The sequence below is a fragment of the Gopherus evgoodei genome, chromosome 1 (genome assembly GCF_007399415.2).
Source record: "Gopherus evgoodei ecotype Sinaloan lineage chromosome 1, rGopEvg1_v1.p, whole genome shotgun sequence".
Taxonomy (NCBI): Eukaryota; Metazoa; Chordata; order Testudines; family Testudinidae; genus Gopherus; species Gopherus evgoodei.
The window spans coordinates 223,055,939-223,200,117 of record NC_044322.1 but is presented as its reverse complement, the minus strand read 5'-3'; the positions used below and the strand labels follow the sequence as shown (position 1 = coordinate 223,200,117).

The 144,179-nt window shown below is 45.5% G+C and overlaps 3 protein-coding genes across 4 annotated transcripts in view; 2 read left to right on the top strand and 1 right to left on the bottom strand.

Moving 5' to 3' along the window:
- LOC115636921 (scavenger receptor cysteine-rich type 1 protein M130-like) overlaps nt 1-2,041 on the top strand; it is a 53,045-nt gene extending 51,004 nt beyond the window's left edge. The window contains exons 8-9 of the mRNA XM_030537643.1: nt 166-480; nt 1,824-2,041. Coding sequence (XP_030393503.1) covers nt 166-480; nt 1,824-1,924 — 416 coding nt within the window. The 3' untranslated portion in view covers nt 1,925-2,041. The remainder of the gene's footprint in view (nt 1-165; nt 481-1,823) is intronic.
- Nucleotides 1-19,363, top strand: part of LOC115636912 (antigen WC1.1-like) — a 710,101-nt gene extending 690,738 nt beyond the window's left edge. The window contains exon 17 of the mRNA XM_030537633.1: nt 18,263-19,363. Within this exon, the coding sequence (XP_030393493.1) occupies nt 18,263-18,381 (119 nt within the window). The 3' untranslated portion in view covers nt 18,382-19,363. The remainder of the gene's footprint in view (nt 1-18,262) is intronic.
- Nucleotides 19,364-53,329: 33,966 nt separating this feature from the next.
- Nucleotides 53,330-117,427, bottom strand: LOC115636903 (ovostatin-like). 2 transcript variants are annotated; one of them, XM_030537611.1, is made up of 36 exons: nt 117,276-117,427; nt 115,038-115,221; nt 112,768-112,924; nt 103,926-103,978; nt 103,416-103,436; nt 95,632-95,800; nt 94,222-94,306; nt 90,982-91,096; nt 89,092-89,206; nt 88,707-88,816; nt 87,786-87,944; nt 86,221-86,445; nt 85,552-85,609; nt 83,656-83,801; nt 83,045-83,194; nt 81,441-81,611; nt 78,858-78,981; nt 77,465-77,561; nt 75,608-75,836; nt 73,197-73,323; nt 71,797-71,900; nt 70,543-70,594; nt 69,840-69,923; nt 68,561-68,737; nt 68,196-68,277; nt 66,097-66,253; nt 65,528-65,602; nt 61,471-61,636; nt 60,757-60,977; nt 59,933-60,148; nt 59,676-59,800; nt 59,300-59,390; nt 56,380-56,448; nt 55,160-55,262; nt 53,833-53,908; nt 53,330-53,429 (listed from the first exon to the last, which is right to left on the bottom strand). In XM_030537611.1, the coding sequence occupies exons 1-36, from the start codon at nt 117,344-117,346 to the stop codon at nt 53,378-53,380; spliced, it is 4,416 nt and encodes a 1,471-aa protein (XP_030393471.1). In that variant the 5' UTR covers nt 117,347-117,427; the 3' UTR covers nt 53,330-53,377. The 2 variants fall into 2 exon arrangements, with proteins under 2 accessions (XP_030393471.1, XP_030393480.1); XM_030537620.1 differs by having other exon boundaries at nt 77,465-77,555.
- Between the last annotated feature and the right edge of the window lie 26,752 nt (nt 117,428-144,179).

The window sequence follows — 144,179 nt, the reverse complement described above, 5'->3', positions numbered from 1 at the left end:
TGTGATGTCCAGAAGAGTCTCTGATTCTTGGAGTGATTGTCTCTGGCACTTGTGTCTGCAAAATAATGCACAGGATTGTTAGCAATCGCTGGGATTTCACTCTTTATACACCAATTCTTTTTAGAATCAAAGATTTAAATTCCTTTTTTGTGCATTTCCTTCTAGAATTCACAGATCTGAGGCTGGTGAGTGACAGTGACTGTGCTGGACGGCTGGAGGTTTTCTACAATGGGACATGGGGCAGTGTTTGCTCCAATGGGATGCCTGGAGTCACTGCAGCAATTGTCTGCAAACAATTGAACTGTGGAGACGGAGGGCAGATAGCAAGAGACTTTGCATATGGAGAAGGTTTTGGTCCCACGTGGCTGGACCATGTTGCATGCAGTGAGCAGCACAGATTCCTTTGGCAGTGCCCATCAGGCATGTGGAAACAGCAGTCCTGTGATAACCGTGCAGAAGAGACCCATATTTCTTGCAGTGGTAATTCTGAAACTGTCTGTACACATCCATGCACCCTCTACGTGTTTAACTCATTGAAAGGAAGTTATCGAAATTTTGCATGTATTTACTTTTCAGAATAGACAGTTTTTCATTTTCAGCAGTGACACAGACCTATTGTCCAGTCTAAGAATGAGAATGAGGCCCATGGAAAACAAGGGAATTAGTTATTTATACAAGCTGTGTTACACACAGTGCAATCACTTAGTGAGAGCCCACAAATGCCTCCCATTAGCTAGCATCATTTGAGAATCTCTGTGGTTATCCTTTTGGGCTAAACAATCAGAGATGGGCCCAATGTCAGTGACCAGGACATAGACAGTTGTGGTGAGTGATTGAAGCAGAAGTCAGGTACAGTGGGTAGAGCAGGAGCTGGTATTCAGAACTCAGAGCCAGGGGTCAGAGCCAAAGTCAGAAGTCAGGAAACAGAGGCGAGAGTCAGGATCGGGTTACCTGGAGCAAGGCAAGGGCAGGATAAGTCTGGGGTCAAAGCAAGAGCAAGGCTGGGTACAAGGCTGGAGCAGGAGGTATTGCAGCTGTGGGAAATGCTTTGAGCAGTCGCTGAGTGGCTGCTGTGGCTGCTGGACTCAAGAGCTGCACTGCAGAACTTTCCATCAATCAGGCAGCCTACTACAGGCCAGCTGCACTTCTTAGGCTGCCTGGAGACTGCTCTGCTGCAGGTGCTGATTCCTGAAACCCTACCTGTGAAATCTGGGTCAGGAGCAGAATTCCCCAAAAGTGTGTCCGTGTGTAGGTATGATGGGGGTGCTCTAGTCACCGCAGTACGGACCCTCCTCCTGGTTGTTCTGGGGACTAGCTCGCCAGGTCTATACCTCTCCCAATGGTTGCAAACCATCCCTCTATCTCTGTCTTTCTGTCTGCAGCTGCTCTCTTGATCCAGGAGCTGTTGTGGTCTCTTCGTGACTCAGCCCTCCAGCTACGTCACTATTGTGGTTTGCACTTCTGGGTGGGGGGAGTCTTTTCTCCCAAACAGGCACAGCCAGTCTTCCTATGGTGCCACTTCCTCAGTGGCTGGTTGGGGAAACCAGGCCCCGACTCTACTCTGGGTTCTGGCTCAGGGACCCTTTGATCAGGAGTCAAGGTTTGTTCCATTCCGTACTTTGCTGCATTTCCCTAAGCACTTGCCCAATCTTCTTGCTATCTCTTTGTTCTCTGTGTCTATCAGCGTTCCTGCTACCTCCTCCTAGGGATTTAAATTTAAGCTTATGAAATTGCTGTAATTTAGAAGTTTAATATACCAATAACCTTACTCTCTCCTACATCCCACATGCTTCTCAGTCTATGTCATAATTTTCAATCCACAGGAATAAAACAAAAAACATCTCAGACCTTCTTTGCTGAATGCCCGAATTCTACAAGCTGCACAGGTATCTCTGCTTCTCACTGTCTCACTCTTGGTCCCTAAGGACTTTCCCAGCTGTCTCAATAACATTGAGGTTTCTGCATTTCCAGACCAGGAGAAGTTACATGTCGTGGGAGGAGAGGACAGATGCTCGGGCAGAGTGGAGATTTGGTACCGTGGCTCCTGGGGAACAGTTTGTGATGACTCCTGGGACATGGCAGATGCTAACGTTGTGTGTAAACAACTGGGCTGTGGATCTGCTGTATCTGCCCAGGGCGAGGCTGCATTTGGCGAGGGGACTGGTCCCATCTGGGTGGAGATGCTGAATTGCCGAGGGACAGAGTCATCTGTCTGGGACTGTCCTGCCAAGCCCTGGGGTGAGAGTAACTGTGACCATAAGGAAGATGCTGCTGTGAATTGCTCAGGTGAGTGAGAGGAGATGTTTCTGCTACATGCTGTAATTTTCACAAAGGGGATGGATCCAACTGCCTCCTTGGTCCGAGATCAGGCCCTCCCAGCTCCTGTGTGCAGGAGCATCAGGAGGCTGTTGGGTGGGACATTTGTGGGGTCACACTGGCTCAGGCATCAGCCCACATAACCCCTGCATCCATTACAGGCCCCAGTGTCCTGGTTTGTTACTAGTTTTCTCAGCACAGTGGACTTAAGTTTGGCCCAAAATCTCTACCATACAGACCCTATGCTGCTGTGCAGGAGTTTCTGGGAATCAGAACAGGTCACAGCTGGAGACCCCCAGGGAGTCTCAGAGGACCCCTTCTCCTGGTAACAAACATCCCCCCCCCGCCACTCCAGACTCCAACTCTCCTCCCTTTCCCTTTGCAGGTGTGACAGAGAGGACAGATTCACTGACTAGAACAGGTAAAACATCTGTCTCCTTCCATCGAGGGTTAAATTTCCCTGGTGCTGGGTCACAGAGGAGGAGCTGCAAGCTGCAAGCTGCAGACTGAGGAAAGGAGCTCCTTTCCATGGCCTATGACATCTGAGGGTGAATGACACCTGGGTGCTGAGCAGGACTCCAGTTGACAGGGCAGGGCCCATGATTCAAGCAGCTGCCTGTGAGCTTCCTCCATGGTGCACAGACTGTGTCTCAGCCCATTAACCTGCTGTCTGAGCCATGCAATGAGTGACTGGGGAGCTCCCTGCCCCCCCACTCCCCGACTCTCACAGGATAATCTCTCTCTTTTGTATGTTCATTTTCATCCAGCTCCCCCGCGCCGCCCTCTGACTGACAGTGAAAGAGTCACAGTGCCCATGATCATCTGCATTATCCTGGGGGCCCTGCTCTGCCTGGTCTTAATCATCCTGGGGGTGCAAGTGCAAAATGCCAAGGCACAGCGCAGAGGTGCCCTCTCCGTTTCCAGTCCTGGAAACAAAAAGGACTTTCCTATTCCCCAGAGGGAATGCAAAATCAGGCTAGCAAATCCAACGCACACAGATTTCCCCTGATTTCTTCCTCCCATCAATTCCCTGGTGAGTACAGACTTAAATTCCCTGAAGTAAAGAAAAACTCCAACAGGTCTTAAAAGAAAGCTTTATATAAAAAGAAAGAAAAAATACATACAAATGTTCTCTCTGTATTAAGATGACACAACACAGGGTCGATTGCTTAAAAGAATATTGAATAAACAGCCTTATTCAAAAAGAATACAAATCAAAGCACTCCAGCACTTATATTCATGCAAATACCAAAGAAAAGAAACCATATAACTTACTATCTGATCTCTTTGTCCTTACACTTAGAAACAGAAGACTAGAAAGTAGAAACTACTTCTCCAAAGCTCAGAGAAAGCAGGCAGCCAGAAAACAAAGACCTCAGACACACAATTCCCTCGACCCAAAGTTGAAGTGCTGATTAGTGTCACTGTGTGAAATGCCTCTGCAAAAGCAAGAGAAGTGGTAGCTTAGGAGAGGGTCATTGGCAGTGTAATGGAAGACTAAACTGTATTATGCTGTTCGGCTACAAGGTGGTGCTGTGTGTTGCAATTTACTTAAACTAACCTCAGCCATGCCATGAAGAGCATTAAAGGGATCTTATAGAGAACACATCTGGTGTGAATCTATCTAGGAATGAAGCTCTATAGCTGGTCCATCAGTGGTACCACTAATACCACTGTACCAGCTAATAGCAGCCCTGCCACCTATTTGTAAAAGGTGCACATGACATGGTGTCCAAAGTTCAGCAGTGCCAGAGGAGAACAAGAACAGAAGGGAAACAGCAACAGAAGTTACATGGAGAAGAAACAGCAAAAAAAAGGTTGCAGACCAAGAAAAACAAAACAAAACAGAGGTTGTAGGATCTCATCAAAATCCCTCTCTTCATTGCCCCAGAGAACTTCAGCTTAGATAAACCTTCACTATGGACAGACTAGAAGCAGCATTTTGCAAGATTTCAAATTGCTACAAAATTACATAAGGAAATGGATGATATACAAGTATGCCCTTTAATTTATGCTATGAGGAAGCAGGCAGAGCATAACTTTAAATCCTATGATTTTAATCAAGATAGCCGTGAGAGGGCTCTGGATAAGTCGAATGCATACTTTATACCTCAGAGAAATGTGGTTTATGAAAGTGCATGTTTTCACCAGAGAATTCAAGGACTAGAGGAAAATGTTGAATGATTTATTAGAGCTCTGCATGCCTTGGCTGAAAACTGTGATTTTGGAACAGCAAAATACGAAAATATCAGAGACAGGCTAATAGTGACAGGTTTCAAGGTAGCAGCCGTGTTAGTCTGTATCCGCAAAAAGAACAGGATTACGTGTGGCACTTTAGAGACTAACAAATTTATTTGAGTAGCCCACGAAAGCTTATGCTCAAATAAATTTGTTAGTCTCTGAGGCTCGCAGTGGTTATTCAGTTAACAGATAGAAATCTTTCAGAGCAGCTACAATTAAAAACAGATTTCACCCTATGCATTGCTATTCAAAAAGAAAAGCAATCTGAGCTGATTAGACAGCAAAACCCAGAGCAACTTGTCAAACTTGAAAAACAAGGAACTAGCTTAGAAGCTGTTAATAAATGCAAGTAATTCCCATAAGACTGCTTAGGTGAGGAGACAGAACTCCCAGGCTAAGAAGATTGAATTCCAAGCAATTACAAAAGCCTTACAGTCTAAATGCATTAGATGAGGACAAATTCATATTCCAAGAGATGAGGAATGTCCACCCAAAGGCTCAGGGTATAATAAATGCATAAAAAATTGACATTTTGCTGTTTGCTGCATCAAAGTAGTCAGGGAGTTGATTCATATTACAGACAATCAAGAGCCATTGTTTCTGAGATCTATAATATGTAGGGCCCTGCCAGTTTCCCGGATGTTAAAAATGTGTCACAGACCATGAAATATACCCTTCCCCATGAAATCCGATATCCCCCTTGCTGCTGAGCCATTACACAACTTGAATCTATTTCCCCGTGTTAAGTATTCTCACACCTTCTTGTCAAACTGTCTGAAATGGGCTATCATGATTATCATTACAAAAGTTTTTTTTTCTCCTGCTGATAATAGCTCATCTTCATTAATTAGCCTCTTACAGTTGGCAGGGCAACTCCCACCTTTTCATGTTCTATCTATCTCTCTATCTCCTTACTATATGTTCCATTCTATGCATCCGATGAAGTGGGCTGTTGCCCACGAAAGCTTATGCTCAAATAAATTTGTTAGTCTCTAATGTGCCACAAGTATTCCTGTACTTAAAGGAATGCTTAACTGTATTATACTGTTCAGACACAAGGTGGCACTGTGTGTAACGTAAGGTGTTTCAGCTAACATCAGCTATATCTGGCAGAGTATTAAAAGATCTAAGATGTACACAAGCAGCGAGCTTGAAGGGAATCTCTGTAGCCAGTCAGTATCTACTACAGAAGCCTGACATGCTAGTAGGTGAAACCTAGGTGGCATAACAATAGCAGTGAAAGCCAGCTTAGGTGTGTTTACTCATGCAGTGCTGCAATCACCCCTCCAGATTGCAGTGTGGATGAATCTTTGTGTAGATAGCACTTTCCATTGTTAAAGCACTGCACAAATAGTAGCTTAGTATTCCCCAGATAGTCTCCAGGCAGTACATAAATATATATTTATATAAGTACTATTTTACTCATAGGTGTAAGCACCAGGATGGAAGAGGTATGATTTTGTGTGGTACTAGGAGTTGCAGGACAAATTTATCAAGGGACCATAAAGGCTGAATACCAAGCTAAACTTAATGGCAATGAAATAGCCAATAGAACAAACATCAAAGGGCCATAGTCCCTGTCACCTGGGACGTTCAAATCTAGGTTGGACAGAGCAGTGGGAATGTGCTGTAGGGACCGTCCTGCACTGGGCCCAGGAGGAGGGGTTGGATGATGTCATAGGGTTCCCAGCCCTAGCTTCTGACTCTGTGCAAACTCTGCCCTTTGTTTTCAGGCTCCAGAAGATCCCTGGACCCTTTCTCTGAGGCCGTGTACGAGGAGATTGATTATAACCTGATAAGAAAGAAGTAGATGTTCGGTCGCTCAGGTCTGTGTGTCATTCTTAAGAGGGAGCAAATCTCCAATGCATTTCCCATCCTAATACTCTGACTCAGAGCTAAATCCCTGCAGCCTTCAGCCCTGTGCGTCCTGGATGGCTATGGGGGCTGGGTCTGTGGAGAGACCTGCCAATTACTGGACTCAAATGAATGAGTTTCCTCCCAAGCAAACTCTTCTAGCCCCATTCTGAGGACAATCAGTCCCATCTGTACATCCTGCAACCTTGAAAGGTAACTAGTTATGAGTCAGAAACCTGTCTGTTTACACCATTTTGACTCAAAAAGGGTATGTCTACATCTAAAATTTTGCAGCGCTGGTTGTTACAGCTGTATTAGTACAGCTGTATAGGGCCAGCGCTGCAGAGTGGCCACACTTACAGCAACCAGCGCTGCAAGTGGTGTTAGATGTGGCCATACTGCAGCGCTGTTGGGTGGCTTCAAGGGGGGTTCGGGGAACGCGAGAGCAAACCGGGGAAGGAGACCAGCTTCGCCGCGGTTTCCTCTCGCGTTCCCCGAACCACCCTGCAAACCGCAGGGAAGGAGACCTGCTTGCACGGGGGTTCGGGGAACGCGAGAGCAAACCGGGGAAGGAGACCAGCTTCGCCGCGGTTTCCTCTCGCGTTCCCCGAACCACCCTGCAAACCGGGGAAGGAGACCTGCTTGCTCGGGGTTCGGGGAACGCGAGAGCAAACCGGGGAAGGAGACCAGCTTGATTACCAGAGGCTTCCTCAGGTATGCTGGGATACCTGCTTATTCCACAGAGGTCAAGAAAAGCGCTGGTAAGTGTCTACACTTGATTACCAGCGCTGGATCACCAGTGCTGGATCCTCTACACCCGAGACAAAACGGGAGTACGGCCAGCGCTGCAAACAGGGAGTTGCAGCGCTGGTGATACCCTGCAGATGTGTACACCTCCTAAGTTGCAGCGCTGTAACCCCCTCACCAGCGCTGCAACTTTGTGATGTAGACAAGCCCAAAGTTAATCAACTGGGAAGATGCTGCTCTCAGTTTAGCACATTGTCAGTGTTAGGGGCTTATTCCTTCACTCTCTCACTTCCCTGGTCCTTCTCGCATGAACAGAGAGCAACAATACCTGAAGTCCGAAGGTGCAAACAATTCAATGTTTATTGGGGGGAACTTCCAGCAAGCATGATTCCAGTTTCCTTCCTTAGTGTCCCCCTTCCCAGCTCTGACACCACAGAGCCTTGTCTGTGTCCCTATTACTGTTCCCAACCCCTGTTCCCATTTACCCCTTTAGCAAGACATAATTTTAATTCCCCCATCCCCGGTCCCTGTTCCCATTCCCCACCCCTCCTTCCTGATTGACTGCAGATTATATAGTAAAACCTGAGGTTTGCTTAGCTATACCTTAACCAATCATTTTACTGAAATTTAACTAACCAATCCTAACATATTGTAACATGGTTATTTAACCAATTATATTCCACCACCTTCATTGGTTTACACCCAACAAAATTAATTATACAGCAGACAAACAATTACAGAACCAGACAGAGACCATGCAAATAATCATACAAAACAATACAGAAGTGAGGATTTCACAACTACATCTATATAGACATAAGGGTTTATCAGCTGTGTCTATTGATAAGTGAGTTTTTGCCAGACAGGATGCTATCTTCTAGGCTCTTCCGTTTCTCTGGAGATGATAGGAATAGCAGGACAGGACTGTATTCCTAATAGCCCAATAGCACCTTATTTCAATGTGACTAGTTTGGAATGTGAGGATGTGACCATACACTTCCCAGCTTATGGCTGCCTACTACATCTTAGCTGAAGGCCTTAGCCTGTCACAGTAAGAGAAAGCCATTACAGACAGTGATTTTGATTCTTTTATACCTCTATAACTAGCTAAGTGATAAGAATACACCTAAATTCTTAAAAGTATAGGCCTTTCCAGACAGGCCTGAATATCTATAGCCTAACACTCCACCCCTTTTTTTTCTTTTTTTTTTTGGGGATCCTTCTGCCCAGATATCCCTGGAAAAGCATAGGACATATGGCGACACATTTCCTGATACGGCCAGGCATCAAGTTGGAAGGTGTCGATATTCCATTTGTCCCACTGCCCCTTGTGTAGTACAGTGCCCTGCACCTTCTCTCGTACGGGCGTACCACACCTATTCCAATTAGTGTTCCAGACTTTCCATTACATTGGGCCTGAGAAAGTTGGGTCAGGGTTGTCCTGCACACTGTGGGGTGGGGCGGGCTTACTAAATTACTTATAGGTTATCTCCATATGCAGCGTAACACAAGTACAGTTAACAATATACAATGCACAGCAGCACTGAGTCCTGACCACTGCAGTATGGTCCAATGTCTGAGCCACGACCAAAACATTGCCTCTTCTCCTTCGACGGGGTTAAGATCTTAATGTGTCCTGTTGCTGGCACCTGCAACAAGCTGCCCCTGCAAGTTTTACGTGCTTTTGTCCATATTATAAGTCCACTGAATGTCCACAGAGAAATGGGTTATTGTCCAAACCAACTTAACCACTTGGTATGGAATCAGGCAGTATGCCCTGGTTCGATTATTCACAGCAATAAGATTTACAGATCCATTTGTGCACCGAAGTCCAGATAGCAGCATGTAGATGTGTGTAGTTTGGTTGGGGCTGGTGTAATTTTGCCCCCAGTAATATGTACATTTCCAGCAAAACACCTCATACACAGCACACTCAATTGTCCACCGCTTGCCATAGGCCATTGATCCTGCTCCTCCATAGGAGAGAGGCACAGCCAAATATCTTCTTTGGTTTATGCCATTTTAGACACCCTTCCATTGATTCCTAGTGAGCTCCTTCCCTTCTCATTATTCCCATAGGGCTTGTGGGGCCCATCTTAGTTGCCATTTTATTTCCAGGCACCATAGTAGCCATTACACAGGTGTTGGCCTCCTAGCTGAGCATTTTGAATTCCCATACACATCTCCCTCTCCCCTCCCAGGTCAGTCTTTTGAAGCCATCCCCTGTGTCATGCTAGCAACAAGACAAGCACCACAAAACATAGATCTATGGTATTCTGGGTTATTCTTCCGCTGGCGCTAGCTTGCTTGTAGAGTGTCTGAAAAACAAAAGAAACAATTTCCACCCCACTGGTGGAGACAGATTATTGCTTAATAATAATACCAATTCCTTTTACAAATTTCCTTGCTAATTGCAGGAAAAACAGAAGAATTACCTCCAGGCTGTACTTATTTTGTTCTATAGTCAGGCTAGTGAATTACTCCACTCACTGGTCATTTATGAAATGTATGAGATGATGTGCCTCAGTTTCCCCTCTTGTACAACAGACCAGATTTGCAGTAGTTTCTCTGCTGTACCAAGCTTTAAGTTTATTCTCAGGTAATAGCTGAGAGACAGCTTCGGATTTTTACTCTGTACATGCACTCCTTAGGGTTAACCTGTTCTCTTTATTTTTCAGGCTTGACTTGTTTTTTCACCTTCCCTTTTCTGGAGGGCCATAATCTGAGTTCTAGTATCTTGTTTCCTGACCAGATGTATTTTCAGGTTCTTTGTGCTACAAAGGGCAGTTTCCTCCTTCCCCTGTCAGCTAGGTAATTTGCATCTACACAGAGTCTTTCTTGGCTTGCCTCTGGATCCAAAGATATCAGCAGCTCAGAGACTGTCTTAAAAGGGACACATTCCACTTCCACTAGAGGTCTCATTACTTTTCACTTTTATCTCCTGCTCCAAAACACTGCTCCAAAGATCTGAAAAAGAATGCACAATCTACTATGGCTCCTTTTGGAGCCCTAACAGGATTTTAATTAAGTACCATATTTTGTTTGCATTTATTTTACCCCTTCTCCAATATATACTGCACATGTCCTGGGAAAGTTTAACCTCCATTATATTAGCAATATTAATTTTACACAAGGTGTGACTGCCTCCCCCATGCCCAGTTTTCATGCATCCCCAAAGTGAAAGTCCCATATCCCAGAGCGACCCCAAGGCTCAGTGTTCCCATCATTGCTCCCCTTTTCCTTTTCTTATGAACACACAATTCTATATTATCTAACATCCCTTGCACTGTGATTACTTTTTTTACACAACTGTACCCCGATTACACTCCCATCTTGTACAAAAACTTTTTTCTTGTAACATCACGACTGTTACCTTTAACATATTCACAGTTACCTGTACCATTTTCACAACTCCCAAATGTTTACTTTCCTCCAAACCATGTACTATCACTTTTTGCAACAGGTATCTGTAACTTTTAACTTACTTTTTAAAAATCACTTACTCCTACATTTAGTTCTTTAAGGTAGTGCACTTTGTCTTTAACAACTTAGCCACCAAGTACAATTATTGTCACACAGCTGCCTTAACCTGTGCTGTTTTTACCTTGAGATTGTTCAAAAGGCAGTAAAACATTTGTCTCCGTGGTTGCCCATGGATCTTTTACTCCAAATATTCCAATGGAATACAGCAGACCGTTGTCATCCTTTGTCCCAAACAAAACATAAAACAAACAAACAAACCCAAAAACATTTCACATAAGTATTCAAATTACCCTCCATTAAAACTTCAGAAAAACAAAAGTGTGGAAAGGCAGGGGGAGAGTAAGGGGAAGAGGTGGAAAGAAACCGATTAAGCCTGTTAGGTCTGTTTAAAGTACAGGCTACCAGCAACAAATTAAGTAAACTGAGGGAAAGGAGGAGGAAAGGAAGAAAAGGATATAGTTAGCTCTGAACCAAGAGTAGGCTCCCCAGCTTGAAACAGCTGGGAACCCTTACCCCCAGGTTCTCATCCTGGCTCTGAGAGAAGACGGGGTTGTTACCTGCTCCTGCAAACCCTGCCGTTTTCCACATTGAAACCTTTTCTTTTTCCCTTCACTTGCCCAGGACCAAGTCCCAGCTCCTGTCTCTAAAGGTGGTCTGTTAACTGTGCCTCTGACTCTTAACTCTGTTGTGCCAAATCATCTTTAACTACCCTAACTAATTTACAACACTTCAGCAGCCCCTGCTGAAACAGCACCAAACTTGAAAGATTACTGGCAGCTTCCCATACTGCTGTCCTTACTTCAAACCTCTCACAAGTGGACTGAACTGCCTCCTTTCCCTGGAAGGCATCCAGTCCCCATGTGCAGGGACCTTCTTCCACTACCCATGTATCAGAGGAGGGTGGGTTCCTCAGCAACACCCCCATTCCTCTGGGTCCCCTAACACTTCCTCCATTTCCTTTTTAATCTCATCCCAGGCTGACCCCTGCACCTGGTATGGGCCCTGGTTCTTCCTTATCCATTTATCCAAAAAATCCTTTACCCTGGCTTGCCAGAACCCACAACTACCATCAAGAGAGTTCACTATACCCCCTCCAAGCAGCTGCACGGACTGTTGGGGAGGGGGACTTACAGGCTGCCACTCACCTATCCGATGTGATGCATCCGAGTCACGGCACCAATATGTTAGGGAGCTTATTCCTTCACCCTCTCACTTCTCTGGTCCTTCTCGCATGAACCGAGAGAAACAATACTCGAAGTCCAAGGCGCAAACAATTCGATGTTTATTGGGGTGAACTCCCAGCAAGCATGATTCCAGTTTCCTTCCTTAGTGTTCCCCTTCCCAGCTTTGACACTACAAAGCCTTGTCTGTATCCCTGTTTCTGTTCCCATCCCCTGTTCTCATTTCCCCCTTTAGCAAAACATGATCCCAATTCCCCCATCCACAGTCCCTGTTCCCATTCTCCCCCCCGCTTCCTAATTGACTGCAGACTATATAGTGAAACCTGAGTTTTGCTTAGCTATACCTTAACCAATCATTTTACTGAAATTTAACTAACCAATCCTAACATATTATAACATGGTTATTTAACCAATTATATTCCACCACCATCATTGGTTTACACCCAACAAAATTAATTATACAGCAGACAGAAACAATCACAGAACCAGACAGAGACCATGCAAATAAACACACAAAACAATACAGAAGTGAGGATTTCACAGCTACATATATGTAGACATAAGGATTTTCCAGCTGTGTCTATTGATAAGTGATTTCTTGCCAGACAGGATGCTATCAAACTAAGTTTCCTTTTACATCTTCTAGGCTCTTCTCTTTCTCTGGAGGTGATAGAAATATCAGGGCAGGATTGTATTCCTAACAGCCCAATAGCACCTTATTTCAGTGTGACCAGTTTGGAATGTGAGGATGTGACCATAAACTTCCCAGCTTATGGCCGCCAACTACATCTTAGCTGAAGGCCTTAGCCTGTCACAGTAAGAGAAGGCCATTACTGTCAGTGATTTTGATTCTTTCTTTTATACCTCTATAACTAACTAAGTGATAAGAATACACCTAAATTCTTAAAGTATAGGCCTTTGCAGACAGGCCTGAATATCTATATTCTAATAGTCAGGCTCTCTGAGCATGGTCAGTGCATCTCCTTGAGGCTACCTCTGAGATCCATATTCTTCTATTTACTAATGGCGGGAGTAGATGATAAGCTTTGACCCTGGGAGGGACATGGTCTACTCTGGGAGCAAGGCAGGGGAGGGGAAGTATCTTGCTTAACAAAGCGGGAGTCATGTCCATGGCTGAGGAGGTCTGGACCTTCCAAAGACCAGCAGCCTCAGCCATGATTTTCTGCTGGACCAGGCCATGAAGTAGCAACATTCAGGAGAAGGAGAAAAACATTCCTCCCTAAACAGTTTCTTACAGCCTGAGTGTTAATGAAAACAGGATCCCCAATTAATGAGAAGGATTCAGATTAAACCCACAGCAGTCAAGGATACCATGTTAAAGGGCTCACTCAGTCCTTCCCTTACCTCATGAGGTCAATATGGTTGTTCCCAGCATCTTCCCAGTCTGTTTTTATCCACTTCAAAGTCACATTTACCACAAAAAAATGGCTATTTCTCTTGGAAAGTCAGCTTCAGTTGCTGTGAATTCAGCATCTTCTCTACAAGGAGCAAAATACCAAGATCGTAAATCCTGCTCCAAGACCTGGAAGCATTGTCCATCAGCCAGTTTTGCTGTCACTGTGATAACATCCCATTTACCATCTCTCCAATCTCCTTTACAGATGATTCAGTGGCGAAGCTGCAGTATTACACTGGGGATAGTGAGGGGGAAAATGATCCTGCATCAGAACAAGGTAACAAGGAGGGTGAATACAAAGACAGACACCCACATCTAGGTGGGGAATTTAATTTCCACTTCAAAGATTTATGTCCAAACTCTTAATGGAAAGGTATGATCAAATCCTGACCCTTTCTCTGCATGGCTCATGGTGCCCTCCCCCAGGGTAGAAACTGCAGAGAATAGGACACAGAAATATTCACTTGACATGTAAGAATCTGAATTTAACAGCTGGCACCTATCCAGTAGCGGATTAACAAATTTGCCACCCCTAGGCCCTCAAAAAATTGCTGCCTACCCCCTCCCTCCCAGCTCACCTCTGCTCCCCCATGGTAAGCCTGGGAGGGAGGGAGGGGGGAGACAGGGAGCTGTGGTGTGCTTGGGGGATGGCAGCGGTGGGGTGGAGGTGAGCTGGGGTGGGGAGCGGTTCCTGGCCCCCCCCCGGGTTACTCCCCACGTCCGCCGGCCCCAGCTCACCTCTGCTCTGCCTCCTCCAAGTGCGCCACTACTCACTTCTCCCTCCTTCCCAGGACTTTTGCGCAGCAAGCTTGGGGGGGGCCGGGGGGAGAAGGGAAGCACAGCCACCTGGGGGAGGAGGCGGGCAGAGAATTTGGGGAAGGGGCGGAGTTGGGGAGGGGTCGCGAGCAAATTTTCTGCCCCTGCAATATGCCATCCTAGGCCTAGGCCTTGTTGGCCTAGGCAATAATATGCCACTGCACCTATCACTAAACAGTCCTTGATCTGTGTCCCATGATCTTAGACCCCTGACTCTCCAGCATGAGCATGTAGCCCAAGTCAAAATCTACCCCTTTTAAAGTAAGAGACTTACTCCTGAGGGAATTCTGCACCAAAAAGTTAAAAATTCTGCATACAATATTTTAAAATTCTGCAAAATTCTGCATATTTTGTCAAAATAACACAATATAATCACACCATTATTTGCTGACAAGTATTTTGAAATAAATTACCAAAATAATTGAAAATGGTGTGACTATATTGTTATTGTGTTACTGTGTTATTTTGAGAAATAAAATACGAACTTTGCACAATTTAATTTAATTTATTTTTTTTGGTGCATAATTCCCTCAAGAGTATCAGATTTCTGTGTGGCGCAATCTGGGTTCAGGAAGCTTGGTGGGGGTTCTCAGTGTGATCTGGGTGCACAGAGGCTCGGTGTGAGGTTATGAGTGTAGGGGAAATGAGACTCCGCAAGGGAGCCCCAATGAAGATGTTTAGGGCTCAGCGAAATGGGGGTCTGGGTGATAGGGGAGTGGGGCTTGGTGGGTTGGGGCTCCAGGTGCAACTGGTTGGGCCTCAGTGGGATGAGGGTCCAGGTGTGGATAGGATAAGAAGCAATGAGCTCTCAATGCAGGGGATGAGGCTTGGAGTGGGTGGGGATTTGGCTGCAGAGGGGGGCTCTGTGGGGGATTCTGTGTGAGGGGGACTCCTGATGCAGGGGGTGAGATTTGAGAGGGTGTGGAATTGGTATTAGAGGCTTGGTTGGAGAGGGGGTTCTGTTACAGGGTTTCCTGATGCAGGAGGGACTCTGGAGGGCGTTGTGGTTGCAGGGAGGGTCACTGTACAGGGAGCTGTTCCCCCTGTCCTCCCATTCCCTCCATCTGTTCATCTCCCCCATCCCACCAAGCTTCATTTCCTGCATTTAGACCCCCCACACCAATCCCCACACTCCACCATGGTGCAGAGTTTTCTGCAGCCAGGGGAAGTTTCCAGGGGTTGATCTGACCCAGCTCCAGCTGCTCCATGTAGGGGAGAGGGAGGTGGAACTCCATATCTGTCCTCCTCCTCTCCCCACCATCCAGCTCTGACTAACATCCCTGGTCTGCAGTGGAATCCTCAGACACCCCCCACAACTGATTTACCTCTCCCTGGACTCTTCTGGGGAGAAGTGAATGAACACAGGTGCAGTTTCTCATTGCTTTTCCACAGAAACCATTTTCTGCAGAAAGTAAAGAGAATCTCAGGGGGGCTATTTTTCTGCACTCTCGCAGGAGCACAGAATTCACCCAGGAGTAGAGACTTTAAAACATGTCTGTATTGAGTTCAGTTTTATTGACAACTGTTGTGTCTGGTGTGTCAGCTTTTATCTTCCAATATGTCCAGGGTTAGTGCCTCACCAGCTCAGATCTTGATCCCGTTGAAGGGCATGACAATGTTGCTGTTCTATACAGTGAGACAGGGCTGGGCCCTTGTTATTTATGAGGAGCTAAAGGTGGCAAAATTCCTGTTTCATACACTGTCCATGACTTTGAACCTGGCTCAACCCGTTACTTCTCCTACAAACTCCGTGATAAACAGCCCAAACTCCAAGGCAACAGGCCTTTAATGGGAAAACTAAAAACCTACTGGGGAAATGAGTATGTTCAGAAGATGCTGAGTGTGCTGTTTGCTGTTCCAGAAGGATCTTTCCTTGGTGGTTCTCAGTTGGATTACAATAATGTGGAGGAACCTGAATCAAGCGACATCCCCCAGACTCCAGATGGTCAAGGTGAGCAGGATCAGAGGGGTAGCCGTGTTAGTCTGCATCTGTAAAAGCAGCAAAGAGTCTTATGGCACCTTATAGACTAACAGACGTATTGGAGCATGAGCTTTTGTGGGTGAATACCTACTTCATCGGATGCATGTGAGCAGTGAATCCATCTCCTGAAAACATTACTCCATGGTTACTGCTGCTCCACCCGCCTTCATTTTCTAATCTGCTCTCTGATCCTGAACTTAGGGCTCGGAAGAATTAACCAGGCTAGCCTGGTTGGAGCCATAGATGGGCATTCCACAATTAACAGCATCCCTCAAATAACACAAGCATGTAGGGGCAAAATTTGAAAGTCCGAGGCTCAAAATGAGATTAAACTAACTAGAGACATAAAGGGTAACAAGAAAACATTCTAAAATTACATTAGAAGCAAGAGGAAGACCAAGGACAGGGTAGCCCGTTACTCAATGGGTGGGGGGAAAGGCAGAAAATGTGGAAATGGCTGAAATGCTAAATTACTTTTTTGTTTCAGTTCTCACCAAAAAGTTTAGTTGCAAATGAACATCTAACATAGTAAATGCCAGTGAAAATGAGGTAGCATGAGAGGCTAAAATAGGGAACAAGTTAAAAGTTACTTAGACAAGTTAGATGTCTTCCAGTTGCCAGGGCTTGATGAAATAGTCCCTTGCACTCTTAACTCTATGCAGTCTGGCAGGATAATATCAAACAGGTAAACTGAGGTGTATATTACATTCATAAGAAATAATATACATAAATCCCTCATTCTTTACATCTGACACATAGTTTATTTCTCTATTCAGAGGTCCCTGCCTGGTCTGGAGGTGCCCAATGGGATGGTTATGATGATGCCAGAGAAGTTTCTAACACTGAAGATGACCCTGTTTCTGGACCGAGTGCCCAGGAAGTCACTGTGGACCATGGGGACAGCGACAGGAACAGAGATGATCAGACTGGTGAGTGAGGAAATGCGAAGTTGCCAATTGTCACAATTTTTTCATTGGTCCCATGATATTTGTTTTTCTAAAAGTTTCAGTTTCTGGAGTTTAACCTAGAGCCTCAGAAATCACAAAACAAAACTGAGAAATGCACCAAAAAATTGTTTAAATCTCATTATTTGTAGGCCAAACTCAAGATATTTGAGGCCTGACCCCTCATTTCTGAACACTTGAGGTTGGCAATGCTGGAAAGGTCTGTGTTTCCTGGTGATTGATCCACAGGAACAGTCTCCAGTTGGGAATGTCGGTTATGCAGCAAGGAAGTGACCTTGGCCAAAGCAATGGCTGAAAGGAGTCTCCTTTCCCGGTCTTTGTGAGCCGACACATTTTAGATTGGAACTCCAAATGGGATTGTTGGGCCTGTGTATTGGGACATCTTTTGTTAGCAACTCACCTGGAAGAGCCTTTACTGGCCACGAGAGGTCACTGTCAGTGCACTGCAATACAGTCATTGGCAAACTGTTAGATGTATGCCCACCCTGACCTTTACTAAGCAGAGTTAAATGGACTTAAACCAAGAAAGCAAAGATTTCCTAGATAAGGTCCTTGATCCTACAAACACTAGATCTCATCTGTCACTACTCACATGAATGGTCTCACTGACTTTAGTGGGACTGTCCAAATCAGCAAAGTTATATGTGACCATTGGCAGGATCAGGGCCAAAGTTCCTTTCACTAAACCAGGTGTCAGTGCTCTGGATGGTAATGGGAAGAGCAGGACCCTGCTGTGGGGTTGGTTACTGGCTCAGCTTCAGGTTTAAGATCACTCTCTTTTATATGTAAATTTCCCTTTTATGATAGAATCAGACCTGGGCCCAGAGATGAAATGTGCATTTCTTTGGTCTTAATGGCAAACAAGCATTGTGTGGGCAGGTGAGATCTAGGAGGTCCAGGCATGTCCCACAGGCTAGAGTCCCCATCCTACTCTGGTCACCAGGTCTCTGCTGACATGTGGTCCCTTAGGGACTATACCAGCGGTTAGGAGTTACAGCAGCTTCCAGTGGCCTATCAGGGAGCTGTCTGCTCACTGCCATCCCCACACTTCTCCTGCACCAGGGAGGTCTCAACACAGAGAGAATTTGCTCCCACATGTTTTCTTTGAAGAACAGAGAGAGATAATGGATTAAACATGTCAGAGGCCCACTCAGGGAAACTCTGGGCGGGGGCTGATTCACAGCCCATACTGTATGTTGCCCATCCATTATGTGAGTGCACATGGGTAGAGAATGTAATGTGACCTCCTTGCTATTTTCAGGCTGGAGTCTGCACTCGCTAAGAAGTGAACGGGCATCTGGGGCTCAGAGTGACGTCCTGTCCCCACCTCCTCATGACCAGGATTATGATGATGTTGATGATGGCATCTCTGGGACATGAATATCAGAACGGCTGGGTTCAGATCCTGTGAGGATGTAGATGCTGTATGGTTAGACTCTTCCTGTCCCAAATGTTCATTCACCCATGGGGGTATCAGAGAAAATCCCTGCCTGGGAACTACTTGAATCAGCTTTTTTTTATTGCAGTTTGTTTAGATGCAAGAAATGTAAGTGTGATTGAGACAGGGGTTGTGATTGTTCCCTGTAACTTCCCATTGATCAGACAGTCTGGAACTTCCCTGCTTTTGTGTTCCTAACATTTCTTCATTGCTTTTCTTTTTCGCTTTTTCTTATTAAACCCTTTTTGAAGATCTGTTCCAGGGCTGATGTTTCTCTCTTGAAGTCTGTTGGGTGGCTCCATGGGGACCAACAGGGAGAGAGATGAAGACTGAATCACCAAAAAGTAATAATGTTAAAATGTCACTTCTCTGGTATCACCGGCTCCAGCATGGGGCACTGCACTGAGAGTGAATGTTCTATCAGAGATGTAATAACAGTGTTAAACCCAGAAACAAAATATTCCTAACACCAGAGAAGGCCCTAACCACCAATCCAGACTTTCCTCTGAAATCCAGGAGGATAAATGGGAGGTTATTTACAGGTATCTTAATACGCTCATGCACATACATAATTAGTGAAAAGAGGCTCCTAACCTCTTCTCTGCCCTACAAATTCTGATACTACACCCATCACTGTGGCACTGTGGCACCAGAGCATTTTAAAGATGTGCATTAAGTGACATAATTTTTCTTCCATCACATGTGGTTCGTTCTCCATCCTTCTCCCTGGAGAAAGTGCATATGGATTCTTATGGAGAGTTATTTGTGGTTTTATTGTAAGCTCATAGCAGGTCATACATTAGTGAAGGCAGGTTTTAGGAGGTCATTTTCAAGTGAAACAAAAAGAGGGTTCAGGTGATTTGTGATCCTGTGGGAGTTGGGTCTAGAGCAGGGGTCGGCAACCCTTCAGAAGTGGTGTGCCAAGTCTTCATTTAGTCACTCTAATTTAAGGTTTCACATGCCAGTAATACATTTTAACGTTTTTAGAAGGCCTCTTTCTATAAGTCTACAATATATAACTACATTATTGTTGTATGTAAAGTAAATAAGGTTTTTAAAATGTTTAAGATGCTTCATTTAAAATTAAATTAAAATGCAGAGCCCCCCGGACCAGTGGCCAGGACCCGGGCAGCGAGAGTGCCACTGAAAATCAGCTCATGTGCCGCCTTCAGCACATGTGCCATAGGTTGCCTACCCCTGGTCTAGAGTCTTGAATCAAGCAGCAAGAAAATGGTCTCCTGAACAAATGAGCTTCCTCTGGCAGGAGACAGCTCCACTGTGCCTGAGGGACAATCTTTCTTTCCTTTGTCACAGGCCCAAATCCTAAAGGCTCAGATCCTCAGTGGCATTTAGCCCCCTAATGTCCATTGATTTCAATGGAGCTTAAATACCTCTGTGGACCTGGACCTAAGTACCTTGAAGTTAAGGACTGAGACATGATATTCTAAGAGAAGATTGAAAAGCTTTGTTTTAGATAATGTTAGATTCACTCACCTTTGCTTAAAGAAGGCATCTTTGTACCATGTTCACTCTTACATTGCATGGTGCATGGCATTGTGGGTGTGGCACATAGTGGTTGTGTGTGATGGTATCTGTGTGGTGGTGTTGTGTTCTGTATGGGGTTGTGATAGTGGGGTTGTCATAAACAGATAGCTAAGGGTTAATGTTCTTTTACCTGTAAAGGAGTAACAACAGTAACCTAAACACCTGACCAGAGGACCAATCAGGAAACAAGACTTTTTCATATCTGGGTGGAGGGAAGTTTTGGGGTGTGAGTTCTTTGTTCTTTGTCTTGGGTCTGACCCTCTCGGCTCTGAGAGTGATTTTTCTATCTCCTAGCTTTCTATGTTCCCAAGTTGGTCCTCTGGTCAGGTGTTTCAGGTTACTGTTGTTACCCCTTTACAGGTAAAAAAACATTAACCCTTAGCTATCTGTTTATAACAGGGGTGTTGTATGTGATGGTGTGGTGTATGTATGTTGTGGATGATGTGTGGTAAAGGATTGTGTTGAATGTCCATGTGTGACTGTTGATATGATATGTTGTGTGGTGTGATATTGCAATTTAAAAGTAAAAAAAGTAAAATGAAATATTTGAATAAATTTCCTCTCAGAAATGTTCACAAAATCAATACTTCCTTCAAAGTGTTTTCATTTTGTGAAATAAGCATTTTCTGATGGAAAAAAAAAATTCCATTGGAAAAAATTGCAACTTGCTTTCCTAAAAGATATGCTTTAGTTGGACCAGAAATTATGGGCTTGATGTCAGAATTCTGTGTTATTCAAGAAGTCAGATTAGATGATCGTAATGGTCCTTTCTAAGCCTTGAAAGTCAAATATGAATCTCTCTTGTGAGATAACCCATCAAGGTACACACCCCCTTGTAGACAAGTCGACTTACCCCTGTGGCACCTCCTGCTGGTGACTTCGGGGAATTAGCTCATTCCAGCTCCAGAGCGCCCTCTACAGGCCAGTGATCCGCCTGTCCTCTGGCTCCTGTGTCCCTCCCTGGACCCTAGTGCCCCTTTAACCTGGGGTGCTGCCCCCTGGCAGTAACCCCTCAGTCTTAAGGTCTCCTCTCCTCAGGGAACCCTCACACACTATTCCCAGCTCACCTCAGTATAAGGCTACTATAAGTCATCATCCAGCCCCATGCACTGGGGCAGACTGCAGTATCAGCCTACTCATCACTAGCAAGGAGGGTTTGGACCTGCTGCCTTGGCCTACCCCTTGGCTGCCCTCTGCAACCCCCAGTACCTATTAGCCCAATGCTAGGCCACAGCCTGAGGCTTTCCAGGCTAGAGTTCCCCAGCTCCACTGCCTTTCCCCAGCCCTACTCCACTCAGGTACCCTGTCTCTAGCTCCCTGCAGCCAGGTCCATCTCCCTCTACAAACATTGAGAGACTCCTTGGGCTTCTGGCTCACAGCCTCTTATAGGGACCAGCTGGGCCTGATTGGGGCATGGCCACAGCTGAGCCTACTTTCCCCAATCAGCCCAGGCTTCTTGCCCCAGCCATAGCCCTCTCCTGGACTGCTTTAAGCCCTTCAAGGCAGGAGCAGGAGCAGGGGACCACCCTGCTACACCCTCAACAGATGTATACACAAGTAAATAAGCATCCTGGCAGAGTTTCACAATATTGATCAACTGAACTATCTAGGTACTCCTACAGCCACCATCACTGTAATATTGGAGCTTCTCCCAGACATTCATCAGTTTTCCCTCACAACAACCCTATGAGTCACATAAATATCACTATCTCCAGTGTACAGGTGAGGAGTTGAGCCACAGAGAAGTGGGTAACTTCGCTATATGGAGGAAATTAAGCAGTAAAACTAAGTACAAATGTTAAAAGAAGATGTTATGAAAAGAAAAATCTTGGTTTCTTTGGAAATGTCTGTAAATAATCAGCAAAGGGTTATTTAAGTAAAATCATTTGACTATGAAAAAGTTAGTCAAATTTGCTAAAGCACACTCCTGGTGTGTACAATCTTTGTTTTATAATAAATTGGTGTTGTTTTGGGTTGTAAAACCAAAAAAAAAACCAAAAAAAAAAACTTTTGCCAAACAAAAAGAAAGAAATATTTTAAGCATATTGATTTTATTTAAATGTTTAAATGTTGTAATTGTAAGTATGTGTTAGTTTCAGTAATGTATTTCCTTGTAAAAAGGCAAATGCCAAAACTGTTGTAAAACTTTGGCATAGCTGTGAGTAGCAACAGTGATTGTAACCTAATTTTACTGGACAAATTATAACAAGTGCAGCTTCACAGATCCAGTAAGGCCAAATACCCTTTGAGGGCCACTCCCAATTGAAAAACCGTACTCAGCCCTCATAAAATTTCTACCAGGGCACCCAATGCAACTACCGACAGTGCCCTGCTGGCTTTGGCTCAGATGGACATTCATTTAATAAATAACACAATGCTTTATTATTGCCAGGCACTAATGAAATGTGTTAGGTCTTTTTATATACAGTAGCTCTGCCGCTCGCTGAAACCAGAAGACTGGATCTACATGGAGGTCCACCAGCGAGGAATTGCCCTGGCCCCATGCTGAAAGACCCTTATCAAATCCTGTTAATTACCAACACCACTGTGAAGTGCCAAGAATTGACTACCTGCCCATGTTTCTCACTGTAATGGCTCTCTGACTGATGATCGGTCTATCTTTCCTTCTGGCGTTGTTACTCCTTCTGGACAGCAGGAGTGAAGGACAAGGTAAAAGAGCTGGTAACCTCTCCTTTGTCTGCTGACAGACCCACTGAGCCTTTGAATCTTGCTAAGAAAACAACCTCTCCACCTGAGGACATAATAAAGCCTCCAAGCAAGCAAGGTGATTGTGCTAGTAACCTCTCGTGGCCTCACTTCTGGACAGCTAAGTGAATTAAGATTACGAAATCATGAAGAATAGCTTGCAGAAGCTAGCCAAAACTACCTGAAAATTAAACTTTTAATGTTCCTTGGCCTCTCCTCCTTAATGAACTTAGGGTGGGGATGGGAAAGTAATATTTTTCTAAATCTTAGCCTATCAGTAACCTCTCTAGTAAATAATCAAACATATACCTAAAGAGTTTGTTCTGCCACTGGAGATTTTATTCCTGTAACTAATAATTTAACCTGTGCCATTTGGTTAGCACAGCAAAAGAACTGGGTTTCCCCTAGAGAAAAAAAGAAATGTGGCTGAACACTTGTGGAATGAGACTAATGGCGCAGCTGCAATTTGGAATATCTACAAAAAAAAATCAACAGCATGATGAAAAATTAGGCCCATTGAAAAAGGCTGCTGATCTTATTAGATGAGCCAGGTATGGGCTGGAGTGGACAAATTGCATGTTGTCTCCACTCTTAGTTCTCTGACCCAAGATTTACTGAGAAAAATGATCTTAAGCACTGATGAGGCAGGGAAGGCATTGCAGTGGGATCTGGCTTGTTCCGAGGTGCAGGATTTTCTGAAGACCAGCTAATGGCCATTCGGAATGATCTTGAGCACCAAGCTTGGCCCACTGCCCTTACGGATGCTTCAGGCGTACCATCTGATTTGTGTCCCTAGAAGCACACTTGGAAATTTTCTGGATGGAAATGCTGGTGCTCACAGTGCTCCTTCCAGGCCTATGGGCCAGTGAAAGGAGTGTGGGCCCCCACATATCGAATCCTCCCGGGTCCTTGAGGGGGGTTGCATGTGGGACTGGGTGATCCACAGGGACGTATGGGAGGTGAGACCACCCAATGAGCCTAACCATTTTTTAACTGGCACCCCAGAAATAACGCCTGATATTTGGATAGGATTAGGAAACCAATGGATGCTCTCGTCATTAGAACCCCCACAGCTTCAGTGTGTACGTAAACTGAAGCCAGGAGAAGTTGTCACAGTTAATGACGGCTTTTGTTGGAAGGGTATAGGACAAGAAACTACCCTGACAGGACACCTGCTTCTCTAAGCTAATGACAGTTGTGTGCTTGTAGAGGCCACCATATTACAAGACATGCATTTTAATCTCATCACTGCGGCAGGCAGTCATGTCTTCTATTGGCCTACTGAAAAATTTTGCAATCAGCCCTTCAGCCTCAGATACCCTTTAATTGGACTACCGTAGTGCCTAACTGGTTCCAGAATTTGCTTGCAGTCTTACTAGAAGTAAAGAAAATTTCTGAACTTCAATGGCAAATTCACATACTCCAGAATATATATCAAATTGAAAATAATGCTTTTCACACAGCCTATAGGGTATCTATTTATGTACTAAATATGATGCTTTGTGTTTTGTAACTAAAACCATTTGGTAATATCAACCCTATTGTTTTATTGCCATAGAAATGTTATTGCTTTTATTATTATTGTTTGGGGTTATGTTATTGTTGCTGTTGTAATCAATGTGTTTATCATCACCTGCCCAGTCCTAAACCTGCACAAGAGTGAGGGAAGCTAATGATTATTAATGAACTTTATAACAGCAGTTGGAAAGAAAGGAAGCCAGAAGCAGTGATAAATAAATGTGTATGAGGATATGCAGGTAAGGGGGAAGAAGAAAAGGAAAAGATTAATAAATTTATGAATATAGAAATGTAGGCTAAGATGATGGTGAAAAACCATCAAAGGGGGAACTGTGAGGGAAAATACGGTGGGCTTACAACTTTGGCCAGGCTTCTAGGCCTAAACTTTGGATAAGCTTGTTTTTAAGTTGTGTTGAAATTTGGTTCAGCTTGTCTCTGTGTATAAGGGGAAGAGAGGAGGGGGACAAAGTGATGAAAGAATGAAGGAAAGTTGCTTCTGTGTGTCAAGAGGTAAAAGGAGTCACAGTGGAAAGTTCCCAAAATGGAACAATGGCCTTGTGTGTACAAAGGGCATGCAGGGGTAGAAAGATGTGATCAGGGCCACAAAAGAAGGAACTAAAGTAGGGGAAAGAGGAACCAAGGAGTGGAACAGAAGCCCCCAGTCATGCCAAATTGCGATAGGTGTTATTGTTTTGCCGAAACAGCAAGAGTTGGGTCTTAGTGGTCAAGCCACAACTCAGACAACAGGAAAAACCATAAATGGGAAAAGGAATTGATCAGCTTGCTTTTAATTAATAATATATTCCAAATAAGGCAATGATAGTATGTACTGAGCACACTATGTTTTGCAGTTTTAACTTTTATACGCTTGGTAAAATTTGTAAAGAGCAGAGCAGCCTGCCTCTTGCATGGGGTCATGCTGTCTCTCCCTGCATATATGCTTGTATGAAATAAAGGAGCCTCAGGCTGTCTGATCTAAAATCAAACGTGTGGTCAATTTTCCACAACAGGATTCACCCAGGCCAGTAAGGAGTTCAATCAACATCTGTCTTGCATCTCTGGGTTCCTTAAATGCTTTGCTGCTTTGTCTCACAGCCCTGAAACCAACAGCCAGCAGACAAGCCTGAAGTTCACACCCTGGTTTGTTCCACCCAGTTACTCATTGCAGGGTAACTTCAACAATGCTTCTAGCCCCCAGTTCTCCCCAGTAAACCTCTCTCTATGCACTGCTCAGTCTCTCTTAATGGAGCACCTACAAAACCTTGTCAAGTTTGCGGCTCCTTTAAAAAGACAGTACACAAGATCTTATCAAGTTAACTGGGTTTGACAAACTCTCCACTTCAATCAAAGCACTGAGATGGTTTATGGGCAGAGTGAAATAACAAAAGGACATAGGTTTAAGTGATACCAAGGAATAAGGAATAAAGAGAGAAACAGTTACAAGCAAATGAAAGTAGAAAGATACTTCAAAGACTAAAACTCAGCTTAAGAAACTTGAGTGTCTTGTTCAAAGAAGTTTCTCTCATCACACCCCTCCAGTATGACTGACTCATTCTTTAGCCAGGGCCCAACACACAGAGCTGAAAGTGCTTGGTTTCTTTGGCTCCTCAGATGAGGAATAACTTAGGGGTTCTCTCCCCTTCTCTTTATAGTCTAATAAAGCTTTAGTATGTATTCATCTGAAGTATATCCCCAATAGTATATTCCTTTCCTCTGCTGGAAGATATACGGTCTTCTCCCCGCTGGTTAGCTTTGTAGTATCAGGATCCTGGGCAAAGATAGGCAAGACTAATGGCAGGAGTTTGGGATCTCAGAACTGAAGCCAGGGGTCAGAGCCAGTATTGGGGTCAAGAGTCAAACTGGAGTCACAGTCAGGAATCAGGCTGAGGATCAATACCAGGTATCAGGGCCCATGTTGGGGACCCATGGGTCAATTGGAAGTCAGAATCCAAGTCAGAGGCAAGGTCAGTTTCAGGGGTTGAGGATCAGAGAAGCAAATTATGACAACTAGCTAAAATGCCACATTCCTGCCTGGAAACTTCCTGGTATGTCATAAGAATGTAAGAACAGCCATACTGGGTCAGACCAAAGGTCCATCCAGCCCAGTATCCAGTCTACCAACAGTGCCCAATGCCAGGTGCCCCAGAAGGAATGAACCTAACAGGTAATGATCAAGTGGAGGATTCTCTGCAGCTTGAGGTCTTCAAACCGCAATTTGAGGACTTCAATAACTCAGACATAGGTTAGGGGTTTGTTGCAGGAGTGGATGGGTGAGATTCTGTGGCCTGCGTTGTGCAGGAGGTCAGAGTAGATGATCATAATGATCCCTTTGGACTTTGAAGTCTATGAGTTTGTAAGTGATATCTTTCCTGCCATCTGTCATGGTGTGATGCCTCACCCTACAGCACCTCCTGCTAATCATCTCAGGGAACTAGCATTTGCAGCCTCCAGAGCACCCTCTGCAGGCCAGTGTCCCACTGCCACTAGCCCCCATGTCCCTCCAAGGACCTGGTGCCCCTTGTCTTAGGGGTGCTGCCCTCTGGCAATACCCCCCCCAGTCTCAGGGTCTCTCCAACCAGGGGAATCCCCAACCTCCTATCCCCACCTTGCCTCAGTCATGGGTTACTGCCATCTAATCCTCACTCATTGGGGAAAGACTTCAGTGTAAAAGCCACTCATCATTGGCAAGGGGCGTTTGGACCTGCTGCCTCTGCCTACCCATGGGCTGCCTCCTAAAACCCCAGTACCTAATTAGCCTTCTACTAGGTTACAGCCAGGGGGTTTCTAGACTGGAGCTCCCCAGCTCCCCTGGCCTTCCCCTAGCCCTGATCCAGTCCACTCCACTCCAGGTATGTTCTCTCAGCTCCCTGCAGCCACGTCCTTCCCTCTCAAAGCTAGCCTGGGGCAAATTACCCCAATTGCCCCCACCCGGGGGCCCTGCTGGTCAGTGTCCACTGTCTCCCTTGAGACCTTCAAGGAGCAGTGGATGCTGTCCAGGGTTCTCTGCTTGGTGTCCCTATCTGGTACCCTCGTTTCAAAGCTAAAACCTTCACTTCGCTCCCTGTTTTTTATTAGCCGTCTCCCGTAATCACGTGGTCCCTATGTCCAGGGGTCCCTCCCGCTAGGTTCGGGGAGGGGAATCCCGGGTTTACCAATAAGATTACAGCACCTATCTCCACCCTGTGACAAACAGAGGCTAGGGACACCATTCCTTACCCATCCTGGCTAATAGCCATTAATGGACTTAACCTCCCTGAATTTGTCTAGTTCTCTTTTAAACGCTGTTATAGTTCTGGCCTTCACAGCCTCCTCAGGCAAGGAGTTCCACAAGTTGACTATGTGCTGTGTGAAGAACTTCCTTTTATTTGTTTTAAACCTGCTGACCATTAATTTCATTCAGAGGCCCCTAGTTCTTATACTATGGGAACAAGTAAATAACTTTTCCTTATTCACTTTCTCCACACCACTCATGATTTTATGTACCTCTATCATATTCCTCCCTTAGTCTCCTCTTTTCCAAGCTGAAAAGTCCTAGTGTCTGTAATCCCTCCTCATATGGGACCCATTCCAAGCCCCTAATCATTTTAGTTGCCCTTCTCTGAACCTTTTCTAATGCCAGTACATCTTTTTTGAGATGAGGAGACCACATCTGTATGCAATATTTAACATGTGGGCGTACCATGGAGTTATATGGGGGAAATAAGATATCCTCCATCTTATTTTCCATTGCAGGGGTTTATATAGTATCAATGACCCAGTCAGGGTTTGCTAAAACTACTGTCAGTCAGGTCACTTAAGGAGGAATTTCCTGTGGTGTTCACCCTCTGCGAATTGGGGATCACAGGAAGTAGCCCAATTACTGCCGCTAGGTGGGAGCGTGGGATGTTGGTTGCCTGCTAGCCCTACCGGCCAGGCTTCAAATCATACTGATCCTTACTTCTAGCACCAGGATGTTACCAGCATGTATATGATATCTTACATGACACCTTCAGATCCAGATTATAACAACAGTGTGTCAGATGTAGTGAGTGTGTCAGATCTAACAAGAGTTGTAAAAACAGAGACGTGAACCACCAAAGGGCCTCTGCAAGCACATTCCCCCAGGGGTGTCTGAGGCATTGGCACAGAATTTGTTGGGAGTGGAGAGGGAAGGAAGAGAAGACATGGCCAAAGTCAGCTAGTAGACACACACGCCATGATTCCCCCACACAGTAGAGAGGACATCGATAATGAACAAACACAACGTATTCATGGCACCCGCCCTAGAGTTCTGTTTGCAGGAGCCCAGCAGACATATGACAGGGGCCTACATCTTGCCTAGGATGTAACTGGGGTTCATCCCAAACACTCCTGTTCTGTCCTGCCCAGGTACAGTAGCCCACCATGACCCACAACACTGCAGGCACTTTCAAAAAGGCAGCTGTGGAGGTCATGTGCCTGTAGAATGGCTGAGACTGCTCTGACTGATCGGTTTTTACCTGGATCCTGTGCTTTGCAGATTAAATCCAGCCAAATCACTGCAGACTTGCAATAATATTCGTTATTATTAATGTTTAATCAGTGACTGTACTCTACAAATTAGGAACTGACCTACATTCCCCATAGCCGTGGGCAGAAAACCTCTTATCATTCCCAACTGAGAGTTGTACAAACAAGGCTAGCTCCAGGGGTTTTTCTGCCCCAAGCAGGAAAAAAAAAAAGAAAAGCCATGTTCACGATCTGCGGCAATTCAGTGGGAGGTCCTTCGCTCTGACTGGGAGTGAGGGATTCTCTGCTGAATTGCCGCCGAATAGCTGAACGTGCCACCCCTCTCCAGAGTAGCTGCCCCAAACACCTGCTTGCTAAGCTCGTGCCTGGAGCCGGCCCTGGTACAGACTTCTGTGGCTGCAAGGAAGTGAGAAGTATCTGATACCATATTATGCCAAGGCTGGGACTAATTTCTTCCACAACCATTTCTGAGAAATCCTTGTCCGAGGAATTGCTCAGGGTGGTGGATCCATGTGAACCCAGACTATTTGCCCTCAGCAGCAGATTTGGATGGTTCTCACAATGAGAAACATCCATCTACTACTTCAGACATGTGTCTGATGGTCTCCAGACTGGTTTGGCTGAATCCATGGGGATCTGTGCCATGTCAGCAGGGGGCAAAAGCCCCATCTCTTCACACTGGGTTTTGATTACTGTAACTTATGCCATGATGGCACTGGCTGTTCTGGGGATCTGTAGTCTGAAACTTCCATGTTAGACCAAAACCTTGTATGTGAGGGTAGGGTCATTGTGTCCACTACTGGCTGAGACTATTAATGCTTTGCTATGGAAGAGCACAGATCCATCTTCGCTCAAATAATCCACTGTTAGGTCAATGCATAAGAAGCCTTGACTTCAAGCCATCATTGCCTTGCCTTTACTCTTCATATTCTGATAATTTCATTGAGCAGGTTGTGAGGAAGCTACTCTTGTCACCTGAGGTCTCTTGCTGTACCTGAGTTGTATTGGACAGGACAAATCCTGGGCATGGCACGGAAACTTCTCCAATTGCATTGTTTGATGATCTCCTCCTAGCTGTGCTGGCTCTCTTAGATCTGTCATCAGCTTCTGACATCCCTAACATTTGTTTTGTGGCTGGACTACATGCTAGGGCTGGGGTGCAGGATGCTCCCTTGAAATGGCTCCATTCTTTCCTTCCACAGAGCTCCCCAAGGGGCAAGGAAGATAAGGCAAGGGGAAATTTTAAAGTTTTCAATTTTTTAACAAAAATAACAAAAATTGAATTCAATAAGGACAAATACAAAGTGCTCCATTTAGGAAGGAACAATCAACTGCACACAGCAACTCTGAACAAGGAAGGAAATATGGCATTTCCCCACCAATTCAATATTCTTGATTGAATCAATTTATTAAATACTTTTTCTTTGTCTGACAAGTTTCACATTCACCAAACACACTTTTTTCCCCTTTTTAATGTGATTTTTGGTCACCAGGAACAGAGGAGAGTTAATAGGCCAGAGTCAAGTAATGAGAATGGACACAAAACTCAGTGACCGTCACATTCTAATAGGGGATGACCAACATTTCACTGGCAATAAACAAGCTTTAAGGCAGAGCTCAGACACCCATAACTCAGCTGAAACCCTGGGCAGAGCAATGAGGGGCAGAGCACTTTCTAAGACCTTGTCCCAACAACTTGCAATCAGGTTTCTGACCAATCTGATGTGAGCTGCTGTAAACACAGGATCCCATCTGGAGGCTGCGAATCCCATGGAGTCTTGGCTCCTGACCGTCACTGGATCCATGAAGAGGCCATTGGCCCTAGGCATGTCTATCTTGTTCACATGGCATGAGCTAAATTTAGGTGTCATTTGGGGCTCCTTTGTCTAGGGAAACTTCTGGAGCCCAAGAGGCACAGTTTGGGGTGCCCGTAGCCCAGTTCAGTTTGCCCCATGGACAGTCTGAGTTCATCTTTCTGAGCTCATGTTCAGAAGCAGCGAGAGCGGGTTCTCTGAACCTCAAGGGGGCAGGTTACATTTTGCAGTCTTTGGAAGAGTAGGCACATCCAAATGGACTCCAGTAGAATCCCAGATGCCTGTCATTGGGTGTATGTACTCCACGCTCACTCAACAACCAAAAGGTTACAGACACTGCCGGCCACTGGTGATTGGCAGCCTCACAGCAGTTGGTAGGATAAAAGGGCTGGGCAGCTACCAGAGGAGTGAGCAGACTGGAGAAAGGAATTCCTGTCAGCAGACTGGTAAAGAGCAGCCCAGGGACAACATCCCAGCAACAGACAAAAGAACTAACAGAACTGAAGAGCCTGCAGAGGCCTTGGGGAAGGCAGGAAGATGCTCAAGGCACTGTCAGAGTCAGCAAACCCTCATCCTGCATGTCTAGCTTGAGGCCCCTGAGCTAGGGCCCAGTGTAGTGAGTGGGCCTGGGTTGCCCTACCAACCTGCTGACAGACCTGAGTTCAGAGAGGGTGTCACATTATTGACTTGAACTGGGACCATATAGAATATGGTTGCAACCAAAGTCCTGTAGAGGCACCAAATCATGTATTAAGGAGGTCAAATAAGGTATCTAAGACAAGGTTATGGTTTGCTGGTTATGATTATGGTGTCAATATGTATCATTTTTGTAGTTGAAGTTATGAATATTGGCTCTATACTGTCTGTATTTCAAACTTATGCTATGCTTCTGGGTAACATCCCAGACAAGTTGGTGTCAGCTCTGCCTAGCCTGCTTCAAGAACATCAGCTATACAACTGACCCATTGTGAGAAGGCAGATATGCCTTGTGACTCAGCAAAGTATGCAGGGACTTATCCATGTGACTCCAGACTCCATTTTGCTATAATTTTCCACAGTAAGGACAAAGAGGTGTTCTTACACCTGGAAAAGACTATAAAAGGCTGATGCCTCATCTCCATCTGGTCTTCAATTCTGCTTCTACCTTTGGAGGGACTTTGTTACAAATGGAAGCTCTACACAAAGGACTGATGACCCATCCCAGCTGGGGATGTACTCCAGAGATTTGATTTGAACCCGCAGTTTATTCTGTCACTGCTACAAGCCTGAACCAAGAACTTTGCCATTACTGTATGTAATTGATTCTATTTAACCAATTCTTGCTCTTATCTACATCTTTTTTTCTTTTATGAATAAACCTTTAGTTTTTAGATTCTAAAGAATTGGCAAAAGTGTGATTTGTGGATAAGATCTGATTTGTAGATTGACCTGGGTCTAGGGCTTGGTTTTCTTTTACTGGAGTATTGGTTTTCATAATCATTTGTCCTCATAATGAGTGTCACTGGTGGTGATACTGAGAAACTGGAGTGTCTAAGGGAGTTGCTTGTGTGACTTGTAGTTAGCCAGTGGGGTGAGACCAAAGTTCTCTCTGTCAGGCTGGTTTGGTTTGCTCTGGAGGTGGAAAAACTCCAGCCTTGGGCTCTAACTGCCCTGCTTTAAGCATTTTGTCCTGAATTGGCACTCTCAGTTGCGTCCCGCCAGAACCAGCATCGTTACAGAGGGTTTTTCAGATTCCTGGGTACCAGGAATAGACTGACGACCCCGTTGAGATGTGGGAGCCGGCGCAGGGCGAGAAGCACTGTTGGACTGATGCACTGACTCACACTTGATACTAGAAGTGGGATTTCTCGCTGTATCTCGTCCCTACAGAACAGAAATATGTATATTGAAGACCAATAAGGCCCAAGATGGAGGAAGCTGTATGGTTACTCGGCCAGCAGCAGGCCACTGTCTTAGACCAACAAGCCATTGCCCAGGATCAGCTGCGGCAGATACAAATCTTGACACTACAGCTGTTGCAGGCCCAGCAACAGCAAAATGAGCTGCAAGCAGGCTCCTGGCAGCAACAGTAGGAGATTGAGGCCACAACTCAACAACTGGGCTAGCGAATGCGGGACGTCCACCTCATGCCTGTCTTGACTGGGGAGGTGCAAGCCCATTATAGGGCCTTCAACCACCAGTTTGCCCTGAATTATACAACAGTGAAGACAGCCATATTCAACAGACTGCAACCAACCAAATAGACTTACCACCACCATTTCAGAGAATGATTCAACCTGCCTATGTGGCCTCACATTCTGTTGCTCAGGCTCAAGGATGTCAGCTGCAAGTGATTAAGGCCAAAGGCCTGAGGCCAGGACAAGCAGGCAAGTAGTTGACCAGGTCATCTTTGTGTAGTTCCTCTGCCACACACCCCCAGGCTCATGCGTGAATGGTTACAGAGCACCGTCCACAGGCACTAGAAGAAGCAGTGAGACTAACTTAAGCTGACACTCCACTGATCCAACCTGGGAGGGAAGAGCTTGCCTCCCCGAAGTCAAGTAGGGCAGGAGAGAGGGAGAACAGTCATTCTGAGGCCACAGTGTAGCTAGCAGCCTCGCCCTCAGTAGATAAGTCCTCATGCCAGAGATTGTCCCCAACTTACGCCCCATCCCAACTTACTCCCATCTCTGAAGACCAAAACAGGAAAATCAGGGAAGACTAAAACCCTAGATAACACACCATTACAGGGCCTCCTGGTAAGAGTGAGCTGTTTCCTATGTGGGCAAGAAGAACATATCAGAAAGGATTGTCAGACCATGGAGTGTAATTATGGGGTCAGCTTGACCTTCCCCAGACTCAATTAAAATTCCAAACAACCCAAAATTGATCACCATCAGCAACCAGGAGGAGCCAGCCTTGGTGGACTCAGGATGTGAGCAGACCCTAGTGAGCGAAGACCTGCTGAGGGAGGCAAAGATCCATTTGTGCCCCGATATGCCTCCATGGGGATGTGAAGGACTATCCCTGGGTGACGGTCTGTCTGACAGCAGGTGGACAAACAGGCCACATTACAGTAGGTCTAGCATGTAAATGAACAGAACTGGATATGGCAGAGCTGGCCTAGCCCCGCTTTAAGACATGCTGCAGGCCCTGTTGAACAGATCCTAGGGGACCTCTTTCTGTTTGAAGATGAAGGTCTGTTCTTATCACAGAGAAATGAGTCACTGGACATGGGAGATGAGACTTACATAGGGTTTAGAGAGTCAGGATTGTTGCCTATGTTAAGCCAATTACCCTGCTGAGACATGTGCCCTAGGACCCCAAACAAGAGCTCAAAGGTGTAGGGAAGCTACTAGGGTCATCCAACTTGCAGGTCAAAAAGCAAAGGGAGGATTCCTTCTGAAGTATCTCTGAGGAGGGCATAGCCATCATAGGCAGAGAAATGTTCAGACTCAAGCATGTAAGAAGTTGCTCCCTGCTATCTCCTTCCCTATGCTGCTGCATAAACATCACAGCAGCAGATCATTGGAGGGCTGCATCGTACCTTGGTTATGAAACTCAAGCTGTATACTGAGCTTGGGGCCTCACTCCCGCTACCTACTCCTGGCTGGGACTCCTGCCCCTGCTTAAGCCAGGCTTCCCCAGCCATGCCTCAGATTAACTCAGTCTACCTCCCTACAAACTGTCCCCCCTCCCCACTCACCCACCCAATAGTGGCATGTACCTTCACTAATCATTTCCTCAATTTCAGAGGTGGAACATGTAAAGTGGAACAGCTTCAACAGGAGACATTGACCTTCAACAGGAGGCATTCCCATCTGGAATAGTTCATGGCCTGGTGATTAGTGCACTTGCCTGTGACATAGAGATGGACTACCTGAATTCGAGCCCCTGCTTCTGAGCAGGGATTCAAAACTCTCATGCCCCAGACAAGTGCCCTAATCATGGGGCTAAAGTTTATAAGGGGGAGCACACACCATTTCTGTGTGACCCACAATAGACTCTTTGGAACTTGTCAGCAGATCAGAACAGTTTCAGGGCTGAACCAATTTTTTTTTTCTGATTTTTCAGTTTGCTATCTGAACCATAACAACAGTTACTGGCCAGGCTGTAGCTAGGAGTGGTGACAGGAGAGGGAAGGACGCAGTGGTGAGGATGGTGTAGAGGTGGAGAGGGTTGGTGTGACACTAAGAGAATCCTAATGCCAGAGGTCAAGGGGCTCACAGGTCATGAGTTTCAGCTGCCCTGATCAACTCAGTGTACCTCATTTCACAGATGTCATAATCTTTGTCTGATAGGTGGTATGTACAATATTGAAAAACTAATAATTCACTGATCATTAATATTCTTGCACATGTGAAGTGTGTAATAGGTATAGGCTGGAATTATGACTAAAATGTGTTTAAGCCATGCATGAAATAGAATTATCAAACAGATCTGCCACACAAGAAGGAATTTGTTTGCCTCTATGACCAGCTGAGTCCTGAGGCAGAGACTACCTAACAAAAGTATTAATCTAACAAGTGCAGGAGGACACAGCATGGTATTTACACCCAGCAGGCAAGAGAAGCTTGGTTTGGGCCTTTCTTCTCAAAGAGTACATTGCCAAAGGTTTACTGGACTATAAAGGCAGGGGAGCTGAATCTCAAGCAATAAGCAATTGAATTAACTGAGTCTACACAATATTACTATATTTTGAATGTGTATTGAATGAAATATTTTATGAAAGTCTATGAAATGTCTGTATTAACACTATAAGGAATTGTATGTTTGCTGATGATGTTTTAAAGAAAGTCAAACCAGTGAACTGGTGGAAGTCACTTAAGCACTTGGATTCAGACTGTTGAAGTGATAACCTCACTTTTAACAGCAGTAGCTTCTTCTGCCGGTGTAGAAAGAATATTTTCTTCCTTTGGACTAATTCATTCCAAATTGAGAAATCATTTGGGACATGAAAAAGCAGGAAAGCTTGTTTTTCTTTTCCAGATTATGAACAAACAGTAAAATGAAAGTGAAGATGACTGAGTTAGCTGCAAAAGCCAATACTTTAAGTTTCTCATGTTGACCTGGCTGACAGTCAATTTAATTTTTTTAAATCATTTACCTATTGTACTTAAAAACAATTTTAACAAAAACAAACCTGATTTTAAAAAAACTTGAATGTTTGACTAAACTGAAAAATTCATATGCATGTTTTGTCAAAATATTATATTTTTGCTGTTGGAGAAAAAAAACAGAATACATAACGTTATTTTACTTAAATAAAACAATTTAAATGTCTGTTGGTGATATTCTCCTCCTAATACAGCATGGCAAGTTGAATTGGAGATAGTTCACCTCCCAATGATTTCATAAATATCTGCTTCAATTACCTTTGGTAAATGAAATAGTCGAACAATCATTCATTTTCTGATATAGCTGTAAAACTAATCTGAAAAGTTTTCAAAATAAATCACTTTAAAAATGTATAGTGTGTACCTTCTCAAAATGAAACCTACATCTACCTCTGAGTTGTGAGTCTTCCCAACTAGTGATTTAAATCAAATCCTCTCTGGTAGTGCCTGTCCCATAACACTGAAAAGCAAAGTGGAAATGTGAGTGTTATGGGCGTTGTGAGGCATTGCTTGAAGAGGGCAGAGTTAACATTGCATGGGTATTTAGCTGAACTCTGTATTTCCTAGCTTTCAGAAGTTTGAATTTTGCTGAAGTCAAAGTTCTGGAAGCACATGAGCTATCAACAGGCAACCTTAACTCTGCATTAACAAAGATTTTTGCCATTTAATTTACTAGTTTTTCAAATGGAAAGAGAAATGTTTGTTGGTAGGAGTTAATGGTTATTTAAACAGTTGTAGTTGTCATCTAGGTTTGCAACTGGTATGCTACTGTGACAATGTAATAATAAAAATAACTAGTTTTTATTTAGTGCTTTTCGTAGGTAGCTCTCGAAGAATGTACCTCATTATCCCCATTTTATAGATGGGAAACTGAGGCAGAGAGAGGTGAAGTAGCTGAAAAGAATCTTAGAAATGTGAGGCTGGAAAAGTCCTCATGAGGTTATCAAGTCCGGCCCCTGGTACTGTGGCAAGACCAATAAAACCTAGACAGATGTTTGCCCAACCTGTTCTTAAAAACTTCCAGTGATGTGAATCCCACAACCTCCCTTGACAGCCTATTCCAGAATTTACCTACACTTATAGTTGGAATGTTTTCCCTAATATCAAACTTAAATCTCCCTTGCTGCAGATTAAGCCCATTACTTTGTGTCCTACCTTCAGTGGACAGGGAGAACAATTCATCCTGGTTCTCTTTATAACAGCCCTTAATATATTTGAAGACTGTTATCAGTCTACTTTTCTCTAGACTTAACATACCTAGTTTTGCGTAACTTCTCCTTATAGGTCAGGTTTTCTGAATCTTTTATCATTTTTGTTGCTCTCCTCTGGGCTGTCTCCAATTTGTCCACATCTTTTCTAAAATGTGGCACCCAGAACTAGACACAGTACTCCAGTTGGGGCCTCAACAGTACCAAGTTATGCAGGACAATTATGTCCCATGTTTTACATATGACACTCATGTTCTACACCTCAGAATGATATTAGCCTTTTTCACAATTGAACATGAGTCAACAGTGTTATGCAATTTATGATTCACTGTTATCCCTAGATCCTTTTCAGCAGTTATTCCCCATTTTGTAGGTTCATATTGGATTTTTCCTTCCTAAGTGTAGTATTTTACACTTGTCTTTACTGAATTCTGCCTGCCTTTCAAACCAGTTCTCCAACTTGGCAAGGTCATTTTGAATTATAATCCTGTCCTCCAAGTGCTTGCAACCCTTATCAGCTGGGTGTCACCTACAAATCTGAAAAGCATATACTCTACCCCAGGAGTAGACAAACTTTTTAGCCTGAGGGCCACATTGGCATTGTGAAACTGTATGGAGGGCTGGGTAGGGAAGGCTGTGCCTCCCCAAATAGCCTGGCCTCTGCTCCTTCCCACTTCCCACTCCCTGACTGCCTCATGGTGGGCCATGAACGCTCATGAAATTAACAATTCAGAGATAATCAAATAAACTCTATTTAATAAAGATGCATTTTAGTGGAAATAAACATAAAACCTTACTTCTTCTTATAAATATACCATCATAACAACAAAAGGAACAGGAGTACTGGCTCAGCCATTACAAACATTGATTCTATCTCCCCTTGTAAGTATTCTCACACTTCTTATCAAACTATCTGTGCTGGGCTATCTTGATTATCACTTCAAAAGTTTTTTTCTCCTACTTACTTGGCCTCTCAGAGTTGGTAAGATAACTGCCACCTTTTCATGCTCTCTGTATGTGTATGTATATCTCCTCAATATATGTTCCATTCTATGATCCTAAAAAGTGGGCTGTAGCCCACGAAAGCTTATGCTCAAATAAATTTGTTAGTCTCTGAGGGGGCCACAAGTACTCCTGTTCTTTTTGCGGATACAGACTAACACAGCTGCTACTCTAAAACCCATCATAATAACATATTACAATAATTAAACCAAACAAGCCCTTTCCACACACTCTTTGAGTCATGTGAACAATGCAGCTGATCACCCTTTTTTACAATGGCATCAAAGTCTGGTGTCATTCTTCTTGTGGAAATCTATAATACTGGGCTGAGATGCTGATCAGTTAACTGAGATCTGTAGTGAGATTTGATACAATTCAGCAGGGAAAATGTTCGCACATATAGACGAAGTCAAACAAAACAAGGAATTTCTGTGCCACCTGGTGGATATCTGGCAACTTTGCTTCACTAAGGGAAGCATAAAACTCATTCAGTTTTTCTGAATTGTACTTTTCCTTCAAGGTGGAATCGCACCGGAGATCAATGAGCTCCAGTTGTAATTCTCGTGCTCTCTCGGCCAGAGCGCGACAAGACCCGCGGCACTGATCCCCCGGCCCGTTCATAAAAACCCTCCGGACTTGCTCCCCAGGCTTGAGCGCAGGCTGGAGTGCGGCAAGCCCCGCGGCTTCAGTCCCCGGGCTTGAAATAGGCAAGCCCCCGCCAGGGCCTGCTCTGGCTTTTTTGCCACCTCAAGCAAAAAAGGACGGGCCGCCGGAGAGGCAAAGAAGGGGGAAAAACAACAAACCGCAGCCGGGCCACAGCGGCAAAGCCGGGTGGGAGTAGCAAAAAACCGGCCCGGCTGCAGGGCGGGGAAAACAAAAAAAACCTGCAGCACAGCCGGAGCAGCAAAGCAGGGGAAAAACAACAACAACAAAACCAGGGTGCGGCCGAAGCAGTAAAGCGGGGGGGAGACAAAAACAAAACCAAAAACACGGCGCGGCAGGAGCGGCAAAGCGGGGCGGGGGACAACGGCGCGGCTGGCAGAGCAGGGGAAAAAACAAAACCAAAAAACCCTACAGGGCGGCCGGAGCCAGAGTGCAGGGGGACCCCCTCTGCTGGAGTCAGCGCCTGGTCTGGAGAGGGGGAGCAGAAAAGGGGCGCTCACCCCGCGGCCCCGACCGCCGCGCCACCTGCGAGGGCTCCGCGCTGCTCCGGTGGGCAGGGAGAGAAGGACGCAGGCTGCCGTGCCGAGTTTGCTGCAGGGCGCTCCCCTCTTCCGCCCCCTACAGGGCGGCCAGAGCAGCAAGCAAACAAAAATAAAAGCAGCCTTGCCCCCCTAGGACTGGGCGGAATGCCGCCCCATAGAATCTGACCCCCAAGCACGAGCTTGCTCAGCTGGTGCCTGGAGCGGGCCCTGGCCCCCGCTCCCCTGGCTGAAGAGCGACAAGCCCGCAGTTCTGCTCTCCCGGCTGGAGAGCGGCAAGCCCTGGGGTCCCGCTACCCTGTCCGGAGTACCAGCATGAGCGCTGCGAGCCGGCGGACCCGTTCCCCGTTGGCCACAGTGCCGTCTGGAGCATAGCAAGCCTTGCAACCCCGCTTTCTTGGCTGGAGCGTGGCAAACCCGCAGTAAGGAGGGCTTTAAACTAGGTTCGACAGGGATAGGTGAGCAAACCCCACAGGTAAGTGGGGAACAAGACTTGGGAGATGGGTTGGAAACAGGAGGGAGCACGGGCTATAATGGCAGTGAGGAAGGAGGGTCAGGGCAAACCTGGGAGGCAAGATCAAACCAGTATCTTAGATGCCTATATACAAATGCAAGAAGTATGGGTAATAAGCAGGAAGAACTGGAAGTGCTAATAAATAAATACAACTATGACATTGTTGGCATTGCTGAAACTTGGTGGGAATAATACACACGACTGGAATGTTGGTGTGGATGGGTATAGTTTGCTCAGGAAGGATAGACGGGAAAAAGGGAGGAGTTGTTGCCTTATATATTAAAAATGTACACACTTGGACTGAGGTGGAGATGGACATAGGAGACGGAAATGTTGAGAGTCTCTGGGTTAGGCTAAAAGGGGTAAAAACAGGGGTGATGTCATGCTGGGAGTCTGGAGCCGGCCCTGTCTATAACAAACTCATCAGCGGTTTTCTGTAACCAAAGTAAAGAAAAAAAGAACTAAAGGTAAATTACACCAATAGGAAACATAGGGCAAGATCCGTAATTGGTGTATATTAGTGTTATTTCCTTAATTGATTATTCCAAGATTTCTCTTTCTGCAAAGGACTTGCTAGAATATGATTCTCATGTTTTCTAGGTTTCTAGGTTTCTGATTGTGCTAATTAAATACATTCCAACTAAACACTTTTTCTTACAAACACAACTGTTATGAGATATGGATCTGTAGGAGTGGGTTCTGCCATCTTCCAAAACCACACAGTCACCTTTGTGGTAATTTTCATTGACTTGAAACCCGAAAGACACAATTTACACTTAGTTGTGCAAGTCCCTTGGTGATAAGTTAAAACCAGAGAGTGTTAACATCAGGATCATTTGGAGCTGGGAGCTGTTTAACAATAAGAGAGTGAGGTTGATATTTCTGAAAGTGAGGAAATAATAGCACAGATAGGGTCAGCTGTGCAACTGAGGTGGAGATGGACATAGGAGATGGAAGTGTTGAGAGTCTCTGGGTTAGACTAAAAGGGGTAAAAAACAGGGGTGATGTCATGCTGGGAGTCTACTACAGGCCACCTAATCAAGTGGAAGAGGTGGATGAGGCTTTTTTCAAACAACTAACAAAATCATCCAAAACCCAAGATTTGGTGGTGATGGGGGACTTCAACTATCCAGATATATGTTGGGAAAATAACACTGCGGGGCACAGACTATCCAATAAGTTCCTGGACTGCATTGCAGATAACTTTTTATTTCAGAAAGTTGAAAAAGCTACTAGAGGGGAAGCTGTTCTAGACTTGATTTTAACAAATAAGCAGGAACTCATTGACAATTTGAAAGTAGAAGGAAGCTTGGGTGAAAGTGATCATGAAATCATAGAGTTTGCAATTCTATGGAAGGGTAGAAGGGAGTACAGCAAAACAGAGACAATGGATTTCAGGAAGGCAGATTTTGGTAAGCTCAGAGAGCTGATAGGTAAGGTCCCGTGGCTGCTCTAGCCTGGTGAGTCTTCCTTGGGAGGGAATCTAGCAGTTAAAAGTGAAAAAACCTCCAGCCTGCCAGACCTATTAGCACAACATTGAAACTGTTAAAGAGACATTCAACGGGTAATAAAGCCATTTAACAGGCATTTGCCAACCCCAAGGTATATACTGACAGGTTTCAGAGTGGCAGTCCGGTTAGTCTGCATCAGCAAAAACAAGGACGAGTCCTTGTGTCACCTCAAAGACTAACAAATTATTTGGGCATAAGCTTTTGTGGACTAGAACCCATTTCATCAGATGTCCATGAAAGCTTATGCCCAAATAAATTTTTATACTGTCAGTTTCTGACTTTACTGACAAAAACAGTTGTGCATTAATGTAATATTTACACAGAACATGTCAGTCTACAAGACCTTAGTTTAAAATTTGCTTTAAAAATATTTCATTAGTGAGCTGGTGAAGATTATAAAATCACATTTCTAAAAAATGCTTGCATAGAGTTTTAGATGCACAATCATCTTTAGCCTTAAATGTGTGGATCTTCACACATAGTTTTTTTAAATAAATCCTTCAAAAGACTTCCCTTATCTAAAATACACATTTTAATTACTATAGTTAAAAAAAAAAGTGCTTCCAAGTCTTCCTGTCCTTTCTGTCCATCCCTTCACCACCTCTCCCCCCACTCCCCACTGAAGAGAGCCCTTAAAGGGACAACAGTCCTTCCCTTCCAGATAGCTGGACAAAGAGTTCCCTTTCTTTACTTCTGACTATCTGACAAACTAGTTTAAAAGAACCCTCCAGCAAAATCAGTACCTTAGTAAGACAAAATCCTTGTTATACCTAAAATTTTTGGAAACATATTTTTTTAAAGTTGGTGAAATTTCATAACCATGTCTCTTGTTATGGAGATCACACAAAATAAATTACTGTTCCCTTTTTCTAAAAGCAATGAACATTGTTATGAACACACTAAACCTCTCTGATTAATTTAAAAGAATGTCTTTGTTTCAGTGAGTTAAATATGTAGTAATCTGGAATGCTAGCTTAAGGTTTGAGAACATTTAAAATATAAATTCAACTTAGAAATACTGATGAAGAAAATGTAAAACAGAGAAGAGCTGCATCATGTATTCCATTATATGTAATGTTGTATTCAGCAGGACAGCTGACTCACCCTTACTATGAAGTTTTTGCAAATAAATCTCTGACAAACTTCAGGGCATATCAAAAAACCTGTGACTGACATTTTTTATTCCCAAATTTTAGTGCTTTTAATTAGGTACTTTCTTCATGTCCATTCTGCATGAGGGAGAGTGCATGGAAGTCTCTGCGGGGAACTGTGACTCTCCGCCACCATGAGGCAGGCTGGGCATCTCATTATCCTTTGCTGTCAAGTCCCTCCTCCCCCTCCCCCACCAATCAATAAAGGAGCCTCAGGCTGTCTGATCAACTCAACTGGGTGGTGGTTATTTTCCACGACAGGGAATATCCACCAGCTTTTGGGGTTTGTCTGCCCTGTTTAGTTTGCAGTTCACCCTAATTGAGTGATCTCAGCTGGCTTCCACGGGCAGCACGGGCTGATGAGACTGATTGTACTTCTACCAGCTTGAGATGTGGCTCTAATGCTTTCGATCAAAAGTTTTATATTAGAATGAAGAGAAAAACTCTCACCTCCCATAGGCCAGTATTAGAGACGGGATACTGGGCAAGATGGACCATGGTCTGACCCAGTATGGCAACTCTTACGTTCTTACTAAAAAATACGAAAAATAGCAGGGAAAAGGTGTGCAGCACACAAGTGGAATGGAGAGGGAGATAGCTGTTGGTTTCACTTTTAGCTTCTGTTTAGCACACATCAACCATCCGCAGCAGCTCTTAAAAGTTAGTGATTATTAGCTTGCTAATTCATTGTTGGCATCATAGTAGCCTTGGGCCTTGAGGAAGGAACTGAATGACAAAAGTAATGACCTGGGCTGAAATCCTTGCCCCATTGAATTCAGTGGGAGTTTTGCCATTGACTTCAGTGGGGCCAGGATTTAATTCTTGGTATTGGCTAAGCAGGGACATTGCATGTCTGGAGGGTGGCATGGAGACAGTTTCAGAAAATTGGTCATAGATTATATTAAGGTTCCATGTATATATGGTTTATAATGATTAATAAATGATTAATCAATATTGTATGCATGTTATGGACATGAGTAGTATGTTATAGATGGTTATGAGCACATCAGAAGAAGGTGTTTTAGATGGTTATAAGCCGTGGTTATAAGCAGTTTATTGATTTTTTGGACTCTAACAATCTATAACAACTGATTAACTTTTTATGAAAACATTTATTAATCATTTATTAACCCAAATGCTTTCTAATAGTGAATAACATGATACAAGTATGGAGTGGTTTGAGAATGATTTGTGAACCAAAAAAAATCCAACTTCATCAAACTTTTTGCTCATCAACTAATATACAGCCAACTCTGTTACTCATATAGCCCCATAAATCTACATCTATGCCATGCTTCACCATAACATAAAGTGCCCCCATGGATAGCTCAGCACCGATCCCCTAAGCAGACCAAACTTGTGGTGTTAAATGGGAACCACTGCTAGTAATGAACAGGATATGGGAGAAATAAAGTTGTTTGGTTGCCTATTAATACATTGAACAATATAATTAATTGTTTTATTATTTTATTTTAAGAATATGGGTCTAAAGGTTTTTACTAATTCTACAATACGGAAGCCAGTCCTGTGCCCATCTGACAATGCATGCCCGAAAGAGTCCACGCCCCACTATGGTTTTGGTGGTGGATCTGCTGGTAAAGATAATGTGTAAAAAAGGGGTGGACTGGATGGCTTGGAAAATGGGGTATGGTCTTTTCACTTCCAGGTCACCAGTTGCAATCTGGTTGCTCCTCAATAGTGTCCCCTGTGTAGAATGAATTGGCCAATCAGTGTGTCCCTCAGTTCCTAGTGGAACAAGTCTCCATATCATGGTTCACCTCAGTTAGTGCTTCCTTTGTAGTTTCTGCTGAATGGCCAAAGGACTGATTGGAGTCTGACTCAGCTTGTGCACAGGGAAAAATGAGGGAAAGGTTGCAATGCTATCTCTTCTCAGAGGATGGTAAAGATTTCACTCTCCAGGGTTCATTGATCCAGAGCCTTTCACAAGCTCACAACTGACTTAAAATCTAAACGAGGACAGATCAGAAAATAGAATGGGGCTACTAATGGTTTACATGCCATATCCTGTAGTACTTAGCATTCATGTGGCATTTAACAGCCCTGGATCTCAAAGCATTTTACAGTGGACGATAAGTCTTACAGTTCTCCTTCTCTGTAGCCCAGGAAGAGGTAGAAGTACCTTGAGCCTCATATTGCAGATGGGAAAGCTGAGGCACAGACAAGTTCAATGACACAACAAATCTTGCATCTTGGCAGTGGGTTAGACTAGGTGACCCTTGCGGTCTCTTGTAAACCCTGGGTTCTGTGATTCTGTGACTTGCTCAATATCACAGGCAGGTTAATGACAGAACTCTGACTCACTACCCCACTTTTAAATGAGAAACAGAGTCTTGGATAGGACCCCTAGGATCTTTGTAGGGAATTCGGTTCTGGAAATCACCTCTCCAGCCTTTGCTTTTGACTATAGAAGGGGCTTGGGATAGATCACAGAAAACATGTCCCTCCAGTTTCTCTGACTAGCCAGTGGACACAGCTGACTTTCCAATAGGAAAAAAAGGTTCCCTCAGCCTCTCCTCATATCTCTACCCTATGCTCCCTAATATGACACTTTTACCATATACACAACTTCTCTCTTCACCTCTAGATGGCAGAACGATGATGAGTCAGTCTTATGTGATAAGGACAGTTCGGAAATTCTTCCCTGAGACCTGGATTTGGGATCTAGTTAACATTCAGTATGTGCTCTTCTTTTCTGTCCTTGTCTATTATAAGGGTCTCCGAGTCACTTCCCAGTGCTCACCGGAAGTCACAAGGAAAGTAATGGAACATGTAGCCGCTTCCCAGACCTTTATGTTCCTACCTCTGTTGTCTTTCTTCCTATTCAGTGACAGATGGGCTCTCATTTGCTACCCATCTCCAAGCCCCTGGATCCTTACGGGTTCTAAATTGTGCCCTGTTGGAGCTTTTCCTGGTCCTTGTTTTCAGTATAATGCAAGCTGCTTCCTGCTGGGCAAAAGGTGCCCCTCTGCCCCCTAATCCTCTCAAGTCTGTGACATCAAAAGTTTGTTTAAAGGACCAAATAAAAAAAAAAGGGCAGGAAATCATTTTTGATTTTTAACAGCCAGGTTGCTTTCAGTATTCTCCCAAGGCTGCCAATAGCATCGGCAACAAGAAGGCAAGGAAAAGCACCTCAAAAAGATACTGATCTTAATTATGAATTTCCATGGTTTGATTTATTTGGAATATCAACCATAATGTATCATGTCTGATTTGTGATATTGGATTTTTATTTTCTTTTGTGTTACAAAACTACAGCATTCTTTTGTTTTTTTTTAAACCTCTAAATTCCCTACTTTTCTAATTAAAAAGAGAGAGAGAGAGAGAGAGAGAGAGTAATTCCAATATCCTGGCAAAGGTTTTAACATTCTGATAGTTGTTGTGAACCTTCAGCTCCACCTCCAGTTTAGCAACATTTTCTGAATATGGAGGGTGTCCTTAAAACATTCACCCCTGGTGTGCCTAGACAGACAGGTCACTGGACATCCTTGTGGGGCTGGCTATGGCTGCATAAGAGCAGTCCCAGACAGACTGGATTTGCTGCTACCTGTCTTCTCCCCATGCCAGAGCAAAGTGAGCACGGTGCCAAGGGATGGGTGAGTCTCTGGAACAGCCCAATAGGGAGGGAGAGAGGCAACAGCAAAACAAGTAGTTGGTTTTGGAGGTCAGTGCATCCAGGTTGGCTATGGAAAGACAAATAGGCAGGTAGGGAGCTCTCCACTGAGAAGAAGGTAGGAAGGTGCTGGGGGTTGCTTGAGCCCCAGCACTTCACAGCAGTGTAGTCTGTCACTCTCCAAGCACTGATGCTGTTTGCTAGTTGTCCTCTCACAGCCATTCTTGGGGATTGCTGCACTCCGGCTGTGGGAACGGGGCCACAGGCGCACCATGCTCCAGCTGGGGGAGCACAGGACAGAGTGTGGAAAGCCCGCAGCTCCACTGCCCCGACCAGAGCCCAGCAAGCCCCACGGCAGTCTCCCCTGGCCAAAGCGCTGGCTGGAGCATGTCAATCCTCTGGCCCCACTCCCCCAGCCGAAGCCATGGCTGTAGCGCAGCAAGCCCTGCAGTCTTGCTCCCCTGGCTGGTGCGCGATAATGAATAATGAACTTACATTTGTCAGGGTTTTGACCAGTGCAAGACAGTACAGTTGTGGGGTGCAAGGCTGGGGTGCTGGGAGTAATGGCAGGAGCCTCTCTATTGTTGGTTTGTGGATGGGCGATCATTCATTCATCACTCAATCAGTTGAGTGTGCCCATGTCTGTGTATGTGTGGTGCCAATCAGAGGTTTGTAGCTTGACAACAGTGTCATTGTGAGAGGGATTAATGTGAGAGACCAGTGGGACAGTGGGCTCAGCAGTCACACAATTCAGGTTACACCCTGGGGATCCTGTCACAGATAGTCTTCCCTACTTTCAAACCTCAACTTGACAAATGCGGCAGAATAGAGTGTGAAGCAGAGTCCTCCACTTAGCTGTAGAGGCAGCAAATAGAAAGTAGAACTGGACAAACTGTGACACTCAGATACTATAGTGAGGGGCTGACATGTAGGTAGATGAATGACAGGAGCTAGTGGGACTTTCCTATCTCCAGCTCCATGGTAGAAGGGCAGCAGTCCTGAAGGAGCAACTCTGAAGGGTGTTAGGTGCTCATCTCCTGTAGACTTTCAGTGGGAGTTGGGCACCTACTTCCAAGGCCTACTCTACTGTAGAATATTGGGTTGGTTTCACTACATCCATCGGGGGTGTAAAAAATCCACCCCCCGAGCAACATAGTTAAGTCAACACAACCCCCGGTTTAGCCAGCGCTAGGTTGATGGAACAATTCTTGTGTTGACCTAGCTATCACCTCTCAAGGAGGTGGATTACTTATGTGGCCAGGCGAACCTCTCTCGTTAGTGTAGGTAGCATCTACATAAAAGTGCTACAGTGGCACGTTTATGTTGCTAGGTGCTAAAAGGCCATTATCTGCTTAATCAAAAATTCACCAGCAGGGGAGTTGTTTAAACAATAATTTTTCAATGCAGCTGAAGGACAGTTGGCAGCTCCTATCGCCATGGAACTGCCTGACCCCATGACCCAGCAAAGACTTTTCTGGTACAAAGAGACAGTGACCTCCTCATCACCTCTCCCTCCCCCATCTCTACTCATGGCAGCAAAATTGCTTGAAAGACAATAGGAGCATCATTGAATTGAGGGGAGAGGTCCTGGCCTGGAGGTCTTCCAGGCAATACAGACTGTAAAAATCTTTTGGGTGGGAGAAACCTTTTTACTTATTAGCCTTGGTAAAGTTTAGGCATTAGTTTGCATGTTTATCCATTTCTCTTTGATTTATATGTCCTATCACTTAAGACCTGTCTTGTTCCAGTTAATAAACTTGTTTTACTGTTTTATTTAAACCAGCGTGTTTGATTGAAGTGTTTGTGAAATCTCTACTCAGGTCAATGGGGCTGGTGCATATTTATTTCCCTTTGTCCGAATGACAAACAAATTTGCAAGCTTGTCTGGTCCAGCAGGCTCCTGAATAGTACAATACACACATTTTGGGAGGCAAGGCTGGCACTGAGGAATATGCAGGTTCACCCTATATCTAGTCATGGATGGCTGTGAATAGCATTCATGTACTCAGCTGGGAGTGATTTTGCAGGCTGGTGGTTGTGAGTGATCAGAGTTTGGAGAGGTCTGTTATTGCCTAGCAAAGCAGTATAAAAAGCACCCTAGGCTGGAGAGTTCAGGGAACACAGCAATTCAGGTTGTACCCTGGGGAATGGCACAGTGAGCACAACTTCTTCTGAGTGAGGTTTAGGGTATAGCTACACTTACATTTGTGCAGCGCTGGGAGTTACAGCTGTGTTCGTACAGCTGTGTAGGGACAGCGCTGCAGTGTGGCCACATTTGCAGCATTTGCAGCGCTGTTGGGAGTGGTGCATTGTGGGCAGCTATCCCACAGAGCACCTCATCCCATTTTGGCGCCGTGGGTTGTGGGAAGGGGACGGAAGGGTGCAGGTCATTCCGCTTCCTGTCCCAATGCCCTGTGGTGCATCACTACACATCCCAGCAATTTGGCGCCATTGTGAGTCTGCAGCGCGATTTCTGTTAGAAATGGAGCCCGAGCTGCTGAGGACCTTGCTGATGAATGTTGCCAGCACATCACGTTTGGCAGTTGAGCTATTCCTTCAGCTCCAAAGTGACAGTGAGGAGTCAGACGATGATATTGATTCGCCTGACGCGCAAGACACTAAATTGCTTGTGGCAGTAACAGACGTGCTCAGCACCGTGGAACGCCACCTTTGGGCTCGGGAAAGAAGCACTGAGTGGTGGGATCATATCGTCCTGCAAGTCTGGGATGACAAGCAGTGGCTGCAGAACTTTCGGATGAGAAAAGCCACTTTCATGGGACTGTGTGAGGAGCTCGCCCCGACCCTGCGGCGCAAGGACACGAGATTGAGAGCTGTCGTGCCAGTGGAGAAGCGGGTGGCTATTGCAGTCTGGAAGCTGGCAACTCCAGACAGCTACCGATCGGACGTGAACCAGTTTGGAGTGGGAAAGTCGACCGTTGGAATAGTGTTGATGCAAGTTTGCAGGACCATTAATCACATCCTGCTCAGAAGAACCGTGACTCTGAGGAATGTGCAGGACATTGTGAATGGCTTTGCACAAATGGGTTTCCCTAACTGTGGAGGGGCGATAGATGGGACACATATTCCTATTCTGGCACCACCTCACCTGGCATCTGAGTACATTAATTGCAAGGGGTATTTCTCTGTGGTTCTCCAAGCACTTGTGGATCACTGTGGGCGTTTCACTGACATTTACTCAGGATGGCCTGGAAAGGTGCATGATGCATGCATCTTTTGGAACAGTGCCCTGTTCAGGAAGCTGCAGGCCAGGACTTTTTTCCCAGACCGCAAGATCACAATAGGGGACGTCGAAATGCCCATTGTGATCCTTGGAGACCCCGCTTACCCCTTAATGCCATGGCTCATGAAACCGTATACAGGGAAGCTTGACAGGAGCAAGGACCAGTTCAACTACAGGCTGAGCTGGTGCAGAATGACTGTGGAGTGTGCTTTTGGCCGTTTAAAGAGACGCTGGAGGTGTCTTTATGGGAAGCTAGACTTGGGGGAAAGCAACATCCCCGCTGTTATATCCGCGCGCTGTACCCTCCATAATATTTGTGAAGGGAAGAGTGAAACATTCAGTGAGGAATGGACCTCCGAGGTTCGACGCCTAGAGGCTGAATTTGCACAGCCAGAGAGCAGGGCTACTAGAGAGGCCCAGCACAGGGCTTCAAGGATTAGGGATGCCTTAAGGGAGCAATTTGAGGCTGAAAGCCAACAGTAATGTTTCGTGCCTTGCACGGGTTTGAAGTGCAGTGGTTACAATGATTTGCTGTGCCTGTTTTTCCCTTGGGGTACAGTATTTTTCACTTTCTGCAATAATAAAAAATGTTTTAAAAGCCAAGAAATCATTTATTCAAAATACAGTACATAAAAGGGCAGAGGGGTAGGGTGCTGGACTGTACATTCAGAGGTTTGAATATGTCCTTCCTGGATTGCTGTGCCATGCCTGCAGCACTTTAGGATTAATATGCTGCATGGTGATGGGGGTTGAGTGCATAGGGTAAGGGTCGTAGTTCTCAGGGCTGGTAGGTGAACATACAGGTGTTGGGGGCAGCTGATGATGGTAAGAACCAGGCTGCTGGAGAAAGGTGTTTTGAGCAAACACTAGGGCACAAGGGAGAGAGCTTTGGGAGGAGCGGGGGGTTAGCACGGTACTGATCTGCCTGCATGGCTACAAGAGACTGCATACAGTCCATTTGGTGCGCCAGGAGGCTTATCAGCTGCTTTGTGCTTTTCTTGGTAGCCAATTCCTTTCTCCTGCTTTGTGTTTCCCTCCACTCATGCATTTTCTCTCTCCAGTCCTGCAGCCTCTTATTCTCTCTCCATACTGATTCCTAACTGCTTTCACCAAATCTTCTTTGCTTTTCCTTGGTTTACGCCTCAAGTTCTGTAGTTTTTCAGCAGGCTGTGATAGGGCCGGAGGATTCAAGGACACTTAAAAAAACAGAAATAGAAACATTTAATACAGAGGCTGCATTGTTTATTATGACAGTGAAGGAGTTTGTAGACTATTTGTAGCATCATGTACACATACCAAACATAGCACAGAGAGGCCACAGCAGCAAAGACATGGTGAGTAACGGGGTGAGTGTTTCTGCCGTGACTCACCTGAGAAGGGGAACTGCTTGATTCAGGGCTCACTGGGGTTTCTGTGCAATGGGGAAAGCAGAGAGCAGCTGGGGGGACAGTGCACTGAACACCACCCCCACAATTGCCACAGCATTTACTCCTCTGGGAAGGGGAGCTGCTTGAGTCAGGGCTCACTGGGGTTTCTGTGCATTGGGGAAAGCAGAGAGCAGCTGGGGGGGGACCTGCACTGAACAGTATCCCTACATTTTCAACAGGATTTTCTGCTGCCAGATATATCACTGCTGCGTGTTACCTGGGAAGAGGGGTAGGGTCTTCTACAGCAATGTGGATTCCGCCTTGGTCCCTATGCAGCTTGCCTGTGTGTAGCAATGGTCCCCCCACCCCTCGCGGTACAGTAGTGCGGATGAGTTAGCCTGACTGGGACAAGGACCATGGTGGCTCTCCCTATAAACTTGCGCAAGCGCATTGCCCACACTCTGGCTGAAACTTTTGAAGAGATTACTGAGGCCGATTACAGAGACATGACAGACAAAATCAATGGGCTATTCCACATCTAGCCATGCATGCATGCAGCCATACCCCCCCCAAACATTTCCGTCCTTAAAATAAAAGCTGCTTACCCAGGAACCCGCTCCTCTGCTTCTTCTTCACCAACAAGTTCCAGCTGCTGTGACTGGCTAACTTCCTCCTGGCTTGAGAAGAGCTCCTGGCTGCATGCCTCCTGGGATCTGGGGTGACTCCCTCCACCCCAGTAGCCTCACTCTCGGCTTCCTCTACACCCTCCCCCACATCTCCCTGCTCTGAACTCTCCATCGTGGTCCTCGGATTGGCAGTGGGGTCACACCCAAGTATGGCATGCAGCTCCTTGTAAAAATGGCAGGTCGTGGGGGCAGCTCCTGAGCGGTGGTTTCCCTCACGGGCTTTGCAATAGGCACTCCGCAGCTCCTTTACTTTAACCCGCACTGCAACGTGTCCTGTTCCTGGCCCCTTTGCAGCAAGGACCTTGATATCTGCCCATAGGTATCATAATTTCTATGGCTGGAGCGCAGCTGTGACTGCACAGCTTCCTCACCCCAAACACTGATGAGGTCCTGCAGCTCAGAAGTGTTCCATGCTGGGGCTCGTTTGGGGCATGGAGGCATGGTCACTGATTGATTGATTGATTGATTGCACTCCACACCTGGCTGAGCAAACAGGAAGGGGATTTTTAAAATTTCCGGGGCATTTAAAGGGCAGGTCACCTGAGCCCAGGGCAGTGGAATGCGAAACAATGAGCAGAGTGGCTGAAAAGGTATGCTGAGATACCTCCTAATACCCTGGAGGCCAATAAAAGCGCTTTTGGTGACCACACTTGATGACCAGCGCTGCATCACCAGCGCTGGAATTGCTACACCCCAAGCAGACCAGGTGTACAGCCAGCACTGCAGCCAGGGAGTTGCAGAGCTGGCTGTGCTTTGCAAGTGTGGACACAGAGTGAGTTGCAGCACTGTAACCCCATCACCAGCACTGCAATTCTCCAGTGTAGCCAAGCCCTTATACTTCAAATACTGGTGTAGTGACTTTAAGTGATAAATTCAAGGGTGGTGGCTGGAAACAGTAAAGAAAAGGTTTAAAGTTTTTTTTTAATTATTTTCTGTTGCTTATTTGAGGAAAGGGAAATAGAAACAGAAAGGCATAAAATTGAGCAGCAGCAGTGAAGCAATTGCAAAGTTAGACATGTTCAGGTTAGAGGCAGAGGAAAAAGAGTAAGTGTCAATTAACAGACACAGAGATAAAAATGAACAAGAAACAGCTAGAGTTGAAGGAGAAGGAAATGACGGCTGCCTTAGAAGCAGCAGCACATCAGTGAGCCTTGGAACTAAAGCAACCAGAAGCTAAGACCCAGAAGCAAGCCAAAGAGGCTGCAGAGGTGGAGGCTGCCAGAGAGGAAGACACATGCAGAAGGGTCATGGAGCTACAAGCCGAAGAGGCTAAGGAGAAGGGAAAGGAATGGAACACCAATTGAAACTGTGAGGGAACAAAAAAAGATCCCTGTGTCACCAACAGCTCCCATCACTCTGGGTGAGACTCCACAACTGGGATCAGCTGTGTCTTGCATACAAAGAGTCAGACTGCATTGAGGAATAGATACTTCACTACTTGTGAAATGCTGTGTCAAGTCAATGAAATGCCTGAGGACAGGAGAGTCCCCACATTGATTGCAAAATTGTCTGGTAAAGCCAAAAATGTATTTAAGAAAATGCCAATTCAGGATGCTTTAGTATAACTCAAAATTTAAAGAAATGGTTTGGAAAAAATGTTCCAAATTACTCCTAAAGTGACAAGGGTAAAATTTAGAAATCTTAAGAGCGGTGTTGTTGTGAATATGGGTTAAGGGAAAAGGTGTTGAAGGTTTTGAATAATTGCTTGATGTCACTGCTCAGCAACATTTCTTGAGGATGTGTAAGGACAATGTGAAGCAATGTATCTGGGATAAAACTGTAAAATCTGTGATGGAAATGGCCACTCTGGCAGATGCCTTTGAGGAAACCCAGTCATCTATTGAGAGTAAACTGCAGAAAGAGGGGTTTAAACCTGAGGGGAAGAGAAGGATCCTGTTTTACCCCGGTAAGAAGGAGCATGATTGGGAGACTAAACACTCACCTCCTCAAAGTCACTACTTTCCTGGTAATTCCTCTTTCAATTCCCCTAAAAGGGGTGAGGAACCCAAAAAGTGCTATCAATGAAACTCTCCTGGGCACCTAAGAAATCGATGTTCTGAGCTGAAGGCAAACCAGCCAATAAGCAACTGCCAGCCCAGGGGCCCTGTTGGCTGTGATGTGAACAGGACTCTTCCCTACCTGAATCAACAACATTTGAGAAGGGGTGTCAGTGTCACCTCATTAAAATTAACCAGTCCACACACACACACTGTGATTAGGATTGTGATATTTATTGAAATGGCCCTGTCCAAACTCAATCACTCAGAGCAGTGAGGATCTAACATCATATTTTCACATCTGTCATTTCTCCTGTTGTACAGAAAAAAAAAAGAGAGTGATTAAAATCTATGGATTTTTTTTTTCATGCAGAAATTATTTTTCTCTCTAAAAATTATAATTCTGGGAGGAATTTGTTGACAGAAATGTGATTTCCAGGAGTCCAGTCTTCTAAAAGGAACATTTACGTATAGTGTGCACCTGAGTACTAGGGTGGGAGAGGGTTTCCAGGACTAAGCACATAGTCTCAACTTTGTTAGGACAGACCTGCAACTGTGGCAATGATCTTCACTCTTTGAAAGTGTTGGCAGAGAACAGGCTGTCTTGATCCACAGCAGTGTGTGTGGATTTATCTCATACCCTCTCCATAAAGAACCAACTCTTATGCTCTTCTTTCCCCATTTGCACCTATCAAGTGTCTATTGCTCTCAGTTACCTCTCCCTGACTCCTAGCAGGTTTTCGCTTGAAGCCTGACTGCAGGGTGTATTGTATTCAGCAAGAGCGTACTCGTCTGGAAAAGAAAGAAAACATCCATATTCCAATGACAAATCGCTCCAACCCCAGTGCATGCACAGCTGTGGTTAACACATATTCCAGACACACCAGCAACCAATTGATCTTGTTGTGGCCTCCCCAGCTGTCTAGACCAGGGGTTCTCAAACTGAGGATCAGGACCCTTCAGAGGGTTATGAGGTTATTACATGGGGGGTTCGAGCTGTCAGCCTCCAGCCTAAACCCTGCCTTGTATCCAGCATTTATAATGGTGTTAAATATATAAAAAGTGTTTTTAATGTATAAAGGGGGTCGCACTGAGAGGCTTGCTGTGCGAAAGGGGTCACCAGTACAAAATTCTGAGAACTCCTGGTCTAGGGACATGTTTCAATGGCTGATTTAGAGTACACAGTCAGTGCCCAATGCATTCCACTGCGCCCACTGACAATGTTCAGAAGGGATGACTATCAGTGACCACAGGAGCCATTTCTGGTGCTAATTATGATGATCAGATGGTAGTGTGCACAATCATAGGAAGCAGAATATACCCTCCCAGCCTCTGGACATCTCTACTGATCCAGGCAGACAGTTCCCAGTGTTTATCCCAAAACTGGGCAAACAACATGGGACCTTAATGTGTAATGGTAGCTATAGCTTTGGTACTCTATGATGACTGATACAACAGAAGTTGGTCCAATGAAAGCTATTACTTCACCCACTTTATCTCTCTGATACAAGCATGATTATTTTGCTGCTAGGTATTATGGCAATGATACGGTGGGTGGGTGAACCAGGCCACACTAAACAAGAGAGAAATGCTGACCCCGGGTCATTTATTTTTACCATCATGCCAAATCTGGGGCACAAGGGCTAAGTCACGTATTAAATCAGGTAAAGTGCAAACGTTCCTGTAGTGGCTTGTAATAAGTAGTTCTTGGGAGTGTCACTGTTCATCCTTCTTTGTATTCAATTTAAATAAGAAGGGGGAGAGAGAGAAAACTCCCAGTGACCCCTCTTGGTCCCAGTGTGCTGTATCATAACCTTCGAGAATTGGCAGAACCAGTAAATGCTGATAAAATCAGAAAAAATAGAAGCCTCACTTTCCACTCACTGTTGCTTGGAGAGAGAAAAAAAGGCAAATGCAGAAATGGAAAGAGAGGCCTGAATCTGAGCAGCTGGGGAAATGCATCAGATTTTACAGTTATTTAGCAGCCTGGGTCATGCTAATACTTGATTCACTAGATCTCTTCTCAGGTTCAAGGAGGCCCACCTGTTTCATAGTAGTCATAGAGGTGCACTGAAGCAGGTTTGATATCAGACACAGGAAGGTTTTGCTCAACCGAGAAAGAGAAACTGATTTCCTCCTGAGACACCTGGAAATGGGACAGAAAAAATGCATCAGGCTTTGTTTCGTTTAATATTTACTTCACTGAATTGCTCTGAGCAGAGATTTCTAAGCCCTTCTCTCCCTTTCCCCATCCCCCATAAACAGTTTCTAGTTTCTGCCAGCTGCCGTCTCTCTAATTTTTCAAATCCCACTTTAAAGTGCTGTGTTTTATTTATACCATCAACTCTTAGGGGCAGGGATGGAGGTTTATCTATGTGTGTAAAATGCTGTGGAAATGTGCAGTTCTTCCATAAAGATTAATAAATAAATGTACAGAGCTCCCTTTCAATGGCACTATATTGCTCTAGTATTTTGCATTACACTGTACTCATTTGTAGGTCTCAGGGACAACAGAAAAATATGCATAACTTAATTGCCATTATTCTAAATGGATTTATATAGTGTGACTAAATCATCTGAACAGCCCACCTTACCAATTAGAATCATAGAGTCATAGAATATTAGAGTTGGAAGGGACCTCAGAAGGTCATCTAGTCCAACCCCCTGCTCAAAGCAGGACCAACACCAACTAAATCATCCCAGCCAGGGCTTTGTCAAGTCGGGCCTTAAAAACCTCTAAGGATGGATATTCCCCACCTGCCCATGGAACCTATTCCAGTGCTTCACCACTCTCCTAGTGAAATAGTTTTTCCAAATATCCAACCTAGACCTCCTTGACTACAACTTTAAGCCATTGCTTCTTGTTCTGTCATCTGCAAGCACTGAGAACAGCCGAGCTTCATCCTCTTTGGAACCCCCCTTCAGGTAGTTGAAGGCTGCTATCAAATCCCCTCTCACTCTTCTCTTCTGCAGACTAAACAAGCCCAGTTCCCTCAGCCTCTCCTTGTAAGTCATGTGCCCCAGTCCCCTGATCATTTTTCATAATTAGTCATAATTTTTCACAATTTTCATAAATGTCATAATTTTTCATAATCGTTTTTCTCATAATTATATTAGATGGCAACAGACCCTTAAGTCTCTCTGCAGAAAACAATGAACACAGGCTGGCTTATGATGTGTTGTTTCATTTATTTAGGAATGCATTTTAAGTTCTAAATTTTAAAGAAACTAAAAAAATAAGGCACATTCTTCCCCAAACTTACATTTGCCAAGTAGAAGAAGATATGGTTGTTCCTGGTATCTACCTGCATCACCTTACGATCATCCTGAAGCTGTATATAAGACAAATGATACCAACTTTAAACACAAGAGACATCCCCAAACCTACATAAACAGCATGTCTGTGGTGCCACAGTGAGGTCTAGTGGTCATGACTGATAATACAAACAGTGGAATTTATTGCAGAAGTCCTAAGAGGAGTATTAAATAATCACCATAATGAAACACAGGACTTCTCAAAATTCAACTTTTCTTTTTTTTTAAGGTTACTATGAATTCAAAATTGGACCCATTTGAATGGAAAATTTTGCATGTTACCATTTTTTCAGCTCAATCTGACTGATTTTCTAGTGAAAAGTGCAGTGTCTTTAACAGAAGGTAGCTATGTCATAAACAGATAGTTAAGGGTTAATAGGACAGGAGTACTTCATGTCTCTTTTGCCTGTAAAAGGGTTAATAAGTTCAGTGAGCCTGGCTGTCACCTGACCAGAGGACCAATCAGGGGACAGGATACTTTCAAATCTTGAGGGAGGGAAGTTTGTGTGCGTGCTGTTAGAATTTGGTTGTTGTTCACTCTGGAGGCTCAGAGGGACCAGACGTGCAACCAGGTTTCTCTCCAATCTCTCTGATACAGTCTCTTATATGTCCAGAATAGTAAGTACTAGGTAGATAAGGCGAGTTAGGCTTATGTTTGTTTTCTTTATTTGCAAATGTGTATTTGGCTGGAAGGAGTTCAAATTTGTATTTGGCTGAAAGGATTTTAATTTGTACTTGTATACTTAGGCTGGGAGGGTATTCCCAGTGTCTATAGCTGAAAGACCCTGTAACATATTCCATTTTAAATTTACAAAGATAATTTTTACTGTTTTTTCTTTCTTTAATTAAAAGCTTTTCTTGTTTAAGAACCTGATTGTTTTTTAATTCTGGTGTTAGATCCCAGGGGACGGGGTCTGGATTCACCAGGGAATTGGTGGGAAGAAAGGAGGGAAGGGGGAGAGAAAGGTTAATTTTCTCTCGGTGTTAGGATTACTTTGTCTCTCAGGGAGAGTGTGGGAGGGGAAGAGAGAAGGAGGGGGGAAGGTGAATTTTCCTCTCTGTTTTAAGATTCAAGGAGTTTGAATCACAGTGATCTTCCAGGGTATCCCAGGAAGGGGAAGCCTGGGAGAGGCAACAGTGAGGGAAAGGGTTTACTTTCCTTGTGTTAAGATCCAGAGGGTCTAGGTCTTGGGGGTCCCCAGGCAAGGTTTTGGGGGGACCAAAGTGTACCAGGCACTGGAATTCCTGGTTGGTGGCAGCGCTACAAGTATTAAGCTGGTAATTGAGCTTAGAGGAATTCATGCTGGTACCCCATCTTTTGGATGCTAAGGTTCAGAGTAGGGAATTATACCATGACAAGCTGTTTGAGCAAAATAGTTCCACTATGAAAATAAGCAAAAAAAATGCTAAAAAATAACAATTTTGTTTTAACTGCTCCCAAATGGAAAATGTGGAAAGTGCAAAAAAATTCCACACAAAGTACTGCCGAAGACAAGTTCTGGATTTCATACAGCTCCAGACTGAAAGGATAAAACCAATAAATGCTAAATGTGGTCTAAATGCACACACATACACAGGGAAAAGCAGATAGGGAATGAACAGGCTCTGAGAAGAAATGCTTTCTATCACTTCCCTAGCGGTTATCATAGTTTGTCATTCACAATATTTCTGTGGTATATGCCAGCCACAGCTGCTGTTGAAAGATGCCTATATGGAGATGAGCTTGAGATTGAAACCCCACTCCCAGCTCAGATTTGACAGTGTTTGATCTGGGGATTTGAACCTATTACTGGATTCATTCAGGTGTAAATCCCATCCTACTTGATGCCTCAGAGCAGTGTTTCTCAAGGACCAGGATAAGGGACCCCTGAGATTTCCCTAAAACAGTTTAGGAAGGCAGCAACCCACTCCTTGGTATCAGAAAGGTTGAGAAACACTCCCTTAAAGTCCTCCGCTGGAAGCTGAAACTAGATAAATCCAGGATAGCCATGGAGTGCACTTTTTTAACAGTGAGAGATATTAACCAGTGGGACAGTTTACCAAGGCATGTGTTGCATGCTCCATCACATGAAGCCTTTAACATGAGATTGGGTGTTTTTCTAAGAAATAAACTTTAGCTTAACCACAAGATATGGCCTTGATACAGGCAGGGGCAGCTCTAGGTATTTTGCTGCCCCAAGCATGGCTGGCAGGCTCCCTTCGCTGGCTTGCCTATGGGAAGTCTACCAAAGCTGCGGGACCAGCGGACCCTCCACAGGTACGCCACCAAAGACAGCCTGCCTGCCGCCCTCACGGCGACCGGCAGAGCACCTCCCCGTGGTTTGCCGCCACAGGCACATGCTTGACGTGCTGTTGGCTGGAGCCGCCCCTGGATACAGGAATACTAGGTGAAATCCTCTGGCCTGTGTTATGCAGGAGGTCAGACTAAATGATCACGGTGGTCCTGTAATCTATGAATCATTACCTGGGGGGTTAGATAGTACAAAACAGAGGGGGAAAAGGGAAATATAAATTCTTCCATGTTTGTTAAACTGTGCTGCACAGATATTGGCAACATCACATGGCGAAGTGCCGAGGTAGACATGGGGAATCACATACATCACATGGATAATGAAGCACAGTGGCAAAGGCCAAGCACACTGAACTTCTCCAGGAGTAGTTACTGTGTAAATCTCACTTCAGCAAATGAGCAGCTAAAGCACAGGGGATGTGGCTATATCCCTGGCCAAAGTGGTTTAATTGAATTCTCCACATGGATCAGGACACCAGTTTGCTACTCAGCTCCTCTTCTTACCCAGTCCCTGGTGTAATATCCTCTAACCCTCACTGCCCTTTGTGTGCCTTACTGACAATATTCCCTTCCTTTACCTTCTGCAGGGACGATCTGACAGGGACGAAGCCTGAGAGCATCTTGACGTCAATAATGGCCATGTTGGAGGTGCTGCGCTTCCCAGCATAACTGAAATGAGAGAGATCGAGTCAGTCTGGATCACGTTTGGGGAGGAAACATGACACGCACAAATTGCCTGTAAAATCTCACTGAACTGTAGGGCCCGTCTTGCCCATCCATTTATATCAGTGGATGGAAAAGTTAGCAATAGCAGTCAGTGTCATTCAGCAGAAGGTCCTGCATATCTTACTGCAGCTATACAATGGTATACTACAGTATACTCTTTTTAAATCCATCCCCCAACACATTACCCTATGTGGCATCCAGGGAGCCAGGGCGGTGGGAAGGGGTTACCTGGCTGAGAGGACAAGGTCAAACTTTGGCAGGAAGCTGCCTGTACAGGAGACATTCACTGTCTTTACGGAGAGAGAGAACCCAGAGGCCTTTTGAGGAAGGTAGATGTTGTATCTCAGGGTTGTCTAGAAGAGATAGAAACTGTCATATAGCAAAGCAGCCCCTGCATCACCTGCTGTAATGCTGCAGTCCTGCTGAAGGGAAAGGAGAGGAGATCTCCTGAGTTATCAGCTGCAAGGACTGGAAGCCTTGTTTACCTGCAGATAGACACAGCCACTGCCTTTTACTTCCATTCTGTAATTCCCTGGGAGACTGGGCAGGGACACTTGCTGCAGCAGTAAGCGGTTCCTGTTATCCACCTGGAAAACCTTCTTTGGAAGTTCCTTAGAGCTGATCTCAACAGTGTTTTTACCATCCTTTGAGAAGGTGAGATACCCATATTGGGCTAGTGCTTGGAGAGCGACAACAGTGTCCTGTAAAGTACATGACCCCTCATTAGAAAGAGTCTCCACCGGGTTATAATGCATAAGATTGGTACAGCTCCTATACTCCCCAGAGAGCCTGTCACCTCTTTTCTGGGATATAATGGAAGGAGTAGAGTGGGAGAGAAGGTAGTTTTGTGGCTTGAACTGAATTAGGACACCTACATTCTATTGCTGATTGCCACTGACTTGTTGTGAGAACTCAGGCAAATCATAATTTCCTTAGATTTAAATAGTGGTTACCAAGACATGTATAGCAGAGCTCTCTGTGCCCTGACAATTAATGTTACAGGAGCACAAGACATCCAGCAGCATTAAAGACAATGGAACAAATTAGCTCAGCCAGATGGTGAATCATTTCCTAAAAAGCATCCCACTCCCCTGCTTCCAGGACCATACTCTCCACCTGCTCCAAAACCCCTGTCAGATAAATGGCTTTTGCACCAGATTTGGGCTATTTTGGAACAACGGGAGAAGGAAGTTTCAGAATCCCTGGGTCCTCTCTAGGAACATCCTCCCAGCAGTGGAGGGCAAGGGCATCTAACTTGAGAGGTTAACTATTTTCAGGGTCTATTCCTCTGAACAGAAGCAATATTCACCTGTGTGGAGGAGAAGCCTCCATATGGATTTTGCTGTTTAGCAACCCACTGCACGATCTGAGCTACGTATGATAACTCCTCTTGAGTCAGGGTCGGTCTCTGGAGCAGCGCCAGTATCACATAGCAGGTCATCTCAATCTCAGCAGAGGCAGCACGGGAGTTGAAGGAGGGGAATTTTTCTGTCAAGGGCTTGTCTTTCCGCTCCCAGTGCACTGAGCCACCTGAGAACAGAAAGGAGATTATAAGGAGCTTGATCAGTAATCTAGTGGTTAATGTGCAGTGCTGCCATGTGGAGACACAGCTTGATTCCCAATGCTGGTCCCTCACTTCTATCCCTCTTTCAGGTCTGGGAGGTTGTAGAGGGCAACCTCATTTCCCAGTACGTAGAATTCTGAACTGCAAGTGACCCAGGATCTATTTCCAGAGAGAGGGAGTGGTAGAAGGGGAGGAGTGCAAACAGGGGTCTATACAAAGAAAGGAAAATGAAGCTGCAAGAATATCAGGCATCAGTTTCCCATTCTGCGTAGACCACAAGGTAAAGAGATATTCATAGAATTCACATTCCACTTTGGAGATAAGTCCAACCCAGGTTGCTGTGGAATGGGAAGGTAACAGAGGGCGGACATCAAAGACTGACATTTTTCATACCACCAGCTATTCCTCTCTGAAACTGCTCTCAATGGCTATCTCATGGGAAAACTCAATGACACTCACCGACTTCTGTAGCCGATTTGTCCAGCTCCTTCAAGAAGAATCTCCATTTTTCCTTATTACCGGCTAAGCCGTAAGTATAAGCCAGGAGAGCTTGGTAATAAACATTGTCCACATTCCCGACAGATGCAGTGTCCAAGCAGGACAGTCCATTCTGGACTACTGTGTGCTATCAATAAAAATGTGGTTTAGGTTTGTTTGGTATTCAGTTTAGTGCATCAGCTTCTACTTAAAGATTTCAACTGTTCTTTAATCATCCGTCACTGGAATCTCATGCTGAGCATATGGCATGTTCACTTCCAAAGGGACTGAAGAGTGCAGGAAGACCTCTTAAAGAAGAGGTCTTTTCTGAAAAGTAACCATGAAGAAATGGCACCTTCTTACCAACACACATGCTGGACTAGGCCTAGGGGGTCCTGGGTTTTATTCCCAGCTCTGCCTCTTGCCAGCTTGATGACTAAGTCATTTTGTTTTTCTATGCCTCAGTTTTCACATCTGTAGAAGGAGGATAATGATAGTCCCCTCTTTGTAAAATAGTTTGAGATCAACCGATGAAAAGGGTGATACAAGAGATAGGCGTTATTTATTTATTTATTTGCTAACTTTACTAACAAAAATAAATTTTCACTTCTGTCAGACTTGCAGAATTATTCCAACTCTGGATGAATGAGCTGGACTCTATTCCGGCTCATACATCAACAAGGGATTTGTTAACTATCTTCCACCTGCACCGTCACAAATATATCTGGTGAGTGTTAATATGGTGATAATGGGATTGCACAGGTGTAACTAAAGAAACAACTTAATCCTGGAGACTGTTTTATTATTGTCTTTCTTGGGTCCCGGTCTGGTCCCTGCCACCATCGTATCTGAGTGCCTCACAATCTTTAATGTATTTAGCCTTACAACATCCCTATGAGAAAAAGAAGGCCCTTTCATGGATCAGTAAGTGGCTAAAAGATAGGAAACAAAGGATAGTAATGCATAGTTTTCAGAATGAAGAAAGGTAAATAGTGGTGTCCCTTAGAGGTCTGTACTGGGACCAATCCTATTCAACATACTCATAAATGATCTAAAAAAAGGGGTAGATGAGTGTGCAAAAAATGGCAGATGAAATTCAGCATTTACAAATGCAAAGTACTGCACATGGGAAAACACAATCCCAACTATAAATACAAAACAATGGGGTCTAAATTAGCTATTACCACTCAAGAAAGAGATCGTGGAATCATCTTGGATAGTTCTCTGAAAACATCTGCTCAATGAGAGTGGCAGTCAAAAAAGCCAACAAAACATTCGGAACCATTAGGAAAGGGATAGTTAATAAGACCAAAAATATCTTAATGCCACTATACAAAGCCATGACATGACCACGTCTTGCATACGGCATGCAGTTCTGGTTGCCCCATCACAAAAAAGATATATGAGAAATGGAAAAAAAGTACAGACAAAGGCAACACAAATGATTAGCAGTGTGGAACAGCTTCCATATGAGGATAGATTAAAAGGACTGTTCAGCTTGGAAAAGAGACAACTAAGGGTGGATATGACAGATGTCTATAAAATCATGAATGGTGTGGAGAAAGTGAATAAGGAAGTGTTATTTACTCCTTCAGATAACACAAGAATCAGGGGTCACCCAATAAAATTAATAGATTAGATAAGTTCACAGAGGACAGGTCCATCAGTGATTATTAGCCAAGATGGTCAGGGATGCAACCCCATGCTCTAAGTGTTCCTAAACCTCTGACTGCCAGAAGCTGGGACTGGATATCAAGAGATGGATCACTTGAAAATAGTCCTGATCTGTTCATTCCCTTAGAAACACCTTGAACTAGCCACTGTTGGGAGACAGAATCCTGCACTAGAGCAACATTGGTCTGCCCCAGGATGGCCATTTTTATGTCATCATCATCATCATCCCCATTTTAGAACAGAAACAGAGAGATGAAGTGATTTGCAGGAAGTCTGCAGCAGAGCAGGGCATTTAACTCAGGCCTCCCATGTCCCAGGCTAGCACCCAGACCACATCTTTCCTCTCCATTGCAATCATGATGTTGAAAAATGAAAACACAGCTTGAGGTTAAGGTCCTAGAATGAGTTTGCAAGGCTAGAAGCTAGAACAGCTGTATAGTGTACACTACAAAAAATTGAGCTGGATTCTGCCTTTAAGGAACTCTGTTTTCTAACACAACTGAACTGTTGTTGAGAGCTAAGATTTTCTATCTATGTGTCAATCCATAACTGCAGTTAAACTGAGGACACAAGACATGATTAACTGATATCATGCATTTCATGGACGGCAAATTATATACTCATGTGATGTCCAGGCACCAGCAATGTTCAGAGCCCAGGGACCTCCCCCGAGTGTCCACCGGCCCCTCCTTGCTGGCCCTGTGCACATCCCCCAGCCCCAGAGGGAGCAGAACATCCCCTGCCTCTTCTGTGCAGCTCCATGCTGCCTCCCTGTAGCAACTACTGCCGCAGGGTTCTAGTGCTCCCCATATAGACTGCCATGGCAGACTGACTCTGAGCATGCCCTTCCACCTCAGACCCTTCCCTTTTCTGGCGGGACTCTCCACCAGCACAGCCCCCTCTCCCCCTGCCCACAGTCACCGCTCCTGCCCCATGCTGGGCAAGGAGACCGCCCCATCCTTCACCCCCAGTGAGGCTACAGTCAGGGGCAACAGCAGGGGAGGAGGCACACGCAGCACCCCATGGCACCCACCATGGGGGAAGTGAGGGAGATTCCTGGACCTGAAAGGAGCCCTAAGAGCACATGCAGTGACAGTGGTGGGGGGGACTGTGCTGCTTGCGGGAGCAGGAAAGAGCTTGCTGCTGCCAGCAGGAAAAAGGCTCCTGTCCTGGAGAAGCCTGCCTGCATCTCCAACTCATTTCCAGCCCTCCCACCCCAGAGTCCATACCCCCAGTAAGGGCTTTCATCCCCCCACCACATCCTCAACCCTCTGCCCAAGCCCTGAGTCCCTCCCACACCCCAAACACCTTATCCTTGTCCCAGCCAGAGCCCTCATCCTGCCGCACCCTGACCCTTTGCTCGAGCCCTGAGTCCCTCCCACACCCCAAACACATTATCCCTGTCCCAGACAGAGCCCTTATTCCACCGCACCTTAACCCTCTGCCCCAGCCCTGACCCTCTCCAACACCTCAAACCCCTCATCCCCGTCTGAGCCCTCACTCCCCACACTCCTACTCTAGCCTTGAACCCCTCCCACTTCCCAAACCTCTCATTCCCAGCCCCAGACAGAGCCCTCATCCCCCTGCACCCCAACCATCTGCCCCAACCCTGAGCCCCCTCCTGCATCATGAACCCCTCATCCCCAGCCCCACCCCCAGCCCTCACCCCACCCCCCACCCCTCTGCCATAGCCCTGAGCCCCCTCCCACACCCCAAACCCCTCATTCCCAGCCTCAGACAGAGCCCTCATATCCCTGTACCCTAACCATCTTCTCCAACCCTGAGCCCCCTCCTGCATCATGAACCCCTCATCCCCAGCCCCACCCCACCCTTCTGCCATAGACCTGAGCCCCCTCCCACACCCTAAACCTCTCATCCCCAGCCCCACCCCAAACCCAGTCCCACCCGTGCACCCCCTCCCTCTCAGAACCTGCACTCCCTCCCTCCACACCCCCTCCCTTCCCCAAAATCCCTCCCAGTGCCTGCACCCTGCATCCCTCCTGCACCCCAGACCTCATCCCTCACCCAAACTCCCTCTCAGAGCCTTGGACAGGTGGGGGGTGGAGTTTTTGGGGGGTGGAGTTTGGGCAGGGATGGGTTCTGGGTACCACCAAAATTTCTACAAACCTGCTGCCCATGTGATGCATTAAGTATCCAGTGCATTTGTGAGGCCATTTACACATAATAATTCTGTTACATAATTGGGTACAGACCTCTTGATAGGGCCATATAGAAACTCAGTGTGCAAAAGCCAGTATTTAAGATTTCACTGAAGAGTAGAGATGGGGCACAGATTCTCACTTCCATGCTGTTTGTGACATATGACTGAGCAGTCTAATAAGGCAGGGTAGCACTTAATTCATACCGAGCTGGGTAGTCCGGCCTCAAGCAATGCTGCAGTGACATAGGCTGTGAGTGAAATTCCATCTTCTGCTCCACCCTGAGCAGAACACAAGGAAAAAGGACGTCAATATGTCCTGGCTAAACCAAAATGTTTACAAGTGAAATACTCAACTACCAGCCAGACTAGACATTATAAGGAATCTGTGTTGGGTGCACATACAAAAAACACGGGGACGAATTCTACTCTTATTTACATCAATATAAAGGCAGAAGGACTTCAGTAGTTTTACTCAGAGTTTACACTTGCATAATACAGCAGAATATGGCCCCGTGGTCCTTAGTTATAAATGCATATATGCAGCATTGAGGAATAAAGCCCAGAATCTTTGGCTCATAAACACACCCGTTTCTATTGCATTGTCTATCAGTACTAGCAGGAATTATATTCTGTGCATGGGACAGCTGCTAGAGGGCAGCTTATGCCAATGACAGGGTTGAACATTTGGGGATAAGGATAGCAGCTGGCAGTGGCTGGACAGTTCTATCCCTATGGCAGGACTGGAAACTTGGGAGCAAGCTAAGATCACTCACCTCCAAGGCATTGTTGAAATGGTTCCCAACATTTTGGAAGCAGCCATCTGGCTTCTGTTTACTTGCCAGCCAGATCAGGGTTTGAGTTTGGACGTCGTCATCAATATAGATGTAGCGTTTGGATTGTGAAAAAGACTTGTATACAAAAGCAGTGAGCCTGCAAGGGAACCACACATCAGGAGCGTGGAGCAGGGAATATCTCTTGATCCTTCTACCACCTTCCACAGGGGTGGCTGGAGGAGGCAGAATCCAGAGCCCAATCTGATCTAATTGAAACCTCCACTCCATGATTTTCCCCATGACCATCCCCTGGCAAGCAGTGCTAGTTGGAGAAGTCTGCACACTAGACACACAGATGGGACTGAGAGAACTTTGAGTAGAGCCACCATGTTTCGAGACTCATTTTCCTGACCCATAGAACTCTCCCTCAGCAGAGCAATTCCTAGAGAAAGGGCATGAACACCTGTATGATTCCTGCTGGGGCAGTATGCCACACCACACACACAGAAGGGTAGGATGCCCCCAAACACTTAGCAGTGAAAGCTGCATGACTGACAGGCAGCTCTACTGACTAGACTGACAAACCCTAAAGAGTGATGTTCTCTGTTCACCCACAGAACAGGTACAATTCACATTTCAATGGTGTAAGATTCACCAAGCTAGTCATTCCCCTCATCTACCCTGCACACCAAAATCTGCATCAAAATCTGGAGGTGAAAGGCTCCTTTGCCATTGCCCTATTCCCTTAAGCAATCCAGTCCACCTGTACTTCAATAATGCCCTAGAGGTGAAAGGCTCTATCTCCCATTCCCTAGTTCTGGGCCATCCATTTCCCCCCATGCTGGGGATGGATGGTAACCAGTGCCATAGAAGTGAAAGGCTCCATACCCCCCTGTGACGTTATTGATATAAACTGGGACCATACAGAACATGATTTGCAACCAAGATCCTCTAGTGGCACCAAATCCTATGTGAAGGGGGTCATATAAGGTGTCGAAGACCAGGTTATGGGTTACTGGTTATGATTATGCTGTCTGTATCATTTTGTAGTTAAAGTTATAAGTATTGGCTGTATACTGTCTATATTTCAAACTTATGCTGTGTTACTGGGAAAGATCCCAGACAAGCGGGTGTTAGCTCTGCTTAGCCTGCTTGATGGCCCATTAAGGACCATCAGCTACACAATTGACCCATTGAGAGGAGGCAGATACATCTTGTGACTCAGCAGGGTGTGCAGAAACTGGCCCATGTGACTGCAGACTCCATTTTGCTGTAATTTTCCACAGTAAGAACAAAGAAGTGTTCTTACACCTGGAAGTGCCTATATAAGGCTAATGCCTCATCTCCATCTTGTCTTCAATCCTGCTTCTTACCTCTGGAGGGACTTTGCTACAAACTGAAGCTCTGCACAAAGGACTGAATGACCCATCCCAGCGGGGGATGTTCCAGAGACTTGATTTGAACCTACAGTTTACTCCATCACTGCTACAAGTCTGAACTAAGAACTTTGCCATTACTGTATGTAATTGATTCCATTTAACCAATTCTAACTCTCAGCTCTATCTTTTTCCCTTTATGAATAAATCTTTAGATTTTAGATTCTAAAGGATTGGCAACAGCGTGATTCGTAGATAAGATCTGATGTGTATATTGACCTGAGTCTGGGGCTTGGTCCCTTGGGATCGAGAGAACCTTTTTCTTTTACCGGGATGTTGGTTTTCATAACCATTCATCCCCAGGACGAGTGGCACTGGTGGTGATACTGGGATACTGGAGTGTCTAAGGAAATTGCTTGTGTGACTTGTGGTTAGCCAGTGGGGTAAAACCAAAGTCCTTTTTGTCTGGCTGGTTTGGTTTGCCTTAGAGGTGGAAAAACCCCAGCCTTGGGCTGTGACTGCCCTATTTGAGCAATTGGTCCTGAATTGGCACTCTCAGTTGGGTCCCGCCAGAACCACATCGTTACACCCCCCAAGTCAGCAGCCTGCCTGCTGGTACTTCTCTCCCTGGCTACAGAACCAGATTGTTGAGGTATTCCCGTACTACACTATAAACAGCTTCTTTTCCTATCCCAGGACCCTAAACAGCTTCCCAGCTCTCACCAGATGCTCCCTTCCTCATCTCTGGTCCCAAATGAACTGTAGGATCCATCTGGGTGTTTGTATGACAGCTGCTTCTGGTACCCTGGAATCAAAACAAGGAGAACATATTTTCTAACTCCAGTAATGGACCTGTTTTGTTCTCTGATAAATTGAGGCTGAAGAGTTTTGGACTGAAGAATAAAAACAGTTTTAATGAGTGATTTCACTGGTTATGAATTCTAATGGCTTGTGTCCTGTAATGTATCATCATGCTCACCTCTGGGGCTAGCTAAGCCATCAATAACTATTGCATGTACACTGGAACAAGAATGGCATTTCAGCAAAATTGGCCACAGGATTAGATGAAGAATTCTTAAACTTCTCACCACTCGCTAAGTATCCAACGCCCTTGGATTCAATCTCTTTAGTCAGCTGCCCTGTCTTATTCAGATAGTCCAGGATGTAGATGTTGGGAGCAAACAGGACCATGTTCTGCTCCCCACAGCCATAGGGCATCCGGAGAAGATTCCCCATGTTCCTCATGGCCATGCCCAGAAGATCCCCTGAGGATTGGGAGACAGAGGGAGTCAGTGGAGTTCAGAGTTGGTATTTAATACATTACAGCATACACTGTTTTATTTTACCAGATTATGAATTTGCAGACAGATATTGACTAACAGAGAAATTACAGTGCAGAACACAAAAAAGAGAAATTGCCACATCTCTCCATATGGGTGGTTTCTTAGGCCATTATTATTATTATTTTTTTAAATATAGAGCTGCAGACAAATAAGACAAATAGGGAAGATCTAAGGAAATAGGAATCAAGAGTAAAGAACATCTGAGCATCAGTATTGCGTTGGGAGCTGAGAAATAGCTGTTACCCTTTTAAAAAAGAGCTGTGTTCTAGAAGCCACATTCTGCCCATGCTGCAATTTCAAAGTGATTGACTTTCAGTGAGTTGCATGTGCTTAGCTGAGACCAGCATTTCGCCTGTGGATATGTCATTTTTAGGATTCACTTCTCCAGTGTGGTCACTGGGGCCAAACACACTGCATCTCACACTGAGTAAGAAAGACACTTTTTTTAAAGAACCAGACTCAGTTCAAAATTATGCTCACTAATTTCAGATCAACAGTTTCCATAGTTCAGTATTTCCACTGTTTTGCACCTTGTGTAGTTATTGGGGCTGCTCAGATCCTGGAATTCCCATTCAATGGAAAATTCTGAAATATCAATTTTCTTTTCATTCTAAACTGGAAGATTTCCCACAAAATGAAACTCCAAAGTTTTGCTTCAGAAAAAAATCTGAATGACATTTTATTTCAACCTTATCAAAACATTATTTTCATTTCAATAAGGCTGATCTTTATTGAAACTAAATGTTTTGACATTTTCTTCATCAAAATTATATGTTCCTGCATAATGTTTTAATTTAGTTGAATCAGCTTCTTCCAATGGAAAACAATACATTTTTTGGAAAAATTTGGACCAGCTCATATAGTTATTCACAGCTTTGCAAAGTGAATGTGAAATGCTAAAAACTCAGAATGGTAGTGTTGTACACCCACGCTACACTTGTTTTGCATTGGCGTTAGTGAAAACACAAGGTTAAGGCCAGGGGAGAATCAAAACCTTTATTCTTAGTATAAACATTAAACTTACCAAGGACAGAAAAAGAAGCTCTGGCTGATCCCTGCACAAGGTTTGCTGGCAGCTTTGGAGACACCATTTCAGAGACAGTTCTGCCTGTTGGTAAGATATAAATAAAATAACAATCATCATCATCATCTTTTTTTCAACCACTAAATTTCCCTTCTACAGTACCTTCTTTCCAACAATGGTCATACAATTTAAGCCTGTGATCCTGGATACGTACTCGAGCGGTTAGCCAGTGTTGCCATGGCTTCTTTACTATTGTTATTTGCTGTAGCTAGATTAAACTAGTTCGGGTAAATCTACATATGCTACACTGATACCTCTGATTGCAATGTAGACCCACTCTATGATACACAGTTGAGTGGTTTTAATTCTATTCATTGGAGGGTAGCTGTGCACATATACATTAGCCATTACCTCCCATGAACAGAATTAGGATAGAATAGGGTTGTGCTACTGCCTGAGGGCTTGGAAGTAAAACCAAACACATTATTTTAATGATCCAAAAAGACTGACATGTGAAAAGCAAACAACCAAACACAGAGTGAAATATGTTGCTACAACTGGTTCAATTTCAAAGAACTAACAGGCTATTAATTAAGGCAGGAAAGGGCCCTGGCTGAAATGTGTTTTAATCTGGAAATCTCTCTGACAGCAATCACTTGCTGAATTTGTAGCTACAGAAGGGAATTTGGAGAGATGCCCTTACCTTTTGTGCAAATGAGGGAGCTCTGGGTCACCTCCTTTTTGATTCCTTCAGGCTGGTCGGCAGCAGGGAAGTGGAGAAGAAGGAAAAGGAGAGGAACAGACATAACAATGAAACCAGGAACAAAATAATGCTGGAAAGTGTATCTTTGTAGCGTGCAGCATTGTAAACAGGCTGCCCCCAGAGTACTGAGTGAAGGTGACTGCCCATACATTCCAGAGGCACCACTCCCTCCCCATCTTGGCACCCAGCAGCGTTTGTTCTTTGTGTACCATTCCTCGCCTCCAGGAAGGCAGCTGGGAGATGAGCAGGAGAAATTCACAGCTGAGGAGAGCTGGTCATAGTTACAACTTTCTTTGGTGTAGCAGTTGCCCTAGAGATCATAGGACAAATCCTGCCCCTTTATCTGCACCCCTGCAGCATCCCTATAGAAATAGGCCAAAGGCACCAAATGTGTGCAGAAGAACTTGCCTCAAAGCCTGAGATCACCTCTTCCCCAATGACTTCACTGGGCTCCCACAGGTGTAAATGAAGGCAAATATTGACCCCAGGAGTGGCTGGTTCCATACATGACTGCAGTAATATGCCAGATGTCATAAATCTGTTACATCTGGACAAGCCCACTGATGGCCCCTGTACACCACTCTGGCTATGCACCTAGAAAAATGTCTCCCTCTAGTGGGAAAGAGGATAAAAGACAGATTGCTCCTTGCACACCGCCCAAAGAGGTGCTCCTTTAAGTCATGTGGAAGAACTTTTATTTTTGGTGATGAAGGTCCTTGGTTCTGTCTCTGCTGACAATATGTGTTGGTTTCATTACAGCTGTATGAATGTAAGGCTTAACTGACAGCAGAATCCAACCAAGTGAGTCCAGTCACAAGATATGGGAGATGGTAAAATTCCAGTACTGGCCATGTTGGTAGAGTGTTTGGCAACTAGTTTGGAGAATGTGGGTTGAACTTTGATGTCATAACTGCACTGTGGGTTGCAGCCTGGGTCACTAGTTCCTCAAAGGATCACATGTATCCCATGGGCGTCCCAGGACAGCATTTTGGTAAGAGCCTCAGGGTCACTGTTCAACAGATCAGACAGCTAGCCTACCCCAAGACAGGTGGGAAAAAATAGAACTTGCCTCAGACCCTGAGTTGATGCTCTTGCAGGATGTTTTGGAGAGGGAGAATCAAATCAAATTAAAAGAGACACACACTCCATACAGACCATTTCTCTCTCTCAGAGAGTTGGGATTTTTTATCATACCTCAACTAACAGCAGCTGCATGACAGTGTCCACACGTTCTATCCCCGGCTCCCGAGATGCGTCACTCGACTTTGTCTCAGCAGTAACGGTGAAGCTCACATTACCTGAAAGAAGCCCCCCAAACCCAAGAAAGAAAATTAATCTTGAAAGCCTAGAATTACGCTGGCATGAATTCATTCCTCCTAGCATGGCCTGAAGGAACTCTGGGAACCCTCTCTTCCAAGTCAGCCAGCAGTGTGAATGAATTCTGGTAATTGTTTAATACATCTCATCACAGACAGAATTCACCGATGAAGAGACAACTACTGGTAAATCTTGCCCACCTGACACGTACAGGGCAGCTTGGCAGAACTTCTCTTAACCCCTTGCAAGTATCAGCACCATGGAAATGGGAAGAAGATGCCCATACCTTTTTAATCAGTACAAAATATAACCTAACAAAAATTCAATTACTCTGGAGACATAGTAGCTTTTCTATTGTTAACTTTGCAGCCAGGAATATATTATAAGCCTTCTCTTTACTGTGCTATAATTTTGGACAGAAAAATTATTTTGACTTCTAAGAGTTCATGATTGTTCTCTAGGTTCAGTAAAATTGTTTACGTCAGGCTTTTTGAATGCCAGTTTGAAGTAAATCAATCTGTTTTTTTTATTTCTGAACTTTAACAATGACCCCATTATGAAATTTGAACCACAATGGCAAACTCTTTGGGGGAAGTCTTTGTAAGTTAAAACATAATGTTGTACTTCCATCTTTCTACACATACAAATCTCCAAACCATTTCACACAAAGGCTACTTTTGAAAAGGAAGTATTGAAAACTTAGAGCCAGCTCCTCACTGGAACCTTACTGAAGTAAATATAGCTATGACAGTCTACACCAGGATCTGATCCAATATTCCTGTTGAATGATTTCTGATCTTGGTTGCTGATGTGTAAATTTTCAATGTCAAGACCCTGGTGAATAAAGCTTTAGAAATCTGTGGGTTTCCATGAGCTAAGAGCAAGACTCTGGCATTTAAAAATCTCTGTTGACAAGGAGCAAGTTCCCAAGCTTCGATACAATTGGGAATTATGCACAGAAATATCTTAGACAAGTGGACTCCTGCAAATGTTTCACATAAAACCAGATGATCTGAATGGTCCTTTCTGAGACATGAGATGAATGAACTGTCAGGAACAAGAAAAGAGACAGAACACGGGGTCCTACTTCACTGCCACGTGCCTGCAGAGATTGTGCCAGGGGAGTTCAGCAGAGCTGCTTCAGTGAAGTCTGGTACAGACTGCAGCAGTTCCTGTCTGTAGGTTAGCAGGCAGGGTATTGTGTGATAGAGAATTCCAGACTGAGACTGGACAAACCAGCAATGTGCCATGAGAATGACAAAGAAAGAGAAACTTACCCAGTTTTTGAGGAATAATCGTCCAGGAGGAAGTTTTCCTCTCGTTGGCACACACCCTTGCAGTGTTGCCCTCTAGGGAAAGGGGCTCTATCTTGTAATCCCTGGACTCTTCCAGTACGGTACTGACCTGAGAGAGGGAGACAAAATAATATTGCACAGGCTGTTCCTAATGCCAGGCGGGGGGACAAAAGCAGGGTTTGTGATCTCCTCCAGAGACTGATTCTGCTGTGTACCTTAGAGCTGTCCTGGGGAAGAGAGGTACAACACAGGTAGGAGGCATGGGGCATTCTTCAGAGGAGATAATAAACCCTGACCCTTATGACCATCTATAGTGGCCAATCAAGTAGAAAGCAAATTGTACTTTGCAAAATGACTTATTCCAATATCCTGGCCAATATCCTCTCTGAGGGCTTGTCTACATGGCAAGGTAGTACATGGCAAGCCATGGTATGAATCTACAATGCACTAGCATGCCGTGCACTAATTGTCTGTGTGGACCATGCTACCATGAAAAGTTCTGTATTGCGCTTTGATGTACTCCTATTTCAAACAGCGATATGTCAAAGAACACCAAATGCCAAAGGATAGACCCCTGAAAGGAAGGTTATATCAGGATGTAGATACCTGACAGAATGAGTTCTCAGTATAATAAGTTCCTTCTCCATTAAAGGATAGACCAGCATCCAGTAGAAAGGCCCAGCTTAAAAGAAATCACTCCACTGCTGTGTAAGAAGCCAGTGTAAAGAAGGCCGAGTGGCTGGAATGGGATTGTGAATGTGTTGTTTTGCACTGTTGCTGCATTCTGCTCTAGCTGCAAAGGTAGAGCCTTGCTGGAAACAATACTAAGAGGAGCAAAGAATCCTGTGGCACCTTATAGACTAACAGACGTTTTGGAGCATGAGCTTTCATGGGTGAATACCCACTTCCTCAGATGCATGTAGTGGAAATTTCCAGGGGCAGGTATATATATGCTAGCAAGCAAGCTAGAGATAACGAGGTCAGTTCAATCAGGGAGGATGAGGCCCTGTTCTAGCAGTTGAGGTGTGAAAACTAAGAGAGGAGAAACTGGTTCTGTAGTTGGCAAGCCATTCACAGTCTTTGTTCAATCCTGAGCTGATGATGTCAAATTTGCAGATGAACTGAAGCTCAGCAGTTTCTCTTTGAAGTCTGGTCCTGAAGTTTTTTTGCTGCAGGATGGCCACCTTAAGGTCTGCTATAGTGTGGCCAGGGAGGTTGAAGTGCTCTCCTACAGGTTTTGTATATTGCCATTCCTAATGTCTGATTTGTGTCCATTTATCCTTTTCCGTAGAGACTGTCCAGTTTGGCCGATGTACATAGCAGAGGGGCATTGCTGGTATATGATGGCATATATTACATTGGTGGATGTGCAGGTGAATGATCCGGTGATGCTGTGGCTGATCTGGTTAGGTCCTGTGATGGTGTCGCTGGTGTAGATATGTGGGCAGAGTTGGCATCGAGGTTTGTTGCATGGATTAGTTCTTGAGCTAGAGTTATTATGGTGCGGTGTGCAGTTACTGGTGAGAATATGTTTCAGGTTGGCAGGTTGTCTGTGGGCAAGGACTGGCCTGCCACCCAAGGCCTGTGAAAGTGTGGGATCATTGTCCAGGAAGGGTTGTAGATCTACACCGCACCATAATAACTGTAGCTCAGGAACCAATCCATGCAACAAACCTCGATGCCAACTCTGCCCACATATCTACACCAGCGACACCATCACAGGACCTTACCAGATCAGCCACACCATCACCAGATCATTCACCTGCACATCCACCAATGTAATATACGCCATCATATGCCAGCGATGCCCCTCTGCTATGTACATCGGCCAAACTGGACAGTCTCTACGGAAAAGGATAAATGGGCACAAATCAGACATTAGGAATGGCAATATACAAAAACCTCTAGGAGAGCACTTCAATCTCCCTGGCCACACTATAGCAGACCTTAAGGTGGCCATCCTGCAGCAAAAATACTTCAGGACCAGACTTCAAAGAGAAACTGCTGAGCTTCAGTTCATCTGCAAATTTGACATCATCAGCTCAGGATTGAACAAAGACTGTGAATGGCTTGCCAACTACAGAACCAGTTTCTTCTCTCTTGGTTTTCACACCTCAACTGCTAGAACAGGGCCTCATCCTCCCTGATTGAACTGACCTCGTTATCTCTAGCTTGCTTGCTAGCATATATATACCTGCCCCTGGAAATTTCCACTACATGCATCTGAGGAAGTGGGTATTCACCCACGAAAGCTCATGCTCCAAAACGTCTGTTAGTCTACAAGGTGCCGCAGGATTCTTTGCTGCTTTTACAGATCCAGACTAACACAGCTACCCCTCTGATACTTAATACTAAGAGGGGCTTAGAAAAGAAATGGAAAGGACATACTGTACCTCAATGCATTTGTTCAGGTAGTTGAAGACATTGGCTATTAAGTTAAACTTTTCCCCTCGGACAATGGAGTAGGGTAGGGTCATATCAACGAAGAAGGGATGGAAGGCTGTCAAGGAGGTAGATGAGGATATGCCAAACCCAGCCTCCTCTTCCAGACAGAAGGCGTTGGCTTTCCATTCCGTGATGGTGTCAGGGATGGTGAACGAAACACTGGCCTTTCCATTAGAACTAAAGGTACAAGAGACAAAGTGAGAAAAGAACCTGATCATTCAAAGGGTATTTTCCAGCTATTCAATAGGAGAGACTCCCAAGCTGAAATAATATTTTCCTTTCCCACTTAGGTTCCACAGGATTTACCCACCCTGTGACGAGGCATCTACTCTGCACTGGCCCTGATAGGGTTAAAACCCAGCCTGGAGGGCTGCAGGGAAACAATCTATTAGGGCAGAGGCTGCAGCCAATTAGGGAAGTGGGTGGATCAGCCAATCAGGGTCCAGTCAGCCCATATAAAAGGAAAGTGCAGGCTGGAGAAAGTCAGTGTGCTGCAGGAAGCCGCAGGGAGGGGACTGGCTTCCTAGAGGGCTGCAAAACTAGCACCGTTAACAGGACTGCTAGAACTCGCAGGCTAAGGCCCTGGGAAGAGGGTGAAGGAGCCAGAGGCAGGAGCCAAAGGTGCAGGAGCTGCATGGAAGTGGCCCACAGAGTTGACACAGACTGATGCAGAAAGAAAGGAGGGCCATGAGGAAGCTGTTTGTAGGGATCCTGGGCTGGGAACTAGAGTATTGGGTGGACCTGGGTCTCCCCGCCACCTCCACTCGCCGCTGAAGATGCGGCCAGGCTATGGACTGCCAAGCTGCTGCAAGGAGCGGTTAGGTTAGATTGTTGAGGAAGGAGTCCCCCAGAAGAGGGGAACCCAGACTGTGACATGGCCGGAGGGCTGTGCCACAAAGCAGAGGCAGTGAGACTGGAACTGCAGTGGGTCTGCAGGTGGAGACAAGGACAGGAGAGTCACCACCATCAGAGGGCACACCCACTGACCAGAGATAATTCCTGAAATGGCCAGCAGGAGGTGCCAGTGTGGTGAGTGACCCTGTGACACCCTCCATGTTCAGAAAATGTTGTTAAGCTGGAGGTAGAGCTGAAGGTTCACAACAATGATCAGAATGTTAAATCCCTTGCCAGGATGTTGGAATTGCTCTCTCTCTCTCTCTCTCTCTCTCTCTCTCTCTTTTTAATTGGCAAAGTAGGGAATTCAGAGGTTTAAAAAAACACACAAAAGAATGCTGTAGTTTTGTAACACAAAATAAAAACAAAATCCAAAATCACAAATCAGACATGATACATTATGGTTGACATTCCAAATAGATCAAACCATGGAAATTCATAATTAAGATCAGTATCTTTTTGAGGCGCTTTTCCTTGCCTTCTTGTTGCAGATGCTATTGACAGCCTTGGGAGAATACTGAAAGCAACCTGGTTGTTGAAAATCAAAAATGGTTTCCTGCCTTTTTTTTTTTTCGGTCCTTTAAACAAACTTTTGATGTCATAGACTTGAGAGGATTGGAGGGCAGTGGGGGGCGGCACCTTTCTACCCAGCAGGAAATAGCTTGCATTATACTGAAAGCAAGGGCCAAGTAAAGATCCAACAGGGGATAATTTAGAACCTGTCAGTCTCCAGGGGCTTGGAGATGGGCAACAAATGGGAGCCCACCTGTCACTGAATAGGAAGAAAGACAACAAGAGTAGGAACATAGAGGCCTGCAAAGCAGCTACATGTTCCATCACCTTCCTTGTGACTTCCGGAAGTGACTCAGAAACCCTTAAAATACACAAGGACAGAAAAGAAAAGCACTTACTCGATTTGAACTAGATCCCAAATCCAGGTCTCAGGGAAGAATTTCCGAACTGTCTTTATCACATAAGATTGACTCATCATCGTTCTGCCATCTAGAGGTGAAGAGAGAAGTTGTATTTATGGTAAAAGTGTCATATTAGGGAGGATAGGGTAGAGATATCAAATGAGATCTGCCTGGAAACTCCACTGAGCATAGTCTGAGCTGAGGGAAACAGAATTTTTTCTATGGATTTCTTCCAACAAGAAATTCTGTTTTTCTTGCAGGAAAATTCTAAAAAAATAAGGAACTATGGGTGGGCGGGAGGGAACTACTCGACTTTTTTGTTTTCCAACTGGAAACTCTAGAAAACAGTAACAGCTTACGTTTACACCACTCCCCCACTCTTTGCTGCTGGTTTCCAGTTGAAAAACAGTAAGAAGATTTGAAAAGTATTTCTTCTCCATTGTCTTATACTTTCTGACTATTTGTAACTTTTTTCCCTGTTGGAAAGTCAGCTGTGTCCACTGGCTAGTTAGAGAAATTGGAGGGACATGTTTCCTGTGATCCGTCCCAAGCCCCCTTCTATAGTCAAAGGACGGGCAAAGGCTGGAAAGGTGACTTCCAGATCGGCATTCCCTACAAAGATCCTAGGGGTCCTATCCAAGACTCTGTTTCTCATTTAAAAGTGGGGTAGTGAGTCAGAGTTCTGTCATTAACCTGCCTGTGATATTGAGCAAGTCACAGAATCACAGAACCCAGGGTTTACAAGAGACCGCAAGGGTCACCTAGTCTAACCCACTGCCAAGATGCAAGATTTGTTGTGTCATTGAACTTGTCTGTGCCTCAGCTTTCCCATTTGCAATATGAGGCTCAAGGTACTTCTACCTCTCCCTGGGCTACAGAGAAGGAGAAATGTAAGACTTATCGTCCACTGTAAAATGCTTTGAGATCCAGGGCTGTTAAGTGCCACATGAATGCTAAGTACTACAGGATATGGAATGTAAACCATTAGTAGCCCCATTCTATTTTCTGATCCGTCCTTGTTTAGATTTTAAGTCAGTTGTGAGCTTGTGAAAGGCTCTGGATCAATGAACCCTGGAGAGTGAAATCTTTACCATCCTCTGAGAAGAGACAGCATTGCAACCTTTCCCTCATTTTCCCCTGCGCACAAGCTGAGTCAGACTCCAGTCAGTCCTTTGGCCATTCTGCAGAAACTACAAAGGAAGCACTAACTGAGGTGAACCATGATATGGAGACTTGTTCCACTAGGAACTGAGGGACACACTGATTGGCCAATTCATTCTACACAGGGGACACTACTGAGGTGCTGCCAGATTGTAACTGGTGACCTGGAATTGAAAAGACCATACCCCATTTCCAAAGCCATCCAGTCCACCCCTTTTTTACACATTACCTTTCTCAGCAGATCCACCACTGAAACCATAGTGGGGCGTGAACTCTTTTAGGCATACTTTGTCGGATGGGCACAGGACTGGCTTCCGTATTGTAGAATTAGTAAAAACCTTTAGACCCATATTCTTAAAATAAAATAATAAAACAATTAATTATATTGCTCATTGTATTAATAGGCAACCAAACAACTTCATTTCTCCCACATCCTATTCATTACTAGCAGTGGTTCCCATTTAATATCACAAGTTTGGTCTGCTTAGGGGATTGGTGCTGAGCTATCCATGAGGGCACTTCAATATTATGGTGAAGCATGGCATAAATGTAGATTTAGGGGGCTATATGAGTAACAGAGTTGGTTGTATATTAGTTGATGAGCAAAACGTTTGATGAAGTTAGATTTTTTTTGGTTCACAAATCTTTCCCAAACCACTCCACTCTTCTGTCATTTTATTCACTATTACTAAGCATTTGGGTTAATAAATGATTAATAAATGTTTTCATAAAAAGTTAATCAGTTGTTCTAGATGGTTACAGAGTCCAATAGGTCAATAAACTGCTTATAGCCATGTCTTATAAACAACTAAACTCCTTCTTCTGATGTGCTCGTTACCATCTATAACATACTACTCATGTGCATAACATGGTTACAATATTGATTAATCCTTATAAACCATATATACACGTAACCTTAATATAATCTGTGACCACTTTGCTGAAACTGTCTCCATGCCACCCTCTAGACATGCAATGTCCCTGCTTAGCCAATACCAGGAATGAAATCCCGGCCCCACTGAAGTCAGTGGCAAAGCTCCCACTGAGTCCATTGTGCCCAATATCTTGTCTCCAATATTGGCCTATACCAGAGCTTATTGAGGAGTGTATGGAATAGGGCAATTATAGTGTGATCTTCCCCTGTCTTCTACATCCAGCATCTGGTATTTGGAATTTTAGGGCTTTCTCCCAGCACTGAGTTGTGTCTCTGACCATCTTGGCTAATAGCCATTGATGGACCTATCCTCCATGAACTGATCCAATTTTCTTTTGAATGCAGTTATACTTTTGCCCATCACAACATCCTTTGACAATGGGTTCCACAGGTTAGGTGTGTGCTGTGTGAAAAAAAATACTTCCTCTTATTTGTATTAAATCTGCTGCCTATTAATTTCATCAGAGGGTCGCTGTTTTTTTGTATTGTGTAAAGGGGCTAAATAATACTTCTCTATTCACTTTCTCCACCCCATTCATGATTTTATAGACTTCTGTCATATCTTTTTTCTAAGCTGAGCAGACATAATCTTTTTATTCTCTCCTTGGACAGAAGCCCTACCATACCCTTGATTGTCTATGTTGCCCTTTTCTGAATCTTTTCCAGTTCCACTATATCTTTTTTGAGATGGAGTGACCAGAACAGGACACAGTATTCAAGGTGTCGGCGGATCATGGATTTATATAGTTACACCATGGTATTTTCTGTCTTATTTTCTATCCAAAATTTCCTAAGATTCTGTTCACTTTTTTGACAACTGCTACACACTGAATGGAAGGTATCAAGGTTTTTTGAGACTGCAAGCTCTTAGGAACAGGTACTGTGTCTTCTTTAGAAAATGGCTATGTAGTGGGATGGTCACCCGCTCCTGCCTTAAAAGGCTTAAAACAGTCCAGGGAGAGAGCTGTGGCAGGGAAGGAAAAGCAGGACTGATTGGGAAAGCAGCCTCAGCTGGGGGCCATGCCCCAATCAGGCCAAGGCTGGCATAATGAGGGCCCAGCTAGCCCTTATAAGAGGACTGGGGCCAGAAGTCAGAGACAAACTCTCTTTAGCTCTGAGAGGGAGAGACCTGGCTGCAGCGATCTGACAGAACATACCTAGAGTGGAGCAGGGTTGGGGGAAGGCTAAGGAAGCTAGGGACCTCTGGCCTGGAAACCCCCCTGGCTGTGGCCTAGTGGAAGGCCAGTTAGGTACTGAGGTTGCAGGGGGCAGCCCATAGGTAGGCAGAGGCAGCAGGTCCAAACCTCTCTAGCCTATGATGAGTGGCTTTTACACTGCAGTCTTCACCAGTGAGTGGGGGCTAGATGGTGGCTGGCAGTAGCCCATGATTGAGGCAAGGTGGGGATAGAGGGTTGTGGGTTCCCCTGGGTGGGGAGACCCTGAGACTGTGGAGGTATTGCCAGGGGGCAGTACCCAAAGACCGGGGCGGTCCTTGGAGGGAAATGGGGGCCAGCGGTAGTGGGATACCGGCCTGCAGAGGGCACTCCGGAGACTGATAAGCTAATTCCCTGGATGACCAGCAGGAGGCACCCCCGCACCATCACAGGCCACCACACTGTGATGTCAACCACAACAAATATAACTGAGCATAACTCAGGGGGCAGCCTAAACAAAAGTCACTGCACAGGGAGAATGGAGGACCCCCTGAGATATGGTGGACATTTCCAGTGAGTCCACCATCCCCCTAGTAGTGGAGAGACATTGCCTGAGCAGGGCTTTAAAATCTGAGACAATCCTACAACTTTTCCGTCCTCTGCTGTACCTTTTCTGGAGCCAATACAATGACAGCAACATTGGGGAAACATTCAGAAGACATACCCTGAAAACACCATAGACATCCCCATCACGAGTAACGTTCACAGGCACATAGTATAAGCCATTGAAAAAGGTGTCTGTGACTGGGATGCATGGCTCTTTGTCATCATCTTCCAGGTTGAGCCCCTTGTAGTAATAGCCATAATACCCTTGCACATGGAGTTGATTGTATATCTGGAGGGAGGGGATGAAATCAAGTGAGCATAAGGAAACGTCAGAGGTGTAAAATCCTATGTCATCACTAGCACTTACCAGGCATGAGCAAACTCCAAGCTGGAACCTTTGCCCTTCAACAGAGGTATAAGAAGTGCTCCAGCTCAGTAAGAAAACTGTTCTGGGATACTTGAGTCTGTATTAGACTCACATGCTCAGCCCCTTAATACAGAGTGGACTAACAGCAGCTTTGGAGCACCACAACAGAGAAAACACAGTTAAGAAGTTATTATGCAACTTCCTGCTTTAAGAGGCCATCTCAGAAATCTCCTCCAATGTACACAGCACAAGTATGCTCCAACTTTATGAGAAAACCGCCTCTATTATAGTATGGTTCTCTGAAAAGTGACTCTGTAGAAATGATACCAAGGCTCCAGGTTTATGGTTTCCCAACAATTCCAGATTCCTTTTCAAATTTCTATCTCAACAAACTTGCCCTGGGATCTTAGCATTAAGCTGATTTGTCTCTTTCTTGAACATTCTCATCAATAATACAAACAGTACAGGCCCTTGGTGACATCTGCGCAATCCCATTGCTTGCAGTATGTTTGCACAACTATAACTGGCTGGAACTTAGTGATCAGTTCTATTGATGATGCACAAAAAGGAATAGATTCCATCATCTGTTCTCTGAGCTGTGCTGGCACTGCAGAGTGCATGGGAGCAAAAATCAGCAAACATATTTTTCTCATTAAAGCGTGTAGATATGAGCCAGAATGTTTCTGCACAAGGGGCCTGATTCAAAGCCTCCTGAAGTTAATTGAAAGATTCAAATGACTTCTACAGTGTTGGATGAGGCCTACTTGAGTAAGAAGATGCCATTTTACATAATCACTTACACTACACTATATACCAATGTTAAGTGCTTTAAGTGGCCCTGGCGATGCAGGTTTCTGGTATTCCCATATAATAACAATAATACTTTGCTTTTATACTGCACTTTTCATAAGTAGATCTCAAAGCAGTTTGCAAAGGGAGGTCAGTATCATTGTATAGATGGGAAGAGAGAGGCACTGAGACTTGCCTAAGGTCACCCAGCAGACCTGTAGCAGAGCCAGGAAGAGAACTCAGATGTCTTGAGTCCCTGTCCAGTTCTGTATCCAGTAGACCACCTATGAACTGAGACTAGATAGCCATGTGTTGCAAAGAATTAACAAAGATATTGCAATTAGCAACAGCATAACTGAAGATTTCTCTCTGTGCCTGGAGGTACGTACTCTAGCTACATCCTATCATAGCCCAGCGTGTGGCTACTGGAGGGAGCATAGTACTAAAGCAGAACTCAGAATTTTTCCTTGGCACTTCCGTGCCATGTTAAGCTATAAACCCCCTTGAGAAGCACTATATTCTGCACTTCTCTGAGTAGAGAGAAGAGGATTTGTGGCAGGGCTTACAAAGTCAGCAGACAGCTCTTGCTCAGGTCTCAGGAGCAGGACGCTCTGATCCACAGCCCGCAGAGTGCAGTAGGAGTTGGCGGCAGCCTCAAGGTGGAGGCTGATGTTAGAGGCTGGGAGCCCCTGCTTCTTGGAAAACTGCAGCTGGACCTGGAATTGAGCAGAGAAATCAGAGCCCCTTAGGAGAATTATTTTAATGTGTAAATGTCAATGTCATGGAGAGATGATGAATAGGTTCTCACTCTTCTCCACAGCCTCCTCCTATTCTCTGCAGGACAAAGGCCTCACTATCAAACAGAATCTCTCAGAGTCCCTGTTTTAGGGCCAGACATGCCCTCAGAGGCCCTGCAAAGCATCCCTGCTCCTCTCTCTCCCCAGCTTCACTGGCAGTCCTCACTCTGCTTGAACATCCATCCATGTCCCTAACATAAACATCTCCTGCCTCCCTGCTATTCTTCACCACTGGCATTCCCTTGTTCAGATGTGTTTGCACTTTCTTTGCTCTCTGCCCTTGAAGGAAAGCCTGAGTACTGGGCTGGAATCACATCCTCTCGGTTCCCTGAGCCTGTGGCAACCTAGAGTGGGCCTCGAAACAAAAGCAGAGCTCTCACCTTGTTCTTGAAGCACTTCTCAATCTGGAGTCTGGTGCTATCGGCCACCAGCTCGCCCCCAGGGTGCACAGTGTAGACCAGTATCTGGGCACTGGGAGCCAGCTGCTCACTGCCAGTCAGCGAGATGAAGAATGTGCCATAAGGATCTACAGAAGGAACATGAAGCCAATAATAGGAAAAGCCAAGAGAAGAGACAGGAGGAATCACGGCTTTAGTGGATGAGCTAATATTTGTGCCTGTAAGCTAAAAGCTTCTTTAAAATAAGATAGTTGGCTACTGGGAGACTCAGCTCTTCCCAGACTTCAAACTGCTCCCTTCAGTGAGATGCCATATGCCAACATTAAGATGCTGAGTACCAGGCACTTTGCAGAGTGTGAGGTGAGCTGCAGTCAGAGAAGAATTCTACCAGCTTCACTTCTGGGTAGGAAAATGTGCATGTGAGTGCTACAAGCATGGCACACACTGAGCATACTGGCCACAGAGATTGAACTCAGGACCTTCAGCACCAAATAGCCCAGGACGCTACCTCCTGAGTGAAAGGAGAGGTCCTTTAGCTGGCTGAGATAGTATAGTAGCAGGCTGTTATGATCATTAGAGGAAGACAGCCTTATTTGCACTAGACTAGTGTATTACACCAGCACCTGGAGGAGGATGGGGTGAGAAACACACAACATGGGTGTTTCTGTTACACCAGCAGTAAAACGTGTACAAACTAAGGCCATGTCTACATCTAAAATTTTGCAGCGCTGGTTGTTACAGCTGTATTAGTACAGCTGTATAGGGCCAGCGCTGCAGAGTGGCCACACTTACAGCAACCAGCGCTGCAAGTGGTGTTAGATGTGGCCACACTGCAGCGCTGTTGGGCGGCTTCAAGGGGGGTTCCGGGAACGCGAGAGCAAACCGGGGAAGGAGACCAGCTTTGCCGCGGTTTGCTCTCGCGTTCCCGGAGCCACCCTGCAAACCGCAGGGAAGGAGACCTGCTTGCTCGGGGTTCCGGGAACGAGAGAGCAAGCCGGGGAAGGAGACCAGCTTCGCCGCGGTTTGCTCTCTCGTTCCCGGAACCCCGAGCAAGCAGGTCTCCTTCCCTGCGGTTTGCAGGGTGGCTCCGGGAACGACAGAGCAAACCGCGGCAAAGCTGGTCTCCTTTCCCGGTTTGCTCTCTCGTTCCCCGAACCGCCGAGCAAGCGGTTCTCCTTCCCTGCGGTTTGCAGGGTGGCTCCGGGAACGAGAGAGCAAACCGCGGCGAAGCTGGTCTCCTTTCCCGGTTTGCTCTCTCGTTCCCCGAACCGCCGAGCAAGCGGTTCTCCTTCCCTGCGGTTTGCTGGGTGGCTCCGGGAACGAGAGAGCAAGCCGGGGAAGGAGACCAGCTTCGCCGCGGTTTGCTCTCTCATTCCCGGAACCCCGAGCAAGCAGGTCTCCTTCCCTGCGGTTTGCAGGGTGGCTCCGGGAACTACTAAAGACAGGTTAGTCATCCAATCAGGGATCAAAAACAATACCATGTGATTTAGATGATTTAGATGATCATTCACATACTTCAAATTATGAATAATGAGGAGTCATAGTGAATAATTTGCAAATGCCCCTGGAGGAGAAATTAAATTAAAGAGAAAGAAAGGGACAAATTCACACAAAGTATCACTCCTAGCTAATCATTCAGTTGAGGAACAACAGGATTAATCTGGCTGTGATGCCAGGGGATGGACCATATGATGCACTAAAGTCCCCTTTCAGTGCTAATAATGTTGTGATTGTGGCTTATGTTTGAGATAGGTCTAGTAACTAACACCACATGGAAACAGATTCCAGGCAGCTGCTGTACTCAATTTTAGCCCATTTCACTCAAGATACTTATGCTTTGGAGTTCACACCTTTGTTTTCTAACATCTCAGCACTTACCACCTGTGATGCTGACTTGCTGTTGGCCATTCAGAACAATTATGCCTTTTGCCATCACCTGTGCACAAAAAGACACCATGAGATGGGATCAGAAAAAATTAAATTTGTTTCAGTGGGCTAGTAAATGTCTATTATTTAGTGATGATCAAGATTGTAATGTTTGGTACTCATGAAAATGAGGTCTGGATAGCCTCATGAGAGTTGGACGTAGCTGCAGGCAGATCCTGTGTTAGTTTCCCCCATTCCTCACACACAACTGTATCAATGCCCCTCTGTCCTGCCCTGCAGCTCCTCTCCTCCTTCCGCTATTCCAGTGCTGGGATCCCCACACAGTTCTGCAGATGCCCTTCAGTCCTGCCCTGCAGTATCCCCTGAGACTCTTGTCCTGGCCTCTCCTGCATGGCAGTTGTGTGGCACAAGGGACTGAGATATAGTCCCCCTAGTGGTAATTTTATGCTCTTCACTTCTTGGTGCTCACAATGCCCTAATGTGCTCCAAGTTTAAATGGGCAGAGCCCTGGTGGAACCCATTGACAAGACAATGTCTAGGTTCTGATTTTTTTTACCACTGACTAGTCTAAATTATATATATTTCTGATGTGATCAATACTCATACAAGGTTAAAAACAAAGAGGCTTTCAGGGAAGCAGAGCAGCCACTCAACATTTACCACATAGTAGAAGATCACACTGGTGGCATCCTTGTATCCCTCTTTGTTCAAAATGTAGTGCACCATGATCCTCCCCTGCTGGCCACAGCTCAGCCTCTCCAGGACGTGCTCAAGCTTCACAAAGCTATTAGTGCGGGAGTAGAAGCGCTGGACGTAGTAGGTCGTCTCAGGTATGTAAGTGTCCATCCAGACAAGGTCTCTACAGTCATCTACTGCATATGTGGCCTAACAAGAGACATGGAGATAAAAGCAAACACAGGATTTCATGAAGAGGAAATTCAAATGTCAAAGGGCAGCTGGGGCAGAAATGTTTATTCACAGCTTTTTCTAAGATAATCTGCGTAAAACCATGGGAAATGATCTTTAGAGGCTACTTAGTCTAATAGCTCTACCAATATTTTGTGTATGAGCTTGTGTGAACATTCCTTCACAGCAAGTCCAGTCCAGCTTGGCTGCATGCTGTGCTAGTCCTCTGGCATCCTTAACACGTCCACTCCTCTGGTGGGCCTAGACAGACATGTCATTGGACATCCTTGTGGGGCTGGCTATGGCTGCATAAGCTGTTAGGGGAGTCTGCAGAACTAGCACTGAACCAGTCCCAGACAGACTGGATTTGCTGATACCTCTCTTCTCCCCATGCCAGAGGAAAGTGAGCAAGTGCCAAGGGATGTGTGTGTCTCTGGAGCAGCAGGGAGGGAGAGAGGCAACAGCAAAACAAATGGTTTTGGAGGTCAGTGCATCCAGGTTGGATGGGGAAAGACAAAGAGGCAGGGAGGGAGGAGAAGGTAGGAAGGAACTGGGGGTTGCTTGAACCCCACCACTTTATAGCGGTGTAGTCTGTCATTCTCCAAGCACTGATGCTGGCTGCTAGTTGTCCCCCTAGCCAGGCCATTCTTGGGGCTTGCCGCACTCCAGTCATCACTCTGGCTGGGGGAGCGGGGCCACAGGCTTGCTGAGCCCCAACCGAGGGAGCAGGGAAGCAGGGCTGAGGGTGTTGCTGCTTTTTGTGCTCCAGCCAGGGGAGCGGGGCCATGGATACAACACCAAAATCAGTGGACACAGCAACCACGCAGTATCAAATTGCAGATCAAGCTGGAAAGATTGGAGCTGGGAGCGAGGGCTGCAGGCACTGAGGGGAGATTTCATCCTAATGACGGCAGAGCTCTCTGCCCATGGAGAAGACAGACACACAATGAGGGAATAGATCCAAACAGCTGAAACCATCATATTAAAGTGATTTGATTATCATCTTCACTGACGAATATTGTCCTCATGTCATCCTTTCAAATATCCACATCTGAGGTTGCTGCTGGATCAGGACTGGGAGACCAAATGAAAATAAGCTCATTGAGTTCCTCTAAAAACTATTTTCCCCCTTCCTTCTTCTCTACTATCTCCCCCATGGATGCAGGTGTCACTGGAGGGATCAGCTACTTCCCCACACATTGTAACTCATCCAGAACAATATTTTCCATCAGAATACCAGCTTGCTTCTCCCTCCTCCCACAGTTGAATGACCCTCTGGGGGAATAGAGCTTTTTCCCTTAGTTATCTCAGTTACTTACTCTCAACTTAAAACTGGGCTCAAAGAATTCAGAGGTGTCGATGGAAAACCGAGCAGTGCCATTTTCATTTGTGATATAGTCAGCCACATGCTTCTCATTGAGCTCTAGCTTGATGGTTTCATTTGCAACAGGGATGCCATCCTCATTTGTCATCTGAATCTGAATAAAGAAAGGTGTCCAAGATGTTCAGCAAACATACAGGACAGGTAAAGCCCCACTTCCTCCCCTTAATATGTTAGGTTGGCTTCAAAGCCATCGGTATTGAAGACAACTTATGTGGAGGTTACAGTGAATAGCAGCAGGTGTTGTCATCAAATAGTCAAGTGTATTTAAAACACATGAGCTGGTCAGAGTATTTTGTGCGGGTTCTGTGAAGGACAGGGAGAGGAAATTCCCTGTGGAGCTTCACAGGAGGGACAAAGGAAGTCAGATGGAATATCCCTGCTGTGGAGAGAAGGAAGGGTTTATATACAGGATTAGATATGAACCAGGGTTCAAATCCTGTCCTCAGACTCTTGCTTGCTGGGAATGGCTTCAAAGGTGGTGCTGTTTCAGGATGCTAGCTTGTGAAACCTGCTGTGCATAGAGGGCTCAGAACGGATCTTGTGTCTTAACAAAGACCCTTCCCCCTAGTATAAATTCGTTCTTCCTTGTCCCCACAGGGCTCATGTCATTTTGACTGTACAAACCCTTGCCCCATGCACACACACGATAACGCAAGGTTCCATGGCCCAGACATGTTTCCTCACTTTCTCTGAAAGCCCCTAATACAATGAGAGAACTATGTATTGAGGGCATTGCCATGTGGTGTTACCAAGGGAATCTGCCACTGAGAGTAGAGGGATGGTCATATACAGCATCACAGAGATCACTTTTGTGACTTCAGAGTTTGCCCAGGACATTCTGTCTCTGCTGTCCTACCTCTCCATAGTAAGGAATTCCCCTTTTGTAGTAAGTGTCCATGTTTGTAAACCACATTCTCTCCCTTGCCTGGTAGATGGAAATGTAGTCAGTGCCTATAATCTGCACACCTGAAGAAGGGTGAAGAAGAAGAGACAAGAATCAGAACTGGGCAGAAGATATGGTTTTAAATAAAGCTGCATTGAATGATCAGATGCAGCCTCCAGCACCTTGGAGGGGATAATTATGCTTATAAAATGGTACTTGATGGTGAACTGAGTCTCGTGCTTGGCCATCAGAGAGTCCCATCAAAGATTACCAGTTCTCAAAGTGGCCTCTCAAATTTAGCGTGCAACCCCCGCCCATACCCCAGCCATATTCTAGTTTCCTTTCCCATCAGTGTTACCTGTTCCATCCTCTGTGAGGATCGCCTCCACTTCAAGGAACCAGAACATCCTGGGATGATAAAGCTTGAATGTTTTGGTGTTGATGACCTTCATGATGCAGCCATCCTTCCCCAGCTGAAAAGTGAAAGGAACACCCAGTGAGCATATTAGGAAAGAGCCCAGTTCTCTGAATCATGAAACAACTTTTCTTTGACATCATCTGTAAAGTTCTTCTGACCTTAGCACCCTTGCTCACATCTCCCTCACCTACCTCTTCTCTCTTGTCTTATTGTTCCTCTCTTGCTCCAGACCTAACCAATCCTTCACCACTATTCTGCCATCTTCTGCCTGAAACCTTCTCCCTCCCTGCCCTGCTCCTTTATGTCTTCTGGTCCCCTCTCAAAATGTACTTCTTCTTGTGTGATATTTTTTAGGACTTACCTACACATGATTAACTCCATGCATAGATACTCTTATCTTGGAATATGGCTTTATTTTAAATTAGTTTAATCTAAAATGAATTAAGCTAATTTGGAGTAGGGCACTCTTAGGCTTGTCTACACTTGAAATGCTACAGCAGCACAGCTGCCCTGCTGTTTCACTTTGGCATGGACACTATCTATGGTAATGGGAGGGGTTCTCGCATTAATGCAGTTAATCTACCTCTCTGAGAGGTCAATGGAAGAATTCTTCTGTCCACACTGGGGGTTAGGTTGACTTAACTATACATCTCAGGAGTGTCGATTTTTCACATTCTGAGCAGTGTAGCTGGGTTAACCTAACTTTTAAGTGTAGATCAGGCTTTGGTCCAGAATAAAGATATCCATGAAGAGTTAGTCAGGAATAGCTATTCTAGAATATCTTCCCATGTAGACAAGCCCTTAGTTGGCTCAGCAAAAGTTCAGTCCTGCAAGGTGCTGGGTACTCTAGCCCTGATTCAGCAAAGTACTTCTGCACATGCTTAACTTTAAAGCATGTGAGTAAACCCAACTGATTTTAATATAGCTACGACAATTCACACCAGTTAAGGATCTGGCCATAAAGTTTTAATAGTCTGATTGCAAATCCCTTCCACTCTCAGTTTTGTTCTCTCGACTCATGTAATGACAAATTATATTAGTTCTCTCTTTCTTGATGGAATCTCCCAGGACAGATAAAATCTGAATATCTAAAATTTAAAAAAAAAGAGAAAGAGAGAAGATGCACAAAAAATGTTTTAGGGAAAAGGAACAAAAAAAATCACACCTTGTTGGCCTTCCTTACACATTATAAAGTTCATAAAACAAAAATACTAAAAGGCACAAGGTCAATGTTTATACTCTTTGCAGGCTGTCTTCAATACATAAACGAGCAATAAAGATATGATTATCAAAGAGAAGAGGTGTCTGCTTTTCTCCTACCCTCTTCCCTGAAGTGGGATTATTTCTCTTTGAATCAACAGGCTAACATTTTTGGTGTTAAATCTGGTAAAACACAATTCAGCTATTAGCACTTCTATTCTTGGGAGAGGGGGTTGTAGATTCATACTCTTGCTGAAGAAAAAAACCCAGTTTCCTGGCTAAAGTACCCCACTCGGAGAAATAGGCTATAGTGTCTGAGGCTGCAAATGTAGAATAGTCATTGCATTTGTCTGTCCAGTCACTGCACTCCCAGTCTAACCCACCTCTCTGTGGCTCCCATTCATAATGGGCCAAATTCATCCACAGTGTATTAAAAAAACCTTCCCATCCAAAGGCCTTCAACCATGCCACTGAGATCCTGGAAAAAAACATGCCTTCGTCTCACAGTGCCTCTATTCCCACTCCAAGAAATAGGAAATGGAGACAATAAAGCCTCAAGGCACCTTGCGATGCCCTGGATGATAACATTTATAAGAAAAGAAGAGCAAGTGGTGCAGGCTCATGTCATACTTGTGCAGTAACAGCTTCACAGAATCCTTTTGGCGTCTCGTTACACTTGTTGCTATAATGCTTCCTGCACACACTGAGCTGGACTCTCCCCTGCACAGGCTGGCCATAGGTGTAGCTAGAGGAGGAGGAAACACAAAAATGAATTAGCTCACAAGATCACAGTTGCCAGGACTGTCAAGAAACCAGTAAAGGCTGTAACACAATATGGACTAAAAGCTAAAATCCAGATAAGCCTAGTTCTGCTGGGCTCAGGCTTCAGACATCTTTCTCTCCTCATTCCCTGCTTCTCATGGAAATGTCATTACTGCCTTACATAGGACTAGGGTTACCAATTTTCTAATCGCACAAAACCAAATACCCCTGCCGCACCCCTGCCCCGCCCCTTCTTTGAGGCCCTGCCCCGACTCACTCCATTCCCCCTCCCTCCGTCACGTGCTCTCCCCCACCCTCACTCACTTCTGCTGGGCTGGGGCAGGGGGTTGGGGTGTGGGAACAGGTGAGGGCTCCAGGGTGGGGCTAGAAATGGGTTCAGGGTGAAGTAGGGGGTATTGGGTGGCTCTGTGTGCTACCTGTGTCTGCAGGTGCTACCCCCACAACTCCCCTTGGCCAGGGTTCCCAGACAATGGGAGCTGCAGGGGTGGCACTCAGGGCGGTGCAGCGTGCAGCTTCCCTGATTACCCCTGTGCATAGGGGCCGCAAGGACATGCTGGCCGCTTCGGGGAGCTGCGCGGAGCCAGGGCAGTGAGGAAGCCTGTCTCAGCCCCACTGCACTGTCAACCAGACTTTTACAGACCAGTCAGTGGTGCTGACTGTAGCTGCCAGGGTCCCTTTTCTACCATGGCTCTGCATGTGATGAAATGGGAATTTTCTGTAATATCTTTTTATTAATCCAATAAGTGCTATAGTTTACCCCTGTATGTGGCATTGCTACCCATGGGGCTAAAGAGTTAAGTCTGTTCTTGTAGCAGTGCTGGAAACATGACGTGTGTGTCACCTAGCCATCTGGTATGAACCCTATGGGTCATTAAAGGACCTGCAAAGGCTAACCCATATCAACGGAAAATCGGAGAAAACAATGGAAACCCCAGAACACTTCAATCTCTCTGGACACTCAACAACAGATATAAAAAACCTTCAAAACAGACTTCAGTGAGAAACTGCAGAACTGGAATTAATTTGCAAACTGGACACCATCAAATTAGGCCCAAATAAAAACCGGGAGTGGATGGGTCACTACAAAAAGTAATTTTCCCTCTGCTGATACACCTTCTTGTCAACTGTTGGAAATGGGTGATGTTCACCTTGATTGCATTGGCCTCATTAACACTACAAAAGTAATTTTCCCTCTCTTGATATTCACCCCTTCTTGTCAACTGTTGAGAATAGGCCACTTCCACCTTAACTGAATTGGCCTCGTTTGCATTGAGCTCCCATTTGGTAAGGCAACTCCCATCTTTTCATGCGCTGTAATATTTATACTGCTTACTGTATTTTCCACTCCTTACATCTGATGAAGTGAGTTTAGCTCGTGAAAGCTTGTGCCCAAATAAATTTGTTAGTCTCTAAGGTGCCACAAGGACTCCTCGTTGTTTTTGCTGATACAGATTTACATGGTTATCACTTGGAAACCTCCAGAACATTGACAGCTAGCAATCAAAAAACAAGAGGAATGAGGTCTCCCCCAACCCAACAACTCTCAGCAGGGAAGCTGAGCAGAGGCCAGCTCGCCAGCTCCAGAACAAAGGACTGAGAGGTGCAGCAGCGGCTTCAGGCACGAGTGCTCCAAGTGCGTGCTTGGGGCGGCAAGCCGTGGGGTGTGCCCTGCAGGTCCCTGCGAGGGCAGCAGTCAGGTAGCCTTTGGTGGTAGGCCTGCAGGAGGTCCACCGGTCCTGTCGATTTGGTGACAATTTGGTGGTAGGTATGCCGAAGCTGTGGGACTGGCAGACCTTCCGCAGGCAAGCTGCCAAAGGCTGCCTGACTGCTGTGCTTGGGGTGGCAAAAAAGTTAGAGCTGCCCCTGGAGAGGTGACAGGCAGGGGATAAAGGCATGACTTTTGGGAGCAGCTGGGCTGCTCTCACATGGGACTTACAAAGGCACAGAAAGGCAAAGCCAGAAATGGATTCCACAGCAGCTTGGCTAGCTATTTGCATTGGCTAGGCCAGAAGAACTATGTCTTAAGCTATGTCTGCACTAGCACTTTTGTTGGTAAAACTGATGTCACTCAGGGGTGTGAAAAACACACCCGTAAGTGACAGTCTGGACAGCACTACTTCTTAGAATTGGAAGGGACCTCAGGAGATCATCTAGTCCAACCCCTTGCTCAAAGGATCCTCAAACAGAATTTTACCCCAGTTTCCTAGATGCTCCCCTCAAGGATTGAATTCATAACCCTGGGTTTAGCAGGCCAATGCTCAAACCACTGAGTTATCTCTCCTCCCTCTCCCCATCAATGGGAGACAATCTCCTGCCAACATAGCTATTGCCGTTCATTGGAGTGGTTTAATTATACTAGTAGGAGAGCTCTCTCCTGTAGGCATGGAGCAGCTACAAGGGTGATTTTATAGCGGCACAGCTACATCGGTACAGCTGTGCTGCTGTAAGGTCTTTTGTGTAGATAGTAGCCTTAGCCTTCATTACTCTGTCTCAGTTGCCTAATAAAATCTACTCTGTGTTGAAAAGGCTGCCTGGTGTCACTTCAGATACTTGCTGAGGTGCCCTGGTCTCTGGAGTGTACAAATCTTTGACTAGGAGTCTGTCTCAGTTGGACTCAGACTGCACAGTGAAGGGGTTCCTCCAAGAGACTGTTCAAAAATGGGATATAGCACAGATCCTGTGGATCCGTGACAGTGAAGTACACAGGGACCTTAATGCTAGACATCCTAATTTATTAATATATGTACCTCTCCTATGGTCTTTCTTTCCTTTTTCTCCCCTTCCTATGTCTCTATAGTGATTAAAAAACCCCACAATACCTAGTACATATATATTGCTTTGTGTCTTTAAACTACTGTGCAAACATTATCCACACTGCCCCAGCTGCCTAATGCAGATGAATATTATTATCATGTTACAGAGAGTGAAAGTCAGATGCAGGGGTTAAGTGGCTTGCTGTAGGTCACAAAGTGAATTATTAGCAGAGTCAGGATTAGAATTCAAGAGTTCCTGTCTCCCAGTCTTGTGCTCCAGCCACAAAATTTTACTGCTTGTACGAATTTACACTCTTTCCCCCTTGGTACTCACACAGCACAAACATTCACTTTGAGTTCTTGATCCAAGAAAAAGACCCTCTTTGGTGCGTTGATCGTCACTTCAAATTTTGGCAACACTGAAAATGCAAGGTAAATATCATTGCTAAGTGACATCTTAGGTGTGAGGGGGGAAGAAAAAACAGGGAAACCTAACTGCACCAGCATTTGAGGGGTATGAACACCAAAAAGAGAGATTAATTGTTAAGAGGAATACAGACATGTATAACTAGGAGTAAGGGGGTGATGTTCTTAGAAAAGGAAAATTTAGGTTTAATAGTATGAAAATTCTTTACAAGGAGCTGTCATCACTGTTATAATACTTAAAAGCATATTCATCTGTAGATCTCGAAGTACTTAACAAAGGAGGTCAGTGTCACTATCCTCATTTTATAGGTATGGAAACTGGGGCACAGAAAAATTAAAGTGGCTTGCCCAAGGTCACCCAGCAGGACAGTGGCAGACCTGAGAATAGAAACAACATTTTGTGGTTTTCAGGGCAGTGCTGACCCAGTAGTTGCACTACTCCATTAGGAAGGTTAGAAGTATACTGTCCCAAGGGAAGTGGACACCCCAGTAAGTTGGAAACAGAGTTTTCTGAGGGAGGGGGTGGGAAAGGAGCTCTCCCTACTAACACAGGAAGCTTGGTATTGTCAAAGCCCTGCCCAACGAGCTCACAGGAGACAGGTGAAAGTCTTAGTGACAAAATGAGGGATGGCAAATTCATAAGAAGAAAATAAATCAATGGAGTTGTTCCATATGTAAAATGACAGATACTAGTGAGATCATCAGGCATTGGTAGCTTTTATTTTTCTATCTGCCCACAGTATCCTTCCATAATGTTTACCCTGCAGTCCACCACAGCTGTTAGATATCATTCTATTAAATGATAATATATTCTAATTTAATATATTCTATTTAATAATAGCTTTAGACTTCTAGAGAACAGTATATGCTTTACATGCAATATCAACCTCACACGACCATCTGAGGTTTAACTTAATATTATTTCCCATTGTACAGATGGATAAACTGAGGCACAAAGAGGTGACATGACTTGACCAAAGTTACACTGCAACTTAGTGACAAAGCCAGAAAAAGAACCCAGACTTCTGACTCCTGGCCTTCTGCTCTGATCAGTAGGCCACATTCCTCAGTATTTATCAGGATATTCATTACTTATCCATCTCCCTCATGGCCTCAGTCTCTCCTCCCTGCTTCCATGCCTTGGCTTACCTGTCTTAACCAGTGAGTTCAATGACAAAAATCATGTTATACAATATATAATGGCTGCACTACCTTATGCCTATGTTTGACAAACAGCCCCTCATAGATTCAGGCTGTGGGACTTGGCCATATAAGACATAATTAACTAGTGCAGATGAGATCCACTGCAGGTGCTTACCATATTCCTCCACAGTGAACCAATGAAGCGTTTTGTCACCTGACTTCTTCTCAATGATGATTTCATAACTCCCCAGGATTGGCTCTTGGATTAACGGGAATGAGAGTTGGACAATGGCATTCTTGGATGTTACATCCAGCCACTGAAAGATCCGATTGCGCTGGGGATCCTAGTAGGAGTGGGGAGATAAATACAGATGCTTTTATCATCTTCTTCAAGGCCCTCCCACTTTTTTTTCTTCCTTCCTTTACATTTCATAGATTCACAGATTCCAAGGCTGGAAGGGATCATTGTGATCATCTAGTCCAACCTCCTGTATAACACTGTCCATAGAACTTACCCCAAATACCCAAAATAGAAAAACATCAAATCCTAAATTTAAAATTGCCAGTGATGGAGAATCTCCTATGATCCTTGGTAAATTGACCAAACATGGTTAAAAATTTACACGTCATTTACAGTCTGAATTTATCTAGCTTCAGCTTCCAGCCATTGGATCATGTTATACCTTTGTCTGCTAGATTGAAGGGCCCGTTATTAAATATTTGTTCCCTGTGTTGATACCTATAGACTGTAATTAACTCACCTCTGAACCTTCTCTTTGTTAAGCTGCATAGGTTGAGCTCCTTGACTCTAAGACTAAAAAGCAGGATTTCTAATCCTTTAATTATAGTAGATGCTCTTCTCTGAACTTTCTCCAGTTGCTAACCTCCTTCTTGAATTGCAGGCACCAGAACTGAACAGAGTATTTCAGTAGCGGTCACACAAATGCCAAATACAGAGATAAAATAATTTTTCTACTCCTACTCAAGATTCCTCTGTTTACGCATCCTAGGATTGCATTAGCTCTACTGCCACAGCACCACACTGGAAACTCATGTTCAGCTGATTATCCACCATGATCCCCAAATCTTTATCAGAGTCACTGCTTCCCAGGACAGGTCCCCTGTCCTGCAAGTATGATCTACATTCTTTGATCCTAGACATGTATATTTACATTTAGCTGTATAAAAACACATATTGTTTGCTTGCGCCCAGTTTATCAAGTGATCGTGATTGTTCTGATTCAGTGACCTTTCATCTTCATTATTTACCACTCCCGCAATTTTTGTGTTATTTGCAAACTTTACCAATGATGAGATTATGCTGTCTTCCATGTCATTGGAATCATACCTGCTAGATGTCGATTCCCTATTAACAATTACATTTTGAGACCTCTCAGTTAGCCAGTTTTTAATGCATTTAATGTGTGCCATGTTAATTTTGTTTTATTCTAGATTTATAATCAAAATATTATGTGGTACCAAGTCAAACAACTTACAGAATTCTAAGTACAGTATACCACATCAACAGTATTACCATTGTCAACCAAACCTTTAACTTCATCAAAAAAGTATCAAGTTTGTTTGACAGAATCTATAATCCATAAGCCCATGTTGATTTGCATTAATTTTACTATCCTCCTTTAATTCTTTATTAATTGAGTCCTGTAACATCCGGGACTCAATTAACCTCTAACATAATTTTGTTTGGGATTGATGTCAGGCTGACAGGCCTATAATAACCCAGGTTGTCCTTTTTACCCTTTGTAAAAATTGGAACATTTGCTTTCTTCCAGTCTTCTGGAACTTCCTCAGTGCTCCAAGATATTAACAATCGAGCAAGATCCCCAGACAGTTCTTTTAAAGCTCTTCAGTACAAGTTATCTGGACCTGCTGATTTAAAAATGTCTCACTTTACAGCTTCTGTTTAACATCCTCAAGAAATATTAGTGGAATGGAAAAAGTGGTTTCATACAATGAGACTTATATCATCTCTTTTTCCTCCAAATATGGAACAGAAATATCTATTGAACACCTCCAGCTTTTTTGCATTATTATTGATAATTCTATCATTTCCATCTAGTAATGGACCAATATGATTGTTAGGATTTTTTTTTGTGCCCAATATATTTTAAAAATTCCTTCTTATTGTCCTTTATTCTCTCTTCTAAATCAGGTCAGTTTTTTAACAAGTGTGGTCTTCTTCTTCATTTGTGGCTTTTGGAGCATCTAGTAAGATGTTGTTAAATTATTCTGACTTATTATTCACATTTTTCTATTAAATACTTTTACCCAAATTATTATTTGATTCATAATTGTTTTCAGCTTTCTGAAATTGGCCCTAATAAAGCACTAAGTATACACATTTCTGGTCTAGACTTTATTCTGCTTGCACATTATAAATTGGATCAAGTCATAATCACTTGTTCCTCAGATTTGTAGGTGACAAATCTGAGGAACTGTCTCAGACTGAAGTGTCACTAGAGGAGGTTTTGGAATTAATTGATAAACTCAACATTAACAAGTCACCGGGACCCGATGGCATTCACCCAAGAGTTCTGAAAGAACTCAAATGTGAAGTTGCAGAACTATTAACTAAGGTTTGTAACCTGTCCTTTAAATTGGCTTTGGTACCCAATGACTGGAAGTTAGCTAATGTAACGCCAATATTTAAAAAGGGCTCTAGAGGTGATCCCGGCAATTACAGACCGGTAAGTCTAACGTCAGTACCGGGCAAATTAGTTGAAACAATAGTTAAGAATAAAATTGTCAGACACAGAAAAACATAAACTGTTGAGTAATAGTCAACATGGTTTCTGTAAATGGAAATCGTATCTTACTAATCTATTAGAGTTCTTTGAAAGGGTCAACAAACATGTGGACAAGGGGAATCCAGTGGACATAGTGTACTTAGATTTCCAGAAAGCCTTTGAAAAGCAGGGGCAGCTCTAGGCATTTTGCTGCCCCAAGCACGGCAGGCAAGCTGCCTTCGGCAGCTTGCCTGCAGAGGGTCCGCTGGTCCTGCGGCTACGGTGGACCTCCTGCAGGGACCAGCGGACCCTCCGCAGGCACACCTGTGGGAGGTCCACCGGAGCAGCGGGACCAGTGGACCCTCTGCAGGCAAGCCGTCGAAAGCAGCCTGCCTGCTGCTCTCACGGTGACCAGCAGAGCGCCCCCAATGGCTTGCTGCCCCAAGCACGCGCTTGGCGTGCTGGGGCCTGGAGCCGCCCCTGTTGACAAGATCCCTCACCAAAGGCTGTTACGTACATTAAGCTGTCATGGGATAAAAGGGAAGGTCCTTTCATGGATTGAGAACTGGTTAAAAGACAGGGAACAAAGGGTAGGAATTAATGGTAAATTCTCAGAATGGAGAGGGGTAACTATGGTGTTCCCCAAGGGTCAGTCCTAGGACCAATCCTATTCAATTTATTCATAAATGATCTGGAGAGAGGGGTAAACAGTGAGGTGGCAAAGTTTGCAGATGATACTAAACTGCTCAAGATAGTTAAGACCAAAACAGATTGTGAAGAACTTCAAAAAGATCTCACAAAACTAAGTGATTGGGTAACAAAATGGCAAATGAAATTTAATGTGGATAAATGTAAAGTAATGCACATTGGAAAAAATAACTCCAACTTTACATACAATATGATGGGGGGTAATTTAGCTACAACGAGTCAGGAAACAGATCTTGGAGTCATTGTGATAGTTCTCTGAAGATGTCCACCCAGTGTGCAGAGGCAGTCAAAAAAGCAAACAGGATGTTAGGAATCATTCAAAAGAGGATAGAGAATAAGACGGAGAATATACTATTGCCCTTATATAAATCCATGGTACACCCACATCTCGAATACTGTGTACAGATGTGGTCTCCTCACCTCAAAAAAGATATACTGGCACTAGAAAAGGTTCAGAAAAGGGCAACTAAAATGATTAGGGGTTTGGAGAGAGTCCCATATGAGGAGAGATTAAAGAGACTAGGACTCTTCAGCTTGGAAAAGAGGAGACTAAGGGGGGATATGATAGAGGTATATAATAGAGGTATATAAAATCATGAGTGATGTGGAGAAAGTGGATAAGGAAAAGTTATTTACTTATTCCCATAATACAAGAACTAGGGGTCACCGAATGAAATTAATAGGCAGCAGGTTTAAAACAAATAAAAGGAAGTTCTTCTTCATGCAGCGCACAGTCAATTTGTGGAACTCCTTACCTGAGGAGGTTGTGAAGGCTAGGACTATAACAGCGTTTAAAAGAGAACGGAATAAATTCATGGTGGTTAAGTCCATAAATGGTTATTAGCCAGGATGGGTAAAGAATAGTGCCCCTAGTCTCTGCTTCTTAGAGGATGGAGATGGATGGCAGGAGAGAGATCACTTGATCATTGCCTGTTAGGTTCACTCCCTCTGAAGCACCTGGCATTGGCCACTGTTGGTAGAAAGATACTGGGCTAGATGGACCTTTGATCTGACCCGGTACGGCCGTTCTTATGTTCTAAGCTACCTTTTTGTTGTTGTTGCTGTTGTTTGTTCTATGGTCCGTTCCTCATTATCTGTTAGCATGGGGGATTTTTTATTATACTTGGTCCTATCGGGGTGGTGGTGGGGGGATGGTTTAGCATATAGGATGTGACTAAGGAGTCAGTCTTATAGATGCTAAGTGCTCAGAACCCCTGTTGCTTCCCAGGATCAGACTGTTTGTGTACTAAACTACCCTCAGATTAGGCTATACTGAATATTGGATACACAAACTGCCAATCTACCTGAAACAACACAGGACTGAGACTCAGGAGATTTGGATTTTATTCCCAGTCCTGCCACTGGCCTGCAGGGTGACCCTGTGCAATCACTTCATTGCTCACTGCCTGTTTCCCCATCTGTGCAATGGGGATATTAACACTGATCTCCTCTGCAAAGTACTTTTAAATACACAGGTGAAAAGCGCTGTATAAGAACTATGTATTATCTGCATTTGCCCTTTCTAGGACATGATCTTACAGGGAAAGACAATTCCTATACATACATGGTAAGCTTGGGAGTGATGTCATCATATCAGCCAGTCTGCTGTAGTCTGACTGAGATAAATTTAAACTGGATTCTTTATTCAAGCCCCCTCACAACTACCACTTGTGTTACGCTTCACAGTTCTGTGGACTTCTTCCCTCTGGCTCCCTCTAGTGTTTGCAAGTCAGTTTGCATTTACTCAACCCTGCTTTATTCCATTGCCAGTAGAGTCAACATAACTTAGGCCTGGTCTACACTATACATTTGTACCAAATTTAGCAGCGTTAAACTGCACATGTCCACACAATGAAGCCCTTTATATTGATATAAAGGGCTCTTAAAACCAATTTCTGTACTTCTCCCCGACGAGGGGAGTAGCGCTGAAATCGGTATTGCCATGTCGAATTAGGATTAGTGTGGCCGCAATTCGATAGCCTCCGGGTGGTATCCCACAGTGCACCATTGTGACCGCTCTTGAAAGCAATCTGAATTCGTATGCACTGGCCAGGTAGACAGGAAAAGCCCCGCGAACTTTTGAATTTCATTTCCTGTTTGCCCAGCGTGGAACTCTGATCAGTAAGGGTGGCGATGCAGTCCCAAATCCAAAAAGAGCTCCAGCATGGACCATACAGGAGATACTGGATCTGATAGCTGTATGGGGAAACAAATCTGTTCTATCAGAGCTCCGTTACAGAAGACAAAATGCCAAAGCGTTTGAAAAAATTTCCAAGCTACGATAAACAGAGTCCACAGCAGGGACTCAGCACAGTGCTGTGTGACAAGCATAACAGAAAGCCAAAGAATCAAATGGATGCTTATGGAGGGAGAGAGGGAGTACTGAGGACTCCAGCTATCCCACAGTCCCTGCAATCTCTGAAAAGCATTTGCATTCTTGGCTGAGCTCCCAATGCCTGAAGGGTCAAAAACATTTTCCCGGGTGTTTCAAGGTATATGTAGTCAATTTATCCCCTTCCATCCCCCAAAAGAAAAGGGGGAAAAAATCATTTCTCGCCTTTTTTCAATGTCACCCTATGTCTACTGCATGCTGCTGGTAGACGGGGTACTGCGGCGCTGAACAGCAGCATCCCCTCCCTGGTGGCAGATGGTGCAAAATGACTGATATCTGTCCTCATCATCAGCCCGTGAGTGCTCCTGGCTGGCCTCGGTGAGGTCGGCGGGGGGTGCCTGGGCAAAAATGGGAATCCCAGCAGATGGTACAAAAGGCTTGGTAACCATCCTCATCATAGCAGCTGGAGACTGAGCTACATCAGCCCCCCACCCCTTTCATGTCTAATGAAGATTCTGTACTCCCTGGACTATCACAGCAGCAGGAGGCTGGGCTCCTCTCCCCCCCCCACCCTTTAATGTCCTGCCTGGACTATCATAGCAGCTGGAGGCTGCCTCCCCTTCATTTTATCTCACAAAAAAGTCAGTGTTTCTTATTCCTGCATTCTTTATTACTTCATCACACAAATGAGGGGACACTGCCACGGTAGCCCAGGAGGGTTGGGGGAGGAGGGAAGCAATGGGTGGGGTTGTTGCAGGGAGACCCCCTAGAATGGCATGCAGCTCATCATTTCTGCTGGATCTCTGGGGCTCTGACACAGAGCGGCTGTGCTCTCTGTTTCTCTAGTACACTTGCCCCATATACTAGGCAGGACTGACTCTATTTTTGACAAAACATAAAGAAAGGAATGAAATGGGGAGTCATTCCCATTTTTGTCCATGTGCCCCCAGCCGACCTCAGCAAGGCCAGCCAGGAGCACCCATGACAGCAGCAGACGGTACAAAAGGATAGATAACCGTCATCACCAATTTCCAATTGCAAACGGTGCAAAATGACTGATAACAGTCATCACATCTCCAATTTCCTATTGCAGGTGGTGCTATAGCTGGTAACCATCTCTGCTACTGTGCAAAGGCAAATGAATAATTCTGTGTAGCACTGCAGTACCACATCTGTCAGCAGAATCCAGTACACATACGGTGACAGTGACAAAAGGCTAAACGGACTCCATGGGAAAGCCCTTTTTGAGGAGCAGTACTCCTGGCTGTGAAAGCACAGAAAATTACACCTGTTCTAATGGTCAGTGAGGAGAGGTGGGGAAGGCTGAATGTTAACTGGGATAAACAGTGATATAAGTGTTGGATTTAAATGCTATAGTTTACAATAAGTATCTATGTTTTAACAATAAATAATACATGAGGTTTTGCTATTGTAGTTTACACTCTTCACCAAAAACTTTTGAGAAGGAACTAACCCTCTGTTGTTATTTCCTATATAACATAATAGAATGTATGGAACAATATATTCATTATTATTATTATATTTTGTAGTTCAGAGCACCATCTGTCCGGGGATCTCAAAATGCCTTACAACCCTCATGAAGTTTAACCTCAAAATAACCCCAGGAGACAATTATTATTATTCCCTACTTTACAGATGGGAAACTGAGTCACCGGTGTTCAATCCATGGTTACACATAGAGTCTGTGGCAGAAGTGGGAAAAGAATCTAGATCTCCTGACTCACAGTCATCTGCTATAACCAGAGTTCCTCCCTATAATAGTGAGGAAGCTAATGCACCATGATATAAATAAAAAACCCTTCTCCCTTCTTTGATTCTAATCAGATTTTCTTGTATAAAAGAAAACCATAGCAGGGCCTAGTTTATTCAGGAAGCATCATATACATGATAGTACTAATGCACCTGTGAAGGGGAATTGTTTTTTCTTCCATTCCTGGGACCCTTTATTGACAATTTGTTGAAATGCTCAGCACCTGACACTCATTCTAAACATATTCTGCACGTGTTCCATCTGCACCAATCTCCCATGGGAATCATGGGAGGAATATGCCTTCAGGGTGACAATTTCTCAAGCAAACACTCTTGATTCAGAAAGCTGAAAGCTCTGTCCTTCTAAGTAAGTCATATTTTATAGTACCGTGAGCCTCTTACCTGAAGGATGATCAGGGGATACTGAAAGAGATAAAGGGCAAAAAAAAAGATTAGAATTCAAGGAAATTAGTTACTGAATAAGAAATAATCTGGATGATAAGGCAAGACTGTGGCTGCTCCTTTTCTGAGTGCACAAGTCTGGCACAAGCTTTCTGTTCAGCCCTATCTCAACTTGTGATCAGAAGTTCAGTGGATTAAGGATACAACCCTAATGTCACCTGTCTGTGAAGATGACAGTCTAAAATATTTACAGATTTCACAGTCTCTTGGTGTGGGAACTGGTGAGGTAACTCTCCCCCTTCTTATCTGTGTTCTCTAGGGAGGTCCCAGGCCCTTTCTCCTATGTAAAGGTGGGTCTGGGACTAGTAATGTGAATCCAAGGAGTATATCCACTTTAGAGACATCAGGAGATCTACTCAGCCCATTTTCCTATATAAAGATGAGATACTGTCTGATTAAGTGAATCTATAACAGGTCCTTGAAAAAATATTGACTCCCCGTCACACTCACCATCTCCTGAACAGGTTTGAAATTGTTATCCAAAGAAACAACTCGGAACATCACTGAAAAGAAAGTAGGTGGTGAGGAAAGAAAAAAAAAAGAACAGTCATAGCAGCAGAATACCATTTTCTAAGATATATTTTGAAACTAAGTTTCTTCAGACACATCATCGAAGGAAAGTTTGAAGTGTTAAAGTGAAGCCTTTTGAGTTATTGGAGAAGCAAAAAGTATTTGAATGTTATTTTAACTGGTAAAAAAAAATCAACTAAATTATTTCCTACATGAATCAGCTGGGGTCAAATATATCTAAAAAGTAAACACACATGGTCATATTCATCTCTCAGCTTCTGCTCCATTATACCGGGAGTAATTTTAGCCTATATATTATTTACTGTACATCCTGAACTTAAGTCTTGGGGCAGCGGAAAGATTAAAAGATAAAATTATCTCATATTTGGAAGAAGAGATACTAATTGATTTTCCCACTCTAAATCAATTGTGGACTATTCAAACTGTTTATCATGCATCATTTTATTTGCTATGTGTTTTATTGTCAGGTACAGCAACAATTAAAATCCCTTCATTGAAATAAATTCACAAATTAACTGTACTTAGTGTGATGGGATGCACTCCCCACACTGGCTCTGAGAGGGCTGAATTAGGCCAGGCAGGCCTAATCAGCCAATCAAGCGGCAAAGAAGGGAGATTCAGGCTGTGAGGAGAGAGCTAATTAGGAAGATGTTCACCTGTGAGAAAACAGTAGGGCTTCTATAAGGCCTGGGAGTTGATGACAGAAAGGGGCTGCAGGGAAGTAGGCTGCAGTCACACCCTGTGAGAAGGGAGGTGTGTCTGGAAGCTACAGAGGCAGGTAGCCTACAATTAGATCTTGAGAGGAGAGAGCTTGGGAGGGTGCCAAACCCAGAAGGAGTGGAAGCCAAACACATAGGAAAGGCTCAGGGAAAGAGTCAGCAAGGTCCAGGAGGGAACAGACCTGAGCTGCTGATTAGAGGGTCTCTGAGCTGGAACCCGGGGTAGAGCACGGACCTGGGACCCTCTGCCAGCCACTGTGGAAGTGGCACTGGCTGGGCAGGGAATGGGAAGACTGCCCAAGCCTGTGGATAAAAAGAGACTTTGATACCCTGGAAAGAGAGAGCCAAGTCACAAAGAGGCAACAGCTGCTCCTGGAGTGAGAGAGAGGCTGCAGACAGAGAGAGAAGAGATGGAGTGCAACCGCATGAAGGGGTAACAGCTGTGCAGAGCTAATCCCCACAATGGCCAGGAGGAGGTGCCATCCTGCAGTGAGCAGAACACTGCATGGCAGTTAATCATGCTTGGATATTTCAAATATGGCTGAACGAAGTTATTCCAAACTTCAAAACAAATGATGCTTGTATTAAGAAGCACCACAGGTTTCTGCTCCAAAGGTATTTTCCCGAAAATATGAAACATCTGAAAAGAGGGAAGCAACTTCATCACCATGAGAACAGTCCAGGTAGAAATGTAAAGGGACTGGCAGGGCCTTCTCTATCTATCTTATGAACTTCTATGATCTCATTCACCATAGTACTAGAGCAACTTACAATTTTTAATGTATTCATCCTCACAACACCCCTGTGAGATAGGGCAGTGCTGTTATCCCCACTGATGGGGAACTGAGGCACAGCTAGACTGAATGACTTGTCCAAGGTCACACAGAAGGTCTGTTGCAGAGCAGGGAGCTGAACCTGCATCTTCTTCTTCGAGTGATTGCTCATATCCATTCCAGTTAGGTGTGTGCGCCGCGCGTGCACATTCGTTGGAAAACTTTTACCCTAGCAACTCAGTGGGCCGGCAGGTCGCCCCCTAGAGTGGCGCCATCATGGCGCTTGATATATACCCCTGCCAGCCCACCCGCTCCTCAGTTCCTTCTTACCGCCCGTGTCGGTCGTTGGAACAGTGGAGTGCGGCTTAGCTTCCCTAGCTACTCGTAGTTCTCGTATATAGTTATGCAGTTATAATCCTTTTATATATATATTTGTATAGTTATACGTTTTTCTTTGCTAACATAGTTAGTTAGTAATTGTTAGCGGGGTTCAGGAAGTAGCCCCTTCCATGAACCTGGTGCCGGAGCCCATGCACGGCTCACCGGGTTTTAAAATGGGCTCGGCCTGCCAGAAGCCGATGCCGAAGGGAGATCCACACGACTCCTGTTTGAAGTGCCTCAGGGAATCACACTTGACAGCTAAGTGCCCCATTTGCAAGGCTTTTAAGCCGAGAACAAAAAGGAGCGGGACTTTCACTTACCCCTCCACCTTGGGCACCGAGCGATGATCAAGCGGCTGGCAGAAGCGCCTCCTCGGCACCGGACCCCGCCGGTACTGCCACGGCCTTTCGGCACTGGCCGTCGCCGGCACCGAAGTCGACTCGGCACCGCTCCCTTCCTCCGAGGTCGAGAAAGCCTACGATTTCTGCTGGTGCCTGACGGCTCTCCGGCACGCGCCGTGGTTGAGCTTACTGCTCCTGCTGCTTCCGTGCCAGCGACACCGCAGCCAGAGAGCTCGTCTAGTCGGATCGCCCGGCACCGACACCTGCTGCGGCACCGACGACGTCGGCACCGTCGATCCCGGTCCCACAAGGGCCATAGAATCCGGTGCCTGACGGCTCCCCGGCACGCGCTGTGGTTGAGCTACTGCTCCTGCTGCTTCCGTGCCAACGGCACCGCAGCCAGAGGGCTCGTCTAAGTCGGATCGCCCGGCACCGACACCTGCTGCGGCACCGACGATGTCGGCACCGTCGATCCCGGTCCCACAAGGGCCGTAGAATCCGGTGCCGGACGGCTCCCCGGCAAGCGCCGTGGTTGAGCTACTGCTCCTGCTGCTTCCGTGCCAACGGCACCGCAGCCAGAGAGCTCGTCTAAGTCGGATTGCCCGGCACCGACACCTCGGAGGCACTGACAACGTCGGCACCATCGATTCCAGTCCCACAAGGGCCGTAGAATCCGGTGCCTGACGGCTCCCCGGCACGCGCCGTGGTTGAGCTTATTGCTCCTGCTGCTTCCGTGCTGACGGCACCGCAGCCAGACAGCTCATCTAACTCGGATCACCCGGCACCGACACCTACCGAAGCTCTGATGACCTCGGTACCGTCGATCCCTGTCCCACGAGGGCCGTCGAATCCGGTGCCTGACAGCTCCCCAGTATGCACTGTGATTGAGCCTGCTGTTCCCTCCACGCCGGAGACATTACCAATGGCGAGGGATCTCATTGCCATGACAGAGTCGATGCTGCCTGACCCCGGCACTGCCGGTGCGTGTAATACAGTCTCTTCATGTGACCGTCCTCTGTCAGCACAGCAGAGCGGCACCGTTCATGATCACGGTCCCGCAGACACTCCAGGTCCTGTCGGCACGCCCGACACCACTTACAGGCCCGGTGCTGTTTTCCTCATCGGTACTGGTCGCACTCGCTGCACCGGTCGGTATCCCGTTCGCCGACCCGCTATCGGCACCGTTCCGACTCCCGGCACCGCGACAGGTACCTTGACTCCTGTAGCCTCTCCCCGAGCCTCGAGATCTCGGTCGACCTCCCGGCACCGTTCTGGTTGCGGGTCTGGATCTTGTTCCAGGTACCGGTACGCCTCCCGGTGCCGGTCCCCGGTGCCGAGTTGGGCAAGGTCCGACAGAGTCAGAGACTCTGCCTGTGCCTTCTTTTAGTACCTCCATGGTCATCCGGACACGCATCCGTGTCATCCCACATGCGCAGATCTTATGCTCAGGACCACGATTCTGATATGATGGCCAGCGGGCGCCAGCCCCGAAACCGAAAAAGGCTTGGCGAATGAACCTGCTTGGCCGCCAGGTGTACTCTGCAGAGGCCCTGCAGCTCTGGGTAGAAAAGCAACAAGCCTTGCTTAGCTGCGATAATTGTAGCACCTGGGTGAAGGTAGTTTAGTTTATGGAGTTTCTCCCTCAAAACTCCTGCCAAGAGTTCGCTGCCGTTTTGGAGGACGGGGGAAAAAAGGTACCCAGAGCGTCCCTCCAGGCCTCGTTGGACGCAGCAGACTCTGCAGCCAGGACTCTGGCCTTTGGTGTCGCCGTGAGGTGCATCTCATGGCTTCAGGTTTCAAACCTCCGGCCAGAGCTGCAGTATGCCATTCAGGATTTACCCTTTGTTGGTACAGGCCTCTTCGCGGCAAAGACAGCCCCAGGCTGCGGAGCCTGATGGACAATAGGGTCCTAATGCGCTCTCTCAGCATGCATATGCCAGCGACCAAACGCAGGCCTTTTCTGTCCCCAGCCGCCATACTCTGTGCCTAGCCAGAGACAGGACTTTGGCAAACGGCGAGGCCAAGGTGGTCGCAGACGAACGTCGGGACCCCTAAAGAGCCAAGATCAAGGTCCCTCGCAATTACCACTGGGACCAAAGACGAACCTTCCAAGGTGCGCCTGAGGGCGGTGTACCAGTCACAGGCCGGGATCCCAATCCCGCTTTCTCCTGGCGTGGCCCCAGTTAATTTCAGATCGCTGGGTCCTGCGCACGGTGGAGCATAGGTACCACCTCTAATTTGTTCCAGCCCTGTCCCCCTTCAGCGGACGAAAGGGGCAAGGGGTTTTACTCCCGTTATGCCCTAGTCCCCCACTCGAACGCAGGTCTCAGACCTTCCTAGTCCTGCACGGACTCAACCGGTTTAGGATAAGGTTGAAGTTCCGCACGGTATCCCTGGGAACCATTATTCCATCCTTGCCTCCTGGGGGCTACTATGCCGCCCTGGATATGAAGGACGCGTAATTTCGCAACGCCATCTTCCCTCCGCACAGGAGATACCTCCGCTTTCTAGCCAACTGTCAGTACTTCTGGTTTACGGCCATAGTCGCCGCCTACCTTCGCTGATGTCGGATATGCGTTTTTCCGTTTCTGGACGATTCGCTTATCCGAGGAGACTCTGAGACACAAACCACTCAGCGCGTGGGCATCATCATGGTCTTATTCACGGGTCAAGGCCTGATGATTACTATAGAGCAATCCACTCAGGTTCCCACGCAGAGGTTGGACTTCCTAGGGGCTATCCTGGTCTCCTACCTAGCCGGAGCCTGCTTATCACAACTGTGGTTTTAGGCGATGGCAACAATCATCTGAGGTCTGCAGGCTTTCCCAACGACCTCGGCTCGTACTTGTCTCAGTCTCCTGGGTCCATGGTTGCCAGCAAATTTGTAACCAAACACGCCAAGCTCCGCCTCCTTCCTCTCAAAGTCCGGCTCACCTCGGCGTACCACCCGGACAGAGAGCCGATGGTCATGGTAGTCACCGTTCCCTCGAGCACCTTAGGCTCCCTAGAGTGGTGGCTAACTCCCGCCCTGGGGTGGGCAGGGATGCGGTTTCATCCGCCCCAGCCCTCACTGCCCCTGACGACGGACGCGTCATCTCTCTGCTTGAGTGCTCATGGTCACCTCTGAGCTTAAGGCCTTTGGTCTTCTCGGGAGCTGGCATTCCACATCAATGCCCCAAAAATGAGAGTAGTCCGCCTGGCGTGCCAGGGGTTCCAGCGGCAGCTGCGAGGCCGTTGTATCTCGGTGTTTACAGCCAACACAACGGCCATGTGCTTCATGAATATCCAGGGAGGGACATGGTCCTCCCCCCTTTTGTCAGGAGGCCATCCATTTCCGGGACTTTTGCATGGCCCACTCGATGGAGCTGGTGACGTCCTTTCTCCCAGGGGTTCGGAACGTCTTGGCGCTTTGACTTAGCAGGACTTTCCTGTCTTACGAGTGATCACTCTGCCCCATGTGAGGCGTTCTGCTTTCCAGAAGTGGAGATGTTTCCTCACATAGACCTGTTCGCTCACCGCGAGAGCAGAAAATGCCAGATGTTCTGCTCCTTCCAAGGTCTCTCCTCAGGATCGATCTTGGACGCATTCCTGGTGCCGGGGAAAGGCCAACCCCATTATGCCTTCCCACTGTTCCCACTGGTTCATTAGGTCCTGCTCAAACTCCGCAGGGGCAGAGCGCGCATCATCTTGATCACTCCAGAGTGGTCCAGGCAGCACTGATATACCACGTTGCTCGGCCTGTCAATAACACACCCAATTACCCTGCCACCCCACCCAGACCTCATCACTCAGGGCAATGACAGGCTTCGTCACTCGGACCTGCAGCCTCTTCGCATCATGGTGTGGCTGCTGCGTAACTGAGCCGGGGTGACAGGAAGCCTTCCACCTGGTCAACGTACCGGGCCAGGTAGAAGCGTTTCTTCTTACAGCTGCAATACGCTCGATCTTGCTCCTGCTGAGGTCTCGATCCCCTCTATTTGGCCTGCCTCTGGCCTTCAGCGGCAGGACCTGGCGGTATCATCGCTGAGGATACACTCAGCAGCCATCTCTACCTTCCAGCCAGGCTAAGGTGGACGTTCCGTGTTCTCACGCTTTATGGGTTCGAGGTCCCTCAAGGGCTTGGAGCGCTTGCACCCTCGGGTGCACCGCCCAGCCCCAACCTGGGACCTCAACCTAGTTTTAACCAAACTTATGTCTCCCCCAGTCGAGCCGTTCACGACTGGCCCTCTGCTATACCTGTCTTGGACGACATCTTTCCTCGTAGCTGTTACGTCGGCCAGACGGGTCTCCGAGCTCAGAGCTCTTACGGTGGTTCCGCCGTACACTAGGTTTCACAAAGACAAGGTGCAGTTATGACCGCACCCGGCTTTCCTCCCTAAGGTGGTTTCGGCCTTTCATGTTACCAACAGCTCAACGCAATGGGCACAACCATTGCACTCCTTGAGCATCTGTGGAGTGCTCGCATTTATATTGCGCTGACAGAACCATTTCGTAAGGTGCCCCAGCTCTGTCACGGTAGCGGGCCAAAGGGAGGGCTTCCTTGTTTTCCTCTCAGAGGATCTCATCTTGGGTGATGGCGGACGTCCGCACTTGTTATGATTTGGCTCATATTTCCCCAAGCCACATCATCGTGCATTCTACCAGGGCTCAGGCTTCATCTGCCGCCTTGCTGGCTCGTGTTCCTTCCCACGAGATCTGTCGCGCAGCTCCATTGGTCCTCGGTCCATGCCTTTGCTTCGCAGTATGCCCTGGTTCAACAGTCAAGAGATGCTGTAGCCTCTGGCTCAGCAGTTTTCATTCTGTCACATTTCACTCCGACCCCACCGCCTATGTAAGGCTTGGGATTCACCTAACTGGAATGGATATGAGCAATCACTCGAAGAAAAAAAGACGGTTACTCACCTTTGTAACTGTGGTTCTTCGAGATGTGTTGCTCATATCCATTCCACACCCGCCCTCCTTCCCCACTGTCGGAGTAGCCGGCAAGAAGGAACTGAGGAGCGGGTGGGCTGGCAGGGGTATATATCAAGCGCCATGATGGCGCCACTCTAGGGGGCGACCTGCCGGCCCACTGAGTTGCTAGGGTAAAAGTTTTCCGACGAATGTGCATGCGCGGCGCACACACCTAACTGGAATGGATATGAGCAACACATCTCGAAGAACAACAGTTACAAAGGTGAGTAACCGTCTTTTCCAAATCCAGAACTAGCACCCTAACCAGTAGACCATCCTTCCTCTCCAGCATCCGCAAAGCTCGGGAAATGTAGTGGGGCGGCTGCCCCACTCCTGCAGAAAATGGGTTAAAAGCAGTTCTGGAGAGGGCTGTGGCTGGGAAAAGCTAGGCTGATTGGGGGAAGCAGCCACAGCTGAAGTCACGCCCCAATCAGGCCACAGCTGGCCCTGTAAGAGGGCTGAGGGCCAGGAGCTGTAAAAGAGTTTCTCTCTAGCTGTGGAGAGAGATTGGCCTGGCTTCCGGGGAGCTGAGCATGGTACCTAGAGTGGAGCAGGGCTGGAGGAATGCCAGAGGAGCTGGGGAGCTCTGGCCTGGAATCCCCCAAGGCTGCAGGCCTTGCGAAAGGCCGGGAAGGGTATTGGGGTTGCAGAGGTGCAGCCCAGGGCAGGCAAAGGCAGCAGGTCCAACTCCCCCTCGCCGATGATGAGTGGCTTACACTGCAGTCTGCCCCAATGAGTGGGGGCTAGATGGTGCCTGGCAGTAGCCACTGAGGCAAGGTGGAGATAGAGGGTTGGGGGTTCCTTTGGGTGGGGAGACCCAAAGTGTGGGGACACAGCCAGGGGGCAGCACCCCAAGACAAAGGGGCACTGGGGTCCGGGAGGGACATGGGAGCCGGCGGCAAGCGAGACACTGGCCTGAAGAGGGCGCTCCGGACTTGAAGATCTAATTCTCGAGACAACCAGCAGGAGGTGCCTTGCCAGTGAGTTGTTGCCTCACCACAGGAACCCTTTCCTAAATGAATCGGAAAAAAACATCCCTCACTGCTTGCTGTCTTCAGGTCATGCTCCAAGACTCACCTCTTCATCAGAGCATTCCCCAAAAGAAAAGAGTAGAAGAAAACCCAGTCATATGTTCAATGATAGAAACCATAGAGTAGGAAGAAGAATTGACTTTCTCTTCTGGACACATCTCACTGTCTTTATTCTTTATTTATTTTTGTACTGCACACCCTGTAGAAATGATGACTGAATCAGAATCTCAGACTCAGATAAACATAAACAACAAAACATCTTGATATTCCTGAAGTGATGGATTTCTGTAAATCCAGAAAGCCACAAGATCTCTCAGAGGAAATTCATTCAATTAGGAACATATAAATGCTATTTATGCATTAAAATTCTATGAATGAACTACTTTCCCTGGTGTGTTTTGATAATCCCTACCTAGGGCTGCACCTAGAGACCAAGGACTGATTATGGACATCCTGCTCCCGTTCTTCTCCTTCTTAGCAATGATACTCCATCCTAGCCCTCCTGCCCCCTGACATCCACACTCCCAGTTCAATAATTAACTCATACCCCTGCCCCCATTCACCTGTCTGTCCAGGTTTGTAAATGGGTTTGTCCGTCTGGATGAAGACAACGCTGTCCACATTCTGAATTGCCACTGACCTTCTCTCTGACAGGTGGACTGTGTGGCCTTTGGCAGAGAAAATGATGAAAGCCAAAGGGTCAGAGGTGGCAAGAGAAGCCTGGGAGAGAACAAAAAAAACAATACAGAAAGTCTTTTAGGATCCGTCTATGCGATGGATTCCCAAGTGAGGGTGATGACCCCTAAGTGAGTCACGATGAATCACAATATTACAACAAAAAACTTCAAAAGCAGACTCCATTGAGAGACTGCTGAATTGGAATTAATTTGCAAAATGGACACCATTAAATTAGGCTTATAGACTGGGAGTAGATGGGTCATTACACAAAGTAAAACTTTTTCCCCATGTTTATTTCTCCTTCCCCAGTCCACACACACTGTTCCTCACACCTTCTTATCAACTGCTGCAAATGGACCTTTTTCATTACCACTACAAAAAGTAGTTTTTCTCTCCTGCTGGTAATAGCTCATCTTAACTTATTACTCTCATTAGAGTGTGTATGGTGACACTCATTGTTTCATGTTCTCTGTGTATATATACATATATATCTTCCTACTGTATTTTCCACTGCATGCATCTGATGAAGTGGGCTGTAGTCCATGAAAGCTTATGCTGAAATAAATGTGTTAGTCTCTAAGATGCCACAAGGTCCTGTTCTTTTTACAGTGTGTCTGATGATAGATTGTTTGTCTGCCAGTAAAACAAGCTCTAAGGGTATGTCTACACTGCAGTTGGAGGTCTAATTTCCAGCTCTGGTAAATGTACACATTCCAGCTTTGATTGAGCTACTACAGTAGAAATCATGTAGCCACAGCAATACAATCAGTGGGTGGGGCTAGCTGCCCCAAGTACAGGCCTAGAATCTCAGATGGGATTGTACTCAGGCCCCTAGTCCAAGCTGTTGCCTATGCCATTGCAGCCTCACCGCTATTTTTAGTGTGCTAGCTCAATCAAAGCTAGCCTGTGTGTGTCTATCTACCGCCAGCTCCACAGCCCCTTACAGTCTGTGCCATAGATTGGTCCTCATTTTGTCCCCAGGCTTTAGACTCCACACACAATTCAAATCCTCACACAGAACAGCTAGCATAAATGTTTCCTAATCTCGCAGGACTACTATGTATTGACAGTATTGATGTGCCGGGGTGTCAGGCTATTGGCAAGTTCTGAAGTGCTTCTCCTGCTGCATATGGGATCACCTAACCATGGGCTTTTCTATGGCTTTTAGCCACAGCCCTGCACTGTAATGAGAAAAGAGACTAGTGTGTTCCAACTGGGTTATGGGTTAGATCAAGCCAAAACTGCCTACACCCTGGAATGAAAGTCAAATGTCTTTCCCTGACACACTCCCTGCTCTCTCTCTCTCTCTTTCTCACACACACACACACACACACACACACACACACACACACACACACACACACACACACACACACACACACACACACACACACACACACTAATCAATTTTTCTTTTTCTTCAGACTAGTTTTCTATTCTTTTTTTCCTTTCCCTGCAGTCTGTCTTTGGGTACCTCTACATTGACACTGGAGGTATAACTTCGAGCTCTAGCATACTAAAAAGAGTAGTTTAGCTGCAGCTGCATGAAGAGCAGGAAGGGCTAGCCACCTGAGTATGTTCCTGGGAGTTCAGACAAGATTGTGCTCTGGGCTGCTCTAGCCTCCTGCGACTCGTACTGCTGTGGCTACACTTCTGTTTTTAGTGTATGTAGGATATGGCTACACTTGCAACTCCCGCGGCAGTGCTTTGAAGTGCGACTGTGGTTGCGGTGCCAGCGCTGGGAGAGAGCTCTCCCAGCGCTGCAGGTACTCCACCTCCCCGTGGGGATTAGCTTATAGCTCTGGGAGCCGCGCTCCCAGCGCTGGGACACTGTTTATACTGGCGCTTTACAGCGCTGTAACTTGCTGTGCTCAGGGGGGTGTTTTTTCACACCCATGAGCAAGAAAGTTGCAGCGCTGTAAAGCGCCAGTGTAGCCAAGGCCTTAAGATTCATCAGAACTAGTGTATGTCTCCTTGAGCTGAAACATACACCCTCAGCACCAGTGTAGACATACCTTGTGTCTTGTTTTTCATTTCCCATCCCCATTCTCCTTGAGCCTTTCTCCTCTTGTTCTTCAAGAGTAGGATCAGTTTGGATCACAGGAGGGATGCATCCCCCTTTGTCTCTCTTTATCTGAATTAAAATATGAAATACCTTGAACTCTCTGCATTGGAAGAAATTATTTTCTGTCACAGATTCCTCAAACAGCGTGGTATTGATGCCATGATATTCCAAGTGAACATTCAGGGACAGTGGCTCACTGAGGTTGTAGAGCTGTACACACAGTCTCTGCGGAGAGATGCTCTGCAGCACCGAAGGGACAATCAGGACATATTGACTACAGATAAACAAAGCCAAACAGCTAGGTCAGTCAGCAGAAAGGAGAGGACCCACAACAACATACATTTGGAGAAAAACTTAGGGCTTGTCTACATGGGCAATTTATAGTGCTGCAACTTTCTCGCTCAGAGGTGTGAAAAAACACACCCTTGAGCGCAGGACGTTTCCAGTGCTGGTAGCTACACCCCTTGTGGAGGTGGGTTTTTTAGAGTGCTGGAAGAGTACTCTCCCAGCGTTCTGATGTGACTACACAAGCCATATTAAAGCATTGATGCAGCTGCGCTTTAGCATTGCCAGTGTAGACTAGCCCTAAGTGGCTACTGGGGATCCTGATCAAAAGCTTGTTAAAATCAGTGGAAAGACTCCAGTTTAATGGGCTTTGGATCAGGCTCTAAGTGAGCACAATGCGTGGTCCCTCAAGCTATTCCACTATTAGATGATTCTCCACACCCCCTCACCTCAAGCCTGAATTGGAGGGTCCAGCTTGAGGGGTAGTATGTATCATATTTATCTGGCCCTCATCACCACAGTATCTGAGCACCTCAAGTTGTCTAATGGATTTATACACCTCTGTGAGGGAAGGAAGTGCTGTTATTCCCATTTTACAAATGAAGAACTGAATCACAGGGAAGTTAAATTACTTGCCCAAGGTCACACAGGAAATCTGTAGCAGAGCAGGGAAATGAACCCATGCCTGCATCTAGTGCCCTAACCACCAGACTATCCCCTAGTAGAGAGTTCTGTTTCTGTGGCCCAGTCAGCCATGAGCTTATTTTCTGAGACTATCGACAAAAGTACCAGTTAATCCTAATTGTGGTGGTAGATCTGGGCACATTTCCATCAAGAAAGGAACTGAAATGTCACAACTTATTTGCCATAATACATAGGAAATGCACTTCAGTCTTGGCATGCAATGCTTGATTATTCCAGGAAGAGACTACCCAACTCAGCTTTTGTTTCTATCACACTCTTTCCTCTGTCACATTCTTTCCTCTACCCTCTCACTTTGTTTCCTGCCATTCTGCCTTTTTTTTTAAATGCTGCCTCTTATGGTAAGAACAGGCTCCCTCTCTCAGGGCATCCTCACTCTTGCCCTTCAAGCCCCTCCTCTGTTTGGTTAGGCGTCTGCTGTTAGCCTTTCCCTTGCTCCCTTGGTTCTTTCATTAAAATACAAGTCAGAACTGAGAAACTGGTCATGCAACCTAAAATGAATCACATCATATTTTTGTTGTAATCCTGGTCCCACCCTTCCCTCCCACTTCTTTTCTTGATTTCATCTTTAACTGAGCTTGCCTGGCTTAGACTGTACAATCCTCGGAGAACAGACCAGGAGTAACATTTTCAAAAATGCTTGAGTGCTTAGGAGCCCAAGTCCCATGAACTTTCACAGGGTGTTTTTTGTTTTTTGTTTTTTTTTTACACTCACCCATCCGGGAGTTCGGCGGCAATTCAGCAGAGCCCTTCAGTCGTGGACAGTCTTCGGCGGTATTTCAGTGGCGGATAAAAAACCTTGCCACCAAAGACAGAAGCACTCTCCACTGAAATGCCGCCGAAGACCGTCCGTAACTGAAGGACTTTCCGCCAAACTGCCAACGAAGACCAGGAAACAAAATATTGGGACAAATGGCATACTGACCCAACTCTGGTTGGGATGCGGGACAAACTCCTCAAAATCGAGACAGTCTCAATTTTATCGGGATGTCTTGTCACCCTACCTGACCATCAGTGCTGTCTGCTCATCTAGTCCTAGGCCTCCTCCAAATCTCTGCTGCTGCACCTCAATTTTCATCTGCACCAGTCCCTGTTTTTACAGTCCAGGATCTCTACTAAACAAATTAGATTTCATACCAATTTTCTGAAAAGGAGCGAGATTAACTCTACACTGAAACATCCACCAAATTCATTTCAACCACACCTTCAGCTGCAATTTGAACCCAAATCTCCAGAGATAAAAGTCTTAGTGTATCATACAACAATGCCCCCAGAACAAATTAAATGATGGAAAAATAATGTGATATATATAGTAAAAGCACATAATATGTGATCGCTTACGGCCCATGAGATTTTGCAGAAGTCAAATGACAGACTAGCACACTCAGAAAAATCTTTGACCACATCGTCATCCACGGAGATGAAGAGGGAAAGTTGAAGGTTGAACCTCTCCCACAGAGAGTGCATATGTTCTGGCTTTTAAAATGCCTGTGGCTGTCTCCTCCTCCTCACTCATATTCCAATGAAAAGACAAAGAAAAAATATGCATAGATTAATTTCTCTTTGTCCTGCCTTTCTTCACACTCTTTCAGGTGTTGCTTCATAAATGTAATTTAGGGAAGTTCCAGTGTTGCCACTGAATTCATTTTTACAAGCCAAGCCACTTCCTGAGTCCCTTGTGCTTGCCTCTCTGATTTTCTCTGCAAAAGGGCTTGTCATCAGCTGAAAATTCCTTAATGCTCCAGTTTGTTAACATGTATCCTTGCTGAAGTGCTTGTTTGCTCAATCAGGACACAAAGCTCCCACAACACTGCTATGTCATAGGCCTGGAATGGTGGATGATAATGATAACATGCACAAGGGGTGTGGTTAAATTCAACAAAAAATGGGAAGAAAATGCTAAACCACCTTCATTTTTTTTTAAAAGTGGTTCAAACACATAAGGATGGAAGAAAGGCATCTCTTCATTTATTTACTTATTAAGGCCTTACAAACTGAGTTTGCAACCATGGTGTTTCATAGAGTTTACGATCAGAAGGGACTACCAGATCATCTAGTCTGATCTTCTGTACATCACAGGCCACCAGTACAACTCAGCACCCACACACTGAACCCAACAACTGAAACAACACCAAAGTATTACAGCCATCCGGGGTCTAACCTAATATGTGCCACAGGCAGAGAACAGGCGTGACTAATATGCACCAGTGCCCATGGCCTGTGTTTTTGGGGATCTCTGCTTTGCATCTGGTACATTTCCCTGTAAGAGTCCAAACAGTCCAGAGATGAAGGATCTTTCCCTAAATCCAGACTTATAGCTTCTCCTCACAGAAAACAAACTGACAGAGCCACTACCCATGTGGGCTTTTCCTCTTAAGGAAGAGTGAGGGATGAATTTAGAAAATGTTTGACCTCCAGTCATTCCACACAATGATCATCTATTTTGAAATTAGCATTTTGCTGTTCAAGTTCTTCATTTACATTCCACAAGGCTTCTTTCTTATCCAATGAGTTATTCATTTATAGGAGTAAATGTTTGCTATTAGATTATAATGGGATACAGAAAAATGAAAACAATGCAAGTACCATCCCTTTAGTTTTCTTGAAGATTAAACACCAAATACACTCTCGTACATTTAATCATAATTTTAATCTAGACTAAAACACAAGTGAATTGGCCTGGCTATGCATTTACCAACATTCAGTGAGGCTGGCATGAGCTGGCTCCTGGTTTGGCAGCATCACACCCTCCTCCAACCACACCCTCTGGAAAGACCTGGGAGAAGCCTGAGAGCACATTCAATAAAAGTGGTTGAAAAAATTTCAGCACAACAGTTTTCTGTTGGAAAATGCAGTTTTGATTGAATCATTTTGCAGGAATGCGTCAATGTTGAGGAAATGTTCAGTGCGAAAAAGTCAGAACAAATTGTTGACTTTCTTATTTCAGTTTGCTAATACTAGTGTTTCATTTTGATGAGATAAAATGTTTTGTTTCAACTTTATCACTTTGATTAATTTTGTTTCAATTTTTATAATATAATTGCACGTTAATTTTAAATGTATTATATATAATTTATATTATAATATTTTGACATTATTGAAACAAAATTATTTGACATTATCAATGTTTCCAAATTGAAATTTTTCAGAATTTCCCTTCTTCAAGAAATTACTAATTTTTTCCTCGTGAAGGCATGCCTTTGAGGGTCATTGATTAAACCTATTCCTTGGTTTAAGGCAAAAATGAAGTCCCTCTACTCTTGCCTTGTTCAAACTACTTTCTTGAAAACACTTTCTACACCTCAAGGCAAAACTTGTCTGACTCAGCCAGGGAGATCTATTGGAAGAGCTGCTATGTGGCGCCCTTCATACGTCAGAAAATAATTTTCTACACCCTTCTAATGGATTACTTTTTGTGAATCATGTGTTAATGAGTCCAAAAATTCATCAGTATGTTCTCCACCTGTGATGAAATGGCTATGAGCTGTGACACGTACACTATATACAGCCTCAGTCTGTGTTGAAGCAAAATCCTGTTTTCTTTGCTAGGGTGTGGAAAAGAAATATATTTATCATAACTGGCAGCTCTGGAATTTTTTAGGTTATGTCCCAAATAGCAGGTTGCTTGGAGAGCTGCTGATACCTACAAGTAGGTTTTCAGAATCAAAGAAATCTGAAGGTGCTCAGCACCTAAAAAAAGCAGGCACTTTGTTTAGGTGCCAAAATAGATACCCTGGCAGGATAATTTTTGTCTTATTCATTCTAAACCCAAAATTGTCATGAGTGGTCAGTCATTCTGGGTGTCCAACTTGAGACTACAAACCTAATTTCAAGATATGTTAAACACTTAATTCTGCTTACCTCAACAGAAGTTTCAGGTACTGAGGCCCTCTGAAAAATCACATTTCTTAAATTGGGAACTCAAAATTACAGGCTATAATTTTTAAAAAATAGGGTACTATCCCTTTAAATAGTTTGTGAGCCCTCTAATTGTCTTTAATGTTCCAGAAGGCTTGCATGTTGCATATAGTTAATAAGCACAGTGCCCATGTGATTTTTTCATAATACATTTCATAGATTCCAAGGCCAGAGGAGACCATTGTGATCATCATGTCTTACCTCCTCTTTATCACAGGCCATAGAGATGAGCAAACTGAAACAGCTGATTTTATAGTGCGGCTATATCGTGATTTGAGATGGGGTTAAAACATGAGATTAGGATCTGGAGTTTGCTTTCAAACACACAACATAAACATAAGTGTTTGGTGTTCAGATTAAGAGTGTTGGGTTCAATCCGTTATAAAGATAAGTAATGTGTATAATTTGCATCTAGGTTCAGATTTTGCATATCCTCCTAACTTCAGGCTTGTTTGGATTCAGGAATCTGTTGTGAGTCCATCTCTAATCCTGGGCAACATTCTTAAAGAATCCAACCAACCAACAAAAGACCCAGCCCTAAAGCACACATCACCTCCATTCCACATTATGGAGTCCCACCTTTGCCCTCTCTGAGGAACATTCATCCCTGGAGTAACTCCATTTAAAAGTTAAGAGATTATTTCTGTAACTACCACAAAATGAACCAGAGATATAAAAATCCATTTATGCTTTTCCAGTTTAATGACAATCTGTGCAAATAGAGATTCTGCAAACTGAGCTTAGCTGGCATCTGAGGGTGGTGCATGAACCAGGAAAGCATCCAGCTTCCTCTCCCACAGCTTGCTTTGTAAGCACTAAGTAGAGTAAAATCAGCCATGTCAGGCATAGACACAATATAGTGAATAAGGTGGTGCCATTTATATATAGTTACTTTCTTCTGCTGTAACCACTGGATACTGGATTATCCCCTGTTATCAGTGCAAATATTATTCATTTGCTCAGTGCCTGGGGTAATGGCCACATCTTCTGCCAGTATCTCAGTTACACAATGTTGTGAAAGTAGAATGAATTATATTGTAAAAATAAGAATGGATTAAAGAAATGTTGTATGTACCTTTAAGCAGAAATAAGAAATGTTGAAATACAGATGCCAGGAAAAGAAACATTAGGCATAAACAAGGGTGCTAATGGCGAAACATTCACGAAAGAATGGTAACAGTTAGTAAGGAAATCAGATATGCATGCCTAGCCCAGGTAAACTTATCAGATTCTGCTTCTTTTGTTATTTAATCTGTATAAATAAGATAGTTTGTGTCTTTCATGGTGCTCACATTATCTGGGTGTTATTAGCAGAGCGCTGTGCTAATAAAACAGAGTGGTCTGACAAACTGTGAGTCCTGAGTCTAACTCTGACAATTTGGAGGTCCCACCGAGATGGCAACTGTCTTCACAGGGGCCATGTGATTCCTGACCGTTTTTGTAGGATGACCGTGGCAGCCGGCACCTGGGCATTTGGCCCGAGCGGTCCTCCACTAGAACGGAAAGGCGCACAACCACAGTGAAGTCTATGCAGTGCAATGAAGTATGAGAACCTCTGGTAGACATGTCCTGTGTACCTGTGCATTCTACCCAAGCTGTTACCTCAGAGATGGCATCAGTACTGGGTGTTGTTCCAGCCCCTGGTGTGGTTCCACTGGAACGTATCAGTCACTGACCACATGTTGCTGAAGCAGTGGTGGTATAACTGAATTCACACTGGGATATAGATATCTCCCCTGGTCCATATAAATATGCCCTTTCTGAATACAGCACAGCCTGTAGTCAGGCTTCCGACTGACACCAGTAGATAGCTGGAAAAGGTAACAGAGGGTGAAATGCTAGCTGGAGAAGGGGAAGGAAGTGATAGGATGGAAGGGTAAGTGGTGTAGAGAGAAAGTAAAGGTGTACAGATAAGATGGTTCTAATATCCTGGGAAGATGTCCACCATAATATTCCCTTACATTTTTTATATCCATTTGCGGAATAAATTTTGTTATGTGCACCAATATGTAGGTGATGTGCGGTGGAGATGGGGCCGAGGGATTCAGAGTGTGGGAGGGGGCTCAGGGCAGGGGCAGAGGGTTGGGGTGCGTGGGCGTGAGGGCTCTGGCTGGGGGTGCAGGCTCTGGGGTGGGGCCTGGAATGAGGGGTTTGGGGTGCAGTCTTCCCTGCCCTCTCTCTCCACAGCAACCCATGTCCGGGGGAAAGGCACCTTTCCCTGCCACGGCAGCTCGGTGGCTGGGGCTGGAGGAGAGATCCCTCTCCCCGCCACAGCCCCGCACACCTCAGCTTGCTCCCCGCCCACCCCTACGTCTCTCCTCTCCAGGCCCCTGTGACTGTATGCCTGAGTGGAGCTTGATAGCCTGCTGTGTGGCTGTGCGGCCATGCAGTTTAGAAGGAACTTACGTCCATCCTCTCCTTTAGACTGCTAACCAGGGCTTTGTAACATCCAAAAGAGCTGTTTCCAGAAAATACATTCCAGGTCTTTCTCTGGGTAGGCTGTGACAGAAGTTTAATCAGTACTGCCAGGGTACCTGTGCAATGCAGTTGTGATCAATGAAGCCCAGAGTGTGACAAATAAATGTCATGTCTCAGTGCTGGAATGAAATGCCATTCTATTAATCAGAAACAAGTTATGGAGAAGAGCAGATAGAGCGATGTGAGCTAAATGGGTTTAGTTCAGACAACCCAGACCTCTGCAGGAATATCTTGCTTTTCTAAGAGAAAGGTGGGGCATAAAGTCATCCTCTCAGCCCCACTGACAGAAGAGTGCAGGACCGGCATGTGCTTGGGGCGGCACGATTTCAGGGGCAACATTCCAGGCACCTCTTTTTTTTTTTTTTTTGCTTCGGTAGGCGTGCTCTCCGTTTTTTTGTTTTTTGTTTTTTGTTTTTCTGCTTGGGGCAGAAAAAAATCTAGAGCTGGTGCCGGAAAAGTGGCACTAAAATCACTGATGTTTCCAAAACTAACTCATTCTGCCAATAAATTGAGACTTTGAGATCAGCTCCTGAAGTGCTGGCCTTCCCAGAACCAAACTGTGTACCATAGCTCGGGTCGATAGCAAAGCAGCAGGTGTTGTACAGCTCTTTCATTGGCTTCATCAGGAAGTAGAGACTTTCATTATTTCAGAACTAATTATAATTTCTTGCATCAAAATAACTTTTTGTGGGTGCCAGGACACCTTGAAATTGTGAAAGTAGAATGAATTATATTGTAAAAATAAGAATGGATTAAAGAAATGTTGTATGTACCTTTAAGCAGAAATAAGAAATGGTGAAATACAGATGCCAGGAAAAGAAACATTAGGCATAAACAAGGGTTCTAATGGCGAAACATTCACAGAAGATTGGTAATAGTTAGTAAGGAAATAAGCAAAAAGAACAAGAATACTTGTGGCACCTTAGAGACTAACAAATTTATTTCAGCATGAGCTTTCGTGAGCCCAAACCCCTCATCCCAGGCCCCACCCCAGAGCCAGCACCCCCAGCCAGAGCCCTCACTCCCATGCACCCCAACCCTCTGCCCCAGCCCTGAGCCCCCTCCCACACTCTGAATCCCTCGGCCCCATCTCCACCGCACATCACCTACATATTGGTGCACATAACAAAATTTATTCTGCAAATGGATATAAAAAATGTGAGGGAATATTATGGTGGACATCTTCCCAGGATATTAGAACCATCTTATCTGTACACTTTTACTCTTTCACTACACCACTTATCCTTCCATCCTATCACTTCCTTCCCCTTCTCCAGCTAGCATTTCACACTCTGTTACCTTTTCCAGCTATCTACTGGTGTCAGTCGGAAGCCTGACTACAGGCTGTGCTGTATTCAGAAAGGGCATATTTATATGGACCAGGGGAGATATCTATATCCCAGTGTGAATTCAGTTTTACCACCACTGCTTCAGCAACATGTGGTCAGTGACTGATACGTTCCAGTGGAACCACTCCAGGGGCTGGAACAACACCCAGTACTGATGCCATCTCTGAGGTAACAGCTTGGGTAGAATGCACAGGCACACAGGACATGTCTACCAGAGGTTCTCAAACTTCATTGCACTGTGATCCCCTTCTGACAACAAAAATTACTACATGACCCCAGGAGGGGGGCCAAAGCCTAAGCCCACCTGATCCCCACCACCCAGAGTGTGTGTGTGGGTGAGAGTGAGGGGCATAGCTGAAGCCCAAGTGTTTCTGCCCTGGGCTGGGGGAGGAGAGGGCCTCGGGCTTTGGCTTCAGTCCCAGGCTGTGGGGCTTGGGCCCTGGACCCCAGTATGTCTATCACCAACCTTGGCAACCTCATTAAAAAGCGGTTGTGACCCACTTTGGGGTCCCGACACACAGTTTAAGAACCCTTGGTCTACACACTTAGAGCTGGGGGCTGTGATTCCCAGCTCAGAGAGACATACCTGCTTTAGCTCCCATCAACCCAGCGTGCTGAAGGCAGTTAAGCCAGAGAAGTGCAAGTGGTGGAGTGGTTAGCTACCTTGAATATGCGCCCATCAGAGATGCTAGGTATGTGCTTGGGGCAGCTAGCCCCTCCCACCACTCCAGCTGCCACAGCTACATTCTATTTTTGTGTGCCAGTTTGGTGAGAGGTAGAGGAGCTCCATAATATTTTGTACTTCTACAATGCCTTCTATCTGAGGCTCTCAAAAATAAGTTAAGTTTCACAACCCTTCCTGGTGGGTAGGGAAATATCCGGTTTTACAGCTTGGGAAACCAAAGCCTGGCAAGGGGAAATGACCAGATCATGGCCACAAAGTGAGTGTGCCATGGCCAGGAACAAAACATAAGCCTGACTCTGTCTCATGCTTTAATCACAGTTGTTCTTCCTGAGCTGGTCTGAAGACAGACCCTGATGACACTCTGGGAAAGTCTATACTACAAAATTAAGTCAATCTAAGTTACGTCAACATACAGCCACCGTAGTATTTGAATCAATTTTACACGTCCACACTGTGCTTCTTGTGTTGGTGGTGCACGTCCTCACCAAGAGCACTTGCACCAATTTAGCTGCCACCATGGGGCATTGTGGGATAGTTTCTGAAAGGCAGCAACGGCTGATGTAAGCAATGCAGTGTCTACACTGACACTGTATCAACCTAACTACATCAGCTAAATCACCATGCTTCTTGCAGAGGTGAAGTTATTAAGCTGGTGTAGTGGGAGAGTTGCATCAATGAGAGTTACATTTTAGTGTAGACGCTTAAAGAATAGATTGATGTAAATTGCCTTACTACCTTACTCTGTAGTACAGACCAGACCTCTGAGAAGGACAGAGCTGAGTCATCACTATGCTGTGGAATAATTGTAGGCCTCTCCCATCCCATCTGTCTAGTGGAAGGTGTGGTGTGGGAAAACTTTGTTCTCAATAGGCACCTCAGGAGCTGGCAAAGTGTGAAAATTAAGGAAAAATCTTAAAACACTCTTCAGGGCATGATAGAGAGGTGGCTTTCAGGGAAAAGAATCCAGGAGGGTAGAAAATGGAAGTGTGATAGGACTTTGTGGGGCTAGAGAAGTGGCCATATTGACCCCAAATAGGCTTAGTTTTTACCTATCTTCAAACTCTTTGGGCTTATTGGGCTACATAGGGGAGCAAAAAGAATGGACTTGAGATAGGATTGAGCTGCAGAGTCTGCATTCACATATGAGCTGCTACAACATTTGGCACATTTGACTCCAGAATTCTGATTCATATGTACCTTCACTAGGATACAGAAGCAGAAACTAGATCAGAAGCCCAGGAAACAGCTGAAGAAATGCAGTAATTTTTAAGGAAATCAGCTGCTTCTCTCTTACTAAAGTTGTGATCAGAAATTTGCTATTTTTTAAAATCTCTTTTTGGCCCAGGTGCAACAAGGCTAACTACTTGTTTTGTAGTAGTCGTAAATAAGCACTAAAGCTGCTGTGATATTGGACACAGGGACACTCTTGCTCAACTGAGAACGAGAAAATGATTTCTTACTGTGAGACTTGGAAATGGAAGGAAGGAACTGCATCAAAACTGGATGCTTAGAATATAGATTATTTTCCACTGGGATGAGTAGAGAGGATCCCAAAATGAAGTTAGGGTCCAAACCAATTGATCTGCCCTTACATAATCCCATCCAGCCAACAAGATCCTTCTTCACCCACTTTAGAGTACCTGTTTATGCTTCTTTTCTCAAAAGAACTGTAAAAAACAAAAACAATCAAGCAAACGAAAACAAACAAGAGACGCTATAAAAAGGAGAGCGGTTTTCCCACAACTTATGCTCTCCCACTAGAAGAGGACATGGTTGTTCTTGTTTTCTATACAGATTATTTTGTGATCCTTTTAAAGCTATATGTTAAAAAAAAATTAAGCTATATTAATAATAAGTGTTAAATTCTGATTGCCTAGAAACAGAGTCATCAAACCCTTTGAGCTGACCATGATTATAGTTAGGCTTTGGGTTTAGTTTATTTGTTTGAATTTTAGAATGATTCCTCTTTAGCTTGGCTTATGTACCATTTATGTGCATTTTCTGCAGATATTCACTTGAGTGCCTTTTAATCTCACAAGTAATCACCAATACTGAGTTTTATACACACATACCTTAGTATTCATGGAAAGCCTGTTTTAAATTTGCACAGAGTAATTTAGCAGAATTTTTCCTGAGAATTTGGAAACTGGAAGACCAAAGCCTTTGTACTTATCAAAGAGCAGCTGTGTTTTAAATTTTACAATAGTTTGATTCTTTTCTGACTTTCTGAGTACTGGATAGATTTAAGCACTCCAAACTTCACACACACACCTATATGGGAGGGCTCTGCACACTATCATAGGGGAGCTTTCACAGATAGGATATTTTAGGACTGCTAGAATGCTAGGACTGGGAATGGATGACAGGGGATGGATCTATTGACAAATTGCCCTGTTCTGTTCACTCCCTCTGAAGCACCTGATACTGGCCACTGCCAGAAGAGAGAATATTGGACTAGGTGGACAATTGGTCTGACTCAGTACAGCCCCTCTTATGTTCTAGAAGAGTTTATGAACTTCTGTTGTTATGGACTGGGTCTCCATATAGTGTTTAAGGTTTAATTGTCCTGGATTACATGGCCTGTACATGAATGTATGTGTGGCCTTCCCCTTCTTGCATTGCCTGTGTAAGGACAAATTACAATCATCATCACTTGGGGGAGTACCTTGACCACTCCTGCCATACAACTCTGAGGTCACAAAGTGCCCCAAGAGAAGCTAGGAGAGGTGAGAAGGAGATAGGGCCTTTCCTAGTAAACAGAAAGAGCAAACTATGCTCCACAAGGGAGAGTAGCCATCCTTATGTTCTCCCTAGGCCTATTCCAGAGCAGTGCAGAGCTTCTCTTCCCCTGAGCTGTGTCCAAATGACACAATTGTGTTAGATAATTTGTGTCTTAATTGTTTGATGATTGCTGTTAAAGTATTAAGCAATTAGTAATTAAAGTTTCCAGTGTGATCTGCTTAACTCTATTCAGAACTGCCTGAGATAGGGAGTCAAGGCAGCAGACGTAATACCTTTTATTGTACTTCTATTCGTGAGAGAGAGAAGGTTTCAAACTTGCACAGAGCTCTTCTTGAAATAGGGAGTGGCAGAGGTCGCTGGGTCATAAGGAAACCTGTCCTAGTTTAAGGAGCTGCAGGTCAGCCAAGAAGAGGAGAGATGTCACTTGACAGACTTGCTAAGGTACAATAGAGCAGTTGCTGAGTATTTCTACACTGCAGCTGGGAGCCAGCCTCCTAGTTTGGGTACACAGGCCCATGTTAGCAAAGCTTCAGCTAGTATACTACGCATATTATGTTGATATTCTGGCTCAAGAAGGAGCTCAGGCTCTCAAGCACGCCTGAACCCGTAGGACTGAGATACTGAAATCCATTCTGAGGAAGACTCTACATCGCTGTAGCATGCTAGCTTGAGCCCCACTAGTGTGGGTCTGGCTACCTGCATGGAAGGCTCATTCCTAGCTGTAACAAAGACATGCCTTTAGATAGGGTATGTGACAGGGTGAGGTCCCACTCCTTCTTCTTCTCTGTCTACCCAGGCTATTGAGAGACCTTCAGTTGTTAAACACCACTGTGTAGTTTATTTACATTACCTTACCTTTACTGACCCACACACCACATAATTTACAGCATTTGTTACTTCTAATCCCCTTACTAAGGAGTAGAGAGGGATGATCTGTCTCCAGCCAGAGACTCTTCCTTCCTATGCCTTCTTCTACTCTACTTCTGCTAATTAGGCACACTTAGGTCCCCGGGGGGAAGGAGGAATTACCTGGCATTTAATCAGAGTGCTGGCTTTCAGCTGTAGGTTCCCAGCATTGCTCACCTCTCCAGTTTTCCTTGAGCAGCTCCTGCGTCAGGGTGCTGCCCGCCCACCCCTCACCAGAGGCGGCTTGCCTGCGGGAGGTCCCCTGGCGCACACCTACCTTGAGTGTGTCAGGTTGCAGCCCCTTTTCTGGCTCCTCCTGGGCCTACTTTTGTGGTTCTGGCTGCACTTCTTTCTCCACCTTTTAATGTATTGCACACCCCATCTGTGTTCCCATGAAGTCGTAAGACCTCCTTATCAATCTCCTCCTAGAGATGGCCAAAGTGGCCATCTATAACACCAGAGAGAGGATGTTGGCTGGAGGGAGAGGGGTGCTCTGTGACTGTAGGGCCTACATCATTCCTCCCTCATTTCAGGCACACGGGCAGAGTTCTTCTGGACGGCATCTGCTGGCTCCCTAGACACCTTTGAGGAGCAGTGGGCGCTGTCTGGGGTTCCCTGCTTAGTGTTCCCCTTCGGATCCCTTATTATTATGACCTTGTGACCCCCACATCCATCCCTGTTTACTCATTTGTTGTCCCCTGTATTCAGTTGAGCCTCGAATTTGGTGGCTACTCTCCCTAGGCTGGTGGAGGGGACTTCAGCTGCCACCCACCTTTTTAGGATTCAATAAGTGTAAATTCCAAGCACTCTGTCATAGGGGAGAACATGGACAGCAAGAAGACTGCCAAGGAACATGGGGAGGAGTTGGCTGTAAACTGGGGATAGGAGTGGTATTAGCAGAGCATTTCTGAAATGCAGCCACCAGCAGGTTTCTTGTGTGTATGTGTGTGTGGCCATGACAGCCTCCAAAGCATGGGCAGAGATTTGAGGGAGAAGGGAGGGAAGCAGGGGCCCTTTCCTGCAGTGCCCAGCTCTTGCTCCTGAATAGCTGTTACCAAGGGCAGCAAGATACACCACCTTGGTATTTGTGCTGGTGCTGTCAGCAGGTATTGGTGCCTTTCACTGTATAGCCTCCTCAGGGGCTCTAGGTAGCACCTCTGGAAACACATGGGACCCGTGTGAGTTGCTGCACTCAACTCTTGTCAGTAGAGGCAGCTGCAATGCTTGGTGACCTGGGGGCAACCCAGCTGCCGCCTGGTTGGGACTTGGGGAGCCTGGGACTCCACAGGCAACTGGTGAGTTTCTGACCCACCTTCTCTAGGGCAGGCTTTCACTGAAGGGCAGCGGGAGGCAGGGACAGAGGGAAGGATCAGTGCTTCCCCAACCTGGAGTTGCACTTAGTTGCTTTTTATATTTACTGTCGCTACCAAAGCAGCTCAGTGGCTCTGGGCTGCTGCAGGGCTTGGTAGCTTTCCCCAGCAGGGTGAGGGACTCCTGCTCTGTGATATGTGATTAGCACAATAGGAGCAAAGCCAGGTGTGCTGAACAGGATGCTCTACTTCTTACCGCCTTCCTACTACTTACATACATTACAAGGATGTGGACCTGTATATGTGCATATTTATTGTTTTTTTCTAAAGTTAAGTATTTTGGGGGAAACTGTCAGAGGGGCCACCAGCAGGAGTTGGTGACCATACTCTGGAGGCTACCAAAAAAATTGTTGTGAGAACTCCACTAGGTGGTATGATGTCATAGAGTAGCAATGGCTGTGGTCCAGTGTCAGAGTATAGGGAATGATGACTGGCCAGGGACTGGAGCTTGGCAGGAAGGCCAAAGGCTATTTGAGAAGCTGGCTAGCAAGACAATCATAGTTGCTTGAAGACAAAGAAAATACTGCACATGCAGTACAGAAAGCTGTAATGGGCTCTCAAGCCATCTAGCATACAGAGCTTTTCTTTCAAAAGAGGCAGGAAGTTGGGTCTGTATAAAATTGGTAATTTACGACTGATAGAGAAAAGGAGTTATAACTCTGAATCAGATGGTTGTACTGATTCTCCTGTGGCTGACAACCATGCTAGCTACTCAGACTCCTTTAACCAGCCCATGTTGTAATAACCTGTAACATTTGCTGCCCGCAGGGTGGCTTATTCACTTTGCTTTCATTCTTCATATTGTTCAGGGAGGATCTGATAGCTACAAGGCCTGAAAGCATTTTCTTGTCAGCAACGACCACGCTGGAGCTATTGCAGATGAGACCTTTGTCACTGAATGGGTGCCCTTGAACTCTCCCTGGTATTCAGAATCCAGTTTCCATGGTCTAGCACAGGGGTCAGCAACCTTTCAGAAGTGGTGCGCCAAGTCTTCATTTATTCACTCTAACTTTAGGTTTTGCATGCCAGTAATACATGTTAATGTTTTCAAAAGGTTTCTTTCTATAAGTCTATAACAGGGGTAGGCAACCTCTGGCATGTGTGCCGAAGGCGGCACATGAACTGATTTCAAGTGGCACTCACACTGCCTGGGTCCTGGCCATTGGTCTGGGGGGCTCTGCATTTTAATTTAATTTTAAATTAAGCTTCTTAAACATTTTAAAAACCTTATTTACTTTACATACAACAATAGTTTAGTTATATATTACAGAGTTATAGAAAGACACCTTCTAAAAATGTGAAAATGTATTACTGGCCTGTGAACCCTTAAATTAGAATGAATACATGAAGACTCGGCACACCACTTCTGAAAGGTTGCCGACCCCTGGTCTATAATATATAACTGAAATATTGTTGTATGTAAAGTAAATAAGGTTTTTAAAATGTTTAAGACGCTTCATTTAAAATTAAATTAAAATGAAGAGTCCCCTGGACCGGTGGCCAGGACCCAGGCAGAATGAGTGCCAATGAAAATCAGCTCACTTGCTGCCTTTGGCACCTGTGCCATAGGTTGCTTACCCCTGGTCTAGTAAGTGTACAATGAAAGACTTTTAGAGGACCACATAAAGGCAGACCAGATTCTTTGCTGGTCTTATGTTTATCTGTGCTCAGTGAAATTGGGTTTGTTATGAGGTTTGTGGTCTAACTGCAAAGATGTGAAAGCTCCATTAGCTGATTTGTAACCTTTTGTGGCTTGCAGTTATTGTTTGTGGCAAGATATTGCACATTATGAACCAATGTTAAGTTGACAGCAAATTATCTCAAAGACCTAAAGTGGAAAGTTCTCAAATTTTTCCCATGTGAACCTCACCTTTGTAGATTGACTTGTGGAACTTTCCATTTGTGATCACATGAGCCACCTCCTCTCCCATTCATAATCACATAACATTCTGTGTCAGGGTCCCCAGGGTGCACCCAGGACTGTGGGACCACTGAGCCCTCTGTCCCACCAACCTGGGATGGCCCTCACACCGTGATGCCAATGTCAAGTAATAAGCCTCTGACAGACACTGCACTTACACAGACATCCACAGGCAGGGACACACCTGCCTGTGTTACATGAATGACCTCCCAGCGCCACCACTCCAGAATCATCAATAGGGAGGTGCCAGCCAATTTCCCCCAGCTCCCCAATCTTGCACCCCAGAACTGTACTATCTTGCACTGGTCAGGAGCCTGGCCAGCATAAGTTCACTACCCAGTTTGCCACTCACTCAGTGTGGAATGGACCCAAATTAGCCTTTTGTAAACTGAGCTGAGATTTCCCAAGCACTTCAACCAAAACAGACTGTTTTAGGTAAAATATAAAATAGATTAACTATAGAAAGATAGATTTTAAGTGATTTTAAGTCATAGGCATACAGGTCAGAGATAGTTACCTTAAGAAAATAAAAAGTAAACACACATTCTAAATCCTGAACTTTTAGCAAGAGTTCAGTCAAACACCTTTTCTCACTCTGAGAGATGGTACAAAGAGATCACAGATCCTCACTAGATAGAGTAGGACTCTTTCCAGCCTGGGACCACCCTTCCCCAATTCAAAGTCATTCTCTTATAGGTGTTGGCGAGGGAGGGGGAGATGTGAGGCCAACGGTTGATGTCACTTCCCAGCTTTTATATTTTCTTCTAGCTTGCTGGAAAAATCTTTGATATGATGTGGGGCTCATTGGTCAAGTCACCATTGGTCACGCAGGCTCCTTTGCATACATGCTCTCTCTGAAAAGTTTCTGTGATAGTGGATTCTTTCCTTCCTGGATGTTGATGAGCCATTAACACTGTCTGGCTAATGATAGCTACTCAATTGCTGTAACTGAAAAGCTGGCTGTGGGTGTTTTCAATCTCACAACATATTTCAGTATCACACATATAGCAAAACTTCATAACTTCACATATAATGATAGCACATACTATACAAAAGGATATTAATGTTCAACAGATCAAGACTTTTAAAATGATACCTCACAAGGCATACTTTGTACAAAACATATAACCATATCACACTGGTGACTATGGGAGTTCTAGGGTGCTACGTTGAGTTACAGAGTGTTACACCTCTCCCTTTAGTTTACTGCAGGAGTGTTAGTCACTGACTAACGTAGAGGCAGTGTGTGCAAGGTCCTCTTTAGGTTTTGACCCTACAGTTCCCAAAGGTTGCTAAATATTGTAATGTTACCCACATGTGCTTTTGCAAAGTTCTCTGTACTTTTGAACACTTTGGAGATCAGTCTAGTGATCTCAAAAGTTAACAAGAGTACCTCCTCTGGGTTGCTAGAGAGCATCTTTTTGTATCTGCACAGCCTTGTTAAGCCTTCTGCTTTTCCAACTGCTGTGAACTCAATGCAGATGTTTTCTAGAGTGTAGTATCTTGGCATTTAGCCTTCAGAGTGTCATACATTCCTATGGCAAATACTGCAAATACTTTCACAGAAAATCCTTAGGCATGTATTTATGGATTTGCAGTTGCCTTTGATGCAGGAAAGGTGTTAATTTTTTTTCCCAAAAAGGACAACTACACAGACTATTTTATCCTTCATTTTATCTCCTTCCATCTCCTCTGTTTCTCAGAGGGAAAGGAAGAGACCCAGCACCAGGTGTCCAACCAACTCTCCAACACCAGCAAGTGTTTAACAGACTACAGTTTGGGAACTAGATGCTCATACACATTTTTTTTTAAGGCATGTCCCTAGTTGTTATACTTTCAATTAAAACCTTGAAAACATGACAACCTGAAAGTAATTAATACAGCAGTGCCTGCCTGAGCTTGCAGAGATTCTACAGGAATAACTCTGAGGTATTCTAATGCCAATGATCATAGCTTAAAATGTTGACAATTAAAAATATTTCATGGCTCATCAAAGCAGGGTGGAGTGGAGAAGTATCATGATGAAGATTCACACAATTTACTCTGCAAACTATGCTCATTTTACAATGCATGGTTGTGTTGAAGAGGTTTGTACTTGTTTCCATTACCCTGAAGAATAGTACATCTTTCCAAAATTTGGGAAATTCTGCACTAATGAACACCAAATTTCAACAGCCCCCAACTGTGAGGAAGGTCCCATACTTAAAAGATGGAGAAGCTGAAGCATAGTGACTTGCACACAGTCACAGTGGGAATCTGTAGCAGAATTTGGATCGGAACCCAACTGTCTTGATTCTTACTCCTGTTTCTTAACTACAGAATTATTCTTCCTTCCTTCTGAGGAATGTGCCGGGAGAGTTAGTTGGAGACGTAGTTAGGTGATCTCTTGAGGGAGTTTTCCTGTAGACCTTGGAGTGGAGAGCTGAACCCAAACAGTGGGACTGGAGCAGGTACAGGGATTGCTTCAGTAAAGGTGATTCCACATGCCAATGATATCAATCATGCAGCAGGACCCTGAAAGGCCGCAGGCCAGAACACTACGTAATGAAGAATGTCATCTAGTGAGGGGACAAAAGGAGGAGAAGTAGGCCAGGGAAAGCTGTTGCTGGGATGAGTCAGAAGAAAGCCACTTCTTTGCAGAGAACAGTTTCTTGCTGTTCTCTGTGCACCATTTTATTCACCTTTGCTTGGATTATTTTGCCAACAATCATGAAGTGATATGTTGATCTATTTTGGAATGAAATTTAACAAGAGAAAATTGCTCTATTAAAAATGGATTCCAAGATTTATTCCAATAATTTAAACTACAGTTGAATAAAGAGAGAAGAGTGGGGAGAGAAGAGTGGGAAAGGGAAGAACTAAATGTGTTAGAAAGGGGTATAGATGGGTAATTGAGCAAAGCAAGGCCAATCATATCAGACAGTGATACAATAAAATGTAACAATTTACCCTCCTATTGAGCATCAGATCAATGCAAGTTACAGTGCCATGTGGCCTACACATAGTAATTTACACCACAGTTATAGCTTACATCACCACTGCACTTAGCCCTGTGTAAGTGTACTTGGAATTATTTAATTACAAACTGCTTAACAAGGCAGTAGGGCTATCTTAGGTGTGTCCATAGAGTTGCAAACAGGATGTGCTGATACATTTCAAAGGTGCAAATTAAGGAGACATGGCTTTCATTTCATGAGCAAAGCGAATAAAGGCATTATGTTCATATCCCCTAGTTAATTCAACCATCACAAAAGAAAAACAACAAACAATACACAAATGAGTCCACCAATTCCCCATGCGACTATTTGCTGCCATTCCTTGGAGTATGGGCGCCAGTATACTTTTTCTTGAGCTTTAGCCTTAGGTCACGCAAAGGGGTAGCAGTTCATGTGTTCTGGGCATGGTGGTCATCTGCTTCTGGTTCACCTGGTCCACGGTGGGGTGAACATGCGTGGCTCCCTCTAAATCAGATGCCTTCCGTTTCTGGGGAACCCTTTACCAGGTCGGGCTTCCTAGCGAGGCTCCGTTTGACTCTGGTATGATGAATTCAAGTGGGAAGTTCCTTAGCCCGAACAGCAGGAGGGCTCACCAGGATAGTTTCGAACAGTCTTAGCCACTGGGGTTGAAGTGGAGTCTTTCAGTAAGCTTTGATTCACACTGAGTCACCTGGTGAAATAAAATGAACAGCTTCCCACAATGGTAAAGATTGAGACTGTGCTGAGTACTGTTGTAATGAAGTTAAATGCTGCTGCAAAGCTTTTACATAAATTTTTGTTTCACAAGTCAGATCAGTGTCACTAGGTATTGAAACCAGAGAAGTAAAAGAAGGTGGTACATGTCCAGAAAGTATCTCAAAGGGGGCTAGCTTAGTCCTAGAATTTGGGGCAGTCTGGACAATATACAAAGCCAAAGGAAAAACTTTAGTCCATTTCAACTTAAGTTTCTTACACAACTTGGTTAGGGTGGTCTTTAGAGTTCCATTTATACGCTCCACCTGGCCTGAACTCTGATGATGCCAGGGAGCATGAAAACCCACTTTGTTCCTACGGCTGCTGTAAGTTCTTTATAAATCCTTGCTGTGAAATGAGTACCTTGATCAGAATCAATTACCTCAGGAGGGCCAAATCTTGAGATGACTTCATTAAGTAAAATTTTGCAGACGGTAGTTGCAGTAGGTCAGGCTGTAGGATAGGCTTCCACCAATCCCGTGAGCTGGTCGACTATAACTAGCAAATGCCGCTTCCTTTCAGAGGGAGGTAAATCAGTGAAATCAATCTGTAGATGTTGCATAGGTCTGTGAACCCATCTGCGCCCCCCAGGTGGTGCTTGTTTGTTCACACCCTTTGGATTACATTGCTGACACAGAGCACACTTTTCTACTATTCTCCTGGCTACCTCATAAAGCCCTGGAGAGAGAAACTGTCTTAGAATAATTTAGGCCATTTTATTTGCCTCCCAGTGTGTATTATTGTGAATCTGTTGCACCACCTCACTCTGATAACTTTTAGGCAACACATAGCAACCATCACATTCCCAAAGTCCTGTCGAGTTGGGCTTAGCTCCCCACTTCTTCCAGATTGTTTTTTCACTATCTGGGGCTTGCTGTTGCCAAGTGAAAAGAGGGGAACCCACAGTCAATTGTGTATTTTGTAGTGCAGCTGCTTTAGCAGCTTCATCTGCAAAACCTTATCCTACTGACACTGGATCAGTCTGTTTGGTATGAGCCCTGCAGTGTATCACCGCAATTTCCCCAGGAGCCTGAAGGCTTGAAGCAGTTCAGCAATTTCCTTTCCATGGGCAATCTGAGCTCCAGACAAGGTAATGAAACCTCATTCTTCCAAATTGCACCCATGACATGACACACCCCAAAAGCATATTTTAAGTCCGTATAAATATTAACCCTTTTCCCCTTTAGCATGAAGGCAGGCTGCAGTTAGGGCTTTTAACTCTGCAGCTTGGGCACTCACTCTGGGAGAAAGAGCTTCCTCTATTAATATAGTCTGCCTATCAGTAACTGCGTATCCAGAGTGTCTGATTCCTTCACGAACAAATGTAGATTCATTCACAAACAACTTTTCTTTTTCAATGTCCTTCTGCACCACAATAATGACAACCACTATTTCTAACTTCTTCTTCACATCCTCTGCCTCTCGCTGCTTTTTCTTTTTTTCCATTCATTCCATCCACCTCTGTTCCATCCGTGACCATTTTCCCTTCCCCCGGTCATTGCTGCTGCCAACAATGACACTTGCTTCTTTATATCCTTCTGCCTTTCCTTCCTTTTCTCTTTTTCTTTCTTCTCCTCTCTCCCATTAAACATTCTAGTAGCAATGCTAACTACTTCAGACAAACTTTTCCCTTGCATATCATCTGGATGCTCTCTAAATCTCTTTGCAATATCCTCTGCACATTATGACATGAAAATCATTTTAACCATCCATGATCAGTTTCAGGATTCAAATGACTATACTTTCTAACTTAACAAATCAGTTGAGCACCAAATTCAGAGGGGTGCTCGTCTGGACGCTGAGCACAAGCAGTCACCTTGCTCCAATTTGGAGTAGCCTTCCCTGCATCTCTAATGCCATTAAAAACAGCTTTCAAAAATCCATCCAACTTTGTCTTTTGAGCTGAATTATTGGGATTCCAATTAGGGTCAGTAATTGGCCAAGGTGCATTCAAATGACCTGCAGATTTTTCTTTTAGTCTTTCATCTTCTGTCATGAGAGTATCTAATAACTGATTTACATTGGCCCAAGTGGGCACATGAGTGGAAAAGATTGTGCAGAACATTCTTTCCACTGCCTCAGGATTGTCTCATAAGTGAGGCATAGTGCACTGCCAGTTAAACAAATCTGAAGTTGCAAAGAGGGCATGGGTAAAAATCATCTCATGTCCTCCAGCAGCCAGTGGAACTGGATAAGTTCTCAACGAGGCTTGTAATATCAGGGGTGTCTCAGAAACATTCTCCCTCATGGAGTTAAGTAATCTAGTGGGGGTCCACAAGGGCGAGGACAAGGGCTGCTGTAATATTGGGAGTGTTTGAGAAGTAGTCCCTGGCCAAATTTGCAAAAAGCTGGCTGGAGGCTGCACAGACGGGGTAAGGCTGCCTGAATACTCTGAAGATGAGAGAATATCACTCTGAGCTCCATCTTGATTCCCTTTGTTCCTGAACTGTCCCTAACCTGCTTTTGAATCCTTGCACTCCACCAGACAGGGGGAAAAACAGGAACAAATTTGTCCTCCTCCCGGTACGGCTCTGGGGCATATGGTGGGTGATTTTTACAAGAGCTCTCCATACAAACAGCTTCAAAAGCTACCCATCCCTCCATGGATTTATAATTATACCATACAAACAAATAATCCATTTGTCCTGGCCTAAGATCAACCAAAATATCCCTTAAGGAGTTCATCCTATCTGTTGAAAAGGTTCCACCCTCCGGCCAGTCTCTAGTCGGGAACAAATGAAAGGTATATGACGGCCATTGAATTTGACATAAATTTCTCATTTTAGATTTAACCAGACCAGCAGTCCCAGAAATCTCCTTCCAATCTCTAAGTATCAGAGGCAAGAGGGCGTCCCCCAGGCACTTACTGCCAAATTGTCCCATTTTGGTGAAGGGTCTCTAACCCCTACCTCCCCGCGTCGAGAATTCGCTTACCTCTCCGGGGACTTGAACACCTGGGCTGGGACTCAAACCCAGACTGGGACTCAAACCCAGGCAACTTGGACCCTACTCAATGGGTAGGTGGATGTTGCTGGATTTCTACGAGCTTCAGCTGGTTCACAGAACACGCCTTATCGCCGATGCAGAGACCAGATCACCAGGCAAGGCTCCTCTAAACCGGAGGATGCGCAGTGCGTTGCCTCAGGGTCCGATCCCGCGCCGGAGAGTCAGATGAGTCCCGGCGGAGTCGCCAAAAATGTCGGGGACTCGAACCCAGATGGCGAGGTTCATTGTCTGACCGTGAGAGAGACAGGCAACACCAGCAAGGTCTGATAAAAAGCTCTTTATTGACAAGTGCACGCATCAGTAGAGAGCAGTTCATCTCCAGAGAGAACCAGCCTCCTCTTTACATCTTAGCATAAGTCTATATAGACAGATTATTCACTTGAGCAACCCACCCCCTTCTTCTAACAACTAGAAACTAGACACCTTTAGTATACATGTATACATGTTTTACAGCATAAGGTGATTAATATCTTAACAAGCACTAAAAGTTAGAAATTTAGGCCATGTCTACATCTAAAATTTTGCAGCGCTGGTTGTTACAGCTGTATTAGTACAGCTGTATAGGGCCAGCGCTGCAGAGTGGCCACACTTACAGCAACCAGCGCTGCAAGTGGTGTTAGATGTGGCCACACTGCAGCGCTGTTGGGCGGCTTCAAGGGGGGTTCCGGGACGAGAGAGCAAACCGGGAAAGGAAACCAGCTTCGCCGCGGTTTGCTCTCTCGGTCCAGGAGCCACCCAGCAAACCGCAGGGAAGGAGACCTGCTTGCTCGGGGTTCCGGGACCGAGAGAGCAAACCGGGAACGCCGCGGTTTGCTCTCGCGTTCCCGGAGCCAGCCAGCAAACCGCAGGGAAGGAGACCTGCTTGCTCGGGGTTCCGGGACCGAGAGAGCAAACCGGGAACGCCGCGGTTTGCTCTCTCGGTCCCGGAACCCCGACCAAGCAAGTCTCCTTCCCTGCGGTTTGCTGGCTGGCTCCGGGACCGAGAGAGCAAACCGCGGCGTTCCCGGTTTGCTCTCTCGGTCCCGGAACCCCGAGCAAGCAGGTCTCCTTCCCTGCGGTTTGCTGGGTGGCTCCGGGACCGAGAGAGCAAACCGGGAAAGGAAACCAGCTTGATTACCAGAGGCTTCCTCCTTCCACGGAGGTCAAGAAAAGCGCTGGTAACTGTCTACATTGGATTACCAGCGCTGGATCACCAGCGCTGGATCCTCTACACCCGAGACAAAACGGGAGTACGGCCAGCGCTGCAAACAGGGAGTTGCAGCGCTGGTGGTGCCCTGCAGATGTGTACACCTTCAAAGTTGCAGCGCTGTAACTCCCTCACCAGCGCTGCAACTTTCTGATGTAGACAAGCCCGTAGGGGAGTTAAAAACAGAGAGAGAACAGAACCAGGGAGTGAAAGCTGGGAGGCTGGGAAGCTGGGGTTTCTTATCAGCTCTTCAAAGGATCTGTTCCTAACACACCACAGCTGGTACTATGCCAGGAATGCAGCTCCTCCCTTATCTCACTTTTTCCCAGCTCTTTGTGAGACGTGCTGTTTCTCAGTATTTTCCACTCAAGGATTTCCCAGAAACCTCTGTTAGCCTGACTTTGATCAGGTTGGCATACCTGGTTTTGTCTGCTATATCTTTATTCAGGCCTAACAATGGGACTGGCAGACAGGAGATCTCAGTGCTTAGCCTAGGGCAAGGGTCCCCAACACAGTGCCTGCGGGGGCCATGGCGTCCGCCAGGGCATCTAAGTGCGCCCGTGTACTCTCTGGCAGATGAGCATCCGCCGAAATTCTGGATGACGCTGCTTGTCAGCGGCATTTCGGCAGATGCTTATCCGCTGTCATGGTCATCCATGGCTTGTCATCTGGCACCTGCCAGATGAAAAAGGTTAGGGACCACTGGCCTAGGGTGATGAGCTAGCAAGTGTGAAAAATCAGGCAGGATACAGGGGTAATATGTCCCTATGAAAGACAAAGCCCCCAGTAGCAGGCCTGGCCCTACAAAATAGGGGTAGCTGGCCACCTTCGCTTGGCCCCAGCCCTGCTTGTCATTGGCTGGACTAGGCGGCCTGGGACAAGCCTCTCACAGATCAGACATTCAGTCTGCAGCAGGTTGCTGTTCTGCGTCCCCGTGGGAGGGACCCTGCCCCACCCCCACGTGCCTCTGGGTCTCCAGCGCCCCTCCTCCACCTCCCTCCCTGCTCGGTCTCCTCTCCTGTGTGAGGAAGGGGGCGGCCATGACAGGTACCGAGGCGGAAGTGCGGGCAGTTGCGGCCAGGAAGGAAACAGGGTCCGGCCCACAGCGCCCGTGATGGGGGCAGCCCGAATTTGTCTTTCCAGCCACTCTTGGCTTTTCCGTGCTCGGGCCCGAGGCGCTGACGTCCAGAGCCCCGCCCCTTTCCTGGAGTCACAGGATTCACTCACTCCCTCGGCTCCGCACCTGCTGATCACGTGACCAAGCTGGACCGCCCCCACCCTCCCCAGCTGTCTGCGTGTCGGGCTCCTGGAGTGGCCGCTGTGCCCCAGTGAGGGGAAAGCACGTGGGACGCATTTAAACCGGACTCGCTGTCATCCCTGAGCTATGAACACATCAGCACTTTCCTGGGATCAGAGTGCCCTCCAACTCCATTTCAGCCAGGGTATGACTGACACAGACCCTGGGGCAGAGTTCACGGCTGGGCTACACATCTGTGAAATTTGCTATTTATGCCATGACCAGCCCATGAAATATGTGATTTCTCCACAGCATTTCTCGAACGAGGGGCCAGGACCCCAAAAGGGAGTCACAAGCCTCTGAGGGGGTACAATATTGCCACCTGTACTTTGCTGCTGGTGGTGGCAGTGCTGCCTGAAACTGGGTGGCAGGAGAGCAGTGGCTGCTGGCCAGGTGCCCAGATCAGAAGGCAATGCCTCTGTCAGCAGCTGCAGAGAAACAAGCATTGTATGATGATGCCCCCTTCTGTGCTGCCGCGCCACTACCTTCAGAGCTGGGCAGCTGGAGACCAGATTATGCAGGGGAGACATTATTGAAGGGAGGAGACCATAATTCACATCCATGAGGCAATTTTCATGGCCACGAATTCAGTAGACCCCTGAGTATGGACAATGAAAATAGATACCAACAATATAAAAGGCACTGATGTAGCAATGTAGCAATAAATGGCCTGCCACTTAAGAACAAATGGAGTATATAGGCAACATATGTTCTAAACATTTAGAAACAATGAGGAGTCCAGTGGCACCTTAATGACTAACAAATTTATTTGGGCATAAGCTTTTGTGTGTAAAAAACTCACTTCCTCAGTTGCATGGAGTGAAAATACAGATGCAGGCATTATTATAGTGACACATGAAGAGAAGGGAGTTACCTCACAAGTGAAGAACCAATGTTGACAAGGCCAATTCAGTCAGGGTGGATGTGGTCCACTCCCAAAAATTGAGGAGGAGGTGTCAATACCAAGAGAGGGAAAGTTGCTTTTGTTGTGAGCCAGCCACTCTCGGTCCGTATTGAAGCCCAAATGAACAGTGTTAAATTTGCAAATGATTTTTAGTTTTTCAGTTTCTCTTTGAAGTCTGTTTTTTGACGTTCTTTTGTTGAAGTATGGCTACCTTTAAATCTGTTACTGAATGTCCAAGGAGACTGAAGTGTTCTCCTACTGGCTTTTGTATGTTACCATTCCTGATGTCTGATTTGTGTCCATTTATTCTTTTATGTAGAGACTGTCTGGTATGGCCAATGTACATGGCAGAGGGCCATTGCTGGCACATGATGGCATATATAACATTAGTCGATGTGCAGGTGAATGAGTGCATGCTGGTGTGGTTGGGTCCTCTGATGGTGTCACTAGAGTAGAGTAGTAAGTATCAGGGTAGCCGTGTTAGATGGAATCCACAAAAACAACAAGGAGTCCGGTGGCATCTTAAAGGCTAACAGGTTTATTTGGGATAAGCTTTTGTGGGTAAAAAACCACTTCTTCAGCACCTGAAGAAGTGTTTTTTTACCCACGAAAGCTTATGCCCAAATAAATCTGTTAGTCTTTAAGGTGACACCGGACTTCTTGTTGTTAGAGTAGAGTAGAGTACTCTGTCCCCACACCTACTCTAGCAATACTGATTTAATTGAATTGACCCTGTCAACACTGGTTTTCCACTTGTAAGGCAACTCCCTTCTCTTCATGTGTCAGTATAATAATGCTTGTACCTGTAATTTTCACTCCATGCATCTGAAGAACTGGGTTTTTTACCCATAAAAGCTTATGCCCAAATAAATCTGTTGGGTACAGACTAACATGGCTATCCCTCTGATACTAAACATACAAAGTTTTTATACTTTGCACATTTTGCACAACTCTTGCTGGTGGCTACTTTGACAACTTTTCCTAAAATATGTAGAAAGAACAAATAAATATGTATATATCATTGTAATTTATTGATATAGAGTTGTTTTGAAGACAATAAAAATAATGTACAGTTGTATTTTGGTGCTCTTGGACTCCATTGCCTTCCTGGTCCCCCATCCATCACCTCTGACTCCCACTGCTTCCCTCCCCCCCATTGCTCCAAGCTCCTTTCTGCAGCCTCACACCCCAGGCTCACCCTGATCTTTTCCTCTTGACCATAGTGCCTGGTAAGACCAGCCCTGCTGAAGCCCCTCCACCCTGGGCTGAAACCCAGAGTCGGAGACTCACTGCTGGATCTGGGGTGAGGAAGGCTCAAGCCTGGAGGTTGGAGCTCTGAAGCAGGGAGGGAACAGAGTCTGAAGCATGGAACTTGCAGTAGCCCCACGCAGCCGAAGGAGGGGAGTGGGGTTAAGCCTGCTGTTGGAGCCTCCAGCTGAAGGTAGGGGGGAGCCTGTGAGGGTGAAGCTCCCTGTTGGAGCCTCTGGATGAAGCCTGCCCCCAGATCCTCTGGGTGCTACTTTGCCTCTCCCCTGTATCTGCCCAGGAGGCTGTTGTGGATGCAGGAAAAACCCCTGATGGTTGCATGTGGTCACAGTGCCTGCATTTGAGAAACACCACCTGCCCTGCTCTGTTCATTTCTTCAGAAGTATCTGCCATTAGCTACTGTTGGAAGACGGGATACTGGGCTAAATGCAGAGCCGGTGCAACCATTTAGACAAACTAGGCAGCCACCTAGGGCACCTAGTGGTTGGGGGTGCCTAAAAGTCCCCTCAGGCGAGGAGGTGGAGTGGAGGTGAGCTGAGTGTGGGGGCACATGGGGAGGGCTGCCCGCAGTAATGGGGGAGGGAGTGCACGGGAGAACTGCTCCCCGCTCCAGCTTACCTCCACTCTGCCTCCTCCACTGAACACACAGCCGTGCTCTAAGTCTCCTCCAATCAGCGCCGCAAGCCTGGGCAGGGAGGAGAATTAGAGCAGCCCCAAAGTACTCAGTGGAGGAGGCGGAGCCGGGGTGAGCTGGGGCGGGCTACCCAGGCAGGGTTAGCTGCTGTAGGGGGACAGGGGGAGTCTCCCTGGGCATGATTAGTTGCCGTGGGGGCACGGAGGGGAGAGGAGTTAGCTGTCGTGGGGGGGGGTAGCTGCTGCAGGGGGCTCCCTGGTTGGGGGGCTGAGTTAGCTACCGTGTGGGGACGGGGTTAGCTGGGTGGGAGGTGCAAGCTGGAAGTTTCACCTAGGGTGCGAAACTTCCTTGCACCAACCCTGGCTAAAGAGACCATGAGTCTGACCCAGTATGGCTGTTCTTGTGATTTTATGTTCTTATGATAAAGGTAGCATAATGCTGTAAAGGAGGCAACCTGAAAAAAATTGTTTTTTCTTCCAGTAATACAAGAACTTAAATGAAACTGAAAAGCAGCTAACTTAACTGATAAAGTGCTGTCCCTTTTTATTGTTAGCAACTAGTCAAGGATTGGGGTTCTTTGGTTGTTTCAGCTGGGAGTAGAAATTGGTGATAGGAATTTCTTTGATGCAATTTTGTTTATTTACAAATAAGTCCTGTGTTTCTGAACGCAGAGGGACTGACAGAAGTGGAAGCAGCTTATTTTGCTCACAGCACTAGCGTGCTTTTTTCAATCTGGACCTCAATTCAAAAAAAATCCCTCTCCCCAAGTTTCTTCCAGGGTCAGCCATATGCTTTCACGTATTCCTTCACCCTGTTGTCCTATCCTCTCAGTCAGTTTTTGTTTATTCTTCTCCC

Bases quoted from the DNA above. Each gene is read 5' to 3' on its own strand.
- LOC115636903 (XM_030537611.1), bottom strand. From the start codon at position 117,346: ATGACGATGTGGTCAAAGATTTTTCTGAGTGTGCTAGTCTGTCATTTG. The intron at 112,925-115,037 runs GTATTTCATATT...GTTCTCTCCCAG, and splicing joins TCCAATGCAGAGAGTTCAAG to GCTTCTCTTGCCACCTCTGA. The intron at 56,449-59,299 runs GTAAAGGAAGGG...TCTTATATACAG, and splicing joins TCAGATCGTCCCTGCAGAAG to CTTCAGGATGATCGTAAGGT.